The sequence below is a fragment of the Acomys russatus genome, chromosome 1 (assembly GCF_903995435.1).
Source record: "Acomys russatus chromosome 1, mAcoRus1.1, whole genome shotgun sequence".
NCBI lineage: Eukaryota > Metazoa > Chordata > Mammalia > Rodentia > Muridae > Acomys > Acomys russatus.
This window is the reverse complement of record NC_067137.1, coordinates 74,315,798-74,459,976: the sequence shown is the minus strand read 5'-3', so window position 1 is coordinate 74,459,976 and position 144,179 is coordinate 74,315,798.

Here is a 144,179-nt window from a genome sequence, read left to right as displayed (position 1 = left end):
ACCTTAGATTGTGGATTTCTGTCTTTATATTTTTTTCTTGACGTAATATCTCACAGTCCTGGAACTTGCCATGTTGGCTAAGGACAGGGGCCACTTATTCCCATCTTAATATAACTGAGTTTATAAGCACATGCCTACATTTTTATATGAATTCTGAAGATCAAATTTTGGTCCTTATGCTTGCACAACAAGTATTTAATCCACTGAGCTCTTTCCTTAGGCACATCAAGGTGATCATTACGTATTAGAGTACAGTTATCAATTTCTTTTAGTTTAGCATAAAGCATTAGAGAAAAAAATCCTAAATGAAAGCACATTGATAATCAAAACAGAAATAAAAAAAAAACAATTTGTGCATCTCTGTAAACCTTTAAAAGTAAAACATTTTAGTCTTTTGCATTACAGTTACCTAAGGGCAGGACTTATATGACTCATATATGTCTTTGTTAAGTAGAGTCAACTCATAACATTAATTCCATAGACTTGTGTATGTATTTAAAACAACTATATGGTTTTAGAATAATTTAAAACAGTATTTTATTAAATCTCTGAGAATTCCATAAAATATACTTTAGTTATATTAACTCCTCTCTCAATTCTTCTCAGGTCTACTCATACCTACCTACCAACCCAAATTACTGTTTTCTGTCTCTCTCTGTCTCTGTCTCTCTATCTCTGTCTCTCTGTCTCTGTCTCTGTCTCTGTCTCTGTCTCTCTCTCTCTCTCTCTCTCTCTCTCTCTCTCTCTCTCTCTCTCTCTCTCTCTCTCTCTCTCTTTGTGTGTGTGTGTGTGTGTGTGTGTGTGTGTCTGTGTGTCTGTGTGTGTGTTCTTTTAAACCCAATGGTTCTAGTCTGTATATCTCAACTACTCTTGCTATGGAGCTTGCCCTGTAGGCAGGCGTCACACCAATAAAGAAAAGTGACTCTTCCTTTCTTAGAAGATAGCAATGCCTGTAGCTCGTCAGTTAGGAGTGGGATTTTAGGAGCCCCTTTTCCCTCCAGGGTGAGATTATTGTCTTGCTTGACTTTGCCCAGGACTTGTGCTTGCTGTCACAATCACTGTTGATTCATATTTCTAACTTCCATGTTGTGTTTAGAAAATACTGTGTTTTTGAGGGTGTCCATCACCTCCATCTCTGTCCCAATGTTTTTCTCCTTTTATAAGGTTCTGAAGCCTTCAAGGGAGGGTCATAATACAGCTGTCTTATGCAGATCTAAGCACTCCAGAGACCTTTATTCTCTGCTTGTTTATTAGCTATAGATCTTGGTTAAATGCCGTCTATTGCAAGAAGAAACATATTGTATTGAGAGATACATTAATCTATGAGTATGGCAATAAGTCATTAAGAGTCATTTTAATATTATATTCATTAAACAGAATAATAGGTTTTCTATTAAGGCTTGCAATCAATCTAGTTACTGACTCTTAAATTCATTAACCATACATGAATGTGTTCATAGAATAGGCTTAAATATAATCTAAGAGTACTTGGTTTGCTCACTTCTAATATTTGTACTACAAGCATTCTTAAACATAAATACTAAACAAACTGTGAAGTCTACCTTTGAATATTCTTATCAGACCATCTAAGCGAAGTGATTGGAAAATAAGATATTTATCTACAGAAGCAGTTGTAATAATTACTAATTTTATGGAATTTAATTATCTATAATATAATATGTAGGTTTTGAAATTACAAATGCAGATGGATACTACATTTATAATAGAATTCTATTTTGTTATCATGTCTGGATAGAAGATGAATGAGTGAAAGGCAGAGGTTCTTAGATATTAGCAATTTAATCATTTTCTTATTTTTGGCCCTATGGTAGATTCATTTGCAAAATCACACATCTCGAAGATCCAAGATGGCGGCGAGCAGTGTGGACCGTGTTTGGAGGCTCCAGTGAACAATTCACGGAATTGCACAGATTTCTGAGCCAGGAACGCCGGGGTCCCTATACCATGGCAGCAGGAGTGCTCCACAGTTCGGAGGGACCAGGGTGCGGAGGACCTGTGTGCCCCTGCACACGGGAGGAGAGTAGATTTTCTCAGATCAGAGCAGCAGTGGCAGAGGCAGCGGCAGTGGCACCAGCGGCACCAGTGGCACCAGCGGCACCAGCGGCGGTGGCTGAGGTTTGCAGCTCATAGCCTTCCTGTGGAGGCGATTGGTGTCGTGGCCGGTGGGAGTTGCTGCAGAAGAGAAGACTCTGGGCACATGGTGCCTTGGGACTCGGACTGGACTTGGCGGACAGTTCGGCCCCAGAATCCCAAGTTCTGGCTCATCTCAGCAAGCAGTTCTGTCCAGGGTACTGACTCAGTGCAGCCACAGCACCCCTGCTGTGGCAGAGGCTGGGCAGAGCGCTCAGTTCCACCCTAGGCAACACCTCAGCTCAGCGTCAGCTCCCCTGCAGTGACGCAGTCTGGGCGGAGCGCTTGGTTTCACCAGCAACACTGGCTCAGCACAGCCACAGTTCTCCAGCTGTGACACAGGCTGGGCAGAGCCCTCGGTTCCACCGGAGGTGCTGGCTAGGCACAGCTGCAGTTCTCCTGCTGTGACGCAGGCTGGGCGGAGCGCTCAGTTCCACCAGCGATGCAGGCTCAGTGCAGCCGCAGTTCTCCTGCTATGACACAGACTGGGCAGAGAGCTCAGCTCCACCGGAGGCCCTAGATTGGCGCAGCCGCAGTTCTCTTGCTGTGACACAGGCTGGGTGGAGCGCTCAGTTCCACCGGCTCTAAGACTCTGGTTGGACACAGTGTGCAGTTTGAATCCAGAATTCCTGGCTGAGCTTGGCAGACAGTTCGGGCCCTGAGTCAATAACTGACCACAGCACCCACTTTGGGCCAAAAGCCCCTAGCTGAGCTTGGTGTGCAGTCCCAGCCCAAAAATTCTGGGTGGACACTGTGTGCATTTTGAGCCCAGAATCCCTAGCTGAGCTCAGCAGACGGTTCAGGCCCTAAGAATCTAGCTGAGTTCAGCCCGTGGTTCGGGCCCATGTTCCTGGCTGGAGTTGCCAGGGGACACAGAAGGCTGTGGATACCTTGGACTGACCCAACACTCAGTCAGAGACCCAGAATGAGTGCAGGACCCACAGCACAGGGGAGCTGAGGATCACTGGCTCTGAGGATCCAATACAACAGGGCTAACCTCCTAACATCCACACCAGTGAAGCATTAGAGCTTCCAGCCTAGGAAAATCATGAGAAAACAAGTGAATCTATCATCAGGTTCCCTCCATCCTACTTTGGAAGCTACCCAACAAAAACAAAGATGGCAAGATGTCTAAAGGACAGCAAAAAAGCATACGCCAAAAAACCCAAAACAACATGACGTCTCCAGTTTCCAGCTATCCCAAAGAAAACAACCCAGAGAACTCAAATACAACAGAAATACAAGAAAATGACCTCAAATCCTTAGTAATGAGGATGATAATGGAGGAAACAAATAAAATTTGGAATCAAATGCAGGAAGACGCAGACAAACAGGTGAGAGACATAAAGGAAGCACATAGAGTGGAACTGGAAAAATTGCAGGAAAATGCAAACAACCAGATGAAAGAAATAAATAAAACGGTTCAAGCTCTGAAGACCTATAAAGAGGCAATGGAAGAAACTCAGGAATATACAAACAATCAGATGAAAGAAATAAAAAAATCAGTTCAAGATCTGAAAATGAAAATGGATTCAATAATAAACACACAGACAGAAGAAAAACGAGAATGTGAGACCTCAGAGAAGAAGGCGAGCAACACAGAGGTGAGCTTTTCTAACAGAATCCAAGAGATGGAAGAACAAATCTTGTGTCTAGAAGATACAATCACAGATCTTGAATCAACCATTAAAGAAAATGCCAAATCTGGAAAACTCCTGACAGAAAACATCCAATAGATTAAGGACACCATGAAAAGAAGAAATCTGAGGATAATAGGCATTGAAGAAAGAGAAGATATCAGACTCCAAGGCCCAGAAACTATTCTCAACAAAATCATAGAAGAAAATTTCCCCAATCTAAAGAAAGAGATGCCTATAAACATACAAGAGGCCTACAGAACACCAAATAGAATTGACCAGAAAAGAAAAACTGCCCGTCACATAATAATCAAAACACAAAACATGCAGAACAAAGAAAAAATATTAAAAGCTGCAAGGGAAAAGGACCAAATAACATTTAATCAAAGAGCCAGATATGAATCCACACACATATGGTCACTTGATTTTTGACAAAGAAGCCAAATCCATTCAATGGAAAAAGGATAGCATCTTCAACAAATGGTGCTGGTCTAACTGGAGGTCTCTGTGTAAAAAAATGCAACTGGACCCATATTTGTCACCTTGCACAAAACTCAAATCCAAGTGGATTAAAGACCTCAACATAAAACCAGAGACACTAAGTCACTTAGAAGAAGAAGTGGGGAAAAGCCTGGAACATATTGGCATAGGAGACAACTTCCTGAACAGAACACCAACAGCCCAGGCCTTAATGTCAACAATTAATAAATGGGACCTCATGAGGCTAAGAAGCTTCTGTAAGGCAGGAGACACTGTCAAGAGAACAAAGCAACAGCCTGCAGACTGAGAAAAGATCTTCACCAACCCTACATCTGACAAAGGTCTAATATCCAAAATATATACAGAACTCAAGAAATTAAACACCAGCAAACCAAATAACCTAATTGAGAAATGGGGCTTGGAACTAAACAGAGAATTCTCAACAGAAGAATATCAAATGGCTGAAAAACACTTACAGAAATGTTCAATCTCCTTAGTCATCAGGGAAACGCAAATCAAAACAGCTCTGAGATTCCATCTTACACCCATCAGAATGGCTAAGATCAAAAATTCAAGTGACACCACATGCTGGCGAGGATGTGGGGAGAGAGGAACACTCCTTCATTGCTGGTGGGAATGCAAACTAGTACAGCCACTTTGGAAATCTATCTGGTGCTATCTCAGAAAAATGGGAATAGGGCTTCCTCAAGACCCAGCTATCCCACTCCTTGGAATATACCCAGAAGGTGCTCCAGCAAACAACAAGAAAATTTGCTCAACCATGTTCATAGCAGCCTTATTCATAATAGCCAGAACATGGAAACAGCCTAAGTGTCCCTCAGTAGAAGAATGGATAAAGAAACTGTGGTACATATACACTATGGAATACTACTCAGCTATTAAAAACAAGGAATTCCAGAAATTTGTGGACAAATGGATTGAGCTAGAAATGATCATAATGAGTGAGTTAACCCAGAAGCAGAAAGACTTAAATGGTATATACTCACTTATAGCTGCATACTAGCCCAAGGCGCATGTCCCACGAAAGCCTTCACTTACCACGAAACTGAGACAGGGGGGAAGATATCCTATTGGGACTCTAGATGAGAGAAGGATGGGAGAATAGCAAAGTAGGAGGATCCAGAGGGTCCTAGAAACCTACAAGTAGAACATTATGATAGGCAGATTTGGGCCCAGGGATCCCGCTCAAACTAAGGCACCAGCCAAGGACAATAAAGGCAATAAACTTTAAACCCCTACCCAGATCTACCCTTGGTCAGAACATTCTCCACAGGTGAGTGGAGAGTGGGATATGACTCTCTCATGAACTCTGGTGCCTCACATTTGACCATGTCTCTTGTAGAGGGAGACCTGGTGGCACTCAGAGGAAGGACAGCGAGTTACCAAGAAGAGACTTGATACCCTATGAGCATATACAGGGGGAGGTAAACTCCCTCAGGAACAGTCATAGGGGAGGGGAATAATGGGAAAATGGAAGGAAGGGAAGATTGGGAGGATACAAGGGATGGGATAACCATTGAGATGTAAGAAGAATAAATTTATAAAAAAAAAAAAGAAGTGGAAAAAAATCACACATCTCAGTTTCCATCGTTGTCTTCAATTAATTCAAAGTTAAGATCTAGATATTTTCATGATCCTTCTTTAAGTGACTTTCAGGTATCATCAGAATTTCTTGTCTAAGTTTATTCAATACATTGGTTCATAGAAAGCTTTGGCTTTGGATTTTGTTTCAGGTGGCAAATGCATAGGTAGGATTAAAAATAAAAGTAAAGGGTGAAAAATAAAAATCATCTTTCAAATAATATTTATCCTGTCAGTATAGGGTATGTGTTATGTGTTTCACAAAGGATTCCTTCCAGCTCCCACTCATAGCTTGTTCTAGTTTACTTCTGAGGATAAATGAAAGTTTTGTTTCCCTAGGGTATATGATAAAAAGTGACATTTTTTCATCTAGTTGAGACATTCAATTTCTAGAATAATATCTTTAATGCTCTCTTTTTTGGCCATGGTGAGAAAAGAAGTACAAGGTCCAATATAGTGGCATATTTGTCATCTATTGGGTGACAGTGAGAGACCTAATCTCTGTCACTCAATAATTATGTGTTGCACATGTAAATGGAAAATGCCTATATCCTTTTATGTTGATGGCATTTGGAAAGTAACATAGTATAACTTATCATATACCAATTAATATATTATCTAGTCCTTAATTTTTTGAATTGAATCAAATAACACAATAAACGCATGATTTATTATTCCTATTAATTTTTATATTCAGGTAAAGAAAAAACTTGAAAAGTGATAGGAATTTTTTTTTTTCAGTTTTGAGGCTTTAAGGAAAACGAATGATAGCTGATTCCATCTTAGGCCCTTTCCTTCTATTCTAATGGTGTTTCAAATTGATTGTAAAATACTGTTGCTGTTGTGGCTTAAGTCTTTATTGGCTTTCTTGATTATATGGGGGTACTGGAAGAACTCTTCAGGGAAAACAGGACTGGGGGTGCAGTGATTTTAGTATTCTATTTCAGTATAACCAGAGAGAGAATATCTTCTGTGTGGCTTCATAAGATGAGGCTGAGCCTGAGGAGAAACATATGACCATATTTGAAGGATGTGTTATCTCTTAGGCTGGGTCACAGTGGTACAAGCTCCATTACAGAAAGATAATCATGAAAGATTGATTTCCTTTTGGTTTGAGTTGCTTAATTTGGCAGTATCAATTTTAAGTTCCCCTTTTATTATAAAAATTGTGATTATCCTACATCATTGAGAATAATGACCAGTTATGTCATATGTCGAATCAGCACTTATTATTCTACTGACCTTGGGTGAGTCACATAATATCTTCTTTTCATCTGACTCAGCATTGAATGAGGCACTAACAGCATTTGGTGAACTGTGTCAAGATTATTCAGTGATACATTTCACAGAGTGTTTTAGAAAGAGAAAGCAATCAAATAATTTTGAGATTTAAGGATTTTCTTTAAAAAAAAAAAAACAGATTGAAAACTTCATGTGAAATTGGGATGGGATTTACTTTATCTTTAACACAAGTGTTTATGAAGAAGTTAAATAAGAGAGAACCACCATCAATATTTCTGTATTTAATTGAACTAGCACACTGTCTTTACTAACAAGCCATCAACCAAATCTGTTGTTCATAAAGCAACATCTTTTTCATCTGCTGTTGTTGGCTGTAGGTCAACTCACTCTGCTGTTATTCCAAAGCCAAGTATAAAGACATGAATCTTAGTCAGTAAACCAGAACTTTGCTGGAAGAGATTAAAAAAACAGCCAAAGGAATGGAAAGATGTTTCAATGGTTAAGAGCGCTCATGCTCAAGAGGACCAGAATTTGTCTCCTAGCACCCACATGGTATTACAAAATCATCTATCTCTGAAGAATCCAATGCCCTTTTCTGATCTCTGTGTGCCCTGGACATGCACATGGTGCACATAAATATATGCAAACAAAACACTCATACACATAAAATAAAATAATCTAAAAATAAATATTGAAAGGGTAAGTAGCTGAATTCTGAGCCTGCTTTTTTTATGGGAGTGCGTAAGCTTTCCACAGATATTTTTCATTTTGCAAAAACAAGTTGAATGCCAAACCTGATAACAATATGGCAGGGTGGTATAATCTGTCTTTTAGTAAGGCACTGTCATTTTTTTATCATCCTAAACTCAACATTAGCTCACAATTAGAGTGTAAATGATTATTTTCATCCTTTCTTTAGAGTAAGGATAACTCTCATCTTATCAAGTGCAATGTCAGTTGTTAAATCAAGTTGAGAGACTCTTAGTAATGATCTTTTCATCCTTTTGAATAAGATTTTGCTCTCTGGAGAACTATGAGAGAATTGGCTCCTCATGTTACCTATTTATGTAATATAACAGATTTAAGACAACTTCAGTAAAATCTACCATTCATACAAAAGAATTTGAGGTAATTAGCAATCACCACCTTTTGGAAACTCTATAGTATTTCTGTGTGGATGTTGTAAGGGCCTTCCTAAACAAATGGGTAGTTCTTCAATTGGTTCCCTGCATTCTAAGGGGTCATCTCTCTTTTTAAACTGGGAAACAATCGTTTGCCAACTTGGCCATATTATTTTAGTTGATATTTCAATATTCCGAGAGTTTAAATTTCAAAGAGTCTTCACAGACTTAATGTGCAGGGCTTATTAGTGTGACATAGGAAAATCCCTATGAGGCCAACACCACAGTTAAAGAGATATAACTGATACTGTCCTACATTTTCCTTGTGTTTTAGCATCTTTGAGGGTATTGTGTGTGTGTGTGTGTGTGTGTGTGTGTGTGTGTGTGTGTGTTTTAAGGAGACTTAGCTAGACAATGACTTTCAAAGCAATGAAGTGTTCTATGATGAAACTGAGTACCTAGTACACTAGAAACTATACCCATTGAACAGCAATTTCTCAGTTTTTCCATCCTTGAACTCCTGGAAGCAGTTTGTACTCTCAGTTTCTATGAATTTGAATATTTTATGTACTTTCTACAAATAGGATCATGCAAGTTTTATCCTTTTGGTTTTCTAATGTGTTGTAGAAAATGTAAGTCTATTGTAGACAGTGGCAAAACTCCTTTTGACACCTAAATAATATTCTAAATTTCTGGTCTATGTGATGCTGTTTTGCCTCCAATACTCCTCTTACAAATAAATCTTTATAAGAAACACTTTTCTTTAGACATATTAAGATTACTTGAATTTATTAGATCTCTGATGGGAGAACCAGATTGTTAGTCTCTTCTAAGACTGTCCAACTAAAATGACATAATAGGTAACACAATATCCAACTCTGAGTACTTAGAATGTTCTTTGTGACTCTTCTCTAATTTAGACTTTCCACTACATTGAATTTGTGAGACATTTGTTTTCTCCAAAATGTATCATTTTTATAATTATAAGTTATAATTAATTACAATTCCAATTTCAAATGTCAAAGGAAATACTCAGTAATTTCTTTTAAAATATATTTGCACTCTGTCCAATTATTTTCTAAGCTCACTTATTTGGTAAAAATATTACAAATTTATTAAATTCTTTTGTGTTATGATTGTGAAATCCAGTTATGTTATCAAATTCTGACCCCTATGTGCTGTTTTCTAATTTTATCTACAGCTGTGTGATTATTAGTTTTAGCTACCATAGTATATTGCTGGAATCTGAAATGAGCCCAAAGGCTCAAGTTTCAAAGGCTTGATTATCAAGGACAGTGTCTTGTTTTCTGTGACAAAATATTTTTTAGAAGTACCTTATAAACAGAAGGGTTTATTTTGGATCAAAGATTGAAGTAACAGCCCATGTTGCAGAAAGCAGTGTGGCAAGAGCTTTGAGAGAACCTGTTCACAATCTCTCAGTAGTCAGAAAGTAAAGTGTGATGAATGTTTGTGTTCAGCTTGCATTATCCTTCTTATTTAGTCCATGACTATAGTAAGATCTGTAGTTCTCAACTTACATAATGCTGTAACCCCTTAATACATACAGATGCTTATGTTATGATGACCCCTCACACCATGAAATTATTTGGTTGCTGTTTCACAACTATAATTCGCTATGGTTGTGGATTTTAATGTAAATATATGATATGTTTGTGACCCTTGTGAAATGGTCATTCAACCCACAAATGAGTCACAATCCATAGACTGGCAATCGCTGATTTAGGTAATGGTGACACCCTTGTTAAAGATAGGTCTTTCTACACTAATTAAAATGACCTAGATGTCCATTCATAGAAATGAGTAGAAATTTCTTTTCATTATTTTGATAAATCCTATAAAATTGACAATCAAGATTAATACATCAAGTTGTTGTGTATCTATTTCCTCTGAGATTGCAACATTATATCCTTCAGGAAGCTCGTTAAGCCTGAGAGATAAGAACTTAAAATAGCTTCAGTAAGTTTGCCAAATTTACCATCTTTCCTAGGTCCCTTCTTCACTAGACTAAATAAGGCAAACTTGAAAGAAAACTCAGATAAACCAAGCTTCAAAGATGAATCTCAGACAAAAGCAGCTGCAAAGAAAGGTAGGAGGTGGAACCAGCTGCCTGGAACTGATTAAGTTGGAAAGAACACCCTCCAACCCATTGAGTTTCTGGAGACTGTGAAGTGTGCTCTAGGTTCCCATCTTTTGTGAGCTATAATCTGTGCTAGGCTAAGCTTTGGTGATTCAGTTTCCTTTGAATTGTTTCTGCTCTTTGAATTGTAATCCCTTCCTCATATTCCTTTAAGTAAGCCCAATAAAGCTCATTTGTTGACCAAATTTGACTTTGCTGGAATCTGTACATTGGTCTGTTATGGGATCCCTATCTGGGGTGAGAAGATATGTGTGTTGCCTATCTCCCCCAAAACGTCTTATCACACAATACAGGTGATGGTGTTTTAGATGTTTGGACTATATTATAGCGAGAAATATTTATTAGTAGATGAAATCACAACTTAATGGACTTAGAAGGTATGGGTTGGTAGAGAAAATGGGGAACCTGGCTTCTATATAGAAAGAACTGCTACTAGAGCAATTCTTTCTTGATCTGTTTGTTCTGCCTCCATGATGTAACCAGTCTCTTCATACAATGTGCCCAACCTACCATAATGTTTTTCTCACCAGAGCCCAAAGCAATGAAGCAAGTTTACCATATACTTGAAAACTCTTGAAAAGATAAGATAAAATTAAACTTTCATCATTTAGGTTTATTTTATTATAGCAAGAAATGAGTAACACAGGGATCCAAGATGGCAGCATCGAGTACATACCTTATCTGAACAGCAGGACAGCAGTGAGAACAGAGCAAGGCCTGCAGCGGATGCCCAAACCACTAAGATCTATCTTTCCCAGGAGAGACAAGAGCCCACAGTTTGGGACACCATAAGTCCAACCGCAGGTCATCCAGCTAAACCCTGGAAAATCTCCCAGGCTCCATTCCTCAGCTTCAGGACTTCCAGTACCTGGGTGGCACAGCTCCAAGAATGGGTGCCCACTCTCACAGAGAGAAGACATTACAGATACCTCAGCTAACAGCCCAACCTCACACCCTCCAGTAAAGTGATTATCTTTTGGGAAGTGGACACACAGCTTCTACCTCAGGTGCCTACACTCACTGCCAGGTGGCAGAGACTTCAGTACCGAAGCTCTCTGCCCCAACCTTGACCCTTCCAATGGAGGAGACTTTCTAATATCTGGAGGGCAAATCCAAACTTAGTGAGCATAGTGTCTGAGCACATTAACTGAGCACAGTGGCTGGACAGTGGGAACTCATTAACCTTGAAGCAATAAATCCATAACAAGGCAGCCAACTCTGGGGACTTTCCTTCGAGAGCAGAGGGTCCTTAGACTCTTCTGGTGCCTACTTGGTCTTCAGAATCATATAGCTGAGGAGATTCCCTAGCAAGTCCCTGAGAACCACCCACCAATCCAAGACCATTCCCAATAATCTGAGGAGGGCACTTTCATGAACATCCAACTTCCTGCCCGGGGCTCTTCCCACACTACCCCCACCCACTCACCCAGAGAACTCCAGCAGGCAATGGTATCTACCATCCAATATCATAGACAATCAGATGGCTAAAGACCAGGTAATAACACAATCAACAAAAAAAGAACAAAATGGCATCTTCAGAAACCAGTTATGCTCTAACATAACTGAAACCCAAGAAAATGACATACAATTTATACTTAGAAAAATGATAGTGGAGGAAATGAAGAGAAACTTTAAGACGTAACAGAATGTACAAACAGTTTCAGGCCTTTAGAGAGAAAATGAATGAATATTAGAATTTCAGAAAGATACAAACAGGGGAAGGAAAAGAACAAAGCATATAAAGAAATTGAGGAAAATACAAACAGATTAAGGAAAACAATAAGTAGTTTAAGATCTGAAGATGGAAATGGAAACAGTATGGAAAGCACAAACTGAGGAAGTCCTGAAGAGGGAAAACTTAGGGAAGAAAACAGGAACTACAAAGTTAAACATCTCCAACAGAATACAAGAGATGGAAGAAATCAGTTGTAGAAGATGAGATGAAAGAAATTGATACAACTGTCAAAGAAAATCTTAAATCCAAAAAACTCCTAACACACAGCATCCAAGAAATCAAGGACACCGTGAGAAGACACAACCTAAGAATTATAGGAATTGAAGAAAGAATATTCCCAGCTCCAAGTTCCTGACAAAGTTTTCAACAAAATCATAGAAAAATTTTCTGCAGTCTTAACATGTTTATAAGCATAATAGAGGCTTACATAACACTGCATAGATTAGGCCAGAAAAGAAAAGCCTCCTGCCACATAATAACCAAATAACTAAATGTACAGAAAAAGAAAAAAATATTAAAAGCTGAGGGGAAAATGACAAAATAATATATAATGGCAAATTTATCAGAAACACACCAGAATTTTCAGCAGAGATTGTAAAATAGAGAAGAGCCTGGGAAGATGCCTTGCAAACTTTAAGAGACCACAGATGTCATTCCAAAATACTATACCCGTCAGAATTTTCAATCCCCATCAGTGGAGTAAAAGAGATATTCTACAATAGAACCAAATTTAAATAGTATCTATCCTCAAACCCAGCACTACAAAAGATACTAGAAGAAAAGCTCCTACCACCAGAGGTTAACTATACCTCAGAAAACAAAGGATATAAATAACTTTACTGTAGTAAAACCAAAAGCAGGCAAGTATATAAACACAGTTCCATAGCCAACACCAAAAATAAAAGGCTCTAATAGTCACTGGTCATTAATATCTGTCAACATCAATGGTCACAACTCTACACTAGGAAGACATAGGCTAACCGAATGGATGAATAAATGGGACCCATCATTTTGTTACATAAAAGAAACACACCTTACCAACAAAGAAGGATATTACCTCAGAGTAAAGTGATGGAAAAAGCTTTCCAAGTTAATGGACCCAAGAAGCAAGCTGGAGTAGCCATTCTAATACTAATAAAATAGACCTTCAACTAAAATTTATCAAAGAAGATAAGGAAGGACACCTTATACTCATTAAAGGAAAACTCTACCAATATTTCATCTCAATTCTGAACATCTATGCCCCAAATACAAGGGCACCAACATTAATAAAAGAAATATTACTAAACCCAGACATTAATATTGGAAGACTTCAACACCACACTCTCACCAAAGAACAGATTATTGGGGTAGAAAATAAATGGAGAAATAATGAAACTAGCAGGTGTCATGAACCAAATTGACTTAAGAAACATCTACAGATCTTTTTATTCAAACACAAAAGAATATACTTTCTTCTTTTCACCTCATGGAACCTTCTTCAAACTGACTACATAGTTGGTCACAAAGTATGCTTCAATGGATAAAAGACAATTGAACTAGTCCCTTGTATCTTATCAGACCACCATGAACTAAATTTGAACTTCAATACCAATAAAAAGCCTACACAGGCTTTGAAATTGAACAATTCTCTACTCAACGACAACTGGGTCAGGAATAAAATAAAGAAACAAATTAAAGATTTCCTAGAATTCAATAAAAATGAAGGCACAATACAACCAAACCTAAGGGACACAATGAAAATGGTGCTAAGAGGAAAATACATAACACTAAGTGCTTCATGAAGAGATTGAAGATAGCTCATACAAACAACAGAGCAGAACAACTGAAAGCCCTAGAAAAAAAGAAGCAGACATACCCAAGAAGAATAGATGGTTGGAAATAATCAAATTCAGGGATAAATCAATAAATTAGAAACAAAAAACAAATCAAAAGTGAGTGAAACCAAGACCTGGTTCTTTGAGAATATCAACAAGATAGTCAAACCCTTAGCCAAACTAACTAAAATGAAAATGAGGAATATAGAAGTAAGCAAAACCAGAAAAGAAAAGGGAGACATAATGACACTTACCAAGGAAATCCAGAGAATCATTGGGTCTTACTTCAAAAGTTTATTTGCCATAAAATTTGAATATCTAAATGATACAATTTTCTTGATATATTCCACTTAGCAAAGTGTTATCAAGATCAGTCAACAAATTAAATAGTCCTATATCTCCTGTGGAAATAGAAGCATTCATCAAAAAAACTACCAACCAAATAAAGAACAGGACCAGATGGATTCAGCACACAATTCTACCAGACCCTCAAAGAAAAGCTAATAACAATACTCATTAAACTATTTCACTAAATAGAAACAGAAAGAACATGGCCAAACTAATTCTATGAAGCCACAATCAACTTGATAACTAAACCACACAAAGACCCAACAAAGAGAATTTCAGATCAATTTCCTTTATGAACATTGATGCAAAAATACTCTGATAAATACTGGCAAACCAAATCCAAGAACACATAAAAAAATATTATGTATCATGACCACATTGGCTTCATCCCAGGCATGTAGGAGTAATTCAATATATGGAAATCCACCAATTAATCTACCATATAAACACACTGGAAGAAAAAACTACAAGATCGTCTCCTTAGATGCTGAGAAAGCATTTGGCAAAATCCAACACCCATTCATGTTTAAAGTCTTAGAGATCTCAGGGATACAAGGCATGTACCTATACATAGTAAAGGCAATATAGAGCATGCCTATATCCAACATCAAACTAAATGAAGAGAAACTTAAAGCAATTCCACTGAAATCGAGAACAGGACAAGAGTGTCTACTCTTTCTGTATCTCTTCAATATAGTACTTGAAGTCCTAGCTAGAGTAATAAGGCAACTAAAAGAGATCAAGAGGATACAAATAAGAAAGGAAGAAGTCCAAGTATCACTTTTCACAGATGTTATGATAATATACATAAGTGACCCCAAAAATACTACCAAGGAACTCCTCCAGTTAATAAACAACTTCAACAAAGTGGCTGGATACAAAATCTGCTTTAAAAAATCAGTATCCATCTTGTATACAAATGATAAATGGGCTAAGAAAGAAATTAGGGAAACAACACCCTTCGTTATAGTAATATAAAATATCTTGTTATAATTCTAACCAAGCAAGTTAAAGATATATATAATATATATATCTTTAAGTCTCTGAGTAAAGAGATTGAAGAAGACATCAGAACAAGGAAAGATCTCCCATGCTCATGGATTGGTCAGATCAACATAGTAAAAATGGCCATTTACCAAAGGTAATCTATAGATTCAATGCAATTTTCATCAAAATGCCAACACAACTTTACTAAACTTTTAAAGTGTTTTATATATACATTTTTATTATTACACACACACACACACACACACACACACACACACACACATATAAAATAAACTACCTATAGCAAGAAGGACCATGACACAATCAGGAATTATGTAAATGTTACATTCTTAATGTTTTGGCTATTTGTATTTGATAGACTTGAAGAAAACATCTTTCCTATCTCAGTGCATTTACAATTCTGAATGTAAATCCATATCTATCATATCATATATCTATCAATTAAACCATTGAGCTAGACCTGAAAGCATCTTAACCCCTAAACAACTAAGCTTAATTATAAAACTAAACTATTTGGTTTTCAACAGCATCAGAGATTTGAGAAGGAATAAAATTTATTACCTGAGTATATAGGGAGTACAGGTTAGTAGCTTTCCAAGTGAGAAAATGACAGAGACAGTTTGCTACCTCAATAGTCACCCAAAACTCTCTATAATGTTGGAGCATCATCTTCACCCTTCTGGCCCCATATATCTGAGAGAAATATTTGTGAGGCAGGAACTTTTGAGGACTTGGCTTGCTTTCCACATTTGAAACCAAAACAATCTTTAAAGGCCTTGAAAGGAAAAATTTGAACATCATATGGAAAACCAAAAAAAAAAAAAAAAAAAAAAAAAGAGTAGCTAAACTAGTACTATACAATAAAAGATATCTTAGAAGCATCTCCATCCTTGTTGTTAAGCTGTACTATAGAGCAATAGTAATAAAAGTTGCTTGGAAATGTCATAGAAATGGGTGGATTGATCAATGGAATCAAATTGAAGACCCAGAAATAAATCCATACACCTGTGGAGACTTGATCTTCTACAAAAAAGCCAAAACCATGTAAGGGAAAATAGACATCTTCAACAAGTATTGCTGACTAACTGGATATATACTTGTAGAAAAATGCAAATAGATCCATATTCCTCATCCTGAAGAAACCTATACTCCAAGTGTATTAAGGACCTCAACATAAAACCAGACACACTAAATTTGTTAGACAAAAAAGTGAGGAAGAGCCTGGAACTCATTGGTACAGAAGACAGCTTCCTGAACACAACACCAACAGCCAAGGGTATAAGATCAACAATTAGTTAATGTGAACTCATGAAACTGAAAAGCTTCTGTAAGGCAAATAACACTGTCAACAGAACAGAATGACAGCCCATAGATGGTGAAAAGATCTTTACCAATCTTATATACAACAGAGGGCTAATATCCAAATTACATAAAGAACTCAGTAAATTAAACAGCAACAAACTAAATAATTCAGTTAAAAATGGGATACAGATCTAAACAGAGAATTCCCAACAGAGGAATCTTTAATGTCTTGGAAACACCTAAAGAAATCAGGGAATTGCAAATCAAAACAACTCTGAGATTCTATCTTAAACCTGTCTGAATGGTTAAGATCAAAAACTCAAGTGACAGCACATTCTGGTGAGGATTTGGCAAAAGAGGAATATTCTTCCCTTAGTGGTGGGACTGCAAACTTGTACAACCACTTCGGAAATCTATCTCATGCTTTCTCAGATGATTGAGAATATTTCTTCCTCAAGAAACAGCCATACCACTCCTGGGAATATACCCAAAAGATGCTCCACCATACATCAAGGACATTTGCTAAACTATGTTCATAGCAGCTTTACTCATAATAGCCAGAATCTGGAGACAACTTAGTTGTCCCTCAATTGAAAATAGATAAAGAAACTGTGGTACTTTTACACAATGAAATACTGCTTAGCTATTATATACAAGAACATCTTGAGATTTGAAGGCAAGTGAATGGAACTAGAAAAGATCATCCTGAATGAGGAAACTGAGACCAGAAATACATTCATGGTATATAGCCACTTATGAAGGGATATTAGCCATTTAATACAGGGTAACCGCAGTACAATCTCCTAATGTAAAGAAGTTAAAATAACAAGGACTCTGGGAAGATGTTTAAAACTTATTCAGAAGTTCAACTAGAATAGACACCAGATGTTCTTGAAGAAAGGGAACATGACAGGAGCCTACTGTAGAGGTTCTCTGAAAGACTCCACCTAGCAAGTGATCCAAGCAGATGTTAAGACTCACAGTCATACTTTTGGGTAGAGCTCAGGGTAACTTAGGGAAGAGATAGGTGATAGAAGGTCCCAAATGGGACAGGAGGTCCACAAGGAGAACAACAGAGCCACCTAATCTGGGCCCAGGGGGACCTACAAAGATGGATATATCAACCAAGAACCATGCATGCAGAGGACCTAATCCCTTTGCTCAGACGTAGTAAATATGAAGCACAGTCTTCATGTGCTCCCCATAATATAGGGAGTAGAGTCTGCCTCTGACATGGACCCTGTTGTCCACTCATTGATCACATCCACCTGGTGGGACAGCCATGCCAGCCCATAGAGGAAGAGAATGCAGGCCGTCTTGATGATACTTGATGTCAGATAGTAGAGGAGGGGAGCTCATTATTTCTGAGGGCTAGGGGACGTAGGGAGGAGGAAAGAAGGAAGGACGGTAGGACTTGGGGGAGATGAGGGAAGGGGCTACAATCAGAATATAAAATGAATAAATTAAAAATAAAGACACTTAATAAAAGAAATGACTAACACATGTGAGGAAGCTTTAGCTCAGAAAAGCAATTACACACATATCATTACTGAAGCATCCATAATGCACTTCAAAATTTAATAGTTCAATACCATAAAACTTGCTCAGTTTGTGAGAAGTATGGCTTTGTTACTTTTATTGCACGGGACTTTTGTCCCTAGTTGTGGTGGGTTGCAGATGAATTTGTTCTCTGCTTGTTTTGAGTTACTTATGGCTCTTGTACATGTTCTCTCTAATCCAGAATATGAAGAGGAAGGTAGAGAAGCAATGGGGAAAGGAAAACAGAACCAACACAGTATGCCTCTTAGAACTTCACTTAGAAGTGTCAGTGTTACTGACATCCATATGTTTGTAAAAAGTAAATCATATGAGAAGCCCAAAAGTGTTTGATGTATTTTGTTCAAAGGAGTACTATTTCATAATATTGTAGGCTGCTGTAATGATCTTTTGACCACATAATATTTGGTTTTTTTCCAATAGAGAGATGGTGACTATTAAAGGCACATAGTACAGTGTGTCTGATCTAGCCACTTGAGTATAGTTTGAGGAACTGTATATTATAAGACACTCTCTAAAATAAAACTCTGAAATTTCATTCCTTTTGGTGTGCTGGAGTCTTATATGTTCCAGGCTTTGTAGCTGAGCTACACCCCAGCAACCTCTTATATTTTTTTAAGAGACAAAGACAAGCCTATGAAGAAGTCAGACACCACATAAAGTAGGTAAAGAGATAAATAAGAATTAGTATCTCTTTTGACAAGGGAAAATAAAAAATGGAAATTGCAAATGACCATTCTATGGAATAGAGCCTGGGTCTCTACATTTTTTATTGGAGTATCTTACACCACTAAGATTTAGAGTCATAGTATTTCATTGAACCTAGAAGTCAAATCTATGGACTCTCACTGTTCAGACTGCAAATTTTATGTATGCCTGAATTTCCCTTTATCACAACATTTCTTTAATATCAACTACTTTTATGTTTTCCAAAGGTTCAAGTGACCATGCCAGCTTCATACTCTGAAGTCTTTGATATGGGACCAGAATAAGCCAGTAATAAATTAATTTCAGAGAAATATCTTACTGAAGACTAAAATTTCTCTGCCTACCTAACTTTACTCTTTAAATTGTGCCTAGTCAACAGAGTTAAATGTAAGTGAGTGAATATTTGGCAACAAGTCCAAATGTCAACACAAAACTTAGTATACATCTAGGCATATAAGAATTCCCTAAACATAAAAATTCACCTTCTCATATTATTACTTAAAGGTATAAATTAAAACCTCAATCTCTTATTAAGTCCTGTTCAATTAAAATGTAAACTCCTGCCCTTTTCAGCTTCATTGAGCTCTCTACCCAATAGCTGTCAGACACATTTAATCCCGACACATGCATGGAAGTTATTGAATTTTTCATAGCAACCTGGGATGATTCCTTTTTAAGCCATATAATTTCTACTTACAAAGGTAAATAAAGTCAAACTCAAGTCTCTCTGAGGTCCCATTTTCTAAAAGTAATAAACAGGACACAAAACATTATTGTCTTTTTCTATTAAAAATTGAAAATTGAAGAAAAATAAATTACCCATTATTGTATAATACCATGAAATTTATACCAATATTTATCAGAATTTCTATGGAAGGAAATCTAATTATCTATATCTCTATAATGGAAAACATAGAAAGGAGAAGTAGGAGAAAAAGACCAGACGGGGATATAGAGATAAGAGAATGGAAGGCAACTGTACTAGCAAGTATTTTTTTCTGAATTTATTACTTCACAAATATTCAAGCTTGGATCCACTCTGTCACATGGGCATCAACATTTACTGAATACTTTTAAATTGCATAAATATTTTAATTAGCATATATAAATAGGAGTCCTTTCTTGTGGATGATCCCACACATGTTTATATATTTCCCTGACTCCAATTTCCAATATGTACACATCCACCTCTAGCACTCCCCTTTCCATTTTGTTCCCACAGATGTTATATAAGCCTCCATTATTCATCCTTCATTAACATTTACTTTGTTGTTGTTTCCGAGATTGCTTTCTAATTTTATCACCTTCACCCTAGCACAAACAAATACATAAGCTTTAGAAACTAGGACTATGTGAGAGAGATTATGTGGCTCTAGAGATGAATATATACTCATGTGAATATATATATATATATAATTTTCATATCCATCCACCAGTTATTGAATGTCTAGACTTGTTCCACTTTTGTAGATAGAGCAACAAAATCTAAATGTGGAAGTATCTCCATAGTAGGCTTTCTAGTCCTTTGGGTAGATGCTCAGCAGTGTTACAGTGGATTGTATTAAAGTTTCATTATTTTTGTTTCTACTACTTAAATACATGAAAAGAAAAAGGAAAATTTATGTCTTATGGTTCATATAAATAGAAAGAATGAAAAATCAGTAGGGGTGCAAACATTCCTAGTATTTGAATCAATAGGTGCTTTCTCCCTGGACAAGAAGGAGATAATGTTTTTCAGTAGCAATGAAGATATTTTTACAATGGCTTCATTGAAATATGGCTTCAGACATTGGGGCAGTAGTTTTTGATAGTATCTCACCATCTTCGGACATTTCAAGCAATGAACATATAATCACATCAGATTTGGACTTTTATTTTTTATGTCTACCAGCCTTGCTTCCTGGGTAGAGATTTTTCTTTCATTCATCATTGTATTTGTTTGGTTTAGAATCAAACTCAATATATTTTTCTAAGATAGTATATTTACTGCTCTGTGGAAATATTTGTTTTTAATGGGGTTTTTAAGATCTCATTTTTCTTTGTATTTTTAGGTTCCCTGGTGATCCAGAGGAGGGTAATGATGTCCCAGGCAATACTTACTACTATTTTCTTTGCAGCATAGCCTATACTACTGGCATAAAATTTCATTTGTGTGCTTTTAGTTATTTACAGTATGAAGCTTTAACCTCTAATGGGCTTTCAAGTTGTTCTTTTTTGTTTCTCTATTATGTTTATTATACATTTATATTATTGATATAGGGATATGTGCAACACCCGCTTTTTAAACTACTTTGCTTTTGAGTTTATCCATTTATATTTCTATTATATTGCTATAGATACTCCTTTGGGTGTGTTTCTTGGTGAAATGTACAGACAATACAACACAAATTGTAGTAGACTCATCAGCATTGTTTTGGATCATTTGATGCAGAATGTAACTTAGGCCTTTATTGTATGTGTTTTATCCTGTGTATGTCTTTTCAGGATAGTTCATTTTTAGTGTGTATTCTTTAGAGACCTTAGGTCATATATTTTTATTGTTTTCTACAAGAAATATGACAGTACTTTAAAATGATTAAAAACAATATATACAAACAAAAAATTGTAATAAGGAAGCTTCACTTGAAAACAGTCCAATACCATTTGCAGTAGTTTCTTTTAGGCAAATCTTCATTCCTCCTTTGTCTTTCCTTCTCAATTCTTTCTTAAGTTTCTCAAACTACCTGCCTCTCTTGATGTTTAACCTACAGGTTCCTGATTGCACTTGTTACAGGCATTCTATCTACAGCTTTGAGTCATTACCAATAGTTTCTTGGATCTAGATTGTCCCTGTGAGCATATTTCTATTTTATATTTTCTATGATCCTGTTTTCTTTCTTACTTTCAGTCTCTGCGAGGCTTCACAACCTATATTACTTATTAATAAAAAATGGACACAATTCTGGCTTTCTTTTATTTAACTTTACCCCACTGTAACTCTTCTCGCAAAAGCAAAGTTCAACTTGCTTTTAATACTACGTTAATCCTTAGTGATAATCTGAGCAATTCTTAATCTGAAGTTAGAAAATTAACATTTATTGCCATTAATTATAGTTTTATCTTTTTCTATTTCAATCAAAGGAAAAAATGAAATTCTGCTTTTCAGTTGACTGACAAAACCTACTTACTACTCCGTGACAGCAGCAACGCCCATACTCCAAAATCAAGAGCCTCTGTTATGGTTTGGGTAACAGCCATGAGGAAGGAACATGAGATTCAAAATCATTAACGGCTGATGTCTTAGAACTTTATCGCTTTGAAGAGACACCATGACCATGGCAACTCTTATAAAGGAAAATATTTAACTGGGAGTGGCTTATAGTTGCCAAAGTTAAGTCCATTATAGTCATGTCAAGATGCATGGTGGCACATAGGGAGACATTTGCTAGAGAAGGAGTTGAGAGTTCATCATAGATAATTTACAAGCAACAGAAGAAAGAATGCTATACTAGGCCTACTTTGAGCACAAATGAGACCTGAGTCCCGCCTCCAGAGTGACACACTTCCTTCAACAAAGTCACACCTACTTTAACAAGGCCCCACGTTCTAATAATGCCATTTTCTATGGGCCAGGTTAGCAAACAAATGAGTCTATGGGAGCCATTCCTATTCAAACTACTACAGCTGGCATGAATCTGAGACATTAGAATCTCTATGCTACATTTTGCTTTTTGATAAAGTTCAATATTCTTGCACAGGAACAATTTAGGTCACATTTCAATTATTAAAGTTTAAAATAGTGATGACTGCAATATTGCACGGTTTCTATATTCTGCAACTTTACCACACAGTATTTCTCCTTACTGCTAGGTAAGCTTATTTCCCTTTCTTTTCTTTTTTTCAGAATGTAGGTTTTTATTCAGGAAAACACCATCCTGCAATGTGTAGTATACTAGTTCCCAAGAAGGCAACCCTTGTCTTCAGGGATCCAGATCTTGCTTACTTGGGCCCTTGATTCTTCCATGATAACAGTCTTCCTTAATTGGGAGATTAAGAGGTGCATCTACAATAAGGCCGTCATGGAATAGCCTGCAGTTACTCCATTCCCAAACCCTCATAGACCAGTGGAGATCAATTGAGAGTCTCCCTGGGCCATAAGTGAAAGACAGATGATCAAGACTTTCCATATCTCCACTCCCTATTGATCAATAGGTTCCAAAAGAGAAGATATGGATATAGTTTTAATCAATCTTCTTTATGGTACTTTCATACAGCAATGTAGGATATTTGATAAGTTATACAGAGGGATATACACTAGAGCCTTGCCGTGTGCTCAGAATTTATATTCCCAATTCACTTTAAACTGTGAGACTACAGCCCTATTGAAATACTTAATATAACAATTCTATTTATCAGTAATTTAAAAGGTGCTGTACACAGACTTTCAGTTTTGATGGAATCCTGAAATGGATGTAAATGAGTACCTGTGACAACCAGGAGTGTTATGAAATATGTACTTGACTTTCATCAGCTTATTTATCTACTCCTACAGCACATAATTATGGAAACAAAGACTGTATCACCAGGAATTGCCATTACATCATTAAGGGGGTTCAATTCTTTCTATACATTGTGTATCCTCCAAATGTCCAGTTTTGTCTCTATTTATAATACTTATTTATAATTTGAGATACACCAAATCTAGAAATTCAGACATTCAGTCCTTAAAAATATGAGAATAAAGAAGATACATGTCTGGATAACATACAAACTGACAGCATATGATACACACACACACACACACACACACACACACACACACACACACACACACACACACACACACACACACACACACACACACACACATATATATATATATATATATATATATATATATATATATATATATATATATTAGGAAAATTCTTCTTGAATTAAAGCACATACTTAGTTGTGTACAGTGTTAGCTTAAACTGAAGTGTATATATATTCTGTCACCAATGGAACAAATTCTCATAAAGTTTGAGGAATATGCTATCCAGGGAATCCAAAAAAATGTAAGCAACAGTGGGAGCATAGATTACTGGCAAGCAAATATTTCAGGGTAGTGGAAAATAGAGAGGAAATATTTTAAGATGACCTCAAACATATTAACATAGTTAAATTATAGAATAACTCCAAGACCTTATAACTTGGAACACATTTATTTCTGTGGAGAAGACATGAGGAGCAGATGGGAAGAGAGTAAAACTTTTCCTTAGGGAAACACAAAATAAACCTGTACCCCTTATGAAATATATGCTGTAGTGAAAAGTTATTTTTACTCATTTTATGTAGCTCCATCTATGTAATCAATAATTTTGACTCATATTTCTGTTCTAACAATATATATTTTATAGAACAGGATATATATGTGTATATATTATGATATATATCTCAAATCAACAGATTATATATTATCAAGACTAGCACTATATTTTCATTGTTACACAAAGCACAATGGTTATATTGAACATATATTATTTATAACAATTTGTATTTGTGGCATATTTGCCAACTGAGTGTAACCTGCATTACATCCCCAACTCCAATTCATAAAAATTCCACAAATAACTTGACTTCTAACATACAATCTTGTTACTTTTGTGCACACTCACATTAGTTTTAGATTTTTAATGCTGGGTACAAAGATGACAATTTACAATTATTAATGGAGAAATCTTCAGGAATACAGGAACTTGGGTCATACTCCAAGGATATGTACTACCCAGCATATTGTATTTCCCTATTTAAGTGTATACTTGGTATACTTGGGCATATTAGCTATTGGCTATATTTGTGTGATAGTGTAAGTAGTCAGCTTGGCACAGTCTTGAATCACCAGGGAAGGAAGGCTCACTGAGGGAATGTCCATCTAAAGTTGTTCTGTGGATAAATCTGTCGGGGATTGTCTTGTTTATGTTAATAATTGGCATGAGGTAGATCCAGTCTAAAAGTGGGCGGCACCATTTCATGGAATTTTGTCATGAGCTGTAGTAAAAAGGGAAGTGTGGCTTGAGCACTAGAATGCATGCATCAGCTCATTACTCTCTGCTTCTGTCTCTATGTGTGTATTGTAGCCAGTTCCATCACACTCCTGACACTGTGACTTCTCTAAAATGATACATTATAAACTGACATTGTGAGGTAAAATAAACTATTTTTCCCTCAATTGCTTTTGTCAGGGTATTTTATCATAAAACAGAAGGAAAATGAAGACAGTGTGAAATATCAATGAATAAAAGAAGACAGGAAAGCATTTGCTGCCATTGTCTCAGATGCTGGAGTCTGATTTCCACACTGATTCCAAAGTGTTCCAAAAGGTGGCTATTGCTGGAAGTTGCCATTGTTTCATTTTCCATGCTGTTCTTTGATATGACTATGCTAACTTTTTCCTTCATAGTATCATAGGTGTAAAAAATCAGTCCCTTATCTTGGGTCTCAGATAAGGAAATGTGAATTTTTGATCCCTCCTTATTTATATGTATTTAAGAGTCACTCTGTCTTCTTATAGCTACAATCGTATATCTGAGGGTATCGAGAATCTAAGAATTTGGTGGTGTAGAAAATTTAAATGGATATATCTTATAGGGAATTTGAGAGGATGCATAACTTATTGCCAAGATTAATAGCGTTTTCACCCAACACTGGCACTAGTATTTTATAGAATTATATTTGGATCGTGGAGTTAATCATGAGTCTGTAGGGTATCAAAACTCATTCTCTATTGTTTAAATTCATGAATTAATATCTAACTGAGTCAAAAATAATGTTCTGCATATATTGCAACAATCAACTAAGTGAATGTGGAATAAAGAAGGGATGTGATATATGTTGAAAAAAATTGTTTAACTAAACACCAAGGTCTGACTGTATTGATGATTTAACCTAGGTATTACTGTACTGGAGGAAAGAGACACATAGTATTAAGTTCATAAGTAAAACATAAACCATGATATATTATAATTGGAAGCATATAGCACAGAGCAGACTTGTAAGCACAAGCTAATGACTCATACACATATACAACTTTAGACTACAAACAGCTGCTTTTAGAAAACAATCATCCTTGACAAGGGATATATGTTGGTTAGCAGAAGCTAAATTATTTTATGGCATAGCTCACAGGGGAAAAATACATTTCACAGAAATCAACATGTAACTCAAGCATATTAATCTGGCTCTCATTGTTGAGTAAATAAATGTCTTTGCTGTTGGTATTTAAGATTTAAAAAAAAAAATAACACTATGTAGAGATTAGATAAACCACAGGCTTACAACCAAATGCTACATGTTAACAGGTCTTTATGTGTTGAAAATCTTGATGAACTAGAAGGCAAGACTTAAATTGCTTTGTTATAAAGTTCTTATGTTATTAATTTTAAGATTTATTTTAAATTTTAATTATGCATAAACATGCAAATCTGTGTGTGGATATGTGCATGTGAATTCAATGCCCATGGAAGTGATGAGAAGGCGATTATTTGTGAGCTGCTTGAGATGTGTGCAGGAAACAAAATTTGGATCCCCTGCATGAACGTTGCAGGCTCTTAACTACTGAGCTCCTGCTACAGTCCGTAGTATTTTTTCTGTCTTTAAGGATTTGGTAGAGTTTAAATTTGGAATTTTTTAAAGATATAACTTGTACTTAAAATAGAAGATCAAGTTCATAGAAGTATTTTCCTCTGTTTTCATTTCCATTTCTCACTCCTTCTCCACTATCAGTTGTCTTTCTGTTGAGAAGTTCACATATGTATATATGCAATGTCTCTACCCACATATATCCACATAACACAGGCACGCACAGTTTCTGTGATCACTTCTTTTGTCTGATTATTTCAAAAAATTGAAGGGAACTATTACTACTTTCTTTTCCTTAGTCTTTGTGGGATTTTTGTGTTCTTCACAGAGAGCACTGGTCTCATCATTAGCATCTGAGCTGTTAAACTATAGTAGGTAGGTTTTCAACCTGCCTTCAGCCAAACATTTGTAGCATTTTAAACAACAATCTTTGCAGAGCATGAGTTTTCATTGAACTGTCCTTATCTTTGGTTACCAGGCTTTCTCTTTCTCTCTCTCTCTCTCTCTCTCTCTCTCTCTCTCTCTCTCTCTCTCTCTCTCTCTTTCTCTCTCTCTCTCTCTCTCTCTCTCTCTCTTTCTCTCATAGTCCTCACTGGTGTTTCCTTGTTATCCAACTACAATAGAATCAATCCAGAACTTAGTTCTTCACTATCTTTGCTTTATTAAAATAATGTGCCCAACTAAGAATGTACCAGTACATCTCATTTACATGCGAGTAACATCCAATTTATGCTAATATTATCTGAACTATAAATACCTAAATTCAATGTGACATATATAGGCACATGAAACCTAACATATTAAGCTTGTATAAATAGCCAACCAATAATACAGCTGACTTAAGGCTACTTGACAAGACAGAACCCATATTTGATACTGCTTGGGTGACGAAGAACCAAGGACCTAGGGCAAAATAATACTGCCTTAAAAACAAAACAAAACAAAAACAAAAACAAAAGACAATTGTAATAAAATGACTCCAAATGATATTCTACTATCCTCATGGATCAGTGTCTTGCTCAAGCATTATCATACTGCAGCAAGTGGGAACAAATGTACAGACCCACAGCTTGACATTTCGCAGAGAATGAGACCTTGGAACACTCAGCCATAAATGTGATGTCCCCATAAATCCCCTCCATTCAGAGCTCAGGGAACCACATGGGAGAGAAGACAGAAAGAAATTTAGAGCCAGAGGAGGTGAGGGAGATCAAGAAAACAAGGACCCCTACACCCACATGAACAAAGCTAATATGGACTCACAAAGACTGAAGCAGCAGACAAAGGACCTGCATAGGTCTGCATCAGATTCTTTGCATTATATTTTGGCTCCAGTTTAATGGTTTTATGATGTTCCTGGGTGTGGGGCTGACTCTTCCCTCTGTTGGTGTGACTTGTCCAAATTTGAAGTGATGCTTCCATTTTATTTTGTTATATTTTAAAAATACGAGTGAGTGAATGAATGAAGACCTAACTACTACTAGGGTGAAGGTTAACAACTGATCTGTCATTTATTCTTCCTGGGAAAAGGAAAATTAGGTTTTCCCAATGTAACAAAACTGGGTTTATCATCTACTCAAGGGCAGGTTTCATGTTCAGGACTAGTTGACCAATAAATAATGGATTCAAGGGCTTTTGGGGTGATTTTATTTGGTTACACTTTAGTGTTTTACTTTTCATTTTGGGTGTGGCTTTATCTAGTCTTACTGGCTTTAAGATTCTATTTTTTTAAATCGAGTTTTGGTTTGTTCTTAAGAAATAACTTAAAGTTGAGTGGGTAAGGAACAGGGCATGATCTGGAAGTATTTAAAGAAGGAAGGATTAAGATCAAAATATTTTTACATTTAAAATTTCTTTAAATAATAAAAATAATAATAAATATGTAAAAACAAAATGCATACAGAAAAAACTAAAATATCCTAAAATAGCTCTACCTTTTACTTTAAAATATTCAGAATTCTATCTAAAAGTGATAATCTCATTTCAATAATTTTCTGATTAGCATAAAGGTATTGTTTTTATTCATTTAAGCCAAAATTATGATGTGATCTATAACTAAGTTTTCCTCAGATACTGTTACGAACTGCTACATGCTGAAAACACAGCAGACTTTCATAAAGGTAAGCAATCTCCACAAATACAATATGCCTTCACAATGGCATGCCATCCTCAGAAAACACAGCGAATCCTTACAATGGCATGCCACCCTCTGAAAACACAGCAAAGCTTTACAACGGCATGCAGTCCTGGCAACTTTCTCAGTTTTTTGCCCTTGTCCATTTGAAGTGCTACAGTGCTAATGTTTGGAATTTCAACATCCATTTGCTGCTTTTTTTTCTTTATGATTATGATGCTCTGAGTTTGTGAAAATAAATAACAGCCACTGCTGGTCCTGCTACACGTTTCCTAGTTGGAATAGCTTATTCCTCTCTGTGAGAACCCCTCCAGCTGTTATTCCATCTTCTAGACCTGCTGATCTCATTGATGGTACTCATACCTTTGGTCACATGTTCCCTCATTCTTCATTCTTTATCTTTTGTTTATTGTATTTGTTCCATGAGAGAACAAGTTCTTCAGTTCTGTAAACTGTGTCAGAAAAATTAATATCAACTGAATAAAATTTTTGTTTTGTTTTCTCAGTAATTCTTAATGTTACAAGCAAAAACTAATATATACTCACATTAACATTTGTTTTAATGCTGAATATTCTATGGATTTTAAATGTTATAATGTATATTCCATTTAATGTGTATGTCCCACATGATTAACTTTGCATTCTCACAGAAAGAGTTTGGACTGTGTGTTTGTCAGCTTTCTGTCACCATAAATGATATATAATATTGCCAGTTTGTAGGCGTTAGTTCATGATAAATTGATCTTGTTGCTTTGGGGCCAATGGGGGGCATCTCAGTCAAGGAGTATGTGATAAAGCAAAGATGCTCAAGACAGAAGGCCATGGAGTGAAAATACAAATGAACAGACCACACTCATGACATCCACTCTAAGATTGTATCTCCAGATGGGCTAGAACAACCCCCGTCCCATCTCTTAAATGCTTTCACCAACTCTAAAATTAGTCAAACTAAGGTCCAAACCTTTAGCCTGTGAACTTTTGAGAACATTTTGTTTGCTTTCAACTCCAACATATGGGAGCAGGACAAACAAAATGATCCTTCTTTGTCAATTAAAGGACAATTAATCTAAATCAAATAAAAAGGACTGGTATATCCTCAGTACTTCATAAAGAAACCCAAAGCAAAATATCTGACAATAAAGGAAGTATACTAAACATCCTTTTCTGGTTTTTCTTAATTGAACAAATGATCGATATTGTTAAGACAAAGGAATAAATATAGATACTTTACTGACAAGTTGGGTTTATCAAATAACACCCTAGAAAGGAACATAATGTAGTTGATAATTAAAGGGCTATAATTTTTATTTATTCCTTTTAAAGTATTTCATAATTAAAGTAATATATTTAATTAAAATAATGTTTTCTGTTATATATCTAATTCCTTCATAATTAAATGTCAAATTTGGAGAAGTAAGATTATATTATATTAGTATTTCCTACATGATGTTTGGCATGGGTTGAATTAACATGCTTATTTACAGGTAGAACTGGAAAGACAGGCTTTTGGAGGCATGTTCTATGAATTTTAACTTTGTAATTACTTTTTTGCTTTTCCTAGTTAAGTGATTTTATATGGAAGATACTTGGTCTCAAAAATCAGTGGTGTTGAAATTCTGCTATGGAAAACCATACTAGCAACCAGCGTTCCTTTGGTTTCCATAGGCCTTGGGCATACGTGTCTTAAGAAACAGAAATGTAGTTAGGGATTATGGTGGTTGAGTAAAATGATGGCTGTAGGTTCTCCTCCAAGATTCATGACCTCAGTAGTCTTCCAGTAGTGAGCTGTGTTTCCACTACCAGGCTTTTGTTTGAACGTGTCTTTAGTCTAGTTAGGGAGCAGTTAGGTACCGTCAGTATATGAATGAATGCCATTACTGCATCCTTAGAGTTATCATGACATGTTTGCTGGTTGTTGTGGTTCACAGCCTTCATATTGGGGTAGAACTACTAGTTGCTTCTCTTCCTGTATGTAACAATTAATGGGAAAAAATTTAAAATAGGGGGAAGAGTATATGACAAGATTGAAGAGAGGAAAGGTGAACAGGAATGATATCATTCTATTATAATCTCAAAATATAAAACATATTTTTTTTAAAAGGGGACACAGCTGTGATACTTACAGCTTTGTCACAGTCCCTAAGAACAATGGGAAACATTAAAACTGTAGTGCTCCATTAATATGAACTTAAATATGTAGAGTCAAATATGGGGTTATCATATAGTCAAGGCATGAAGCATTCTAAGACTATGGGGATAGAAATTTTAAACATTCTTTGTGTTATGGCATAGTAAGCTGCTACTTAATGGTTTAAAATATCAAATGTATTGCTCTCTATTTTCCCACTAAATACTGCTTTAAGGTTTCTAGGCTGAAATATAGTTTATTTGTAACTTTGCCACAGAATTTGTTATTGTTTTTGATCTGAAATAATGTTCCACCAGACAAAGAGCTTTGGGGAAGAATTACATTATGAACATTTTGATGCAATGAATAGATTGGTTTACTCATAAATCTATAACTTGATAGAATTTTGGGGAGATTGTAAACAATAATTGGTATGACCTTGTTGGAGAAAGTAGGTCTTGGGGTACCTTTGAACGGTATACATTATTCTAAACCCTTGCTTCTTTTTACTTTAGGGCCACAAGGAAACTTCAGGTTTCTTCTACTCCATCCTTTCCACCATGACGTCAGCCTCACCAGAGCCTCAACAAAAGAAGTGGAACTCACAGGTTGTAAACTGAAACTTCTGTAATAGTAAGCCACAATAAATCTTGCTTCCCTCACTTTTTTCTACTTTGACATTAACTTATTAATTATTTATTCATGTGTATATGTATGTGCCCATGTGCACTCATGTGTGCAGTGGAATTGTGTGTTACCTGATCTGTGTGGAGGTCAAAGGACAACATGCAAGAGTGGGTATTCTCTTTCCCTTGTGGGCTCCAGAAAGTGTCACAAGTGAAAGCAAGCACATGTAGCCAATGAGTTGTTTTTGACCTCTGTTCGTTTTTCTAAATATCTTCTCATAGCAATGGGAGAAATACTAAAATAATGATACAGCCATTTGCAAAGTACTCTAATAAATGATGTTTGCATTCTGTTCTACAGTGATGCAGCCATATGCTTCATTTGGTAAGTTTCATATTATTCGTTAGTTCAGATGCATTTTATTCACATTTCCTCAATTTTCATTTATCAATTTCTATATACATCTGGTTAAAACACAGTTTGCATTAAGGTTCAAAACTTTCTACTTGCATAATCTTGGAATTTTTCCTTTTTGGTTATGAGCCTAGCCATTAATGTCTAAGCCATCTTTCCAGCCAAAACCTTGGAATTTTTAATTACTTTAATACATAAAAATCACATATTTACTCTGGTGATATTTATTCATTGTCTTATACCTTTCAAAATATTCATTTTTCTAATTTTTACAAATAAAATGTCATAGCTGGATCATCTTTCAGAGATCATGAAATGGGAGAAGAAGCAAAAAAATATCAAACAACTTATAAAGTTGTTTATCCACTTAAAATATTTATTTGCAATGTGACAATTTATTCACCTAAAATGATTCACATCTGTAAATAATTTAGACACATCAGAATCTGTTTTTCTTACCTATATTATGGAACTATGACAGTTGTAGATATACATGAAATGTATCTCTTCAGTTTAGTTTACTGTCTTACAGTGGCTTTCATACTCCCTAAAAACAAATGTGTATGTTGTGAAATGATAACAATGCCTTAACTGTTTTACATTTTAGGATACTTTACAGGTGTCATTGTTGTTCAGATCTCATTTAGACAGCTATCTTGACGAGATTCCACAGGAATGGGTTTCCTGACATTTCTAGGAGGCACAATTTCATAGAAAAATTACTGTTTCTCTGTGCTTACTATTTTTATGTCTTCTCTTCCACGCTGACCTTTGAGCTTTAGATGTTAGAACTGTGTTGCAGATGTATCAATTTGGGCTGGGCCCCAAGTGATGACTTATTCTCTGCGTTTTGATAAGTTGTCATTCTCTGTAACATTCTTGAGGGATGAGACCAATACTTACAGTGAGTATTTAGAATGTAGCCGGGAAGTATGACAACTTGGCAGCCTTTTGGTTCTATGTTCTCTAGAATCCATAACTTCACTGACCCCAAGTAGTTGGCTCTCATTAGCAGGAATGATTTGTCCCTTGTTAAGATGCCTTAAGTTCAGTTAGTGCTGACTTCTAGTGGTTACTTCCAAGGTTTGTGTGCCACTATTGCACTCTGAGATAGCACATAGTTCATAGTTATCATAGTTGAGAAGTACTCTCTGTCACTTCCCTCCCTTGGAACCTTGCAGGACATGGTAACATGATCAGGGATGAGGCTTCCAGGCCATATCCAGCTTAGATCAATCCCTGATGTCCTGTGTCCCAAGTATATGGTGTCTTTGGCAAGAAATGTGATATTAGGCAAAAGAAAAATATGAGGCCTCAACCCTAGACAAAGAACTACACATAAATAAAAAATTCATAGGGAAGGACAAATATTTTTTTTTAATTTATTCTTGTTACATCTCAATGTTTATCCCATCCCTTGTATCCTCCCATTCTTCCCTCCCTCCCATTTTTCCATTATTCCCCTCCCCTATGATGTTCCTGAGGGGGATTACCTCCCTGTGTATATGCTCATAGGGTATCAAGTCTCTTCTTGGCAACCTGCTGTCCTTCCTCTGAATGCCACCAGACACAAATATTATTCTAGGGAGGAGTCCACATGTCACAGACACAGTTTTTAAAAATATTCTTAATTTTTAAATTTTTAAATTAAATGTATCTGTGGCATGATCAATTATTTACTTTTAGTATTTGGAAATTCAAATGTATTTTATTGAACTACTTTAATATTTTAATTCAATTGTCATCAATGTTTCACCTATTTTTTTTTGTTGTTGTTGCATGTACAGAATTACAGCAAATGATATAGCAGACAATAAGGACTCCATGATAGAAAAAGTGAGGTACTTCAGGGAATGTGAAAAGTTCTCAGACTCTTTAGGAGACATCATGATCTATCTCCCTGATTTTTAACTTCAAGTGTTGATAGATAACTTAGTTTCCACACCTGTCAGAAAGTCTGCATGGAGACACTGTTGTAAATTTTTAATCCCATAGAGATAACGGATGGCTCATTAAGTACAACATACCAAATTATGGACCCACAGAGTGGAAGAGATGTTTGAATGTTTCTAGTTTAACCTTTCTTCCAATTCATAATCTTCCTTCAACATGCCAGATGAGTGCTTATTTAGCCATTGCTTAAATGTGAGCAGTGTTGATTTTTTAGGTTTCAAAGGAAACCCATTTCATCTGAGACTTAAGGAATAATTAGAAAATTCTTATACACACACACACACAGAGAGAGAGAGAGAGAGAGAGAGAGAGAGAGAGAGAGAGAGAGAGAGAGAGAGAGAGAGAGAGAGAGAGAAACAGAGAGACAAGGAAAGAAGATGCCCCTTTAAGTTACTTTTCTCCCTTTTTAGATAGCATGGTATATATTAGCTTCTTCTTGCACTTGATAATCCCCAGATTTTTTAGTTTACTTTTTTGCATGCTTAAATCATCTCTAAATTAACAGTAAGTAAATGAATATTCTGAAGTAAGTGTTCAAATTAGTTTATGAGGTTAATTTGTATGATGAAATAAAAAGAAGATTCTAGAAAGGAATATAATTATCTATAAAGTGAGTAGAGCAAGAGGAATGGTGTAAATATAGAAAATGTCTGTGCCACGGAAGTTTTCACTGTTGATATTCAGTTTTCATCCTGTATTTGCAAAGCAGGTAATATCATAACTTATATAGTCCTTCAACATTGTTAGAAATTTACTTGCTTTCTACTCTTCCATACTTGTATACCAAAGTTGTTACTATCCCATGACATTTTACATGTATAGTGTATAATTCTGATACACTTGAAGAAAAGTCACTAAAATGCCTCATTCATTGACATGTGAATTGGAAAGACAGACATTGAACTATTCAGTTAATTGATCATGACAGAGTAGCCAGAATTTCACAAAGAATACCATAGAATCTTGAATCTCAATGGGCAAAGCCAGGTCAAGATAATGTTTTTATTGTCTTTGAAGACTCAGTGTACAGCTGGAGAGGCTTGAGAGTGCTGTGTACACTTTATGACTGATACATTTTATCATTGGAGAATGGAGCAAAGGCTACATTTCAGATGCCTTAATGTTTTCACAGGAATGAAAACAAATTAGTAAAAGTTCATTCCTGAATACCATATTATTAATATTCAGTGTAAAGGAATTTTAGTTCAGCAACATTTACTATGGCAAAGGATCACATCTGAAGACAGCCCCAAGGAGGGCTCCTAAGCTCTAGGGACATACTTCCTGCAGAGACCTGTCAGAACCTCAGTGATACAGGGTTTCAGCCTCCAGCCCACAGACCTACCTGCCTTCCCTTGGAGACCAGCAAGATCACAGCATCATACAAGTTATAAATCCCCACCACTCTAGTCCCCTGCCTGTTTTTCAAACTGGTTCACAGGCAGCAGAGGAGAACTATAGGGTATTCTCCACAATCCAGTCTCTGTAACATGGCCTACCCTCCATCCCAAGGAGGGCTACCAGACCACAGGCTGGATAGCCTCCAGGCTCTAGCTAAGGGCTCTTCCCACCTTACCAAGAAGTCTAGCATGCACCATAAACAATCAGATGCATCAGGGACAGCCGGACAGCTAAAGACCAGCATAAAATTCAATCAACAAAAGCTAGAGCAATACAGCACCACTAGAACCCAGCTACCCTACTAAACAAGCTCTGTATATACTAACACAGCTGAAATACAATAAAATGACCTTACATCTATTTTTATGATTTAAAGAGGAAATAAATTTCTTAAAGAAATATAGGAAATACAATCAAACAAATATGAAGGAAATGAGTAAAAGGGTTCAGGATGTGAAAGAGAAAATAGAAACAATAAAGAAAACACAAACTGAATGAGTCCTAGAGATGAAAAACTTAGGCGATTGTTATATCTTTCAAAAAATGTTATTCCTGGCACAAAATAGCCCAAAATCTGGAACATTATGAAAAGATGAAACCTAAGAATAATAGAAATAGGAGAATATTCTAGGCCAAAGGACAAGGAAGCATTCTCAACAAAATCATAGAAAAAAATTTATCAGATCACCATGGATTAAAGCTGGACTACAACAACAATAGTTAAAAAATATAGTCTATACATTCATGGAAACTGAACAACTCTCTATTCCATGACCACTGGGTCAGGGTAGGAATAAAGACTTCTTAAATTTCAATGAAAATGAAGGGACAACTACCTAAAACTATAGGACACAAATAAAGCAGTGCTAAGACGAAATTTCATAGTATTAAATGCATTCATGAAGAAATTGGAGACATCTCATACTAGCAACCTAAAAGCACACCTGAAAGCTCTAGGAAAAAAAATCAAACACAGCCAAGAGGAGTAGATAGCAGGAAATAATCAAACTCTCAGTAGAAATCAATAAATTACAAAGAAAACAATACAAAGAATCAACAAGACCAAGATCTGGTCATTTGAGAAAATAAAAAAGATAGACAAATCCTTAATCAAAGTACCTAAAAGACAGAGAGACCCTATGAAAACAAGAAAACCAGAAATGAACATGGGGAACATTACAACAGACACGGAGGAAATTCAAAGAATTGATAGGTCTTACATCAAAAGCCTGTACTAAACAAAATTGGAAATTTTAAATTAAATGGACAATTTTCTTGATAATGTCCATTTACCAAGGTTCCTTGTCTTGGATAGAGGTCTTGTCAATTTTTCCTGTCCACTTTGGCATGTACATTGATGTTATCTTTGTTCAGGTCACAGTTGGGTAGTCATGTCAGTGAGGCTTTGTTGGTGTAGCTTGTGACATTACTAAGATACTTATTGGAGGAGAGTCTATAACCAGGATAATCCCTAGCAACAGTTAACGGTTTGTAGATAAGTGTTAGTCTTCATGCCTCATCAAGAAAACTTCTCTTTGCCACAGATGAAGACCAGTGCAAAAACTACAACCAATCAAAATGCTTGGTTGTAGAGCCCAGTCTCAATGGATACATTTACAAGCCACTAACCTAAGGCTTAGGAAACATGGTAAAGGATGTGGAAAGACTGTAAGGGCAAGAGGATGAGGGAATTTGCTGACTCTGATTTTGAACAAATTTCTCCTGTTTGTAATATTTATTGTTATGTCTCTGATAGCTGCTTTTGAAAATAGGAGCATATTCAATAGGGTAACTTTCTGAACTGTAGCTATGCATATAATTGTCAATTTTTAAATAGCATAATATGAATTATTCTTCCTAACATTAAAGTATAGCTAGCTAGATCTATAGTAATTTCCTGACATAGGAAGCTTTACAAAGGTGATTCAAGAAGGAATATGGAGATCAGGGACTGGAAAAGGGGTGAAACCTCACAGGGGTGTTTCTTATTATGATTTCTCTGGTGTGGGATGGCACCTTGAAGAGTTTTCAATTTTCTTTTTTTACATTGCCTTATGGAATTCAAGCTGAAAAGAGGATATGGACATCCAGCATCCAAGTTAAAGACTTTTGGGGATTTATTATACTGTAAGCCTTAAAGTAAGGTGTCTCATCTTATTGTCATGAAGAATGACGTATGAGGCAATGAAACATAGCAACGTGCGGTTTATGTCTGCTGAAATTTTAACAGGTACAAGCATCACATCTGTAGAGCAAGTTCAATACATAAAAAGGAGAAATGGTATGAATTTGGCTTATAATATATGTTTTAAAAGTTTTATTTACTTCTGCTAGTGTGTTTTTCTTCAGTAACGAATGCTATGAACACCAGTGAATTAGATGCTTCTTTGAAGAAACATACACTGCACAAGAGCACAATCAAAGCTGCTATAGATAAGTTCAGAATTGTCTACTGCTCTTGGTTTATTGGTCCCTCAGGGACTTGCTGGAAAGTACCACAGGAAGGATATTTTTAGTCTGTACGCAGCTGAAGTGCTATAGTGAGATCACTTATTAATCTTTAAACAGAACTGCCTGCTATTGTATGTGTGTTTTAAAGTCCAATTTATCTTACTTTCTATTGCTAGAATGGTGTAAAGTCACATTTATAAATACGATCAAATAGCACCCAAGCAAAAGGTAAATAAAAGCCACCAGAAATATCACATATTAGTTCAACTAGGTTGCTATAAATTAAACTGAAATATACTGTTAAATTAGTGCTATTCTGTATCTATGGTGTGAATAACTTTTGTGTGTAGGTGTTATAATATTAGAATAAACAGGATTTTGAAAACCATTTTGTGAAGGAGCCATTAATCTGAATGTAGATAAGAAAAAATGCTTTATTTTTAGATTCATTAAAATGTCATAAAGGAAGAGAAGCAGCAGATATCCAGGGGAGTTTAGACACATAGTAATGATAATAATGGTTTCATGCTATCAGAATTTTTTCCTACTCATTTATTTAAATATGTTTGTTATTAGGTAAGAAATGCAGACGTGAGAAGTCGTAAGATACCAGATATGAAAATATCCTAGTATACAATGAACACCTTATTAAATATCTCTTTCCAAATGTGGAGATTATGGTATTAGTCATACATATAGAAAATAGATAATAGAGTGTTTAACTACAATAAGAGGCAGAATGATGTGTCAACATTTGTATCAAACTCAGTAATTATACTATAAGGAACCACATCAGATGAAAAAAAAAAGGTGTGAGCATATAAAACTACTAACTTTATGTCAACCATATCTGTTAACTTCCCTTGACTCTATAAACTATATTCATAATTTTTCCAGTATGAAAAGGATTTATAGATGATTTTCTTTTCTATGTACTTAAAATGTTACACAATTTTGAATTCACAATCATAATTGTCTTTATATAGGAAAACAGAAATTTGATGGCTAGCATCAAGGTACTACTGCCCATTTCATACCATGCAGTGTTACTGTTGTGTGTGTCCACTGCATAAAAATGATGTCAGCCACACTGAGGTTCACAGTACCCAGTGAAAATTTAGCCATGGATAACATGTCCAATAGAAGACATTTGAGTAAAAAGAGGGAAAGAGAAGCACAATCTTTAAATTCCTTTAAATCTAATCATCCTTTAAACATAAGCTACAGTTTGTACCTGATGATCAGCCTTTAATAATATTTGACTGTAGAGATTACTTAATGGTGTTTGTAATAATAGTATTATATCAATAGATATGTGAGCTAATTATGTAGTTATTATTCCAATTAGGGGAACTTCACATGAATGTTTGTGCTTTATTTAATTCCATTAAAAATCAAGCAAACCTGAGCCATAATTATAGAAAATATTTTTGTTTAAAGTTAAATTATTTGACATTTATAATATTTTATGGTCCTTATTTTCTTTTCTCTTTTTTTGATTTTATTTTATTTTTGGCATATACATTTATATTATTGCACCTAAATAAAAAAGTACATAGAGTAAGAAGAACCATGAAACAATCAGGGACTATATAAGTGTTACATTCATGGTGTTTTCATTAATTGTATTTGGCAACCTTGTAGAAAACATCTTTCCTAAGTAATTAAGTTTCATGCCTTCTCAAGTCACTGAAGAGGTTGAAAACCAGATAGTTTAATCTTACAATCAACCTTAGCTCTTTAGGGGTTAAGATGATTTTAGGTCTAGATAGATGTTTTATGTTGACAGAGAGAAGATAGGATACATATTGATTATACTTATTGTCACACAATATGTTTTGATCATATTTTGTTCTTTTTCAACTCCTATAAAATGCTCTGTCTCCACCTTCTTACCCAACCACCATCTTCATGTTCTCTTTCTCCCTTTGTCTCTCTCCTTTTCTCTGTCTCTCTTTATCTCTCTCTTTCTTCATTGTCTCTCTTCCTATGTGTCTCTCAAAAACAACAACAACAACAACAAAACACAATTTTTTTGAATAAATAATATGCAGACTAATACCCTGGATTTTAGTAATCCAATCAATCATAAATATATGCTATATAATATAATATATTAAACATCATAATAATATATTTACTAATTCCCACATTATTTACCAGTTAAATATATATTATATAATATATAATAACAATAATATATTAATATGCATTATATATTAACTGTGAACATAATATGTATGTGTTTACTAATTCCCATGTCATTTATCCGTTAAATAAGGCTATGATAATTTTACTAATGATAAATCACATATACTATTTTATCAGCTGAACTGTTTGCAAAATACTCTTATATATTATTTTATTAATTTATAGCTTTCATTTAAACTTCATGAACACTGAACAAGTAATGTTGAATCTCACAAGAAAGTTTTATTTTAGCAGAAAGTCCATTTATAGCCCTGTGAAGACATCTTGCCATATGTTGCTTTCTGCAGTGTAACGATGGGATGCACCTTCATGGAAAGTCTGGACTTCTTCCAAAAAGTAAAGTGGTTCAGTCCTCTGGGTGAACTGTGAAATCCTTCACTCTCACAGCATCTAACCCAGTGGAAAATGAGCATTCTTCATGGGCAGGTTCTGTTGGGAGTCTGGGAGACAGGAATATGTTAGAGAGACTCAGTGCCAACTTCAGCAGCAGGTTAATTACAACCTCAAAGATATTTCTGCAGCCTTCTTCTGCTGCTTTTTTTAAAAATGGGGAAGATAAACTTTCTATCCAAGTACACCAAAACAATTTATAAGTTACATCTATTACTCTCATTGTTGACATGCTTTTGTCACCTATCCAAAACACTCCTTGAATGGTTAGTGCTGTCCTTGGCAACATCTTTTTAATTACACAGAAATCAGTGACAGCGACTTTCTTGTGATCATTAGAATTCCCACTGTTGAATGAATAATGATATCAAATGCATGAACTTAAGAAAAATTGGGTGAATTAAAAAGATAAAAGATACATTTCATGTAATTCATACATTGTATATTGTCACTTTAATGCTATTAAATGTAAAATTGTTCTGTGTGTATGCTTATGTGGGTTATACATGTGGGAGTTGCATGACTATATGTCTGTGCATATTTGTGTAGACCAAAGACCAAACTCAGTGTTGTTTCTCAGGTGTTGTACAACTTGGTTTTTGACAGTGGGACACTATAGGCTGAAGTTCACCAAGTAGGATAGGCTGGTTGGCAAGCTTTCCTCAGGCATCCTCCTGTTTTTTCTTCAACAGAAACATTGGAATTATAGATATGCCTGACATTTTAGGTGAATACAAGGGATCTAACTCATATTCTCAGGTGTATGTAGCAAGGACTTTACAAGAAGGCTTACTATTATCCTGGGCATTAAGGTTTTTCAGGAGAAAGAAGATTTCTGTCATAGAGTTAAGTAGGTGATAAGAAACACTGGCAGACCCAGGAGCAGCTTAAAGCGCTCCTGGATTGCTGGTGGAGGACTATTGATGCTCCTTTGTATTTTTATTTTTACTTCTGTTGTTTGTGACAACTCACTTTTATAGTTTCTGTTTTTATGTTACTCAGATGGTTTTAGATAGAAAGAATTCAGTTTACAGGGAAAGCTTCTGCTCATTTCCACTATCCGTTCTCTCTTTAATGCAGCTTCCTTCTTCCTCCTGTCTTGATATAGTTCTCTCCTGAGATTCTCAGCACATGCACTTCAGCCCCGCAAAGAGTGGATTTTGAGTCTGAAATACTCAGCGTTAAACATTTATTTAAGTTCCTAAAGTTTAAATAAGTTTAAATAAGAAATTTTATCTATAAAGTGGAGATTTAGTATGCCACAGAATTGTGCATATTAAACAAAACAATTGTGTATCAAAAACAAGAATTTGCTATATGGTTATTTTAACTACTGTTATTTAATCAAGTCTGTTGGATTTTTTAAACGGATATTTTTGGAAGTCTTTTCCTTTTGTCACTTATTTGATATTACATACATTTTCAAAGTTGGATATTGCTCCAATTTCTACACATCGCTTGTCTTCCTCTTGTCTCAACACATCTGAGCCTGTCACTGCTGTGTAACTGATAGAGTTGGATATATGTATATTTGCATTCTTTTAGACATATGTGAAACTTTAGGTACTCTTTCTGTACATGAACACATACCTCATTGTATTGTATGAATTAAAATTGAGTACTCATTTGTTTATTTCTCTTCCCAACTTGGTAGTGAATTCTTTGCGCTAAGTTAATTCAAATATATATATATTCAAATTCATACACACATATATACTTACATGCTTGTATGTCTATATATTAGCAAAACTGGCATATAAGGGAATTACTGAACATTACCAAGCTTTCCATCTCTCTGAAGACCTCCTGGGACCTCTTTATAACTTCAAGTAAAAAAAAAATGAACATCTTTAAATTTTTACTTTAAATATTTTAATCCATTTATCTCTTGTATCCTTAGTTAAACTTATTTTCAAAACGTCAAGTCTTTGTGCTTATGGGTAAATCCTTAATCTATATGTCTTCCCTTATCTCTCCAGGTTCCCGAAGGGTTTCTGGTCGTCAAGCCCTTTGCTAGCGCACTTCGAGCATTCTCACCAGGGTCTAGTTCTCATCACAATATTTCCTCCTTCTCTCTTTAGCTAGTCTTTTTTTTTTTTTTTTTTTTTTTTTTTTTGGTGTATATATCAGCATTTTATTGTTAACAATATTCCAGCACAAGGAAAGATCCCATTTTTTAAATCCATTTGGTCATTTGAATTATGTATTCTTTTCAGCTCTTGTAAGTAACATTTACCATCAGCGTTGGTGTACAAATATCTATTTGGTCCCTGCCTTCAGTTCTTTTGGAGTATCTATCAACCAGTAGAATCACTGGAGCATATGGCAAGGCCATGTGTAACTGTTTTAGAGCCATGGAGCTGTTTTCCACAGCATCTTTAGCTAGACTTATAGCTGCAACTCATATACTTTTTGTGCTGTATGACCCTCTGAGCCACATTACTTATATATACACTAATAAATGCTAGGTTCATTTTGTCTTTTATTATCTCAGTAATATAACTATTCCAAAAACAGAAATATGTTTTGTAAAACTTTACTACTTTACTGGATGTTTACATTTTTTGTTTATTTTATTTAATCATTTCACAGCCTGATCACAGACCCCTTCTCCCTCTCTTCCCAGTCCTGCTTTCACACTCCTGCCTCCTTCCTCTTTGCCTTCTCAAAAAAAAAAAAAAAAAAAAAAAAGTGGGCACTAAGGAAACCAACCCACCCACTCTGGCACCTCAATTCAAAGAAATGCTAAGCATATCCTCTTCTACTGAAGCCAGACAAGGCAGCCCAGCTAGAGGAAACGGATCCAAAGTCAGGCAACAGAGTCAGAGACAGACCTTACTCCCTCTGTTAGGGAATCTACGTGATGATCATGATACACATCTGCTACATATGTGTAGGGATCAAGGTCTGTCCCATGCAAGCTCTTTGGCTGGTGTTTCCATTTCTGTGAACTCCCATGGGCTCAGGTTAGTTTCCTCTGTAGGTCTTCTCGTGTTCTTGACCCTTCTGGGTCTCTCAGTCCTAAGACTCCCCAAACTTAGCCTATTGTTTAGCTGTGGGTCTCTTCATCAGTTTTCATCAGCTGATGGGTGAAGTGTTTCAGAATACAGTTGTCCTAGGCTCTTGTCAGCAAGCATAGTAGAGTACTATTAATAGTGTCAGGGGTTGGTTTTCTCCCATGAGGTAGTTCTCAAGTGGGGCTAGTCATTGGATTTCAATCTCTGCTTCATCTTTATCCCTATATTTCCTGAAGGCAGGGAAATTTTTGGCTCCTAGGATTTAAGAGAGGGTTTGTGTCCTGTTCCCTCCACTAGAAGTTCCACTTGGCTACAAAAGTGGCAACTTCAGATTTCATATTCTCCTACTGTTAAGAATCTCAACTAGGGTTATCCCATAGACTCCAGGGGCCTTCCTTTGTCCCAGAGATGCTACCCCACCTATTTCTGTTCTTTCTCTGGGTCCTCCCTTCCCTTCCCATCCTCCCCCACTCTGCCCTCACCTGCTCCCATCCCTGTTACCCTCCCCACTCTTCTCCCACACAGCTCTTCCCCTCCATCTATTTCAGGTGTCTTTTGAGTGAGATTCAGGGATTCTGCCTTAGGCCCTGCTTGGCTTCTTTGAGTCTGTGAAGTATAGCATGATTATCCCATACATTATGGCTAATGTCTACTTATAAGTGAGTATATACTATGTGCCTCTTTTTGGTTATGGGTTATCTCACTCAGGATGATTATTTCTAGTTCTATCCATTTGCCTGGAAACTGAATGATGTCTTTGTTGTTAATAGTTGAATAACATACCTCTCTTATTTGGTATAGGCAGATTAGGGATCATGATAGGAGACATAATTTAGAACACAGAAGCCAACCTAGACTACTACATCCAACAAAACCCTCAATCACTATAGCTGGAGAAAACAAGATATTCCAAGACAAAACTAAATTTAAACAATATCTATCCACAAAGCCAGCCCTAGAGAAAATACTAGAAGGAAAATTCAACTTGAGGAGGTTAACTAAACCAAAGAAAACACAGGAAATAAATAATTCCACATCAACAAAAACAAAAGAAAAGAAGGGCTAATACCAATTTTCTTTAAACTATTCCGTAAAATATAAACAGAAGGAACATTACCAAACTCATTCTATGAGATCATAGTCACCATGATACCTAACCACAAAAAGTCTCTACAAAGAAAGAGAATTTCAGACCAATTTCTCTTATGAACATTGATGCAAAAATTCTCAATAAAATATTCACTATGACCAGGTAGGCTTCATACCAGTTATGCTGGGGGTGGTTCAATATACAGAAATCCATCAATGTAATCCATCATGTAAGTAAACTGAATGAAAAAAACATATGATCATCTGCCTCTTCCCTCCTTTTATTGAAAATAGAATATTTTCTCATATAATATTTTCTGATTGCAGCTTCCCCCTCTACTCCTCCCAGTTCCTCCATACATCCCTTAAATCCAATCGTTTCTGTTTCTCATTAGAAAAGAACAGAGTTGTAAAAGACATCACCAACACAAAGCAAAATAAAATATAAAACAATAAAACAAGAAACATCACATTGAAAGTGGAAAAGGCAAACCTAGAAAAGGAAAAGAACCCAAGAGAAGTCACGAGAATCAGAGACCTAATCATTTACACACTTAGGACTTTCATGAAAGCACTAAATTGAAAGCCATAATATATACACAGAGGACTTCGTACAGATCCACGGTAGTCCTGTGTGTACCACTTCAGTCTCCGTGAGTTCAAATGAGCTTTGGTCAGTTGATTTAGAATGACTTGTTCTCCTGATGTACTCCATCCCCTCTGGCTCTTATACTCCTTTGCCTGTTTTCTGTGGGGTTCTCTGAGATCTAAGGGAGCGAGGATTTGATGGTGACATCCTATTTAGTGCTGAATCTATCTTGTGTAATATGGCTGTGTGTCTCTGTGTTTGTTCTTATCTACTGTACAAGGAAGCTTCTCTGACTATGGCCGAGTAAGGCACCACTTTATAAGTATAGAAGAATATCATTAGGAATCTTTTTTTTTTTTTAATCACTGGTTTCTCTTTCTTTCTTTCTCTCTCTTTCTTTCTTTCTTTCTTTCTTTCTTTCTTTTAAGACCAGTAGTATTCAGTGTTACTCTAGCCCTCTGGTTCTTAGTCACTCAAGTAATATTAGGTATTGGTTTCATCTCATGAAGTGGGCATTAAATCAAATCAGACACTGGTTGGTTACTGCAACAAGCTTTGTACTACCATTACCCTAGAACAGTGTTTCTCAACCTTCCTAATGCTGAAAAATTGTAATACTATTCCTCATGTTGTCATAACCCCAACCATAAAATTATTTCATTGCTATTTATAGCTATAATTTTGCTGCTGTTATGAATTGTGATGTTAATATGTGACATGCAGGATATTTGATATGTAAATCCCAAAGGACTCATGACCAATAAGTTGAGAACCACTGTCCTAGCCTATTTTGCATGCAGGCTATCATTGTAGATCAAAGGTTTTGTGTCTGGTTTGGTGTTTTCTTGGTAGCCTGAAGTGTACCTACTTTCCCATACTCTTAGTCTGTGTCCTATATATGTGAAGAGACACCATGACCATTTCAACTCTTATGAAGGAAAGCATTTAATTGGAGCTTCATTGGAGTTTCAGAGGAATTGTTCTTTTTGTTTGTTTGTTTTGTTTTGTTTTGATTTTTGTTTTTTGTTCGTGGCAGGAAGCATGGCAGCATATAGGCAAACTTGATGCTGGAGAAAGAGCTGGGAGTTCTACATCTGGATCAACACGCAGCAGAAATAGAGAGGGAGGGGTAAGAAAGAGAGAGAGGAAAGGAGAAAGGATACCATAGTGACTGAGTTGGCCTTCTGAAACCCCAAAGCCCATCATCAGTGACACACTTCCTCCAATAAGACCATGGCAATTCCAGCAAGGCCACACCTCTTCATCCCTCTCAAATAACACCACTCCCTAATGAACAGCATTCAAACATGTGAGCCAATGGGGTTGGGGGGGTGGGGGGCTGGGAATTCTTGTTCAAACCATCACAGGTACCAAAGACACTAGAACATAGAGATGTAGGCTCTATTTAGGCACTGATTTGACCTCTCTATGTTCAATGGGTTGTTTCAATGTTCAGCAATGGGGCCTTGCTGTCAGTGTGTAGAAGGGAACATACTGTCTTGGCAACATCCTGGGTTGTTTAAGGATTTCCTTGAGACCTGTTTGGCCAACAATTCAAGTAGATGTAGCACAGTCCCATTATTGGAAATCTGGCTTGGGGACAAGATACGGGTAGTTAGGATTTTGTCTTCCCCAGTATTTGGAGACTTCATGTGAATCACTGTGATATTTTTAGAAGTTTTCACTGAGCAAGGTTTCCACAGGACTTCTTAGATGTCCCTCAATTTTAGCTGTCATTCCCTAGAGGAGAAGACCTTCTGAACAGACCATCATTAGTGTAGGCACTAGAATCAGCAATTAATAAATGAAGGCCTGCTTTTTACTGAAAAGAAAAGGGGAGAGGAGAAGAGCAGGGGAAAGAGGAAGGGAGGGGGAGGGAAGAGGGAGTTTGGAGCAGTGGGGATAGAGAAAACCACAAAAAGAAAAAAAGAAAAAATATCCTGAATAGCATCTAGACAAAGAAAGATAAATATGGCGTACATGTTTATATGTAGCTATTACATAAATGACAACCAAGATGTAGCCCATAGACACAGAGATGTTAGGCACAGAGGAAGGGAATGGGAAGACACATGAATCTTCCTGGGTGGGGAAAATATATCAATTTTATGGGTGTACTGGAGTAATGTGTACAGGAGGATCAGGTGGAAAAGCAGTTATCACAAATGTTGTGAGTAGACACCACAATAATTTTTCGTTTGTATGTGTTCCATAAAAGTGTTTGTGTGCACATTTTCCTATGCTTATTGGCTATTTTTATGTAGTATTTGTATAAATGCCTTTTCAGTTTAATTTCCCAGTTTGTTTAGAAGATTGGTTGCCCTCAAATTGAATTTTAAGAGTAGCTTATAATCTTTAAATAATAATTTCTTCTCAGACAGGTAAGTTGGTTTACAACTATTTCTTACAATTTTCAAGTTGTCTTGTACCTTAGTTGATTGTGTTTAATTTTAAAAGAAATGTCCTACTTGCATTAAAAATTATTTTAATGCCAAATACAAACGTAAAATATAGAGGTAGACCAGAAATTCCAAGTCTAGCTGAGCAGCTATTGGAAACTGATAGCTAACTGAAAAGGGACAGTCAGTTTTCTTCAAGAGTATATTCACCAGTACGTCAGCCTTCAGTGGAGGCAACAGATCTAAAAATATAAAGACAGCACAAATTGAACTTGCTTGGTATAAAAACCAAGAGAGAGAGATTCCAAGATGGCACCGACCAATAAGCCACGTATCTGATCTATTCCGAGGAGACCAGAGACATAAGAGGAGCAACAGATTGCTGGACTTTGAGAACTGTAGGTGAGTGGGGCCCCAAAGGCCGCAGACCAAACAGGGGGCCTACCCACCCTGGGACAAGCAACATCCCGGAGGTACTAAATGCACTCCCCAACTCTGGAATGGAATCCACATGCAAACTGCAGTCTGTATATAAAGCACAGCCTCGCTATTTGGGGACGGATTTTCCGGAGTCCCCAGCCAGAGGAGTCTCAGTGAAGAGGGTGAAGCTGCCCTAGGTCCTCCTTCCATACCACCCCAAACTGCAGAGGATACCCGCCTAGGCGGAGTGGAAACACAGGCGGCGGGACCCAACAGAGACAGCTAAAGTGGGACTGCAGCTTGCTGGCCTTCCGGGGCCCAACCTAACACCGATCATAGTGGACTGAGCCTGCAAACAGAGGCAGTGAGAAACCAGCTTGGACTGCTTCCATAGGCCTGTCGGGAGACGTGGGTCATGCCTACAGCGACAGCTGAACACAATAGCCCCGCGGGAAGACCTGGTTCCGCTGGCTTCCGCCAGAGCTCCGCAACCCTATTGTTCCTACCCAGCCGCAAGGCACTGGCCCTGCACTCCCCGAACAAAGGAGCCTAGCCAGGGCTCCTGGCCCTGAGCAAGGCAGGCACTCCCACATTATAGGGAGATGAGACATGGGTGGGTCGTGTTGCAGTGTCTAATTGCTGACCTAGAGCGTTAAAGGAGTGCCACAGCCTGGAGGGAAGATCTGGTTCCGCGGGGCGACCACCAGAGCTCTGCAACCCTAGGCTCCTTAAATTCCCAGCTGCAAGGCTCTGGCCCTGCACTCCCGGATCAAGAGAACCTAGCTCGGGCTCCGGGCCCTGAGCAAGGCAGGCACTCTCACATTATCGGGAGATGAGACGTGGGTCTTGTTCGCAGTGTCTAATTGCTGACCAAGAGCGACCTTGGCCCCTCCAGGCATATAGTTCTGGGAGAGATTGGACACTGCTACAGGGTATAGAGACAGAGCTAAAAGACAGCTACACCCCCAGATGATCTGGACTACCTGGGGTGTGGACTACAAAGCCACAGAAAGAACAGGCAGCTGGGATCAACTTACACAACCAGAACATTTGTGTGTGGACCTTATTCTAGGTCCCAAAACTGCTGTTCTGAATTACAGCAGTAAAGTCCAAACAGATATTTACTCTGGCTGACTCAGCCTGGAGCCAAAGATGCAGAGGAAAATCACCAGGAGTGAAACTGGATCACCTACCTGTTCCACGGAAATACTCCCTGATCCCCACAGGCAAGAGCACCTGACCTATAATCAGTCATCAATTAACCACTCTCAACCAGCGAAGGTCACTACAAAATACCTTCCAACATCAGAGCCATCAAAATGACAAGAGGACAGCGAAAGAACACTAAGAAAACCCAAAACACTTTGGCATCTCTGGATCCCAACAATCCCATTGAAAACAACCTAGAAAACCTAACAGCAATGGATAGGCAAGAAAATGACCTCAAGTCCTTAGTAAAGAAGATGATAATGGAAGAAACAAATAAAATCTGTAAACAAATGCAGGAGGAGGCAAACAAGAGGGCTGTAGACTTAAAAGAGTCATATAAAGAGGCACTTGAAGAATTTCAGAAAAATATAAATAACCAGATGATGGAAATCATTAAAACAGTACAAGACATGAAGAAAAGAATGGAAGCTATGATGCAGGAACACACAGAAGAAAAATGTGATCAAGAGGCATCAAAGAAGAAAGCAAACATCTCAGAGGTGGCCTTATCTAACAGATTGCAAGAAATGGAAGAATGAATATCGGAACTTGAAGATACAATCGCAGAACTGGAAACAACCATTCAGGGAAATGATAAATCTGAAAAGTTCCTAACACAGACCATTCAAGAACTAAAAGACCACATGAAAAGATGAAACTTGAGAATGATAGGGATAGAGGAAAGAGTAGATAGCCGACTCCACAGCCCAGAACACATCTTTAATCAAATCATGGAGGAAAATTTTCCCAATTTGAAGAAACAGATGCATACGAGCATACAAGAGGCCTACAAAACACCAAATAGAATATACCTGAAAAGAAAATCTTCCCGCCACATAATGGTAACAACACAAAATATACAGAACAAGGAAAAAAATATTGAAAGCGGCAAGAGAAAAAGGCAGAGTAACATTTGAAGGCAAACCTATCAGAATTACTCCTGACTTCTCAGCAGAGACCATGAAAGCCAGAAGGGCCTGGACATAGGTGCTGCAAACCCTAAGAGAACACAGATACCAGGCAAGACTACTATATCCAGCAAAATTATCAATAACCATTGACAGAGAACACAAGTTATTTCATGACAAAAACAAATTCAAACACTACCTAGCCCCAAATCTGACTTTACAGAAGCTATTAGAAGGAAAACTCCACCCCAACTGGTCAAACTACAACCAAAATTACATAGGAAATAGGTAAATATACCATTGCAAAATCACAACCTCACAAAATCTCGACTGTTACAAATACCAAAAATGAAGGGACTTACCAATCACTGGTCATTAATATCTCTCAATGTCAATGGTCTCAATTCTCCAATAAAAAGACACAGACTAACGGAGTGGATGCATAAACATGACCCAACATTCTTCTGCATTCAAGAAACACACCTCAACCACAAGGACAGACATTGCCTCAGAGTAAAAGGTTGGGGAAAAATATTCCAAGCAAATGGTCACAAGAAGCAAGCTGGGGTAGCCATTCTAATATCTAATAAAATAGATTTTCAACCAAAATTAATCAAACGAGATGAGGATGGACACTTTGTACTCGTCCAAGGTAAAGTTAACCAAGAAGACATCACAATTTTGAACATCTATGCTCCTAATACAAGGGCTCCCACATTTTTAAAGGAGTTATTAACAAAGCTTGCCCCACTCATCGATACCCACACATTAATAGTGGAAGAATTCAACACACCCCTCTTTCACTCAAGGATAGGTTTTGATTCAAAAACTAAGCCAGGAAATAACCTCATTAACCAATGTCATGAATCAAATGGATCTAACAGATATCTACAGAACTTTCCACCCAAATGCAAAGGATTATACCTTTTTCTCAGCAACCCATGGAATGTTCTCTAAAATTGATCACCTAGTTGGCATGAAGCAAACCTCAATAAATACAAGAAAATTGAAATAATACCTTGTATCTTATCAGATCACCCTGGTCTAAGGCAGGACTTCAACAACAACAGAAATAACAAAAAGCATACTAACATGTGGAAACTAAACCACTTTCTACTTAATGACACATGGGTCATGGAAGAAATAGGGGAAGAAATAGAAGACTTCCTGAAATTCAATGAAAATGATGGAACAACATACCCAAATTTGTGGGACACATTGAAAGCAGTGCTAAGAGGAAAATTTATAGCACTAAGCGCCTTCAAAAAGAAAAAGGAATCATCCCACATAAACAACCTAACAACACATCTGGAAGCTCTTGAAAAAAAAGAAGCAGAAACACCCAAGAGGAGTAGATGCCTAGAAATAATCAAACTCAGGGCTGAAATCAATAAATTAGAAACAAAGAGAACAATCCAAAGAACCAACAAAACCAAGAGCTGGTTCTTTGAGAAAATTAACAAGATAGACAAACTGTTAGCCAATCTAACTAAAAGACAGAGAAACATTTTCCAAATTAACAAAATCAGAAATGAAAAGGGAGACATAACAACAGACACCAAAGAAATAAAAAAAAAATCGTAAGAACCTACTTTAAAGGCATTTATGCCACAAAATTCGAAAATTTAAGGGAAATGTACAAATTTCTTGACCGATTCCATTTGCCAAAATTGAACCAAGACCAGATAAACAGATTAAATAGCCCTATTTCGCCTATAGAAATAGAAGCAATCACTGATAGTCTCCCAACCAAAAAAAAGCCCAGAGCCAGATGGTTTCACCACAGAATTCTACCAGTCCTTCAAAGAGGAGCTAATACCGATACTATTCAAGCTATTCCGAAAGATAGAAATGGACGGAATACTACCAAATTCCTTCTATGAGGCCACAGTCACATTGATACCTAAACCTCACAAAGACCCAACAAAAAAAGAGAATTTCAGACCAATTTCTCTTATGCACATTGATGCAAAAATACTCAACAAAATACTCGCAAAGCGAATACAACAGCATATCAAAGACATCATTCACCATGACCAGGTAGGATTCATTCCAGGCATGCAGGGATAGTTTAACATACAGAAATCCATCGATGTATTCCATCATATAAACAAACTGAAAGAGAAAAACCACATGATCTTCTCTTTAGATGCAGAAAAACATTTGACAAAATCCAACACCCATTTATGTTTAAAGTTCTGGAGAGATCAGGAATACAAGGCACTTATCTAAACATAATAAAGGCTATATACAGCAAACCAACAGCCAACATTAAATTAAATGGAGAGATACTCAAGGAAATCCCTTTAAAATCAGGAACCAGACAAGGCTGCCCTCTGTCCCCATATCTCTTCAATATAGTTCTTGAAGTTCTAGCCAGAGCAATAAGGCACCAAAAGGAGATCAAGGGGATCCAAATGGGAAAGGAAGAAGTCAAATTATCCCTATTTGCAGATGATATGATAGTGTATATAAGTGACCTGCAAAATTCCACCAGAGAACTCTTACAGCTGATAAACACCTTCAGCAAGTTGGCAGGATACAAAATAAACTAAAAAAAGTCAGTAGTTTTCCTGTATACAAATGACAAACAGGCAGAGGAAGAAATTAGGAAAACTACTCCCTTCACAATAGCCATAAACAATATAAAATATCTAGGAGTAACTTTAAGCAAGTGAAGGACTTATTCAAAAAAAAAAAAAAAAACTTCAAACCTCTGAAGAAAGAGATTGGAGATGACATCAGAAGATGGAGGGATTTACCTTGTTCGTGGATTGGGAGAATCAACATAGTAAAAATGGCCATCTTACCAAAAGCAATTTACAGATTCAACGCAATCCCTATCAAAATACACACAAAATATTTTGAAGATAGTGAAAGATCAATTCTCAAATTCATATGGAGAAATAAAAAACCCAGAACAGCAAAAACAATCCTATACAATAAAAGATCCTCCGGAGGATCCTCCATACCTGATCTCAAGCTGTACTAGAGAGCAACAGTAATTAAAACAGCATGGTACTGGCAAAGCAATAGGACGGTGGATCAATGGAATTGAATTGAAGACCCAGAGATGAATCCACACACATTTGCTCACTTGATTTTTGACAAAGAAGCCAAATCTATTCAATGGAAAAATGATAGCATCTTCAACAAATGGTGCTGGTCTAACTGGATGTCTACATGTAGAAAAATGCAATTAGACCCTTATTTGTCACCATGCACAAAACTCAAGTGCAAGTGGATTAAAGACCTCAACTTAAAACCAGAGACATTAATTCAGTTAGAGGAAAAAGTGGGGAAGAGCCTGGGACACATAGGCACAGGAAACAACTTCCTGAACAGTACACCAACAGCCCAGGCCTTAATGTCAACAATTAATAATTGGGACCTCATGAGGCTGAGAAGCTTCTGTAAGGCAGGAGACACTGTCAGTAGAACCAAGAGACAGCCTACAGACTGGGAAAAGATCTTCACCAACCCTTCATCTGACAAAGGTCTAATATCCAAAATAAATAAAGAACTCAAGAAATTAAACACCACAAAACCAAACAACCCAATTGCGAAATGGGGCTTGGAACTTAACAGAGAATTCTCAACAGAGGAATATCAAATGGCCGAAAAACACTTAAAGAAATGCTCGTCCTTGTTAGTCATCAGAGAAATGCAAATCAAAACGATACTGAGATTCCATCTTACACCTATCAGAATGGCTAAGATCAAAAACTCAAATGACATCATGTGTTGGCGAGGATTGCTGGTGGGAATGCAAATTAGTACAACCACTTTGGAAAGCTATCTGGTGCTTTCTCAGAAAAATGGGAATAGAGCTTTCTCAAGACCCAGCTATCCCACTCCTTGGAATATACCCAGAAAATGCCCTACCACACAACAGGGACATACGCTCAACCATGTTTATAGCTGCTTTATACATAATAGCCAGAACATGGAAACAGCCTAAGTGTCCCTCAGTAGAAGAATGGACTAAGAAACTGGTACATTTACACTATGGAATACTACTCAGCTATTAAAAACAAGGAATTCCTGAAATATGTGGACAAATGGATTGATCTAGAAATTATTATAATGAGTGAGTTCACCTAGAAGCAAAAAGAGACAAATGGTATATACTCACTTATATCAAAACACTAGTTCAAGGGATATGTACCATGAAAAACTTTACTTACCAAGAAAGTGGGTCTGAGGAGAGGACATCCTATTGAGGTTTAGGCGAGAGTAACATGGAAGAATAAGGAAATAGTAGGACCCATAGGGTCCTGGAAACCTACAAGAAGAACTTTATGACAGGCAGATCTGGGTCCTGGAGTCCTCCTCAAACTAAGGTACCAGCCAAGGAGAATATAGGCTTTAAACTTCGAACCCCTACCAAGACCTAGCCGACGACATTGATACTCTCCACCGTTGAGTGGAGAGTAAGATCTGACTCTCACACGAACTCTGGTGCCCTTTTCTGACCATGTCCCCTGGATGGGGAGGCCTGGCGACACTCAGAGGAAGGATAGCAAGTTACCAAGAAGAGACTCAATATTCTAAGAGCATATATAGGGCGAGGAGGTCTCCCTCAATCACAGACATAGGGGAGGGGAGAAGGGGGGAAGTGGGAGGGAGGGAAGAATGGGAGGAAACAGGGGAAGGGCTAACTATCGAGATGTAATATGAATAAAATAATAAAATGGAAAAAAAACCAAGAGGACAAAAAGTTCAGTACATAAGTAAAGAGCGAATATAAAAGGAGTTGAGAGTGGAAGAGGAATTTAAACAAATCACTTTCTATGAAATTCTCAAAGAACAAATATGTGCAATAGTATAAATGTATATGTTAAAAAAGAAACATAATAAAAATGAAAAAAAGATACAGGTATTGAAAGTATAAAAAATTAAAATTTGGAATCTTTAAAGATAGTCTCAGTTATAGATATGTAAGAGGGAAGAAACAATAGCATTTCGTTCTTGTGGTTTTCAAGAATTGTATATAATAAAGAAAAATGAAAAGAAGAAAATTAGTTAAGCAGTACTGGTGATGGCAGTTTAGAAGCAGGCATGACCTTTTCCTTCCACTGAGCTTGTATCAGTGGTCTTGATGGTAACCAGCACCTGGCACCCACTAGCATATTGTCCATATTTTAGGTGACTCAATTTATCCAGTAGTCATTGATTCTCAGAGAATTATTGATGAAACCCAGATGTAGTCATAGACTACCATATATTTTAAGTAATGTAGTCAATTTTACTTTGTGGTTCCACAATGCTAATTTTAACAGATTATATAACACATGAATCTAGAGTGTACAGTATCTGGCTAATGTATTATATCATTTTGTTCATTACTTGAAAGAATATTATATTGTCTTATGTGGATCTCAAATATATTCATATTGATTTTCCTAGTTTGAAACTATCTTTACAAAATATAAGTGAAGTAACTTTTTCATAATATAATTTTATTTATTTTTGGTTGTGGTGGTGTTTTTTTCAAGTAACTTTTATAGAACAGAAAAATGCCATAGAGAAGAATTATAGTGAAAACCTTTGTCCCCCTCCAACACATAAAAAAGAAGAATCAATGTAAGAATTATTCCAAATATTTAGGAAGCTACATTTTTAGGTGATACATCTTGTATGGGTATGATTTTTTTTACACCCTGAGGATTAGATACCAGAAAGTTTAATGTTAAAGTTATTTTATACATAATATTGGAGAATCAGCAAATGCCATATAAAACCTTCAAATCAATAGGTTATTTTTCTCTAGATCTGAGGTAAGTTTATATTCCAATTTTTAAGGCCATATTGATAATCTGTGTCTGGAATAGAGTATCTTAAAGCCAAAGTGAAAAGAGTAGTGACATAATTGAAATTAAGTCAACATCTGGATTTTATGTTGGCTTCTAATGGTTTTGGTTCTAGAAATCTGCCTTTCTGAACAGAATAAGACCAGTCTGATACAACTTTCCAAGAAGGTAACTCTCAAGGCATACACACTGTTTTCAGACTAATCTTAAAAGGAAGAGCTGCCAGGTTGGGGAATCCTTGGTTATTTGAAAACTCAACTTTTGATAGGTTTCTGTCTTCAGGCATAGCAGAGTATCCTCGCAGCAGCTGCTGAGAAACAAAGCCAAACATTGAGTGAAGCATAGTGAGTCTAGTGGAAGAGTGGGAGGAAGGATAAAAGGACCTAGCGATGACAAGAAGATCAACAGAACCAACTACCCAGGGCCCAGAGGAGCCTATGGAGTCTGAAGCACCAACCAAGGACCATGCACAGACTGGACCTAGGTCCTCTACTTAGACGTAGCCAATAGGCAGATCAGGCTTCATGTGGATCCACTAGTAAGGGCAGTGGGGGCTGTCTCTGACGTGGACTCTGTTTCCTGTTTTTCGATCACGTCCTTCTGATGAGTGTGGCTTGCCAGGCCACAGGGGAAGAGGATGAACTCAGTCCTGATGGGTCTTGGTGAGCTGGGATGGTGGTTAGGAGTGCTCTCCTTTTCTGAGGAACAGGAGAGGGAGGGTAAGGGGCAGGGGGATGGGAAGAGAGAAGAACAGGGACTACAGCCGTGAATAAATGAATTGGTTAATTTAAAATGAAAGCAACTCAGGTTCTAATTTAAGCATCCTTTCCTGAGTTTGTGCCTTTAAAGTTTTGTATAAATATCTTCTTTATACGCTGCAGTCAAGCAACCTTCAAATTCGAGCCCACGAATGTTATTTCTATTTGTAATTCTTTTGCAAAGTAATCAATTCCTACCTTTAATAGAACACCTTATTTTAATTACAGACTTGAATCTGAGAGGGTAATGACAGAAATTTCATGTAACTAGTGAAAAAAAATGAGGCTTCTGTAATTACACTTGATTAAATTAAGGATGTTCGCTTGAATTTTAATTTTTAGTATTCAATATTCATGTCATAAATAATATGAAATCAGGAGACATTTTCTCAAACAAGAAAATAGTAAGAGCTAATAGTGCAAACATAAACAGAGATGAGAGAAACGCTAACTTCTTATCCAGTTTCCTTTCATCCTCAGTGCCATCTGGGGTTTGTAAAACTCAGTTCAGCAGGTGGCGCTGTTCTGGGGAGGACAGACACTTTGCAGCAGAAGTATTTAGAGGAAAGAAAGTATGTGGAGGACAGATTGTGGAATAAAACAGACCATAGTTATTACTGACACTCACCAAGGAGGAAATTTACCTACAAAATAAAAATGAAGATAGGGAGATATTATAAACAATTTTTAATATATAATGAATTATTCTTAGAATATTGTTAAAATTGTAAAATGGAGATTCCCCTCCATTTTAAATTGAATGTACTCTGTACGCATAGACACACAGACATACATAGACAAAAACACACAGACAGACAGACAGACAGACAGACACACACACACACACACACACACACACACACACACACACACACACACACACACACACACAGACTCATTGGTTAGCCATTTCGTGGCTGTTATAGATATTGCCATAAATACCGAGTGCAGACATCCCTTTGACATACCAATTTCATTTGCTATGATGTATACATTTAAGTAGGATTTGTAGGTCTTAAGGTCACTTGCAGTTTGTTTTCGGTAATTGCTGGGTTATCTTGACAACAATGTGTGAGATGCTTCATTTATTTATCCTTTCCAACGCTTTTATTTTTTGACAAAAGCAGTACTAGCATTTACAAAGTAATATCTACTGTGATTTTAGTTTATACTTTGCTGATAATTGGTGACACTCAGTATTTTTGTGTACCTGTCAGTCTATTAAATGTGACTTTGTGAAAAATATAAGTTCAAGTCTTTCATTAAGTTTAAAATGATTATTTTTTTCACAATTGAATTGTTTCTTTTGTATTTCAGATATTAGATTCTTATAAAACACATAGTTTACAGAAATCTATCTTGGAATTTTTCACTTTATAAATTTGTTCCTTTATAGTAACATTATATTGATATTGTTTTGTTGCTCTGGTTTGCTTTGTTGCCTATATTGTTATGTCATATCCAAAAAATAATTGTTCAGATGAATGTGAACATTTTCCACTTTGTTTTCTTCTAAAGTTTTAAAGTTTCATGAGGTGTAATTTATACTTCAGCCTATTGTTGGTTGACTTTTGATTTATGGTATAAGTCAGGGGTTTGAGTCCATTCTACTGCATGTGAGTCTTCCATCTTCCCCAACAGCATTCATCGGAGACACTATTTTTTTCCATTGTGTATTAGTGACAACTTTGACAAAAATCAAATCATCATAAACATGATAATTAATTTCTGGGTTTTCTATCCTGTTGCTCAAAGTGTCTGTCTTTATAGCGATGCCATGTTTAGTCATTTTAAAAATGGTGGAAGAATCTGGGCACACCTTGTTAAGAAAGCCAGGCAGAAACACAAATACAACATGCTTGCATTTGTCTATAGAACAAATTGAGTCCAACTCAGACACAGAGAGTAAAATAATAGTATGCAAGGTAGAGAGGGTGAGGTTGGAAAGTTATTGATAATCATATGTACCCTTCAGATACTCAGGAAGAAAATAATCGGAGGTCCATTGCAATGTCCAATTACTACAGTTAACTGTGAAATATAAACTAAAATAGACTAATTTTCAAGTCTAAAATATGCATATAAATAAGGTGGTGGGTTTATTTACTTACCTTAATTTACCTTAGAACACTGTATACTTTTGAAAAAACACCATATTGTTGCACAATTGTGTTCAGCTATGCTGTTTTCAACAAATATTACTAATATTTAATTTATTAAAAACATTCACTTGTCCTTTAGGAGAAACTAAAGTGAAATATCGAGAAAAGAAACAGCAACAATTGATAGATTGAATTGTCTATGTTCAAAATATGTGAAATGTTTTAAATCATCAAGGCAAAAGAAAATAAGACAGAAACAGAACTCATCTTGCATCTATGGCACTCCAAATATACTGTTTTGATGAGAGACCTTCTGCTGACCTTGACCTTGACAGGCATTAATATGCAGGTTCTCCCTGAACAGCATTGGGAATAAAGATTAAATTTCACACAGAAAGGCTTCAACCAGAGAGCCATGGGCAATGAAAACATCAATAAGAACCACACACACTTCATTTTATGCCTAATGGGCTTTTCTCCAAGTAGACCAAGTAAGACTAGAATGAGTTTGAGATAAGGGAAGCTCCTAAAGCAGAAATTTCAACAGTTTAGACTCTTAGTTGGCAACAAGTAAAAACAGGAAAATACCACACAGGAGAAAGGCTTGGGGGCTTTTTGTCTCAGACACAATGACACCTTAGTGGAAGAGTTGGCCATATTCTCTAATGCGCTTAGGCACAGTGCGTGCGGCTATGTTATGTGTGCTTTAACAGATGGCAGAGTTGGCCTCTTTGTAAGGTTTCAGTGATTCAGTTCACTCAAATAACCACCTAAAAGGTCTAGCAAAGATCTTAGTTGCTCAAAGATTGAGATATCCTTCCCTTGGTGCTTTACATTCTTAGAGAGATTTAACAAAAATAAATAAGTAAATAAAAATGTACATTTGTATAGAAATCTCAAAAAAATTAGACTGATTTATAAAAAGTAAACTTTGATACTTAACCTTCTATGTTTTAAGCAAGCTGAAAATATGAGGGCTGATTGCTAGGTGTTACTGCAATTTGTACTTTTTAGAAAAGGGGACAGTCATTTAAGTCCAGAATTGGGTGGAGACCCTTTTCTTCGTGTGTGTTTTTATTGTCTATTCTATTAGTTTGTAAGCAAACACACTGAAATATCTATACTTGCTCCGAAGTATTGTAGGAGAAGTCATATAATTTTCTATTTTTTATAAATTGAATGCTTATTGTATTTACTTATTTGTGTATTTTGTGATGTTACAATTTAGATGTGTGTGTAATTCAGAAGGCAGCTTTCATGAGTTGACTCTTTCTAGCATGCTGGTCCCAGGGATTCCACCAGTACCTCAGGCCTAGTGACATATGTCTTGGTCTATTGAGCCAGCTCACCAGCCCTAATTCAGATTCTTGAGGGAACCCATTCTCTGTATCTTTTGTTATTTTCTATTAGCTTCTACACTGGCAGAAATCCAAACAGAGATCCATAAAATAAACTACATGGTAAATTGTCTTAGATATTAACTTTTCAGTCTGAAGCCAAAGGAAGCCTCTATAATGCTATTCCCTCCCAAAATCTATGTACTTACATCTCCAAATATGACTTATTTATCTACTTGGCCAGTATGAACTAATACAAATGACCTCAAAAAATTGAAGAAATAGGTGAGATATATTTATTTACATGTTTTTATTATTTTTCCTCTCATTGTTCAGCTATGTGGGGGAGAGGTCATATCAACCTCATGTTGTTGAAACACATGGGACCTTAATGAGGTGAATTTAATCATTTAAAATTTGTTTCTTAAAATTTAATAAATTGTGAAGTTGAAAGATTGATGAAAATTTAAATATAACTAGAGAAAACTTATTCCAGCCAAGATAAAATTGATATATGTTGAATGTTATGCTCAACTCTATGTACAATTATTCTCCCAACATCAAGGTCTTTGATTTATTTTCTTTACCAAAAAACACCATTTGGAAAGAAATGTTCTTTTGAACCCTATAGCTATTAAATTGGTGCTGTCGTGTTAAAATCTCTAATGCTTTCTGTAGCATTTGAGTAGGATGTAAAACAAAAGCTATTATTAACCTGGCATTCTTTATTTCTCATTGGAATTCTGCCTGGGGTCTAATGGGCTGTTTTTAAAGCCCTTTCTTCTTATATGAGGAGTTCACATGCCAGCCTTGAGATTTTGAAAGCTAGCCATCATGGTGTGTGCATAAAATCCTGAGTCCTTCCTACATCCGTTATCTGTTTGAAAAATTTGACCTGAAGGCTCAAAGCCTTTGAATTACAGACCATATGGAACATCTGGAAATCTCCCATTTCCATTTGTTGGGCCATAACTAAAGTCCCATCTCCTCCCTAGTTCATTACTCCACTAGCTAATGATTAGTGCTACATCAGGTCTGTTTCAATTCCCCTTTCTGGCTCAGTAGTTCTTCATGTCTTTTATCTCCTGCTGTCTTGAACTCTGCTTCGCTTGCTCCCTTCCATTTCATTTCCTATAATGAGAAGCCAGCCTCCACACATCACTTTGGTTCAATTAAATATCTGGGAAAGCCAAACTCTAACAGCACTTTACCCCTCCAGCTAGATGACCACTCATCATAGATACCACATCTCAAACAGCGCCAATGATGCTATTCAGAAGGCTCATGCTGATGTCAGGGACTATGAAATTGTTTACCTGGAAAGTATGTTGCTTTCTGTCTAATTTTGCTACATAGAAATTTTTTCCCTCATATATTTGGCTTTCACAATGATGATAGGTTACTTTGTGTAATGATTCTACACTACTCATAAGTCTTAGCAAGAGGTTAAAGAAATCGGATATTATAGTAAGTGGTTTTGGAGAGCCCCTTTAAAATTCATTTGTCTCTCCATCATCCTCTAAAGGAAGACTATACACTCTGAAAGCTTGTGCCAAATCTCTTTACTGTTCGTACTGGTTATATATGTAGTTTTATGTCTGTGACAGGGATCCAAAAAAGGGCTCTGGATGATAGAAAAAGCTCTCTCACTGAGATATACAAACACATAGTCCCATTTGGTATGAGCATTTTGTATAGAAAGCAATGCTTCAGAGATGAGCCAGTCAATGACACAATACAACCAGGCTGAAGAAGTCATTGGAAGTTGTATGAGTTAGTGAGTGTTTATTTTCCTTAGGGATATGGACACTCTCAAGACTTTGGTTTGGGTGACATATGTAGAAATCCCTTTGCATATAAGTGTGTACTGACCTTTTAAGCCCACCGAAGCTCCTTGATTTGAGGTGTAAAGCATGCTAAGTTAGTTCTTCTCTCCTCCTCTGAACTATGGGGCAACTATGCAGACATCTGAAACAGGAATACAGCAAAAGACTTCATTAAGTCCTAACCCTTATTTCTAGGACACTGCTTGACTAGGGCTGTGTTTTTTTTTTTAATGTGAACTTTGGAGTATGTATATACCTAGGGAGATGTAATGAAGGGCCAGAGCCTCTACCTCCAAGCCATTAGGAAAAAGTGAGGGACAGAACCTCACAATGCCGTGGGTCACATTAGAAGGACGATCTCGAGACATGTAATAACTCCTGCAGAAAGCACTGGATAAAGAGTAGCAGCTTTGTATTTTACTTGTTAACAAATGTCTATGAAGTATTAGCTGGCAAGAAATCTGGGTTAAGTAGGTCATGGTTCTCCTTTCTAATGGCATCCTGTACTGATTTCATACCCTCATTGAAACTACAACATTGTTTTCATCTTTACTATTTAGTATGCAAGGCAAATTTTTGAGCAAAGTAAAATTGATATAAGTATTTTTATATTTTTAGGTTTTGTGAACCTATACTTCTCACTAGTTTGTCAAATATCCACCCATTTTTATGGAAATTATTTATTTAAAACATATTAATCCCATGGTATTTAATAGTTTGAGGACAGAGAAGAGAAATTTCTGGAGCAAACTGAGAAGTCTTTGGAAGGAGGAGTGAACATTAAAGGGGAAAATAAATAAATAAAGCAGACTATTTTGAGAAAGGGGAGGAAGCAAAAACTAGGCAAAAGAATATAGTGTTCTTAAAGCAATCAGAAAAACAAAACTGAAGGCTGGAGAGATGACTCAGCATTGCTCTTCAGTCATGAGGACCAGAGTTTGAGTCCTAGGACCCAGCTAAAAATCACTGCACCTTTGCAAATGCTAGCCTGGAACCCCAGCTCAGAGAGAGGTGGAGGAAAAAAAAGGCTCACTGCAGCTTATGTGCTTCCTCCCCAAGTGGCCAGAATCCCAGGTTTCACAGAGAACCCTTGCATCAAATGAATAGAAGAGTGACAGAGATGGATATCTTCTTCTCATTTCCCATTTGTACATAGATGCATATATCTGCACACAGATGCACACATTCATGCACACAGGTATCTACATACAGAGAAGAATAAATAAACACAATAAAATTTAAATTTTGATCAAATTTACAACAATTTTTTTTGTTCACAGAAACATTGAAAGGAAGGCATAGAGTCCCCACACATGTAGATTCCTGTTATTAATCCAGGGTAGAATAGATCCTTGATTTTAGTTGAAGGACAGATAAGCCTGTTTTTTAGGATCCCAAGTGCAGGATTGGAATGGTCTCATGAGAGAACAGGTGAGATTAATTCACTAGAAGAGCAACCACCTCCTGCAGGAGCTTAATTGTTGCCAGCTGAAAAGATGCCGTGAACAGACTCTGGAAGTAGATACATAAATGAGGCAGAAGTGGAGGCGGGGGCTTTTTGGAGACTTGGGATAGATTTGGCTGTTCATTGCTGCACTTCAAGAACCTCCTAGAGAGAACCACTGGAGGAAAGGCTTCAGGGCTCTGGCTCCTGTGGAGATTGTGGGTTCAGATTACCCCAGGTCCAGCAGAAGAACTCCTGCGACTCACGCCTGGAGAATCGTTCCTCGGAACTGATATCCTTAAGGTTTTGTTATTGTGTCCATTAATCCTCATTTCCTATTGTTTTGGTTAGTCCGGTTATAAGTGACGTATGCTTGGTCACTAAGTTGTTAATAAAATATATTGGTTAAGAAAATTGAGCCTACATATAGTAGATGAATTCACCCTTACACAGCATAATTTCCAGAGTCCATGTTTTGCTTAGAGTTGCCTCCTGAGTTTTTGCCCTATACAAGGATCTTCTGGTGATTCATATATACCCATCATTAGAATCCACAAGACTAATCCCTACTAAATATTCTTTCTCTAATCTATCAACTTACTCTCTCCCCTTCCTAAGTACTGACAAACTGATATTTTTATAATGCCATAGCTTTCCTTTAACAGAAAAATAAAATGGATGTAATCATTCATGTTTTAGCCTTTTCAGGTGTGTGTCTATCACAGAGGAAAATGCATTTAAATTCCCTCATGGATTTTCATGCCTTAATAGCTCATTTTTCTTTTCTTTCTTTTTTTTTTTTTTTTTTTTGGGTGATATGATTTTTTTTCTTTTTTTTATTAATTTATTCTTGTTACATCTCAATGTTTATCCCATCCCTTGTATCCTCCCATTCCTCCCCCCCCCATTTTCCCATTATTTCCCTCCCCTATGACTGTTCCTGAGGGGGATTACCTCCCCCTGTATATGCTCATAGGGTATCAAGTCTCTTCTTGGTAACCTGCTGTCCTTCCTCTGAGTGCCACCAGGTCTCCCCCTCCAGTGGACATGGTCAAATGTGAGGCACCAGAGTACGTGAGAAAGTCATATCACACTCTCCACTCAACTGTGGAGAATATTCTGACCATTGCCTAGATCTGGGAAGGGGTTTAAAGTTTTCTTTAGCAATGACTACCATGCCATTCTATGGATGTATCATATATAGTTTACATATCAGTTCATTTATTAAACTGACACATTTTATATCTAACCTCAGATTGACTAACTGTTCTTGTGAATAAACAAAAATTTAATGGCTTTTTCTGTTCATATTATCAGGAAAGGGGAATTACTATTTTTTCATCAGAAAGTATAAGGTTAGGAGAGTTAAGATGGCCAAAATTAAAAGTTGTATGACTTATAAAGCTATTTTATTGTTAGGTTAATGCTAGGGATTTTTGAAAGCATCCACACTGTTATCTATCAATATATCATGGAGAAATACAAAGATACATTTAAAAATCAGGCACTAAATATGTGCTATATACTAAACAGAATGGATAGTAGAAAGAAGCTACAAGTTACAAGTAACATATGTTTCCTGTATTTAAATTTTCTTTTCATTGTGATGGTATCTCACACAGGAGACCAGGCCATCCTCCAGCTCACTCTATAGCCCAGGCCTGTCTCTAATTTGCAGTGGTTCTTCTGCCTTGGACTGTTTAGTACCTGGATGTCAATGTGAGTCACTACATTCAACTTTGAAAGCAATTTGTTATGCCAGAAAAACAAATTTTTTATGCAGGAATTTGGGAATTAGTGAGAGCACTAATTAAGAATGTAATGTTTGCTCTTAAATTTGCTGGGTGGAATCCAGGGAGTTATGGTAACTCTTGTTCAGTGGCTAAAGACATACATGCCTTTCAATAAGGAGGGATCCGGCCCTGTGTCATTATTTTTTCACTTCTCGGACTTATAACATTACTTTTTTGCTGTCCTAAGCACTTTGCTTTTTTATAAAGTGGGAATAATAAGTGTTTCTTGAAAATTGTACATGACAAATGATTTAATACTCAGTGCTTAATATAACACTAACATATATATATACACACACACAAATACATATATATGTTAAGAATCATTTGTTAATCTGTGCTCTGTTAATAGCTCTCATTACAATGAATGATGTATATTAGAGGGTACAGTGACTACAGAGGTAGAACACATCAATGATTGAATTCTTTTTCTTCTTTTTGCTTTGATTGGTTTGCTTATGTGACCATTAAGATTCAAAAGAGTAATATTAAGTAGCATGGAATATAGATAAGTTAAATATTATATAGTTCAATTGCTTTATGTTATTTAAAATTCAGCATTTGTGGAGTAATAAATTCACTTGCTATAAGAACGCCACCATTAACTAGTAAATAATGTATGAGTTTCTTTGCAGAGGGATTCTAAAATTGAACATTGATGGTTTTCTCCTTCCATTTGATTAAACTTTTATGTATAGACTCAACACTATCACCTGGCCAAAATAACTGCATGTTAATTCCTCATCTTTCTATAAAACTTGCATAAATAATATACTTAAAAGGTATTATTTCTTATTTTCTTTCTTATTTTAAACTAAATTTTATAGGAAATTCATATTTGATAAGGTTTCTTTTTGCTATGTGCATTAAAATCGAATAAAAAAATAATTTTCTGTCAAAATAACTCTAATTCTTTAGCTTTTCTTATTGATCCAATTAACTGCCAGCTCGTAAGTGTGTAGCAAATTCAATACCATATGGCGACAATTGTAATTTACCCTAGCCATTTGTTGCAACTTAATATGCGTCTATTGATTTTGGTTCTTAACAGTTGCAAACACTAACAGTTTTTGTCATTTAGGAGTTATAGCACCCCGGTCCGATAGTTAAAGCTGAGGGAGGGATGCCTCATTTGGGTGAGATGCTTTTTATGCCAACATAAAAAGCATCATGACTTACTTTTACTTAAGGCTATTGGAGTTACGACAGATTAGGGAAACAGCATGTGATTATAAAGCACATCATGTGGGTCTGCGTTCCTCATTTATACTTATTCAGTAATGGAAAGTATTATCTGCCATTAGAAGCTATTTTAAGACTTTGAGTGTGTTATTAGTTTCAAATTTTCCATGATTACATCTTGGATATACAACAGGGAGAACATAATGGTAGTATTAAATGCATACGCTCTTTTCTTATATCTGTCAGTTAATGAGAAGCAAAAGCTTTTAAATCATTGCACTTAGCCTGAAGTGTAGGGAACTGAAGAGCTCACACTCTTTAGAAGAAAGACTGATCAAAACCTAGTTAGCCAATTAATAGCTCTGGATTTTGTTGCACTCCTCCTTCCACCGTATAATACTCATATGCTTGACTGAGCGGACTCCCATTAAACAACAAATCGAAGACACGTATAAATTGTGTGTGGAAGACTATGCACACAGTTAGTTCTTCAAGCTCCATATTCTATGCCTGAACTTTCTGTAACATTTTCCTACTGTTGGCTTTATGAGCGGGAGCTGGAAGGAGCATGAGCTAAAGCAGGATAACGGAGGCATACAGGGTTGTTTGGTTTGCATGGTAAATGTAGTAGGGATCTTGAAATCATGGTATGTATAATCTTTTGCAATCACTTTGTCTCCACTGTCTAATGGAATAATAATTGTATGTCATAGCTTTTATTTATGTTAAATATAGTAAAAAGTGAATGGTTTTTGTGAATTAGTAAAGGTAAATAAGTCGTATAAAAACCATAAAATCAAGAAGCAGGCAGCCACCTTCACTTCAGTGACCTCTACATCTAGATTTTAAAAGTAATTGCTTTATCCATTTATTAAGAAAAACCTAGAATGAATATGTGATTTGGTTGGTTACAAGGTTGCATGAATGATTCTTAATCTTTTTACATTATTCCACAATAGATAATTTATACACTGAATTTTAACATATATGCAAATTATTACTTATTTTAATAATTAAAATACTTAGTAATTATTATTAATCATTTTTGAGGAGTCAAAAGGGAGCATTTAATTTAAAGTTGAACAATGAAAGGAGAGCTAATATTTCTAATTTTGGCCTGTAGGAGAAGAAATAGCCTGAATTGATTTCAGGTGATCTACCTTTGGAAATGAGAATGGTGCGGAGCCCCTTCTTATTTTCAGCTTTCTTCCCTTCTGAGTACTTATGCCTGTGAGTCAGACATGCTAATGGAGGGGTGCTTAACTTAAAAGTAGCAAAATACTTCTGGGGAGAACAACTTGGCAATTGTGAAAGCTGAGATGCGACCTTACTTGTCATGCTTAGAATAAACATGATAAGAGTAAGCGTATAATCAAGCCCATTTAAGGAGATGTGGGACTAGCCTGGACTGCTCTAGATCCATGGCTGCTTGCATGCTTATGGCCCCCCAAGTGACAGCAGAGGCAGCCCAGCTGGACCACTTTGTTCCTTTGCGTATTTAAATGAGCTTTTGCTTTGGTGGCATGTCTAATTTGCTTTCCAATTAGACAGAAATATATCAACGGGAGTTTCCTTATGTCCTTGCTAAATTCCAGAATTGATAACTGAATTTTACTTACACCATTCCAAATGTGTATCAGACTGTTTATATGCATTCCTGAAATCCAAATCTGGGAGTCATTCAAGCTAGATATTCAGGTTTCATATCAGTGTTTTTAAATATAATTTTAATCAGTTATTTTAAAAATCAGATTATCATTGCTTTATTACCTTTGGAGTAGTGTGCACTTGCCACCCTATGCATTATGTGGTCAGAGTACAACTTGGGGGAATAGTCTCCCACTTCTGCCATGTGATTTACAGGACTCAAATTCACTTCAGAGACTTGCCAATCAGTGATTTAGCCACCGAGCCATCTCTATGCCCTCATCTCAACCGCTCAGTGCATGAAGAATCCACTAGTAAGTAAATAAAAGGAACTATTTGGGGAGGTGTCAAGATAAGTCTTTTGGAGGCTCACAGAAAATGGCAAGAGAAGCATTAGCAGCTCCTTGGACCTCTATAACAATCCTGATCCACTGCACACAGTGTTGATCTACTAAGGAACGGTAGTACACTAGTGAAGGTCAAATGGGTCTGAGGCTAGGGTGGTGACTGCTGCCCCCTTCCTTATGGAAGTCTCCTAAGGTAACTTTGCACCCTCATTCCCCATACTGCCTCAAGGCTACGCTAACCTGATTGATTGCTATTGGTGCTTGAGGGAAGTATGGGATAGTCTGATTGGTCCTTTAACCTTTTAAAGGCCTTTATACTGGACAATAAATTAGATCTGGACCTGTGACGCTGGTCTCCAGAGTCTGATTCCTGCGATTCTGCATGGGCTCCATCACTGCTCTTCCAGAGGAGCTGAGTTTGACTTCTAGCACCCACATGAGTTTGCTCACAACTCTCTGAAATCACAGTTAAAAGAGTTCTAATATTGATTTTACTCACTCCCTACTCCTCCCCTACCTCTGCCCAGCGAAAGTTTACATTTCTACATCATATTTAGATGTTTGGATAAATTTTTCCTTTCCTATATTTTAAGGTCTAGAAAGGGAAGATGAAACCAATAATTTCAACACCATAGATAAATATGCTTATTCCCCTTTGTCATTTCCGTGCTACAAGGAAGTATTTATTATAGTCAGGAAGTTACCTGTGGGTGCCAGGTTGTCTGTGTCATGACTTGCATGTATTACAGCTTTTATTTTGGACAATTTAACTAGCTCTGCAGTTTCCCATTTGAGTCTCTTGAGATATATTGCATCACTACTCCTCAACTCTATAGGATATCCTTTCTGCTAGTCTTCTATTGTCGTCAAACCTGTCAGACACTGGCTCCTGACATTTGTTTCTCTGCTAGAGATGCTGGTATGAGAACAAGTGAAGATTGTATCTCACCCTTTCTACAGGCTTCAGTAAACATCAACCAAGCAACAAAATGAGCATTTTCATTAGATCAATTTTGTTTTCCTCAGTAAGGTGACGTGTTCAATTGTTTGATTTCCAAAAGAGGAAATGGTGATGGTATTTTATGATTCACAATATAGAAGCTACTTTATCATGTCTTGTGCTTTCTTGTTGGCTAATATTAGAGTCTGTTAAGAAATCTCTTCATGAAGGCTAAACAAATAGAGATTTAGCAGGCATTGAAATGATTATTAAGTGCCTGCTGTAAAAGCAGACTTTATCTTCATCCCTATAATAATACCATTTGCATGGGTTTATGTATTAACTTAGTATGTGAAAGCAGCAATTTCTTACTGTTAATGATGACAAAATGTCTGATATTAACTTCCTTGAGACCTTGCTTGGAGGTTCTATCATGGGAGCACAGCTATTTGTGTATATACGGAGCAGTAACTGAGGAACATGACACTCTCTCAGCCAACTTGTTTGGTAAATGAATCCGGGAATGTAATCAAGTGGGTGACATATCACACCTGGACCACTCTCGTGCCCAATAATGAAGTGTATTTTCAGATGTCATTAATAGCATCATATTCATTATTGTAATAGAAATTATAATATTTTTTAAAATAATAGTAATGGTAGAACTGATAAATACCAGGACCACAATTAAGACTTTTTATGTATGCAGTGAGAAGTTCTGCCTATCTACCTGGTAAGGTGTAGTCTCCACAATACCTTTGTTATATAGTTTCAGAAATCTCACTCTTAAATCTTGTGTATTTTTTTTCAGTAGATGCTTAAGGATAACAATGGCATTCATACCTTAAATAGCTAACCTAAGTGTCATATTTTCTGTACAAATGTTTTTATATATTCTCCAGGCATAGTAATTTTATTTTCCACTGGATTTTAACATTATGTCTTTATAAAGTTTAATTTTATCATTTTAATTTTTATTAGTTAATTAATTAAACATAGAAGGTAGTTGGTTTTATTACAGAATCTTGAAGGATTTTTTTTCCTATTGACTCTATGCTTCTCCTACCACCATCCTCAGCCTCCTCTTGGTATCCTTTTTTGCCTTGACACTTGCCCTTGTGTTTTCTTCCTTTGCCTTGACACTTGCCCTTATGTTTTCTTCCTTTTTTGTCACTTTATATTTTATTTTTAAATACATTTCAATTGACGTAGAATTACATCATTCCCCAATCTCAATTTCTTCCCCAGGATCCTCCCAGATACCCTTTTTTCAGCCCCTCATATTCCTCACCCTCAGTGCCAAGTTGTTAGCTTCTTTTACTTTGATTTTATAGTTGTATGCACACACACCCATGTTTATACACATAAATATGTGTAGTTACTATATACATGCAGCCTGCTGAGTGCCCTTTTGCTGTTTGTGCCTATATGGATTTAAGACTGACCATTCTGTATTGAACAACAAGTAAAAAAGTTTATCCTGGAAAGGAAAATTCTCCCAGCATTATTTATTTGTGTTTTATTGTCAAGTTGTCAAGGGTGGGACTCCACAAAATATCTCCCCTTCCATGTTAAAATGTCTTTTAATATTCCCAAGGCCTAGGTTGTCATTATGCAGTCATCTAAAGAGAGACTGTTTTACAGTTGTCTGGCATTATTGCTCTTAAAACCATTCTCTCCTCTCTTTCTAATGTTCCCTGAGTCATAGATGAAGGGGCTGTGATATAGATGGACCCACTGGGACTGAGATCCGCAGTATCTGTTGATGTGTTCATTGTGACCAGTTGTAGTTTTCTGTGATATCTTCATTTGCTATAGAGAGAAACTTCCTTGATGAGGAGTGGTAGCTACACTTGCCTATGGGTACAAGGACAAGACTTAAGTGTGAAGAATTTTTCTGGTCTAGCGAAACGGCAGGAGTAGGTTCTTTTCCAATACCCATCGCCTTATTATTTCGGGAAGGCTTTGTACTTTCCCAGTACCAGCGTGGCTTCTCTCTCATTGTACAGATATCTCGTTGAGCTAAGTCCAATTAGACTTCTGTTTTTTACCACTAACATTTGAAAGTACCTTGTATTTTTTTAATTTTTAAGTTTTTAATTAATACTCTTACATGTCCATTTACGTTATTACACATATCTACAATAAATTACCTACAGCAAGAAGAACCACAAAACAATCAGGAAATATATATATATATATATAATATATATAAATATAAATAAATGTAAAATATATATTATTAATATATACTTATATATATGTGTATATATACATATATATGTATAATATACAAACACACATTCATAGTGTTTTGGCTATTTCTATTTTGCAGACTTAAAGAAAACATCTTTCCTACCTTGGTGAGTCTTAAAATTCTGAATGTAAACCAATATCTATCATATCTCTTCATTATCAAGTTAAAACATCTATCTAGACCTAAACTTACTTTAACCCCTAAACAAGTAAGCTTAATTGTAAAACTAAACTATCCAGTCTTCAACCCCATCAGAGACCTGAGAAGGAATAAAATTGATACTTGAGTATACAGGGAGTGCAGGTTAGCAGCTTCCCAAATGAGAAGATGACAGGGACAGTTTGCTGCTTGAAAAGTCACCCAATTTTCTCTATAACATTGGAGCATCATCTTTAGCCTTCTAGCCTAAAATATCTGACAAACATATTTGTGAAGCAGGAACTATTGAACTTGCTTACCCTGTCTTGGCAGAGTTTGGCGTTGACTCTTCCTGTGTCCAAGCTTGCCATTTTTGTTTTTGTTTTGTTTTGTTTGTTTAGTTAAAACAAGTTTTATTATTTATGTACACAGGCTGTCTAGTCTTAAGTCAGAGTTCAAATGGTCAGCTTTGGAGATAAGGAAGACAATGTATTTATAGTTCCAGTTTAGAGGATTTCCAAATGGGATCATTGCAACCAAAATAAATGAGGTTACAGGAGGCCGAACATACGCATCTAAGGTGGATATAACAAGGTAATCATACCAACAGGTAATGATAAAAAGGTAGTACTAAAAAAAAAGGTAGTCCGAAGTGGTCATATAACCATTTTTTTTTCTGTAGTTCATGTTATTGTTTTCTTTTTTCATTAAATATTTTTACATATGCATATATACTATTACACATATATACAATAAACTACCTATAGCAAGAAGAACCATGAAACAATCAGGAATTATATAATTGTTACATTCATAGTGTTTTGGCTATTTGTATGAGACAACCTTGAAGAAAACATCTTTCCTATTGTGTTGAGTCTAAAATTCTGAATGTAAATTAATATGTATCATATCTCATCATTATCAATTTAAAACATTTATCTAGACTTAAAATCATCTCAATACCTAAACAACTAAGCTTAATTGGAAAACTAAGCTATCTGGTCTTCAACTCCCATCAGAGACTTGAGAAGGAATAAAATTAATTACCTGAGTATGCAGGAAGTGCAGGTTAGCAGCTTCCAAAATGAGAAGATGACAGGGACAGTTTGCTAGGAATGTTGAGAAATTCTAGGACACTAATATAGCTTGCCAGTTTTTAGGCAGAATTCTGTCTGTGGCAGAAATGAGGACTTTTTTCCTAGTGGCTGATTTGCCACATTTGAAGCCATCTCCATAAGGAGGCTCTTTGATGTTCATTATCTTCTTTGAGATAGGCTGGGTGTTGCCAGGAGTTAAACTGTCTCATTGTTAGTGAATCTTTAAAATAATAATAACATTTTAAATGTCATATTCTGTATGTCTCTGAGGATTTTCAAGATCTTACCTTATCTATTTTACCTTATTTTTCTACAGAAGCATATCTATCTGTTGCAACTAAAATGTATATTCTTGTGATAAAAATAGACTACTAATTGATATGACCATGATTTGATCAGCTAACAAATAACTTGTATATTTTATTTATCCTAAACAGCCTGCAATAGCACTTACAAAATACTGGAAGTAAACTTTGTATTGTAATTGAGTTATATGGGTACAATACCTCATATTAGAGTAGAAATGTGTCTAATGTGGGTGAAAAATAATCTTACATTTAAATTCTATACCACTGTATCTAAAATTAAACTTTTTTGCATCTATATAAAATTCTGTACCAGTGAATTAAAAATAATCTTGTGAGTAACAATTTAGGCATTAAGTTGAGAATGAGATTCACTAGTCTACTTTTTGTCCTATCATCACTTTATATTTCTACATTCCCCCTTCTTTCTTTTCAACCCCTATCTTCAAAGCTAAGAATGAAAGATAAAGGAGAGACATATCTGAGTCCACTTTGTTTTTCTCTCTAAATTAAACCAATAACAGTGAAAATAAACATCTATCACTCAAGAAAGTAAACCAAAAGCTACACAACCCACACTTAAGGCACATGGGGTGTCATTCTCTTAAGGTTTCTTCTGGCTTATTTGGGACAAATAACACCTTTGTAGGGCCAGCCTTAATTGTTCCGTGCATCCTGCACACCTTATACATTTATAATTTTGGGACTGTATCATACTTGTGAGAAATTATATCTTTGTAGAACAAAAGAACCAGATGGTGCTGCTGGATCAGACCTAAAAGAATTCATTCATCCCAGCAGCCTGGACACTGACATCCTGCATCCTTCATTTGCAGCACCAAGTGCTTCAGGTGCTGTGCATCATCAGAACTGGACAGCTTTGAAGAAAGCTTCCAATCCAAATTGATCCATTATTTCAGGCTGTCCTTCCTACACAGGATTCTAATCAAGCCTGGAAATTTTCAACATTTAGAAACTGGACCACAAATGCTATTCCTAGCTTGTTTAACCATTTTCCCCAATTTTATTTGGGCCCCTACAAAGGTATTATTCATTCCAAATCAAATGGAAGGTATCTTGCACTTGTATAACTATCTACATGCTGGTTTTTGTCATGGTTCATAAGTATTGTTGATGGGTAGGACTGTTTAATAGATTTCTCCACCTTGATATCTTCCACAATAGGCTACATGACAAGAGAGAGGATTACATGCCTGTTCCAGCTCAAATCATCCAAGTCATAAGTTCTAAATGTGTGGTGTCTTCAGCAATAGTGACCCATGCTCAACATTTTAGAGACAAGCAAGGGCTACAGCAGTAGTGTATATTGATTGGGTGTTGAAGTCATTTTTATAAAACTGTGTTTGCTTCTCTTAGCTTCTTTCTTGACCTGGCTTTCACACAAATAATTGAGAATCTCTTATATTTGTTTAAAAATGTTTTACACTTACCACTGTCTTGCCAGCGTTTGCCCGTCGACTCTGCCTGCATCCAAGCTTGCCCTTTATTAGGCAGAATTCTGACTGTAGTAGAAACGAGGACATTTTTCCTTGGTTTGTTTGCCACATTTGAAACCACCCCCATAATGAGGTTCTTGATGAACATTCTCCTCTTTGAGGTAAGCTGGGTGTTGCCAGGAGTTTACCTCTCTCATTGTCAATGAATCTGTAAAATAATTTTAAATGCCATATTCTGTATTTTCCTGGGGGTTTTTGAAGGCCTTATCTAACTATTTAACTTTATCTTTCTACAGAATCAGTTCAGTTTTACAATTAAACTTAGTTGTTTAGGAGTTAAAATGTTTTTAGGTCTAGATAGATGTTTTAAGTTCATAATGATGATATATAATAGATATGCTATTGATTTACTTTCAGAATTTTAGATGCATCAAGATAGGAAAGATGTTTTCTTCAAGGCTGCCAAATACAAATAGACAAAATACCATGAATGTAACTTTTATATAATTCCTTATTGTTTCATGGTTCTTCTTACTGTAGGTAGTTTATTGTATATATGTGTACTAATATAAGTGTATACATAAAAATATAAAGTATGTAATAAAAAATGGAATACTACTCAGCTATTAAAAACAAGGATATTTGAAATTGATGGAATCAGAAATGATCATCCTGAGTTAAGTAACCCAGAAAAACACAAATGGTATATACTCACTTATAAGTGAATATTAGCCCAACATAGATATCCTCTGAGAGTCTTCACTCAGCAGGGGATTGAGACAGAATTTGGGACTTGCTGCTTGACTCCAGGTGAGAGTGGTATAATAAATTCAAAGATACAGGAAATGATCAGAGTATATATTATACATGATATGTATATTTTCTTCAGGAATTTTCATATTATTTAATAGATAATTTGTACTTAAGAAATAGAATTATTTTTTAACAAATAAATACTTTAGTGAAATAAATGAGAATAGATATATGATTAAAGATGAATGGATATATACAAACATATTACTAACTAGAGAATAAACTATTTCTAAATTTTTAGTAAAAGAAATAAAAACAAATTAATATTCTATTCAACATTTTATGAAGCCTAACTAAAGTTTACCATTATATATATATATATATATATATCATACCATTATGTAGCAATTAATTATTTGGCTTAAACATTTGTTCCTTAGACATATTCCATATTAAGATTTAAGCACAAATTAAAGCATATATTATATTTTTATGTTTATAGTAAATTGTATTTTTGTTCCTAGTTCTAACTTTGAAGATCGGAAGTCAAATATAAATAATGAGTATATGTAATTTTTTGAGAAAATAGTTAAGAAAGCATTTGATGATCATTAAAAAGAAGAGAGGACAAAAGGGAATACATGAACATTTTATCTGCTAATTTCTTCCAATGTGCACTAAAAACACTTCCATCTGCTTGTAGCCATAAAAGTCCCCTGGATGCCAATAAACTAAATGTTATTTTCTTGTAATCTGGTATCCCTGGCTTAAGCTAATTAGTAATATCTTATACTCAAAGCACATTAGAGTGTATAATCTGGCACTGATTGACACACATTTTAAAATATTAGACAGTAAATATGAGTGAACTAAAGAAAAAACCACTTAACCCTAAACAGCTCCCCTTAAATGGAAATGTTCAAGGGAAAAGTTTTCAATGACTACGTGGAACTTAAACTTAAAATTCCTTTTAGATTTACTAAACTTTACCTGGATTTTAACTATAGGGTTAAGCAGGTAGTTGTAAATTAGCAGTTCTGAACGTCCTTGAGAACGGGATCTACTTTTTCAATCAGCTCTGGGACAGTGTGTTCTTGGTAACACATTAACAGAGAGGATTGTTTCAGAATTTTACATACTTAGCATTTGATATTCCATGTGGGAAGAGAGAAAAAGCAATCACAATTCCTTTTTTCATGTTATTTATTTTAAGGGGCAAACATTCCATTATTTATTATTGTTTTTGGCTTTGATATGATTTATAGTAATGAACTTTATTTTCAGTTACTTTCACTTTTGAATTTATTTATTTATTAGCAATTTTTTATTATATTTATTTTTACATATACATTTTTATTATTACATATATATAAAATAAACTATATACAGAAAGAAGATCCACAAAACATTCAGGCAGAAATTATATAAATGTTAGATTCAGAGTGTTTTGGCTATTTGTATTTGACAGCATTGAAGAAAATATCTTTCGTATCTTGGTGAGTCTAGAATTCTTATTGAAAATCAACATCTTTCATATCTCATCTTTATCAATTTAAAACATCAATCTAGACCTAAAAACAGCTCAACCCTTAAACAACTAAGCTTAATTGTATGACTAATCTATCTGGTCTTTAACCCCATCAGAGACTTGAGAATGAATAAAAGTAATTACCTGAGTAAACTGGAAGTGCAGGTTTGCAGCTTAAAAAAAAAAAAAAAGTCTGAAGCATAAGCAATGTGTTAATCATTTTCAGTTTCATTTTTTGTGACTTTTAACTTTTTTCAGATACCCAATAATACCCTCAGATGATGAACCTGAAAAGTTATAGCTTGACTTGGCTATTTAGGTCTATTTCATGATGACAATGACTTTTTGTCCATTTCCTAAGTGGGTGAGTCTACAACTAAAACTCTAGAATTAAATGTTATCATCTTTTTTCTTGAAAATCCTTGTCCTTTGTAAAAATGACATGTGTTAAGCAGGTCCTAAAGTTACTAAGCCTTTGTAGCAGTCATCTTACCTAGGGGATGCCTTTCTAACAGCACATGTGGTCGGTATCTGTCCTCATTCAGTCTCAGCCCTTGGGGGGGGGGGTGCTGATTCTTTTTTCACATTCAGATCTTTGTCTAGACAAAGAAACACAGCCTTTCATCCAAACTGCTTCCAGACTCAGTTACTTCTAGGATATCAATGAATGGTACAACAAGGTCTGTCTGTTCCATCAGAAAAATGGAACAATTCCCATTTGGAATCATGGCACACCCATGACTAGTGAAAGTGGCGAGAGCCATGAAGCTAGCCTAGCTGGGTGACACAGTCTAGAAAAGCTGAGCTGAATGCTGGTTTTGTCACTGTGCTGTCTTTCTCTTTGGTTTTCTGATCTCTACTTCTTGCATTTGTGGGGGCTTTTTAACATTATGATTCATTTATGTCTTTTCCCAGAAAATCATTTCTACTCTCAAAGAAGTAGCCTCATCTGGCCCTACTAGGGAATGTTCCTTGCCATAGAGACTGTGAAAAGCATGGAAATGGTGAATAGTTCCAGAATTTCCTCGGCACACCTGCCCCTACCCGGAAATGATAGAATTAAGAAAAGCTCAGATTACAAGCTCCTCCTATATATAGTCTACAGGATATTACTCTAAAAACAAAAACTTATTAAGAAAGTTAGTTTGTCTAAAATAACCTTTGATAATATATATTTTATATATATAACTACATATAAAATATAGTAATTTACAGTTCATAAGGAGATTGACTCACATTAAGTTACAGTGAGTCTTTTAACTACAAGAAAAACAAAGAGAAAACAAATGACCAGAATAAGTTAGCCTACTGACATTGGAGAGATTTCAATTTTTTTTTTTAAATTTTTAAAATTTATTTATTTATTCACTTTATAACCCGATAGTAGTCCCCTCCCTCCTCTCCACCTGGTACCATCCTCCCTCCCTCTTCCTTCATTTCCCCTCCCCTATCGAAAAGAGGAGCTTCCCCTCCCCCCATCTCAGCTCATCAAGTTGCATCAGGACTGGGGATGTCCTCTTCCCTGGTGGCCTGGTGAGGCAGCCCTGCAATGCTTTAGTGTGAGGTACTAATGCAGATTCAAAGTTTTAAGTTAGGCTAATGTCCAAGTTGTGCTTCAACCACTGTACATTGATAAAGGCTTGGGAACTTGTCTAGACTGACTCAGATGTTTTTCTATCTGTTTAATGTTTCACTTTCCTGAATTATAGAATATCATATGTCATAAATGCCTATGTTGTCTAAAATAATTTGAGATGGATAATATCTATTTTCTCTCTACTTGTAACACTTATCCAGGGACAAAATGATATGATGTGTATTCCTTTAAAATCGTGTTTGCCAGGTGGCACTCAGAGGAAGGACAGCTGGCTAACAAGTAGAGACTTGATACCCTATGAGCATATACAGAGGGAGGAGGGTCCCCTCAGTCATAGTCATAGGGGAGGGGAGTAAGGGGAAAATGGGAGGGAGGGAGGAATGAGAGGATACAAGGGATAGGATAACAATTGAGATGGTAATATGAATAAATTAATAAAATATATTTTTAAAAAATTGTACTCTGGTGCCTCACATTTGACCATGTCCCCTGGAGGGGGAGACCTGGTGGCACTCAGAGGAAGGACAGCAGGGTGCCAAGAAGAGACTTGATACCCTATGAGCATATACAGGGGGAGGTAATCCCCCTCAGGAACAGTCATAGGGGAGGGGAATAATGGGAAAATGGGAGGGAGAGAAGAATGGGAGGATACAAGGGATGGGATAAACATTGAGTTGTAACAAGAATAAATTAAATTTAAAAAAATTAAAAAAAATAAAGCATAGATCCTTGAGGTTAAAAAAAATCGTGTTTGCCTTTTTTGTGGCATCTGTATAAATAAAAAACATCCTGGTTACTAGTCAGTCAGAGATGCAAGATTCTCCCAGCCGAGATCTCTAACTCACACACCCACTACTCTCCTCCACCTTATCCTCTTCCTTGCTGGCACCTCCCCTCCTCTGACTTCTGGGGATGGCCCCTGCATTGTTTCAAGGGGAGAACAGGTGCTGGGCTAAGATGTAGGAACAATTCCTTCTGTGCACTCATGCTCTTCCCACAGTCATTGAGGGCCCAGGATTCAACATGCCTGGGTCAAACTTTGAAAAGGAAATTGTCCTACAGAAACAGCTCTACTAGCAGTGGGAAAGGCTTCAAGTAAGCAGCCAGAAATTCCTGTCAAACAAATAGATAAGCAAGTTTTACCATTTGCTGATTCCTCAAGTCTGTCTCTGTCTGGTCACCTTTTTCTTTTGCTTTGTTAAAATGAACCTGAAAATCTACTTAATCCTGCTGTGATTCCAGGATTTGGAATCTTTCAGCTTTCCTAAGCACATGAGCCAGTGATTTTATTTTTAATAATAAATCTCTCTCTCTCTCTCTCTCTCTCTCTCGCGCTCCTCTCTCTCTCCTCCGCTCCTCGCTCTCCTCTCTCTCTCTCTCGTCCTCTCTCATCCTCGCTCTCTCTCTCTCTCTCTCTCTCTCTCTCTCTCTCTCTCTGTGTGTGTGTGTGTGTGTGTGTGTGTGCTTTGTTTGTTTTGTTTTGGGAAAACAAAACAAATCCATTAAACATCATGTTCACTGGTAAGCATATTGTACCTGGAATTAGTTTGGCTATTTTTGAGCCTTATTTCCCATATTTATCTACTGTTTGGTTTATGGTAATTTTTAAAACACTCTTGACCTCGAAAATATTTTTCCTCATTTGATAACTTCATATTTGCTACAAATTTTTCCCTCACAAACATACTGAATGTTAAGACAAAGCAAACAAACATACAAATAGAACCAGACAATTGTACACTGACACTAGGTTAATGTTTTCCAATATAAGAAAAGTTGAATCCACTAATCCATTTTGATTTGCATGTTAAATGTTAAATAACAACTGTGACTTGGGTTGATGGCTCAGTGGGTAAATGTTAGTATCTCTAATCCCGCTGCTCCTACAGGGAAATTGGACATGGAGACAGGAGACTTCCCAGAGTCTGGGAGACAGCTGCCCTGGCATATATGACAGCAAAAGCAAAAGACGCTGCATAAACCAAGATGGACTGAGAAACAGTTTCCGAAGTTTTCCTTTAATGTTCCCTATGGCAGACATAGGAAGGAGAGAGAGAGAGAGAGAGAGAGAGAGAGAGAGAGAGAGAGAGAGAGAGAGAGAGAGAGCGCTTTCCTAGCAGCAAGAATTATGTGTCCTAATTAGCAAAGTTCTGGGAAGGGGGCTGAGGAATGGACAATTGCAGAAGGCCAAAAGCCAAGAGTCCAACTCCAGGAGAAGCTGAGAGATTGCACAGAGCTTCTGAACTCTGTTCCAACTTGACCTTCACAGGACTCAGACATAACTCCTTGTTAGCTAGTGTTTAAACTGGCAAAAATATGTAGCCAGGGATTCTGCACTGCCCTTAGCTCATAATATACTTACTAGGTCCTTTCAGCAGAAACATGGTAGTTCACATTAGATACTCACTGACTACAAACTATAATTAAAATGATATCTAGTATGTAGTCTTTTAAATTTTCACTTGTGAACATTTGTTCTCTTCTTGCCAAAGCAGTGTTATGAACTATATAATCTTACCAATTTTAAATAATTTAAATTATCTTGAGTCCCAAAACATGTCCTTAATATAACTTCTTCATATTTTACTATTTTCAAATTGATTGTTTCTAGAGTAGTTATAACTGAATCATGTGTGTGTCTTTGATGGTGTGTAGTCTGTTAGCTAATTTAAAATTGACATCAGCAGTTGAAGAGATGAATATACTAATTCATCAGCTGTAGTAGGGGAGCCATTCTTTTCGTATTATGTCACTGCTCATTTTCTGTATCCCCCTGTGTCCCATGGAGAACAAAGAACTGAAATCCTATGCATCTCTCTTAGAGCCTTGAGGGGAGACAGAACCACATATACTGGGTTCTTTCCACATGGAGGTAAAACCAATTATGCTACTCTCATGCTTGGTGCTTAAAGGCAAAGAAAGAGTAAAGATTGATCCAATTTGCATTCCCATGAGTAATTTGTCTATTGTCCCTTTTAACACTGAAAATAAACTGAAATTGGTGGAAATCAGAGATGAGCATTTTCTGTTCTATTTAGTAACAATTTTTAAATAGATGTTGTTCTTGATGATATTAAAAAATAACAAATGCTACTAACTCATTTGTTTAACTCTGGCCTATATGGGTTAAAAAATTTTTTGTAATACACCTTTTACTACCGAAAACTCAATGGGTGCAATGTTTATATGATTAAAAGTTTCATCCATTGCATTAATATCGTGTTTCTTGCACCAGATTGATCTTAATTAGTAAATTGGATGTAGTTGGTCTCCCCTATATCCTAATTTTATGTTTTCCCTGTTAAAAGTATAGAATATTTTACACTCAAAATATCCTAGGCATTTCTATCACCGTTAATCTAAAAACTAATGAAAACTACCATTCTATTTTGATCAGGCTGTAGTAATTGAGACACATAATATTACCTGAAAATAAATAGATCCTAAAATAAACCAACACCCTGGGCAGAAGCTACTACTCTCTTAATAATATACAGTATTTTAAAGATTTTTTTTTTACTTCTAGAACAAAATTAAAAGTAAATAAGATGGTACAGACATTTTATTCATTATTTTATTCTAATTACGTGAAATAAGGCATCTTTTCATGATTAAGGAAAAAAACACCTTTGAAAATATGCTGTTTTCAAATCTGCTCTCTTTTTATACTATAAGTATTTATTTTAGTTTTCTGTTAAAATACTTTGTTCTTCAACTAAAAGAGAAGCATTGTCAAAAAACAGTTTGAGGAAATGGATTTTTAGATAGAACATATGGCGAACTCTTTTTAAAGATCCAGAAAATGAAGAGTTGCTTATGTAGTCAGATAGATTAAGGTGTACAAATGCAGGGGGAAATGAAAACAAATGTGAATGCAATCTTTAATGCATAATAGTAGGCTGTTATATGTACTGACACTTAGAACTGACCATGGGCTTTGTGCTTAAAGAAGAGTTTAGAAACCTCGTTTTCACAGGCCTTGTATTACTGCTACCAGAAGCTAAACTGAGAGGGGCTTTGAGGTGGCTCCCTGGGAAGAATGGCTGAGAAACCCTTACATGATGAGTTAAGCATATGTTTGCCACATTGGTAGACATTATACAGCAACCTGTGGAGAAACACCAATGCATCTGCATTCTCGTTCAGTGATTCCTTTGTTTGCTTTCTTTGTATATTTATTATACTCTTTTCAGTTAAATCTATTTTAACTAAAACATGGAAATAAGCATGGAAGTAGACTATTAAGTGATATTTGGGCTCGTGTGTACGTTGTGTCATGTTTAAATCAGGTAGGACATTTAGACATTTTTAAATGTTTCACTTTTTGGTGAAAGCTTTCAATATCCTTTCTTATAACTTTTGAACTATTCAGTGCACTTAAGTTCCCTGTGGTCCCTCTGTTGTGAATATGTGCATCAGAATGTCTTGTTTATGTCAGCTGGGACAAGTCACCTGTCCATTAGCTTCTGCTCAGTATTCCCATGCTGTGCTCTTCTCAGTCTGTAGTAACCCCTATTCCAATGTTAACTTCTAAGGAGTCAATGTTTTGGGGTCTCACAAATAGCTCCTGGCTGTCTCTGTATGTATTATTTCACCTAATTTAGCATCTCTAGTCCAGTTCACACAGAGTGGTATCTATCATGCAACCTTTTGTATGCAGGTAACGGGCATGCAGATGTTTCCCATCTCCTGATCATTCCACAATACTACAATACAGGTGGAAATGCAGCTTTTTCCACATTTCTAATTTCCCTTCATATTTGTGCATACTTAGTAAGAGAAATGTTAAGTCATAGGGTAGCTACATTTAAAACATTTTGACTAATCTCAATAATGTTTTCCATAGTGGATTGATTGATTTCCATTTCCATTAAAATATGTGAAAATGTTCCATTACAATTGTCACCCATACATTTTTTTTTTTTATTCTTTTGGATAAATGAGTTTTCTTGAGGGGGTTGACTCTTATAACTCTGGTGGGTAGAGATAATGAATTTTTTCATATTTTTGTTAACTGTGTGTCTTTTGGGGGAGAGATATCAATTTAAGTCTATTGCATATGTTTTGTTTGAGTTATTTAGATTTGTTTCTTATTGAAGTTTTGGAATTTTATATTCTGGATATCATCCCCTGTCAGATATTAATTATAAATATTTTTCCTATTCTTAGATGAGGGGAATTTCTGTTTTTGTTCCTTATACTTTAGTGAACAGTCTCCTCCAATGCATGCCTTTATGACTTTTGTAAAAATCATTTAACAAAGATGTGGAGATTTCTTCCTAGGTCACTGTTAGTTCCTATTGGAGTGTCAGATACTTTTGTGATAGAAGCTTGCAGTTCTTATCACTATAGCTTTGTGTTATATTCTGAAAAGAATTTCTCATGCTTTCTGCTTCGTTATTTTTGCTCAAGATGGTCTTAAACTTAAAACCTTCTTATTAGTATACTTAGAAGAGTTATAATACAGAAAAGACATTTAACCTGAATTTCATTTGGGTAACTGGCAGATAAATGCATTGATCTCATATGTGAATTAACAATTTTTGAGCTCTTGATATATGCCAGCTTGCTGAGCACGTGATGTAAGTTTTCACATTTTAAGAATAAAGTTCTGATGTTAGTATTATTGTTCTTGCTTGACTTGTATAGAGAAACAAAGCTCACAGAGACAAATGAAGATCCCTGAAACCTGCCAAAACATGGGTTGCTCAGTGGTGAACACTTTCACATTTTTGACCTTGAAGTTTAAAATAATAAAGTTTTATTATTTTATTTTATGTTTTTTTGCGAATTTTCACAGTAGAGATAGGAAGCAGCACACTGTCACTGGAGAACATTCAGACATGATATTTCTCCTCATGTTTTGCTGATGTAGGATGAGGCTTAGCACTTAGCAAATTAAGTCATGAATTTTGACCGAAACTGAACGCTATTTTTATTATAAAATGAGAGGGGCAGATGGCATGGTCCCTAAGGTCATTCTGTCCAACTCCAAAGGTTTAAACTTCTGGGTGAAATCACATATTAAGACATGAGAATTTGTTATCTGTGCATCACCTCAGTTCTCAGGCATGTTTTTAAAGAAAAAAAAAAATAGCATCTTTTCAGTGCCTTGCCAAGTACTGTTTTTTTCTTCTTTATGTAGGCTTTGTAGCCTTTGCTCTCAGCACTGAGCTTTAGTTGCTTAGGCAGTTTCACATACAAAACTGAAGTAGTTTTCTCTATTGCCTATAAAGGATTTACTGACAGTTCACCATGCTGATTTTCTGCTGACACAAACTTCTCTTCACCTGACTTGTTTCTTAAAAGAGACATTTTTTTTTAAAGAAGAAGAAAACAAAGAAAGATAGTCAAACCACCTTTAAAATCTAATTTGAATTTAGTATCTATTTTGAAGCATTTACTATTTCAGTTTTTATATGTAATAACTAATTTACTTTTATAATGATAAAGACACATGTACCATGGAAATATTATTCGTGTTTCTAAGTATCATTTGCAAGAGGTAGAGTTTTATTTTTGAAATAGAATGAATGGGCTTGATAGAGAAAACAATAGAACATAGGATTTAATATCTACTGACCAGATTATGTTGAACTTTCAGAAGAAAACAGAATATATGTGTATTCAGTTGGAGGGTAAGATAGTTTTTAAAGATTGAGTAAGTTTGTATACATGCAGATCATCAATCTGATCTGGTGTTCTATAAAAATCTCAGGTCATGACTCTAAACATAAACTTGGGGCTTACTTTGCTTGGGATGGTAACACTGGTTGATAACCTGGCGTCATATAGGGTCAGCTAGGAGCTATGCCTTCAGGCACACCAAATGAACTTGAGAATGATGAAACACAGGAGAATATGATAATAGTGCACAATTTATTTTCATTAATAAAATAAACACAAGCATTATTTTAATTTTCCATCTTGGGGAAACAGACTTATTTATCAGTTTTAGTTAAGGGATGTGTTTTAATTTGTTGTTCCTTTTGACTGTCCTGTTGAAGTTCTGCTTTGTTGATCAATAATCCCTTATACACTTGGCATTAAAGCATTTACTTCTGTGTGCTCCGGCCGTATTTTTAATTGGAAAGAAGTATTGCCTCCTTAACAAGAAATTGTTCACAGTTTATATCTCACATCATATCGACTTCAAATACATTTTGCAGTTTTCCTGTCACTGGTTACTAATTCTGAGTGCAACAGACTTGCTTCTGAGAGCCAAACACGTTTATCTAGGTTGGACTGATCGTTTATGGCCTGCTGAACGAGCACTGTCGGCAGTGTGGAAAGCCAGTGAATCTTGCTTGGTAGGAAGACCTTTTTAAACAGTATTGAATCCAAAAGCAGCCATCTGATTGCAAAAATTAAAGCTAAAAAATGTGACTCTACTAAAATATGTACAAAAAACTGGTATTTGAAACCTCCTTTAGTGGCAACATCAAATACTTTTCTTTGCTCTAGTTAAATGTGATTGCTTAGTTTTAAACACCTTTGTACTTTAAAAAACCTGGTAGTGCAATTTAATATCTACATAAAAATTATTAGAGTGGTACAAAAAATATGCCATACTTTCCCTTTTCTGGCTTATAAATGCATCCGTCTACCATCAACGGTGCCATCCGTGTCATATAGTTAGACCTGCAGTATTTTCAGTACACGTTCATAGTTCATATACAGGCTGTTGTTTCATTGTTTCAACATCTTTTCCGGACATGTATTCTCCTTTATGATATCATGAAGAATAGTTCAATCTCTCTCCAGTTATTCATACCCCTCCTCTCTCTAACTAGGTCTCTATGATACCCAATTTCTTTTATTTTCATCATTTTGCCTCTGCTGAAAAATCACATAGTTGGAATGGCACATAGGTATTATTTTTAGACTGATTTATGTCCTTTTTTGATATGCAGTTTAAGACTCTTCTATTTCTCTTTGGGGATTCCTATTTCTGATTTTTGCAGTACTTAGTAGCACACCGTTATCTAGAGACATCTCTGGGTTTTTTTTTTTTTTCTGTTCATTTACTAGATGGTATCTTGTTACTTCTAATTTTGAAATATAAAAAAGCTGCTGTAACATTTGTGTGGTGGCCTTGAGTTGCCATAAACATAAGGCCTTTTGTATCAATATGAAGAAATGGCATTGAAGGATAAGGTGACGTGATTATATTTATTTCTTTAGGAATCTTCTAAATGATCTTCCAATGTGTCTGTGCCATCTTATAGTCCATCTAGGCAAACAAACAAAGCCAGGCAATTGCTTCATCACCATTTGATGTTAACAAAGTTTCCTACATTGCTTAGTTTCATGGAAGTGTGGTTACATCTTGTTGCTTTCATTTGTATATGACACTAAGCGACTTTTCTTAAAGCTAAAATTCATTTTTTTCAAATTTCTAAAAAAATGTTTTTTACATATACATTTATATTATTACACATACACAAGTGATTTTTTAATGGATATTTGTTATCTGTGTTCTTAGGCAAAGTATCCTCTGTGTGTGTTTCTGTATAGGTGTCTCTACTAATGTGTGTGTCTGTGTCTTTGTGTCTGAGTGTGTGTGTGTGTCTGTGTGTTTATACTCTATAGTTAGACACTAGTTTAATTGTCTTTTGTTTATTTGTTTGTTTTCAAGACATTCTTTTTGTGTTTCCTTGGCTATCCTGGAACTCACTCTAGGTTGGCCTCAAACTCAAAGATCTGCCTCCCTCTGCCTCCAGAGTGCTGCAGTCAAAGGTGTGCACCAGCACTGCCTGTAGTCTTTTTACTCAATGTCTCCTGCAAAAAAAGCATACTTGAAGTCTATGGCTTGTCTATTCTTTTTATAGTACATTAATCTGAGCAGATTTTAATTTTAAAGAAATCTCTTATATATTGTTTATTTAGGATTATGCCTATTGTTTCATATATAAAATCCAATGAGAAGAAAAAAGTAGTTAAGTTCCCAGTAACATGCTCTGAAATTTCAAAAACTCCAATGGTATATCTTAGGTCATGACATTTTTCTAATATTTATTTTGTTATTTTACTTTTTATCTAGAACACAAACACAGATGAAGATAAACTTCCCCATCTTTATATATTTTTAACCAATTTTTCTAAAGGATACACAATTCATCTGATACCTTGTGTATTAGATGCTTTGCAGATCTTAATTTACTATATAATGACAACAATTATGTAATTATTGTTCCTGTTCATAGATCTGAAATCTGTGACAAAGAGAAGTCAAATAACTCAATGGACATACTCTAGGTTGTTTCTCTTTTGCTGTGAGAAAACACTGACTAGAAGTCGCTTGGGAAGAAAAGGGTTACTTCAGCTTATGGATGATGGTCTGTCACTGAGGGAAGTCAAAACAGGGACACAAATCAGGAACCTGAAAGAGAAACTAAAGTAGAGACACTGGAGGAACACTGCTTACTGGACTGATTCCTGATACTTTTCAGCTAAGTTACTTATACACTACCCAGCTAGTGTAGTTGCCCAGAGTGGCAAAGGCCCTCCTCCAGGGACTAGCAATCAAGTAAATGCTATATAGATCAGCTCAAAGACCAATATGATAAAGGTCATTCTAAAATTTACATTTCCTATTTCTAGGGTTCTGTAATTTGTGTCAAGTTGACAAAAACAAATGTAATTGACTTCTTGTCTACTTGACATACAAATATATTGCCATTCCACCTTAACTTTCCTTGATTCTACATTCATAATATAAAATATGGTGCAACTTTAAAAATCTCATAGTTTTTAAAAAGTTCAAATCATTTATATTTTTCTAAAGCTACAAAGTCTCTTTTCTGTGGGTTCCTGTAAAATCCAAAATAAAATATTTGCATTTGTATTATGTAGAGAAGGGAGAACTAGAGGACAGATACAATTACATGGAAGCAAATTTTAAAAATCTGAAAGTATATGCAGTTTCCTCTCCAACCTCTAGAACTCATTCAAAATCTTTTTGACTCGACAGGGTTTGGGTTAGGATGCTCCATATTCCTGGCTCCACTAGTCCCAAGACACAGAGCTTGCCTGATAGTTTCAGGAGGTTCCCTTCTATAGGGTCTGTCATTCTTGGCAGTCACCCACAGTCCCACTGGGATTTCTTTGGCAAACGAGGCTTGACATTCAGCGATAGACTACTTAAATCTCTTCAAAAACCCCAAACATCAACTTCAGGGAGCCCCAAACCTCAGATTTTCCTCAATATCCCTTCAGTCTTATGTTTTTTCATAGCAAGAGAGGCAGTGTGGAAAGCCATGCTAAATTCAGCCATGTTAGAAATCCTGTGCTTAAGCTGCAAGCTGTGACCTTATCAGTAGGAAAAACACAACATAAATTATTTTAGCTCTTCTTTCAAAACAAGAGTTTATATACTAAAAAAGCAATTTTGATTTCAGAGAGAAGCCCATATTGAAATATATAACAGAGGGATTAAATTTTTATTTTTATTCTAACAAAACTTTTTTATTCAGGTAAAATTTAATGATAATAATTTTTAGGGACACATTTTGAATGATTGGATATGACATCTATGTTACATATGTCTAAAATTTAAATATATTTTAGTAGCTTTGTGATGAAATCTAATATATTTTAGAATTGATCTGTCTAATATACATATTATCTGTATAAAAGTATCACATTGCAAATTTATAAAATTCTTTTTTAGCCTACCTTGAAGCTTATTTTCCTGTTTATATGTTTTAATTTATGCTTTTTCTTTATTGGTGTTAAATTTGGCAATGTTTCAAAAGTTATGAAAGGGAATGGTTTAATATATGTTCCTACCAGTTTTAACTATGTTATAGTAATTACTCTGTCAGTGTTAGGGGGACAGAGGAATTGGAATAAGGTGAACAATTTTTGTATTTGTGCAAATTCAAGAAACTAAGGAAAACTACATGATTTCCTATCAACATCAGATTTGAATTTTATATTTACATCATTTAATCTTTTATTTACATACCTTTACTTACATTTTTTACCTTTGAAGAAATATTATATCTTCCAGAAGTAGTATTTCACAACTCTTGGATATGGAGCAGTTGTGTTGTATTTCCAATTCCTGAACAGCGTGTACCTGTCCTAGATGTTTGTTTTCACATTGCTGATACATATTATTCCATTACCAATGCCCAATTAAATTGACAATCATGAATCATGTAATACAATGATCATTAGGAGAAGAAGTGAGCTACAGTTGTTGCCAGAGAGCCTTCCATTGCTAAATTAGAGCAAGATTTTAAAAATCACTAAAATTTGTTTATTCCTAAGCATATATATATATGTATGTAACAAATATATAAATCAAAAAGAAGTAATGCACTCAGGAGTAGGGGACATGGAATGGGTTCAAGAGAGGATAATAAAGAAGGACTGGAGGAAGGGAAATAAAAGGTGAAGTGATAAAATTATATTCTAATTAAAATATTTTTTAAAATAAAAGCAAAAAAATAGAAAAAGAAAGTTAGATAGAAATTCGAAAAAGAAAAAATAAGCTCTGAAAAAAACAAAATATTCTAGGAAGACCATACTCCCACTGACATGTACTGCCTCCAGATCTTCTCACTAGATGTAGCTATAAATAGCTGCATCAATCCTCATGTTTTTAAACATACTGACAGACAATTCTATACCTACTTCTGTTCTCATGGACCTAATATAAATGTAAATTCTTCATGATGCTCCAACTCCAGTGTGGCACCACAGAATAAAGTGCCATTGGCTATTCCTTTCATTATTTATATCTTTATCAACAATGAATTGAGAAACTTCCCTTATCTATAATATATGTACTTCTTTCTTCAATATTAAGGTCACAAAGATAAGATCATATATTTTAACCCTGTAACAAAAAACATATGGCAACAAGAGTACAGCGTTGGTGCACATCTTTTCTTTAGTCTTATCTCTAAAGTCATGATTCTAAAATAAGTAAATTATCTCTTCAGAAACATTTATAACTAGAAAGAGTTTCAATCTCCCCATTCTGGAATTTCAGGATAGTGAGAAGAAGATACAAACCAAGAAATCTACTCCGTCTTCGAAGCAGGAACAGATATTCTATAAGAAAAAGCTATATGAAGTTAGCTAATAACCCATTGACCTCCATAAAGCTGACAGTGGACTTTTAGAACCAAGGGTAACACCTCACAGCTTCATTAATACCTTCAAAAGAAAGGCTCTTTAACTTGTGGCTAAGAAACAAAGTGCTGGGAAGGTGCCTAGGTTCCAATACCATAGTCCCAATGTCCCACTTTCCTTACACTCCACTAAAACTACAGCCAACTAAAGCATCCTCCGAACAGCAATGTAGCTCAGAAGCAAGCCTTCAACACATGTTTTTTTTTTTTTTTTTTTTTTTTTTTTTTTTTTTGGCTAAACATTTAAGACTCATCTTTGCTAAGTAAATGGTTACAGAAGATGGTAACATAGGAAAAGTTGGGTGAGGTTACATGGATGTGTCCCTTTGTAAATATTCTTTAGTCTCAAATTCCCACAAAACAGAACAACATATAGAATGTGGTCCACACTATAGGAAAATAAGTCTGACAGTTATAAGAGAGGATTATAAGACATGCTGCTTTAAAAACATACAGAAGTTTCTGGAAACTTCACACAGGTAATGCCAAAGTCAAAATAATTAAGAAGATTTGGACACTGAACATTAGATAGTTTCAAGAATAATTTTTACCAGTTTGTTACCTTTCATGACTTTACTCACACATAATAATGATCCCTAATAAAAAATTCATGACTGATAGATTCTCAAAGGAGTATCTCCTTATGAACATAAAATTAAATCATGAAGTTATTGAGGAGTAGTGCCATGTCTTAAACAATTGCATTTATGGGTACTTTAGTGAAATATTGAGATATATTATAATCATTGGACCTCAAATCTGATACATCTTTTATAACATTTAATTTTACATCAAACAAAATATTTCTTATCATTATTACTGTTTAAAATTCAGGGGCACTAATGTATTTGTGCTCATGGCATTAAAATGGGGGCATGTCTTAGATTTGAAGCATCTTACATCAGGAAGATGTTTGTTAATGCAGAAGGTCAATGAAAGTACACAAATTCTAATTTAGCTCCAGCATTATTGTCCATTTTCTATACTGTCACATTTCACCTGTGATGTAACTAGTACTAGGGCTATATGTCAAATAGTAAAAAATAATGTGATGATTCAGGTTTAAATGTTAGTTAAATCTTCAGATACAAAGTAGCCATTTGGATTTGACAGGGGATTTCATATTTTTAGATCAAACACAGTAGCAAAGGATGCACTATAATTAATAGCATTTGAACTGTCAAGTTCTACTTGCTGGAGAACAGGGAGGACAGGGCAGGGGTCATTGTGTTTTGAAGTTCTGTCTGCTCATGAATAAAAATAAAAAGCATTTTAAAAATCAACAGTATAAATCACTGGTCATCATCATGGCTTATTCAAAGCCACTTGCCAATTTTTTGAATAAACAAAACCATCTAAGTACAAAGAATAAGACTTTAATTCTAGGTCCCATCACTTCCGTTGTTGTGTTACAATCAAATCATTTTCTGTGTAAATCACAACATTCGCAGATGAAACATTCAAAGCTTTACAATCACTTTCCAAACTCCTTGTCTTGAATATGAGATTTACAGGAAATAACAAATCTGAGTAAAGAAGGTATATTTGAAAATTCTAATAATTAGGACATTTTCTTTGGCTACTAAGTTTCAAGGAGTATTTTTCATGAAATATTTCTGACTCCTCCACTCTCCTACCTTCCAGACTCTCCATTTCTCTCCTTGTTGTCTTAGATACTGAAAGAAAAACCATTATCTCAGATGTAGACATTCATTTATGTCCTAGTTACTTACAGATGTAACTTTGAAGTAAAGGTAGATATAATTATTTTATTTACCAGTGAACTTTGTCATATACATATATATTATTATTTTTTAAATAAAGATCTTAATATGTTGTCTTCAGATTTAAAAACATCAGAATGGCAGAGGTATGGGCATTAGAAATACAAGGCCATTTTGGGTACATAATGAGTTTGTCACAAATCAAATGAACAACGTTTGTTTGGTTTTCAAGATAAGATTTCTCTGTGCAGCCTCAGTTGTCCTGAAACTTTCTCTGTAGACAAGGCTGATCTTGAACTCAGAGATCCTCTTGTCTCTCTTATAAAAATATTCATATGTGCATAGAATATATTTTGATCACATTCCTCCCCCTTATCCCTTTAAATTCTTCAATTTTTATTTTCTCCCTCTTTTTGTATAAGTAGCTAAAGGCTTGTCAATCTTATTAACTTTTCTTTCTTTACCAAATACATCTCAGACAAAGGCCTAATATCCAGAATTTTAAAAATAACTGCAAAATAAAATACCAAGGAAGAATAAGACCTGCCAAACAACAGATAGGCAAAAGAACTGAATAGATACCCAGTACATTCTCTACAGTTGTGTGGAGAGCAGGGACTGCCTATGACATGAACTCTGGTCCCATTATTTGACCACTTCATCTTGGTAGAGAGACCTGGTGACACTCAGAGGAAGAATAAGCAGGCTACCAGGATGAGACCTGATAGGCTGTCACCATATGGTGTGGGAGGAGGTCCCCTTCTGTCTCTGTCCTAGGGGAGAGGAATAAGATAAAAGAAGCAAAGAGGGGTGAACGGGAAGATACAAGTGAGGGGATAACAATTGAGATATAATCTGAAAAATTACTTAAATCAAGTAAGTAAAGTAAAAAAAAAACAGGAAAAAAAAAAAAACAGGAATGGCCAATAACTATTTCATACAGTGTGCATTATCCATAGACATTAAGAGAATACAAATTAAAACACCATTTTAAAAAAGCATACCATCTCACTCCAGTTAGATAGCTATCATTAATAAATCTGAACAAGAATGCTAGAGAGAATATGGAGGAAAGGGAGCTCTCATTCACTTGTGATCCTGCAAGTGAATACAGCCATTGAGAAGTCAGTTTAAATATTTATCAAAAATAATAATAGAAATATAACTATCATATGACCTCACTGTGAAGTTAAAATGGCAGTTGTGATAGTTAGGCGTGGTGGTACATGCCTGTAATCTGAGCACTCAGAGAGGTAGAGGCAGGCTGATCTCTGAGTTCAAGGCCAGCCTGGTCTACAAAGAGATCCAGTATAGCCAAGGCTACATAGAGAAACCCTGTCTCAAAAGACAACAATAACAACAAAAACAAAAAGATAAAGTGGCAAGAGGGTATCTTTGGTGGGCCATGCCAAGTTATGCTGCTAAGAAATTACCCCTACACAACTGATATAGTGTAAGAGGTTTATTGGAAAGGGGAATAAAGGCTCTCTGAGAGTGGGGACATAAGAAATAGAGATAGACACAGAGGGACAGAGTGAATGAACAAGACAGGGAATCACACACACACACACACACACACACACACACACACACACACACACACGGAGAGAGAGAGAGAGAGAGAGAGAGAGAGAGAGAGAGAGAGAGAGAGAGAGAGAGAGAGAGAGAGAGAAAGACAGAAAGACAGACAGAGACAGAGACAGAGACAGACAGACAGAGACAAAGAGAAGATTAGTAGCTAGCTTTACAGAGAAAGGATTGAGGGAACTTCAACCCTGGATACCTCAGACATGAAGACTAATGCCATTGGCTACCTCCTCCCTTCCAATCTGGCATCATGAAACTAGCTCCCCCATCATCAACCCTAGTAAAATTTTACTATCCTGACACCTATCAGACTTTATTCTTTGTTTGACCTTTTAAGTCTTCCCCCACCTCCACTCTATAATTCTTTAGAATAGAGATGAAACATCTTCCAGCACCCTGCCCTGGCCAATGATCCACAGTCACACAAACCTCGCTCCAGAGACCCTGTCCACTTCCCCAGATGCATAAATAACCTCCCTTCCCCAATAAACCAAACCAGTTCCCTGAAGGTCTTCTCTGGCATGTTCATTGCCCTGGTACTCGTTGCTGGTGAAGCATTGCACTTACTGTGCCAGGCTAAGCTTCCTTTTATACACTGCACCTGGTAGATGACATAAGCTGCCTCGAGGTCCCTGAGGGCAAGGCAGGCCAGTAGAAATGCTTCATAGCTAACACCCACTATTTCACCTATGGGCATAAATAGAAAATCCATACCCTGGCACAGCCATATTTTCACTTCCATATTTATAATGCTTTAATTATAATAGCTCAAAAATTATAATAAAACTAGCTATTAACAGGTGGATAACTAGTATAAAGATATGTTTATATATGCATTTTAAATACTATTATTTTAGATGCACCAAGATAGGAAAGGTGTTTTCTTCAAGGCTGCCAAATACAAATAGCCATAACACTATGAATGTAACATATATATAATTCTTGGTTGTTTCGTTGTTCTTCTTGCTATAGGCAGTTTATTGTATATATGTGTAACAATACAAATGTATATTGAAAAACGAAAAAAAAACAAAAAACAAAGAACATAAGTGAAATAAAATAAAATACTTTTATGTTCAGAAAAATGAAATCAAATTATTAAGGAAAATAAATAGATTTAGAATGTAGAACATTGCTCTATTCTCCTATATCCAACCCATTAGTCTCATTCCAGCTTTTCAGCAAAACAACTGTGACAATCTGCCCTGAAATTCTGCTTCCAACCCCATGTAACTTCCCTCCCTCAATTCATGGCTTTACCCCAGACCCTTACTTCAGCATGGTACCCCACCCCCTCCATATTTAACTAAACTTTAATTAAATTAAAATTTTAATTTTAATTGCCTATCCTGGGGCAATAAGTAGGCTAAGGTGTACCTACATATCTCCTATTGCTCCTGAGATCCAATCCTCTTCAACTTTACTTGCCCACAACTCACGCTAGTATCCCAGCCTCCAAAAGCAGCATTCATTGGGAACACAACAGAAAAACAGGACAGGAAAAGAGGTAAGCTAAGTGAATATCTTCACTACTTTGTGGGCATAAGGTTATTGTCTAACTCAAATGCTGATTTCTGTAACCACAAATATCTGGTTACAATCATATGCAACGATGTGGAAACACTGTTCTACAATTGCTCTCTACTATGCCAATAAAGCAGCCTATAGCCAGTTGCCAAGAAGGAGAGAGAAAAGGGCTGCACTTCCTGCCATCTGGGGAGGAGGAACAGAGGAGGAAAGGAGATCGAGCTATGGGAGAGGTCCAGAAAACATCAAGAGAGAGGTGGAGCAGGAAAGCTACAAAGTGCAAGTATTTCTGGGATGCACGGTGGGAGGAATAGAGTAATAGAGTAATAACTGCTTAGTTCTTGTGCTGTGAAGCTTGTTTAAATAGTATAATAGAGTCTCAATTATTTGTGTGATAACCAAGAAAGAAACTGAAGAAAAAACAGTTTTATAAAAGAAGCTGTAATATTTTGGTGCCCAAAGTGGGGTGCCATCTGTAAGCTTTGTTTTTTTCTATTTTCTTTTATTTTAATTTTTATTATTTGCATATACATTTATATTATTACTCACATATACATTAAACTACCTATAGAAAGAAGAACCATGTTACAATCAGAAATTATATAAATGTTACATTCTTAGTGTTTTAGCTATTTATATTTGACACAAAATGTCCAAAAATCTGAGACATTATGTGAAGATTAGACCAGAGTAATAGGAACAGAGAAAGGAGAAGAATCCTAGTGCAAAGGCCCACATAAACTTTTTTTTAAAAAAATCATATGTAGTGGTTTTTCCTCCCAGCCCCCAAATTCCCGAATAAAGACTTATGAGACTCAAAATATATTTATAAATACCTAGGCATTATGTAGCTTTTCTCTGATATGCTCTGAACTTAAAATAGCCCATTTATATTGATCTACATTCATGCCATGTGGCGAAATACTTCTGGTCAGGTACCCTGAGTCTGTCCTCCTCATATCTTCCTGGAGTGAATCTACCATGCCTATTCTATCCCAGAATCCTTTCTGTCTGCTGGATGTCCCACCTCCTATTTCCTGTCTAAGATATAGGTCATTATCTTTTTTTTTCTACAGGTGATGTTGACATACAGGCACAAGAGATTCCATCTTTACATTCCCCCCTTTAGTCCTATAAAAGGACCTTTCTCCTCTAATAAACTGTATACAATAAGAACAATTATGAAAACCATCAGGTAAGATTGATGCTCACAATGTCCAGCTCATCTGAACCTGGCAACATTGGAGAAAGTATTCTATTATCCATTCTATATCTTATCTTGATGAGTTCAGAATTCTGTACCTAAAATTTTTTGTTACAACTTGCATTACCAATCTGAAGACATCATCTAGATTTAAAACCATCTTCTTAAACCCTAAACAACGTAAGTTTAATTGTAGGACTGTAACTGTCTAGTCTTCAACCCCATCAGAGACATGAGAAGGAAATAGCATTACATTAGTATGTAGAAATTGCTAGAAATCAGCTCCCAAAATAGAATTGACAGGCCTCTGGCTTCATGGATAGTCACTCAAATTTTCCATATAATGTTAGAGCATAATCTTCAGACTTCTGGCTCAGAATATTTAACAGACATATTGATGAAGCAGGAATTATAAAGAACTTGCTTACCGTGCTCTGGAAGAGCTTGGCAGTCAACTTTGCCTACATGCAAGTTTTGTCAGTTTTGGACAGCATACTGGCTACAGTTGAAGCAAGTACATTTTCTTTGCCTGGTGCCTCAGTGACTAGCTTGCTACATTTTTTTTTATTAATTTATTCTTGTTACATCTCAATGTTTATCCCATCCCTTGTATCCTCCCATTCCTCCCCCCCCCCCATTTTCCCATTATTCCCCTCCCCTATGACTGTTCCTGAGGGGGATTACGTCCCCCTATATATTCTCATAGGGTATCAAGTCCCTTCTTGGCTACTTGCTGTCCTTCCTCTGAGTGCCACCAGGTCTCCCCCTCCAGGGGACATGGTCAAATGTGAGGCACATTTTTAAGACACCTCTTAATGGAAGTTATTTGTTGCTCAACATGTTCTTCAATGCTGCCGGGAGCTAACATGTCTCACTGTCAAATAAGTTTCAAATGAGTAAAAACATCCTTAAATGCCATATTCTCTAGGTCTCTGAGGTTTTTGAAGATGACATATCTATCTATATAAGTTTATATAATATGTACTCATTATCTATTTCCTATAGTAAATCCAAATGGGCAAATTTTGCTTGTTTCTTGCTTTTTATTATCTGTTCAAATCAGGATGTATATTTTCTGTGGGAAACTGGACTAGTATCTGATATGACCATGGTCTGACTCTTAATCTACACTACTTAATTATTCTAAACAGTTTGTAATAGCAGCCTTTAAAAGACTTGACCGAAACCTTGTATTTACAAATGTGTTTAAGTACCTTTATAATACTGCCTGTAAATTTCAAGATTTCCTTGTTTTTAGTAGTTGAATAGTGTTCTGTTACATAATTGTACCACAATTTCTTTATCCATTCGTTTGTTGAGGGACATCTAGGTTGTTTCCAGATTCTGGCTATTATGTATAATGCTGCTATGAACATAGTTGAGCAAATGTCCTTTTTGTATGGTGGAGCATTTTTCTGGCATATGCCCAGGCGTATAGCTGAGACTTGAAGTAGCACTATTTCCAATTTTCTCATTCTCAACAGGCCTGCCTCTGACAATGACTCTACTGTAGGTGATTTGATCACTTCTCCTTGGCAGGAGAGGCCCTGCAGGCTGTCCTGATGAGACCTGACACGCTGTCATCAGATGGTGGGGGTCACAAGTCTAGGACATGGGAATAGGGAAGAAGAGGGATTATATGTGGAATGAAATGTGAATAAATTATAGCAAATTTAAAAATGCATCGGGCAGTAGTGGCGCACACCTTTAATCCTAGCATTGGGAAGGCAGACGCAGGAAGATGAGCAGGGATACACAGAGAAACTCTATCTCAAAAAATAAAATAAAACAAAACAACAACAACAACAAAACCAAAAACAAAAAAAACAAAGAAAACAATAAAATAAAATAAACAAAAAATAAAAATGAAATAAAGTTGAAATTCCACTGGAAAGAATAATGAAAGTATTATACTGAGTAGAAAAATAAAAGCAGTAGCCCTCTTATATACACATGATAAATGGTTTAAGAAAGATATTAGTGGAAGACCTTTCACTGTAGCCTTAAATAATATAAAACATCTTAGGGTAACTCTATCCACACAGGTGAAATACTTGTGATAAAAATGTTAACTATTTGAGGAAATAAATTGAAGAAGATATCAGGAGATTGAAAGATCTCTTATGCTCTTGGGTCAGTGGGATTAATGTAGTAAAAATGCCAATCCTACAAAAAAGTATTCTATTGATACACTGCAGTCTCCTTCAAAATTACAACACAATCCTTACAGACCTTGAAAGTACAGTTCCCAACTTCACATGAAAAACCAAAAATATCTATCATAGCCAGAACAGTCCTGAATAATAAAAGAACTGCAGGAGGCCTCACCATTTCTCATTTAAAGTTGTGGTACAGCACCATAGTTACAAACCAAACCATTCCAATGAAATCCAAACCAAAACAAAACAAGAACAACCAGAACAACAACAGCATAAACAACAACAACAAAACCTCAAACATGGTATTTACATAAAAGCAGGTTGTTTAATAGATTTCAAATAATGACACAGCCATAAATCCACACACATATAGAAAACTGTTTTTTTTTTTTTTAAGTAGCCATAAATACTTATTGGCAAAAAGACAGCTTGACCAAATCTGATCACGCTGTATGTCTGCATGCTGAAGATTACAAATAGATCTATGTATTATATTTCATAAAATCCAAGTTCAAGTGGATCTGAGTATAAAACTGGACACACTGAAGCTGTTATAGGACAAAGTTGTGAATAGTATTGAAGGCACTGGCACCACAGATGACCTTCTGGACAGGATACAGACGATATGGACGCTGAAATCAACAATTAATAAATTGGATATCACGAAACTGTAAAAGCTTGGTAAGGCAAAAGAAACCATAATTCGAACAAAGTAGAAACCTACAGAATCAAAAATATTTTTACAAACTCCACATCTGATAGAGGGCTAATATCCAAACTGTATAAAGAACCCAAGAAAATAGATACCCAAAAAACCGAATAATACAATTAAAAATGGGATACAGGTTAGCAGTTTCCAAAATGAAAAAGTGACAGAGATAATTTACTGCACTCTCTCTAACACTCTCTATAACATTGGAGCATCATCTTCAGCCTTCTGCCCCAATATATCTGACAGACATATTAGCGGGGCAGGAACTATTAAGGTCTTGCTTACCCTGTCTTAGCAGAGTTTGACCATCGACTCTGCCTGCATCTAACCTTGCCCACTTTTAGGCAGAATTCTGTCTGTGGCAGAAATGAAGATATTTTACCCAGTGGCTGATTTGCCACATTTGAAGCCAACTCCATAAGGAGGTTCTCTGGTGCTCATCTTCTTCTTTTAGGCAGGCTGGGTGTTTCCAGGAGGTAACTTGTCTTCTTGTCAAAGAATCTTTAGAATAATAAGAATATCTTTAAATGCCATATTCTGTAGGTCTGAGGTTTTTGAAGACCTTATTTAACTATTTTAACACACACACACACACACACACAGATATATAATCATATCTATTAGATGTAGAATATATATTTTGTGATAAAATTAGACTAGCTTTTGAAACAAGCATGATTTGCATCGATATACAAAATTTAATACCATTGAATTAAAAAATAACATTATTTGTGAGTACCAATTAGGGCCTTGAGATGAGGAGTAGATTCAATAATCTACCTTTTGTTCTATCCTCTCTCTATATTTCTATATCTCCCTTTCTTTCTTTTCAACTCCTATCTCATTACCTACAAAAGAAAAATAAAGGAAAAGAGATATGTCCTTGAGTCAAACCTAGTTATCTCTCTGCAAAAGACCAATAATACTTATAATAAACTCCTAATGAAAATAAGCATCTGTAGACCAAGAGAGTAAAGAGAAACCTATCTGACGCTCTTAGAGGAAATGGAACATAGTTCTCTTAAGGTTTCTTCAGGTTGACTTAGGGTGAATAATTCCTTTGAAGTTCCTCCTCCCGCCCCCGACACAAAAATTGGGGGAAATGGTTAATTAAGCCAGGAATAACATTTGTGGTCCATTTTTCGAAAGTTGTGAAAGTTTTCAAATGTTATAGGCTTAACAGGACTCCTGTGTAGGACAGTCTGAACTGCTGGAGCAGTTGGGATCAGAATGAGCTCCGGGGTCACTTAAGTATTTAAGTTTTATCCTTTCTCAAGTCTCTCTTAGGTTTGAAGACCAGATAGTTTAGTCTGTCAATTATGCTTAGTAGGTTAGGAGTTAAGATATTGTTAGATCAATATTTTAAGGTAATAGAGATGAGATATGATTGATATTAATCTCCATTCAGAAATTTAGACCCAACAAGATAGGAAAGATGTTTACTTCAAGCTTGCCAAATCACTATGAATGTAACATTTATATAATTCCGGATTGTCTCTTGGTTCTTCCTGCTGTATGTAGTTTATTTTACCCATGTGTAATAATATAAATGTATATGTTAAAAAAGAAACATAATTTTAAAAATTAAAAAAATAATTATTACTCCAAACAGAACAAAACAAAACAACAAAAACAACAACAAATGGAATACAGACCTAAACAGAAACTTTTCATGTAGGAAACTCAAATGGTTGAGAAACAAAGAAGTATTCAACACCCTTAGCCATCTGGGATATGCAAATAAAAAGTACTTCGAGATTCCATCTTACACCTGTCAGAATGACTAAGATCAAAAACATGAAAATGACAGTTCATGCTGGTGAGAATGTGGATCAAGGGGAATACCCTTTCATTGCTGGATAGAGTGCAAACTTGTTCCACCTCTACGAAAAGCAATATGCAGGTTTCTCACACAACTGGAATTGATCTACCTCAAGACATAACTATCCTACTTTTAGTCATATACCCGAAGGACACTCCATTTAACTAAAACACATTTGCTTAATTATGCTCATTGCAGCTTTATGCATAATAACCAGAAACTGTAAACAACTGAGATGTCCCTGAAAAGAAGAATGGATTTTAAAAACAGTGGTAAGTTTTTACTTAGCTGTTTAAAAAATGACATCATGAAATTTTCAGGCAAATGGAAGGTTGTATAAAAAAAATATGCTGACTGATGTAACCCAGACAGACAAATATGGTATGTATTTTAAGGGAATATTAGCCACTAAGTATATGATATCACAGCTACCATCTGTAGACCCAGAGGTGTTCTCTAAAGAGGAATGATCTAGGTGGATGCATGGATCTCCATGGGATTAGAATAGATTTTAAGGGTGGCTGCAATGAGTTCAAGCAGATGAAGCAGCAAGCTCAGGGCCGATTAGCATCTGCACCAGGTCATCATATTATAGCTTTCAGTTTAGTTTGTTTTTTTTTTTTTTTTTTTTTTGGTGAGAGGAGACTCCTCAGTATGCAAATGAGTGGAGTTCTGTTTCTTGTGCCTACTCTTGAGGCTCTTTTACTTTTTTGGGCTTGATTTTTCCTAGCCTTGATGTCCAAGCCAAAGTTTTTGTTTTACCTCATTATATTTCATTTTTTTTTATATTTGGCTGTTAATACTATTCTTTTCAAAATGAGAGCCAGAAGGGAGGGGAGGTAGGGAAAACTGGGAGAAGTTGAGAGAGGGGAAACTTTAATAAAGATGTTTTGTATGGTAAGATAATCTATTTTTAATAAAAAGGAAAAAGAATGTACAATATTAAATGAGATCCACAATGTCAGGTCAGAGTCGGGGACAAATATTCAGAGTTTATCAAAAATATACATAGATATGTAAATAAATGTTCATGTTGGTACAATATAGCATATAGAAAGAGAATAAGACAGGCTAGGTATTAGGGGATCAGGAAAAACAATGCAGGTGATGAATGGGAGTATGAGAAAGTATGTAAAGGTAATTGTTTTGTAGTTTTGTGGATTATTAAATTTTTGTGATAGATAAGTGCATAAAATATATTTCACACTGGAAATTCAAAGTCCAATGTGAAGCTCCATAGCCCCATTCTTAAAAGCAGCTCTAACTGTACAGAAGTTTACTGACTTTTACAGCTTTTGTGTCTGGTAAATATTGGTGGTATCTTAGTTTGCTCTTTTTGCAACATTTTATAATATATTTTTTACAAAGAATACTTTCTTTTGAAAAGCAGTTAAAGGGGAGAAATTTTGTGAAGAAAATTAAGGTTGTTAAAATATTAATTCTTCCCAAATGTGTTTATGCAACAGACCCCTAAACCAGTAATATTCAGCTGCAAGAGGAAGCTGACTTTGTGAGTGGAAAAACTCCTGGGTCACTCAATGGTAAAGAATCAACACTGCAAACCTCCACCGTGTTAACAAGAAGTTAAGCCTGAGTTGCAAATAAGCTAAATTGCAAGTGCACTGATGCCTCCATCTGAACTACTCCCTGTCTCTATTTGGATGAAAAATTGTTTAAAATCCACTATCTCCAATTTACATAATTAATTGCCATTAGTCAACATGTATAAACACAACTGGACAGAGGTATGTTGGGGAAGTGTTCTTGAGTGGAATTGCTGACAACTCGCCCTCAGCTTTAACGTAATACTTATGTAGCTTTCAGTTTCCCAGGGAGTCTTTATTTAAAAAGGAATAAAAATGGGATGCCAGTAAATGTGATACTGGGATTCCATTCTGAGCAGGTATTAAACATACCTGCATTCTCTTAATTGCAGTAATATTATTACCATCATTCACTTAATGAAAGATATTGAAAATAGGGTCCCCCTCCAATAAAAAAGATCTCTTTTATTTTTTAAGTTTTAGTAAAAGTGGTAGATTTGTTTCTAAGTACAGACATTTTGTTATGACTATACAGAAAAAAGAAACAAAGAAAGAAAGGGAGGAAGAAAGAGAGGAAGAGTAGGAGTTACTCTACTGCCCTACAGTGGCCAAAAGTCAATCCTATATTTCTTCATTTATTCTACCTTAATATTTCCTTCTGAAAGTAAATGTCTTTCAAGAATGTTGAAGAAACAAACTTGACCCATTGTGGATAATCAGAGATGTATAACAAGGAATTCAAAGCACCACTCTGACATTATTTGCACCAATGATTGCGTTCTGAGCACATAATTTGGTTGCAAAGTGTGTGTTTTCTTTGTATGATCTGTCCAGTTGAAACTCACATGAATGGCTGATACTGTTGAATTTGTGCCTTAATATTATTCCATCATCCTTCCTCTGTTGTTCAGAGCTCCTGATGCATCACAATCCATGTAGCTGCTCCTTTGTCAGACAGAGCTCACTAGAAGGAATTAGTCATTTATGCTGACTCTTCAATATGCCACCTGGGGCCTATTCAACTCTAGGAATGTTACTGAAACCTCAGCCATAAAAGTGAAATCCCACAAATCTAATGGCTTCATTTTCCTTCACACCATGGGCTTTATTGGATGTGTCTTACAAGACAAATGATCCTCTCCTGATGAAGCATTTTGAGAAGAGGATCTAAATGTAAAGACCTTAACTAATGATTGCCCTACATCCAATTTTTCTTTAAAGTAGATTAAAAGACATATTCACTTTCTTTGTTCAGACAAAATTCCTTCCTGGAAATAGGGGTTTGCCCATCTTGCTGCTTAATATTTTCTGGGACTTTGTATTATGAGCTGATTGGCAAACCCAGGGTACTTCTTTTTTTATCTCTGATCATAACTTTAACAGTTTTGCCAAAATATGTACACAGTTTTTGGTGTTTAGTTTAAACAAGCAGTGCTTTTTGTTTTTATAACACCTGTTAACTTATCACAGGAAATCTGAATTCGAATGATACCTACAACTCATCCTAACAGATAAATAGTTTTCGATGATAAGATTATTAGTTGAAGGGTCACTCTCATCCTTATTTTGTAAGAAGGGAAATAGTTAAATATTGACTGGTGTGATCATTTTCATCAAAACCTTTAAATAGATATTTTGTTAAGTTCACATTTTATTACTTATCTGTCCTTAGTTTGTTTTTGACAAAAATATTAAAAAGCTTGCCAGTATGCATAGAAGAAATAAATTGAATGAGGGACTCCCTAGCCTTACAAGTAATTTCCTTTTGCTGGAGGCTTGTCCCCTACTGAATATAGACATAGCAAGGACAAATTAATATGCTTTTGTTTGTCCCATGCTTAACATTAAGACTGGATGCTAAATAAGAAACTCATTAATTCTGTGTCCTGAGGTCATTAAATTTTATCGCTTTGATAGCATTATATAAAATGGCACTGGAATTCTGATGTTGTCACTTGTGTTGGTGTTTGTCATGAAGTCTCATGAGAATAGCTGTCGGACAAGAAATTGTTTTAACAAAGTAAATAATCAAAGACTAAGTTCCCAAGTCCTCTCCTAGTATACTCACTGTTTTCTATCTGTTTCAGGTAGGAAGAAGGTAAGTTTCCTATATGTTAAATGTAAAGCTTCATTCAATGTAGCAAAGCATCTACTGTCAAACCAAGGAGATAATTACATCAGTCTTGAAAACACCTGTGTAGTTGATAAATGAGGTATTGTTATCTAGAAAATATAACCAGACAAAAATTTCAAGAAAAAAAAGAGAAGATAACATTATTTGATAGTTCCCTTTGCCCATTCATGTTAAGTGTAAAGGAACAAAGGAACCCATGAAACTTACATGAAGAAGCATGGGTCAATTAAACGGGATTATTTTAAGATACACATTTTCTGTTATAAGCAAACTAATTATACTAGTACCTTTTGTGCTTGGGCAAATTATTTCGCATGATTGTTACTTGCAAAACTTACTAAAGCTTGCAAAACTTACTAAAGATGAAATGCAATCTAGTTATGTCGGGAATTTGATACACTGATTTAGAAATATCTTAAGACAAATGTTTGATGAATTTCTCCCACAAACATACATATTTTCTTGTTAAGAAAAGCTATTTGTTTTTAAAGTCATTTTCAGAAATACTTAAAAGCTAATCTATTACATGGTTATGAAATATTCTAAAAGCATGTTAATGAGAATAAAACATCTATACCTAGAAAAATCATACATTTTAATCTTTTTATTACATTTTTATTTTTTACATATACATTTATATTATTACATATATATTCAATACACTACCTACAACAAAAAGAACAAAAAAACAATCAGGAATTATATAAGTGTTACATTCATAGTGTTTTGGCTATTTGTATTTGGCAACCTTGAAGAAAACATCTTTCTCATCTTGGTGCACCTGAAAGTATGAATGTAAATCAATATCGATCATATTTAGTCATTATCAACTCAAAACATCTATCTAGATCCAGTCACATTATTTGCAAGAGGATTTCGCTGAGTGATCTTGGCTGTCCTGGACTCATTTTGTAGACCAGGATGGCTTGGGTACCCAGAAATCCTCTTGCCTCTGCTTCCTGAGTGCTGGGATTACAGGTATGAACCACTCTACCCAGCTATATTTTTTTAAAACTATCATATATTATATCAACACCTCAGTATCTCCTTCCTCCATACCACCCAGTCACTCCCTGTCCACTTCCACTCTTTCTGATCGATTCTTCCACCATAAAATTACACATTATTGATCAGGATTCAAACCAAAATGTTTTTTATTATTTTTTTGTTCATTTACTTTACTTCTCCATCACAGCTTCTTCTCTCTTCTCTACTTCCAGTACTTCTTTCTCCCATCTTCTCCCACCATGCTCCCCTCCCTTTTTCCTCGGATCAATATTCTTAACATCAATAACATAACAAAGTGTCCTTGCAATTTAAAAATGCTTAAATCAATGCTTAGATGGACAAAAAGTTACAGACTTGGAAAATGTACTGATTAGTGAAAAACATTCTGTCTCACACACTGTAGAAAATTCATATATATCTTTGAAGTTCTGCCAACCACTAAAGGCAAATTTAGTAGTTGTATCACAAACTTTAAGATTTTAATTTGGAAATAATTATAAATTTTTAGAAAATTGAATAGAAAATAGAAAAAAATTTGGGGAGGTATTCTATGAGTCTAAAACAGCAAACAAACAAATAACAAAGCAACCCTCCCCCCAAAAAATCAGATTATTTATTTAATCACTTTATATTGCAAGAACATAGGGTGAAAATATTTTTGAGGGAAGCAAGCCATCTAACCATGAACCTAAGGTAACTTTAGGGGCTTTGGCTGAATTATTTTTTAGTTTAAATGATTTTGTGTGTCACATCTTGAGTCTAAAAGCATACTGTTGCAACTGTTGAGATGGTTCAATGGTTAAACTGTTCATAGCACAATTGTGAGCGATACATTACAGGTCCCTAGACCTTGTGTGAAGCTGGGCCTGACGAGGTAGTTCTGCAGTCCCGGTGTCCCACAACAAGATGAGGGGCAGAGACAGAGGACTCTTGGGAAGCTTGCTGGCCTTTCAATTAGCTGTATGTCATGATGAGACTGAACTAAAGCAGATTCTCCTCAGACCTCTACACAGGTGGTACCTCATGGACAGCAACCCTGAAGATTTTTAAAACTTTAAATATATAAACAAAATGAAAGCACGCATTCTCCTTTTCTGACCTTGAAAGAGCGGAGGATGATTCCATAGACACATTTGTTGTTTAAGGTGAACAGCTTGAGGCGATATATTACTTCAAATACAAGGAAGTGTGTTCTGATTCCCAGACAATTTTTGTACACATTAGAAGAAAGAAAACAGTTTAAACAACTAAAAATGGTAATTAAATGAATTAGAATGACATTAAAACATTGGAAATATGGTTAAAATAGTTGACTAGTCGTATATTAATGTGTATAAGGGATATTTCACAAGGCTCTGCCCTAGAAGAAGAGATACAGGCAACCCATGGCTGACAAGAGAGAAACAATCTGTTTTATCCAGGAACTGAGTCCTTGCTAATTTATGATTGCAGATGTTAGGAGAGGATGGCTCCCCTTTCTGAGGAGCAGGGGAGGGAGAAAGAGGGTATGAGGGAGGGAGAGTGGAATCGGGTGGTAAGGAGGGAGGGGGCTACAATCTGGATGTAAATGAAGAAATTTAAAAATTAAAAAAAAAAAATAAAAAGAGCTACATTCTGTTATACAAGCTGGAGGGGGCTGGGCAGTACGCCTACATGGGCTTTTGAAATCTCAAAGCCTTCCCTCAGTAACACACTTCCTTCAACAAGGACACACCTAAATCCCTCAGTAACACACTTCCTCCAACAAGCACAAACCTAAATGAGGCTATGGAGTCATTCTCATTCAAATCACCACAGTGTGATATATATTTTTTAAAGTTTCTGTTTGACCCTATTGATAATGTTCTTCATTTTGAATAGTTTAAACCCTTTCTACAGGTGAATTTCCCAATTGGTTAATGGCTCCTTTTGATTGAGTTGTTAAAACAGATTGCTTCACTCTCCAACTACAAAAAATCAATTCTGAGTCAGAGAGATGCCTGAAGGGTGAAAGCACTGGCTGCTGAGCCTGGTGGCCTGAGTTTGATCTCTGGAGCCCACATAGTGGAGGGAGAGAACTCACTTGTGACTTTTACACGTACACCATACCTACACACATGCACGCACACAGACATAGCAGAAACAGGTGTAAATAAACTTTAATAAAGGATTAATTTTTATTTGCCAAGGAGTCACAATTTTAAAAAACAGTTACAGTTTTAAGTTTTATGCCAGTTTCCCTTATTAATTTAAACATCTTAACTCCAGAATTTTCTTCACTGCTATATCTTTTTCATTAAGAAAAGTATCAACCATGAGAATGAATATAAGATTTTATAGTTCAGATCAGAAGTTTTCAAAAACCAACTCAAATGATTATTTTAAAAAAGTAGATTATGACTGGAAGGCCTGTTAGGTAATATTGTTATTGCCTCTTGTCTTTGGGTGTTCTAGATTAGAGAATAACAATGAAAAACTTCTAGGTGGCAAATAGTTATTAGGTGGTAAATAATTGGGATCAGAAATGTGTATATATATACACACCACACTTGAGACTTAAAGAAAATGTTTAATTCTTTTTACATATAAAGAGTACCCATAATGAAAAAGAGAAAGGCAGTTGTCAAAAAGGTAACAGTGTAGTGAAATTAAAGATTATTCTATCATAGATTACATTGTACCCTACTCCTAAACTCCTATGCTGAAGGTCTAACCCATAGGGCCTTAGCAATCCTCTGATGTCAAAATAGAGTAATTGCAATTACATGTCTGGGAAGAGGACATGTGGGAGGAGGATGACCCTCTCTTTCAAAATAACTGTGATTTGCAATTAGAGACAGACAATGGCAGAAGAAAAGTGATGCAAAAATAGAGACTGAAGATGGTGATTTACTCACCAAGGGGACAGGCTTGCTGTAGATTTTCATCTCAGAGGTACCAATGACATGTCAATTTCAGATTTAAAGCCTTATAAAGTGTGAATCAATACACTTTTGTTTACTAAAATACTAGTTCTGTTATTTTATTACAACTTCTTAAGTTTACACAATGAAATTACTATATAAACCCTTAAAGAAGTGTATCTTTTTATCACTGCTCTCTTCCCTGCCACCCTCTTACTGTTCCCCTTTCTTTTCTCAAATAAAATCATTCTACTTTTAATTTCTATTCATTCCATTACCTTCTCACATTCTTTCCATTAATGTCTCTTCTTCCATTTTCATGGTATCTTTTCTATGTTCATGTCATGTATATGTATTATATGTATGGGCAACTATGCTTATATACTTATTCATTGTTGCTTTAGCCCATAATAAATGATAAATGGCATAGGGAAGAGATTGTGTGAAGTGTGTGTGTGTGTGTGTGTGTGTGTGTGTGTGTGTGTGTGTATGAGGGGAAGAGAGAGAGAGAGAGAGAGAGAGAGAGAGAGAGAGAGAGAGAGAGAGAGAGAAATTATAGGTACCAAGCTTATCTTTTCTAAGAATCCCACTATAATGATACTAATCTATTCATTAAGGTAGAGACCTAAATATACAATCACCTCAAAAGTTCTCATCACTAAAAAGTGTTGCACTGGTGCTTCAGATACATGCACTTTAGATACAATGTACAAATCACAGCATGTATTAAGTATAAGTATATATATATATATATATATATATATATATATATATACTTTAATATATATATTAAACCATGTAAATTATGAAACAAAGTTTTAACTAATACAGCTCTTGCTAGACAGTCTCTAACTAGATGTTACCACTGACAAACCTTACCAAAGGTGTTTGATATTTTTATGGTATCCTGGTACTTGACTAAAATACTTATCTGATTAGATAAATAATAAGAACATAATATTTATTAAGTATGAACACTTTATGCTTATTTTAAAAGTTAACTTAGTATGAATTCAAACAAGCATATAATATAGCCTGGGATCTATCATCTATCTGTCTATCTATCTGTCTATGTATCTACCTATCTACCATCTATTTATCTATCTGTCATATATATATATATATATATATATATATGTATCATCTATCAATGTATCATCTAGTATCTATGTATCTATCTATGAATTTATCTATCATCTATCTATATAAATTCTGGCTTCACTAGAATTTATATTATATAAATAAAGAATCATCAGCTACTCTTTAAGTGCTTACATGTAAGAATCATTTAATACAAACAACTGTTAGTTAAATATAATAGTATTAATTAATTTTGATTTTTTTTTATTTCTTGGGCAGGACTAAGAATTGAACATAGGATCTCAAGGGTACTAGCCGTGTACTCTACCACCAGGCAATATTCAGTCATAAGTATTTGCTTTTCAGAGATGCAGAAACAGATGCTACCTAAAAAAGTTGAAGAAATAAATAGTTAAAGCACAATTTGATAGATTGCCTATTTTATACATAAATAAGCTTCCTATTATACTGGAGATAGAAATCAGTTTGTCCCAAGACTACAAAAAGATAATTCAAAACATTGACAATATTTGCTATTGGCTTTAACATAAAAGTTGAAATCACAAGGGAAATTTCCAGAAGTAAAATAATAATGTAAGATGACCAAAAGTGGCTCATCTTTCAAGACAAAGTTGTTTGAGTGGATGAAAGCACAAACTTATTAAAGCTAAATCAAGAAAGATTAAAAGGTTAATTTAAAAATTGTTTAAAAATATAAGTGAAAAGGAGTTTCAGGAAATGACACAAGTTGCAGTTGTCTGTCGGTCTGCCTGTTTGTTTCTCTCAGTCTCTTTAAAAAATTCAATTTCCTACTTTGATCTTTTGTCTGCTACTGTTTTTGTCTTCTAGATGAATTCCCTATTTAGCTGTTTTCTCCGTAGACACACAGCTGATAACTTTCCAGCCTGAAAACTACAGGACCTGCTTGTTTCTCCATGCATTGGTATATACATTCTTGTATAGAAAATCCAAGTTCTCAGTGGAGAAAGCAAGTTGACTTAATTCATCTTTTTTATGGAAGAGCACATGGGTAATCCCTGGCCCAGCTGGTTATAAGCAGAAGAGGACGGCAGCATCATTTCTATTGTGAGGTTTCTGAGCAGACATTGATAACCTAAAAAGTCCACAAAATATAAATAGAAGTACTTGGTTTGTGAGAGGCCGCACTCACATTCGCCATTACAAGATGGCGCTGACATCCTGTGTCCCAAACTGGTAAACAAGTAATCTGCGCATGTGCGAAGGAACTTTCCACTTGTTGTGCTCTGCCTCTCCCGTGGCGTCATATCGCCTGATGAGTAACAGCCAATCAGGGACTGACACATCCTAAGCGGAGAACAGTTTCCTATATAAGGGATGGGTTTCTGCTGTTTGGGGTCTCCATTTTACTTGTCGTAAGCTTATGCTCTCCCTCTTAAGACGCATTAAAGCTTTACTGCAGAAGGATCCTGTGTGTGCAGCGTCGTTCTTGCTGGCGAGACGGTAACGCGAGTCACATTGGTTCAGAGTAACAGGTATAGCATGTATTTTCATTTTGGTCATGAATGAAATAGGGCTATAGAGCGGCTTCTGTGATAGGCAGTGACTTTGGCCTTTGAACCACGGAAATTGGGATTCTCTCATAAATATGACTGTTCTTAGACATACCGCTTCTTAGCATGTGATGAATGGAAAAATGAAAGGAACAACATGGTGAGTAAGACAAGAGATGACTCTCAGACACTAATTTCAACATTGACACAAAATTAAAATATTCACAAAAGGTATTTCTGCTTCTAAGACACTGTGTATGAGAAAGGGGTATGAATTTTCTATGTAGAAAAAAATTAGTCAAGCACATGCAAACAGGAAATCCAATGTGTGGAAACAGTAAGATGCACTCAGAATCCAGAATCTTGTGGGAAGATAAACAAGAAAGAAAGAGAAAAAGTTTAATAATTTAATTGTAGGATAATTACATCAGCTACATTATTTCCAAATATATAATAATTGTGCTACCATTTGCCTGAAAATAATGGCTTGTGTTATCCAACAGAACAAAAAAAAAATAGTTTTACTATGAAGAACAGGTGTAAAGAAGCTAAAAGGAACACAATAGTATTGGTTATTTAGGAATAGGGAGTTATTCATAAGAAAAATAATCTCAGGAGTGAACTAGCATGGCAAATGGTCTTTATCTATCAAAACCACCCATTAGGTAGGCTTTTCATAAGAAATATAACAATGGTAAAATAACAGCAATGATAAGAGACAATACTTTTTTCCCATCACTACATGTTAGGTTTTTAACCAAAAGCTCTATGTTGGTTATTATAACTGATATGCATAAATGGTGTTGACTTGAGGATTGTATGAATACTGGATCTAAAGGCTGCAGGAGTGTGAAGAAGTAAAATAACATCTATAGTTTTAGGATTTCTAAGCTTACTGTCTGAAAACATGTTAATAGGCTAGGTATATTTTAATCTTATATACCAGCTGTTCTCATTCTGTGGGTTGAGATTGCTTTAGAAGTCAAAGAAGACCAGTCACCTAAGACCATTAGAAATATTAAATTTTTATGTTCAGCTTCATGGCAGTAGAAAAATTATAGTTATGGAATTGCAATGATAATAATTTTGTGGTTGGGGATCACCACAACATGTCAGACTGTTTTAAGGTGTCTCGGCATTACTAAGGTTGAGAATCACTGTTTCTAAACAAAAAGACAGATGATCAGTAAATTTCACATTGTGAGGAAGATTTAATGCTGAAGAATAAAAAATGTGATAACATGCACAAAAGAGACTGACTCTTGTGACTGTAGGTATATGTTCACATAACATAGAAATTCAAGGAGTTAATATAGCTGTCCCCACTTCTTTCTTGTTAAAAGAATATTGAATTATGTTATGAGAGTTTCTTGCAATTAAAAAATATGTCACAATATCAATGGCAAAAGTCTAGTATGTGCAAAGATATTGAGGTTTTGAATCACTTAAATTTATGAATTACAAAAATTCTAAAGTTTATACAACCATGAAGATAGTAAATGCACAAATTTCCCTTGATTTTATTTTTATGGAATAACTCAATGTATTATATGATGAGATAAATTCTATGTTTGGCTTTAAACCAGCCCTGTGTTGATAAATTAATACTTTCCACAGGGGGCTCTCAATCAGAACTTCAGATCCATGACACGGCACAGTTTCTTTAAACTCAACATAGAAAGAAACCCATGGTTTTCTACAGGATAACTATAAATTTACATAAAATTAATTCTTCAGTTCTGTAAAGAAGGAAAGAGCTTGAAAGCTTTACATTCCTTCTATAAAAATGTACTTTGAACATCAAAAAAGTTAACTTTAACTAAATAAAAAGGCAAGTTTTACACATAAAATATGTGTGTCACAGCAAAAATATGTTACAGAGTAAAAGTTGTAGTATTAAAGTAGATATTTGGAAAAATCATGTTATAAAGCAATATGAAACTACTTAAAAATCTCAAAGGAATACAAGAATTACTTAAAAATATGCATAGTAGTAAAATTTTGAGAGAGAATTCATAAATAAAACAACCAGAGTAAATGAAATAAGGAATAAAAATGGCCAATTAAATTTAAATAAAAATAATAGAGAAAAATAAGGACAATTAATTTTGTTTCTGATAAAGATCAGTGAATACATCTGTAATAATAATGAGGGAAGATTGAAGAAAGGAATCTCCCTTATATATACCTGAGCTTTAAAAAGATGTATATGTATACACTATATTGCCAGCTTGAACTACCGTCCAGTGTGAATGGCCATAACTCGAGGCTCTTTTAGTATTGCTGTAGAACACTGACCTGCATAGACACCATCATACTAGGTAGCAGGACATAGCATAGGATTTCCAATGAATAGTCAAAGGGTCCAGATTTGACATTCACTCTGCTTCTGATTTTGGTTAATAGTCTATGAGATTTAAGCTCGTGTATTGGTATTTCATATATAGAGGTAGTTAAATTTATTATCTAACCATACGTTTTTGTCAGTAAGAAATCCTGTCCCAAAACTAAACACAACAATTGTACTATACGTGAATCTTGTCTATTTAATGACTTATGAGGCTTAGTTGGATGCACTGAGATTAAAATATCTCAGGACAAAAATAAAGACATTACACCTTTACCCTATTCTCTCCTCCCCTCTCCTCTGTCTTCCATCTTCTTCCCTACCAGCACTGCCACTTTACCTGTTGCTTGCTGCTATGCCTCCCAGCCATGATGGATGTGCTGATCAGACTTTTGTCAACTTGACACAAGATAAGGTCAGACTGGCTTGTAGTCAAGCCTGTAGGAGCATTTTCTCCATTAATGAATAATATGGGATGACTCACATGGTAGTGCCACACACTATGGGCAATACTGATACTGAGAACGTAGTCCTAGGTTTTGTGAGGAAGCCCTACAAGCAAGCCAGTAAACAACCTTCATTCACGCTTGAATTCCTGCCTCCAAGTTCCTGAGTTACTTGAGCTCCTTCCTTGGCATCTCTAAATGATGCACTGTGGTGGCAACTTGTAAGGCAAATAAACCCAAGTTTATTCTCCCCAAGTTGCCTTTGATTATGGTATTTATAACAACAAGAGAAACCTAACTAGTACAGTGGTCTCTTTTGCCTCTTGAAGCTTACACCCAAACAGTATCTTTCTTCTGTAAATTACCTTCCTGCCATAAGGATTTAGTATTTTATCACAGCCCTAGAAAGATAACCAATACAAGAAGCTATGCTGGCATTGAAATACTTGTACTTTTTAATCGTGAGTAAAGACTAACAGGAAAAAGATGTTTTAAAATCACAAATACATATGATTATAAAATTAAGATTTAGAAGTTATTCATGTGTTAATCTTTATAGTAAAGGTATAGTTTAAAAAATTAAACAGGATTCTGTTATAGAGATAAAGTAACATTTGTCAATAAGTATACAGTTTACTGAAGGAAGCAATAAACCAGTAACTCAGGTCCAAATGAAAGATAAAATAAACAGGAGAATAGCCCATTAAAGATACATTGAAAAGTAATTAAAATGAGACTGCTCGTGTTAAAAAACAAGGAAATCATGAAATTTGTGGGCAAATGGATGGAACTAGAAAAGACTACCTTGAATGAGGTAACACAGACCCAGAAAGACACACATGGTGTATACTCACTTATAAGCAGAAATTAGCCATATATCACGTGATAACCATTCTACAATCCACAGACTCAAAGAAACTAAATAACAAAGAGGACCCAAAGCATGAATCTCACTGAGAAGGGGAAATAGAATAGACAAGTGCTTGAAGAAAGGCAACAAGATATGAGATGGAGAACTGAGGGAAATTAGAGTGGGTTTCTGATGTGTGTGGGGTGTGTGTGCAGGAGTAAAGAGAAACTGTGGCCTGAGGGCATCTCCTGAGACAGGCTAGCGATCTAAGACAGGGCAGGCTCCTGGGAGGATTTGGGGGTGACTCTAACTGAGACTCCATACTGAATGGTGGGCAAGGAGACTGAAGAGGCCGCCCTCTAACCAGACAGGAGCAGGAGGGGTATACCAACCCACCCACAAGAACTTCTACCCAAATTTTATCCTGAGTACAAGATGCGCAGAGGTCAAGAAAGAGCAGAGAATGAGGTAATGTCCAACTAATTCCTGGCTACACCATGCAAGAGAGCCATGCCCTAACATTATTAAGAATGCTGTGCTTTGCTTACAGACAGGAGCCAGTAGCTGACTTCTGAGAGGCCCCACCTGGCCACAGAAGGAATAAGATTCTGAGACTCAAAGGCAAACATTAAGGGAGTGCAAAAAGCCTTGTGGAACAGTGGGAGAAAGGATAGAAGACCAAGATGGGACAAGAGCTCCACAATAAGACCCACAGAGCCAACCAGTGTGGGCCTAGGAGGACTTGTGGTGACTGAAACACCAACCAAGGACCATGTGTGGACTGAACCTAAGCCCCCTACACATATGTACACAATGGTCAGCTTAATATTCATGTGGACCCCCTAGTAAAGATCTAGGACTATCTCTGATAAGGACTTTCTTGCATGCTTTTCAATCACTTTACTCTGGTGGGGCTCCCTTGCCAGGCCACCATGGTAGAGCATGCACCGGTCCTGGGATGGGTAGGTAGGTGGGGGTGCTCCTCTTTTTGAGGGATAGGGAATACATGGGAGAAAGAGGAAAGAGGTGGGAGGGATCTAACATTGGGATGCAAATTTAACTAACTAATTAATTTAAAAAATGAGGCTGATGGGTAGGAAATAAATATGCCTAATGCATAAAAAGGTAACCTTTGGGTTTTCTCTCAATGAGGAATTGAAGCATATATTATACAAAGTCTCAGTTTATGTCATGTCTTTGTGTTTGCAAATGTTTGTGTGTATGTGTATTTCTGGGTATGTATACATGTGTGTGTGTGTGTACACACACATGCTTAAATGTTCATGCATGCATGGAAACAGATGTCATTCCTGAGGTTCTGACTACCTCAGGAGCTTTTACTGTTTATATTTGTTTTACATGCTGAATGTTGCCATGTAGACTAGAGTGACTTTCTAGTCAGCCCTAGATATCTTCATGTCACTGCTTCTCTCATAGTAGGATTGCCTGGTCCTGCCAAAATGTGGCCTGCGTATGACAGACTTTGCTGGTCTATCATACAGTGTGATCCCTGTTCCCATAGACATGTGTTTACCCCCAGGAAGGGTTGCCCATGCCTGTCTAAGAATGCCTGAGGCAAAATGATTCCATTCCATTCTCCTTGGCAAAATACTTTAGCATGCTCCAGGGCATTCTGCAAGCATCTCTATTTAACTGCGTCTTGAGTACACCTGGTAATAGTACTAGAAAAACAAACTGATATTTTTCATTGCTTTTCTGACCTTACTTTGAGCTCTGTGGAATACAATATTCACAGAGCGCCTGTCAAGGCACCCCTGAGAGGCAGTTTAGTGTCACCTGCTTCTGTGTTGAATCTACAATACTTCTTCAATTTCTCATCAATGTTTACTGACCTGCTATGATGCCAAGATGTCCAGGTTTTTATATCAGTTCTTCAGACTGAAGCCGTAACTTCCTATTTGCAACAAAAGAACTTTACTGACTAATCTGTCTCCCTAGTCTAAATTTAATATTTTTATATGAGAAAAAATCCCATTTTGTGAATCAGAAGTTTCCCCCACAATCTCATGTACACTTGTTTCTTAGATTATTGTGCTAAGTTTTTGGAAACTTTGGTAGGTGAGGGTGAGATAGAAGAACCAGGCAACAGTGTGCATGCCTCTGAAGGTTCTACTAGGCTACTAGCTCATGCTTTTTTCCTTTACCCCCTACATCATCCATTTCTTCTACTTTTCCCTACTTCCCTTCCTTCCTTCCTCTGGTGTGCCACAAAGCTAACAGCTCTCTGCTGCCACATGCATGCTCCCTCCTTTAAGGCATTTGAGTCAGGTATGTTGTTACAAAAAAAGAAAGTTAACTATTGAATAAATAGTAAAGATAACCATAAGTAACATTTCAAAGACTGGGTGTTCCAAACAATGCCTGGTAGAAAACTGCCTGTTTATGAATAACAAATATTGGAATAGAGATATATCTGAAACTTTCATGTTATCTGTTGCTGGTTTGGAGTCAACACCACAAACTGTGAAGTTGCTAAAGGGACTACATGGATTCTAAGGTCTTTAATATGTTTTTAAGAAAAGTTTCCCCTCTTGACAATTAGACAAAATTTAATTAGAATTAAATAACTTTTCTTAACAGTACCCTCATGTTCTAATGATTTCTAAAGTGTGTTCTTGATGTCAACAGTGTTGTTCTTTTTATGTGTAGGTCTACTTATTTACATAGGTGCAGCAAAAGGTGCTAATTGAATATGCAACCCTCCATTAGCACCATGTCTAACAACTACTGAAGTAGAGATAATTACCTTCTTTCAATAAATTTTATATTTAATAAAATATCATTATGACCATTGAAGTTTCTATAATTTATTCCTGTCTTTGAACACCAGGAGAAAAAACTCTTCCTATGGATCTTTATAATAATATCATGTATTTTAGGGGCTCTTCAAGTTTTCTGGGGAACACCATATCTTCTAAAGTATACCACCTGACAGGAATTCATCTTCCTTAGCTGTGGGAGACTGAAACCCTAAAGACTATTTATATTAGTATTCCCTATAAGACACATACGCAAGGTCTTCACATGTAAAAGTCAGTTATTCTTCATGAATGATGAGCTTACAATCATGAGGTTGATTTGTCAGTAGACATTACACCTAAAGTGTGGCCATGAATATTTCAAAATCTAGTTGCTTTCTTAAAAAATTATTTTCTTGTATAAAGACTGATCGAGTTAAGTTGCATTTATATTGCTAAGGTGATTGCTATAAATTCTAAAGAATTAATGAAAGTTACGCTAATTTAAAAAATTATTTCATTTGTGAAGATGTATACACCATGTGAAAAAAGTAGAAAATATTAAGGTATATTTCTCATATGTTTGTAAGAAAAACAGAGTATCAGAACAGCATGCTACAATGTGCAAAGACAACGCCTTCATCTACTCATTTAGGTTGCCTACAGCCACCTGTATCTATAGCTCTAAGGAGATGCCAGCACTTTCTAAAGGCACCTGCTTTTACATGCACATACACATATCTATAGACATAGGTTAAAATAATAAAATTAAGTAATATTTTTGTAAAAAGACTGAAGAATATTCTTTTTTAAAATATTTTTTATCTTATTTTTTATTAATTCATTCATATTACATCTCAATAGTTTTTCCATCCCTTGAATCCTCCCATTTCTCCCTCCCTCCCGCTTTCCCCCTACTCCCCTCCTCTATGTTTGTGACTGAGGGGGACCTCCTCCCCCTGTATATGCTCATAGGGTATGAAGTCTCTTCTTGGTAGCCTGCTATCCTTCCTCTGAGTGCCAACAGTCCTCCTCATCAAGGGGATATGGTCAAATATGAAAATTAAAACACATTAAGAATATTCTTAATGTGTTTTAATTTTCATAATATATTTATTTATCTTAGTAAACAGGAAAGTGCAAAATTATAAAGTTGATCTAAATTAGAATTTGAAAGTCTCTCAATGGATAAGATAAAATTTCAAGGTGGAATCCCAGAGTCATTTTGATTTGTGTTTTCTTGGTAACTAAGGACATTCAGCATTTCTTTGGGTGTTTCTCAGCCATTAAATGTTCCTCTGTACCTCATTTTTTAATTGGAATCTTTAGTTTGTTGTGGGTTAATTTCTTGAGTTCTTTATATATTTTGGATATTAGCCCTTTGTCCGACGTAGGGCTGGTGAAGATCTTTTCCTAGTCTGTAGGTTGTTTTGTTCTATAGACAGTGGCCTTTGCCTTACAAAAGCTTTTCAGTTTCCTTAGGTCCCATTTATTAATTGTTGACGTGAGAGCCTGAGCTTTTGGTGTTCTGTTCAGGAAGTTGTTTCCTGGTCCAATGAGTTCAAGACTCTTCCCCACTTTTTCTTCTAACAGATTTAGTGTGCCTGGTTCTGTGTTGATGTCTTTTGTCCAGTTGGAGTTGAATTATTTCAGTGTGATAACTATGGACCTATTTGCATTTTTTACATATTGGTATCTAGTTAGACTAGCATCATTTGCTGAAGATGCTATCTATTATGCATTGTATGGATTTGGCTTCTTTGTTAAAAATCAATTGTTCATAGGTGTGTGGGTTTATTTCTGTGTCTTTGATTCTATTCCATTGATCATAACAATACAATCAAGTGTTTATAGCTGTGTAGGTTTTTTTTTCTGGGTCTTTGATTTGATTTCATTGATCCACCAGCCTATTTCTAAGCCAGTTCCATGTGTGTTTTATTACTATTGCTCTATAGAACAGTTTGAGATTAGGGATAGTGATTCTTCTGAAACATCAATGTCCTGAGTTGTAAGAAAATGCAAATCAAAATGAATCTGATATTTCATCTTACACCTATCAGAATAGCCAACATAAAAAATTCAAGTGACCACATGATGGGGAGGACATGGACAAAGGAGAACACGCCTCCATTGCTGTTGGGAGTGCAAATTTGTACAACCACTTTGGAAATCAACCTGTTGTTTTTTCAGAAAATTAATCATTAACATCACACAGGTTCAAACCCTGATACCTGTGACAGAGACCTCTTTGCGAGATACACTGATGCAATAATGCTATGGATACAATGAGAGTAACCGACTACTCTTTTATTAGATATGTGGTCCACTCCTTGAGATAGAACCCATAGTTGACCCTAATACAATGGCCAAGGAATTGAGACTAGATTGGTGATAGACTTAGTGGAAAACCTCCTACTATTCTGCTAAAGTAACATAGCAATAAATGACCCTAATGACATATTGATGTGCTCATAAATCAGTGCTTTGCTCAATACTCATGAGAGAAGCTTCTTCTTACAGTATATGTAATGTTCAGAGGAAAATCTTTGGAATAATCAGCCCTGAATGGGATGTCTTTATTAGACTCCTCCTCTAAAGCTCAATGGTTTTAAAGGAAAGTTGGAGAAAATTTGTAAGAGCTAGAGGTGGTGAATGATTCTAAAGAAACTATGGGGTGCATACACATTAATTTAACCATATAAACCTTGGGGTTAGTTTTCTTATGTGGTAGAATATATAAGTTTCTGAGCTATGGGTGGAGAATAGTTCAGAAAACAAAGGTGAACTATCTTCTTTATTTCTCAAAGTAACATATTAAAAAATGTCCCAGTATGGCACAGCAGAACGTATAGCCATTTTATGTTTATAATTGTAAGTTTTTATTACTTTCCATTATGATATAATAGATGCAAAACATTTCTACCATTGCTTAAAATGTATGTAAAGTAAAACACACAAGGTCTTTGTCTTTAGGTAGATTGCATTATTGGAATAAATTTAACAAAAGTATTGGAAAATAAAATATAAGTTAAGGATTGGGGTGTAATATAGACTATTTCCTGGATTGGGAAATGATAGGGGTTGTGGTTTATATATGATTGTTAAGGAAATCTATTGGTTTAAAGAGTATTCTGAAGGAGTAGGAAAAATCATTTAGCAATGGTTTAGCAAGTGACATATACCATGTACATGTGAAAGGTAAGAATTGGTCTTTGCTAGAAAATAATAAATTATTTTAAGTAGAAAACACCAAAACTGACTAGAGCTATAAAATGTTAAAATATAAATACGAGATGTGGATGGATGCCTTATATTTGTTAAAATGCTACCTAGAGAATACAAAAGCATGAACAAGTCATAAGCTTAGCGCTATTCAGCAGTGCACAAGCATGTTACTGTAATTTGTAGAGTAGAATATATGCATGTAAGAAAGGAGTTAATGAAATCATAGGAATTTAGAGTTTAAAGTAAAAATTCATAAACACTTTATATATTGGAAACATTAACAAAAGCTTAAGTGGAGAGAAAAGGAACTACAGAGCAGATTCAATTTTTATTTGAAAAAAAAAAACTGGAAAGCAGGAAACCGGGTGCCCACATTTTTACTTCGAAGTGTGAAGTTGGGGGAGCTGAGTGGAGAAAGGCCTCCTTGAGAGGCTAATGTCACCGCAGTGACACCATCTAAGTATATTGAAACATGTTGGCCATTAAAGGACTTGTTTTTACTAGGGTTAATAAATTATACCTAGCATGCAAAGTGTACTTATTCAATGTATACTTTAACATGTTTTGGTATGTCTATGGATGTATATGTAGAATTTCCACAGACTGATATGCTTCCAGCTGTTATTGGTGTGATGAGTGAACATAAATTTTAGCTAACCAAATACATTATTAACTTCTCTATCATACTGAAATTAAAGCTCTGGAAGTTATTTATTTTATAACTGAAAGGTTGCACCTAATTCCCCATCTTCTTGCCATTGCTGTTTGATATGACAGAAAACATGAAGAACAGTATATTAAACAAATAAGCAGTCACAGAAAGTCAAGAGCTGCCTGATGTCATTCATGTGATATAAACATTTCAGGGGAGATAATAGGAGTTCTCCAATTGAAGTTGAATGTTTTCATATTTCCTTTTTGAAGACATTTACAATAAAAACATTGATTTTTAAATTAAAAAAAATTTTATTGCAATTTTTTATTAATTTATTCACATTACATCTCGATTGTTAGCCCCTCCCTTGTTTCCTCCTATTCCTCCCTCCCTCCCACTTCCCCCCTTCTCCCCTCCCCTATGTCTGTGATTGAGGAAAACCTCCTCCCTCTATATATGCCCTTAGAGTATTGAGTCTCTTCTTGGTAACTTGCTATCCTTCCTCTGAGTGCTGTCAGGCCTCCCCATCCAGGAGATGTGGTCAGAAAAGGGGCACAAGAGTTCATGTGAGAGTCAGAACTCACTCTCCACTCACCGGTGGAGAATATCCTATTCGTTGGCTAGATCTTGGTAGGGGTTCGAAGTTTACTGCCTATATTCTCCTTGGCTGGTGCCTTAGTTTGAGGAGGACCCTAGGACCCAGCTCTGCCTATCATAAAGTTCTTCTTGTAGGTTTCCAGGACCCTGTGGATCCTACTGTTCCCCCATTCTTCCATGCTACTCTCACCTAAAGTCTCAATAGGATGTCCTCTCCTCTGACCCACTTTCCTGGTAAGTAAAGTTTTTCATGGGATGTATCCCTTGGACTAGTGTCTTGATATCAGTGAGTATATACCATATCTCTCTTTTTGCTTCTGGGTAAACTCACTCATTATGATAATTTCTAGATCAATCCATTTGTCCACAAATTTTAGAAATTTCTTGTTTTTAATAGCTGAGTATATTCCATAGTGTAAATGTACCACAGTTTCTTAGTCCATTCTTCTACTGAGGGACACTTAGGCTGTTTCCATGTTCTGGCTATTATGTATAAAGCAGCTATGAATATGGTTGAGCATATGTTCCTGTTGTGTGGTAGGGCATTTTCTGGGTATATTCCAAGGAGTAGGATAGCTGGGTCTTCAGGAAATCCTCATCCCATTTTTCTGAGAAAGTGCCAGATAGCTTACCATAGTGGTTGTACTAGTTTGCATTCCCAACAGCAATGAAGGAGTGTTCCTCTCTCTTCACATGCTTGCCAAAATGTGGTGTCATTTGAGTTTTTGACCTTAGCCATTGTGATGGGTGTAAGGTGGAATCTCAGTGTCGTTTTTATTTGCAATTCTCTGATGACTAACAAGGATGAGCACTTCTTTAAGTGTTTCTCAGCCATTTGATATTCCTCTGTTGAGAATTCTCTGTTTAGTTCCAAGCCTCATTTCTCCATTGGGTTATTTGGTTTGGTGGTGTTTAATTTCTTGAGTTCTTTATATATTTTGGATATTAGACCTTTGTCAGATGAAGGGCTGGTGAAGATCTTTTCCCAGTCTGTAGGCTGTCGCTTTGTTCTCTTGACAGTGTCTCCTGCCTTACAGAAGCTTCTCAGCCTCATGAGGTCCCATTTATTAATTGTTGACATTAAGGCCTGGGCTGTTGCTGTACTGTACAGGAAGTTGTTTCCTGTGCCTATGTGTTCCAGACTCTTCCACATTTTTTTCTCTAAGTCAATTAATGTCTCTGGTTTTAAGTTGAGGTCTTTAATCCATGTGGACTTGAGTTTTGTGCATGGTGACAAATAGGGGTCTAATTGCATTTTTCTACATGTAGACCTCCAGTTAGACCAGCACATTTGTTGAAGATGCTATCATTTTTCCATTGAATAGATTTGGCTTCTTTGTCAAAAATCAAGTGAGCTAATGTGTGTGGATTCATCTCTGGGTCTTCAATTTGATTTCGTAGATCCACTGGCCTATTGCTTTGCCAGTACCGTGCTGTTTTTATTACTGTTGCTCTGTAGTACAGCTTGAGATCAGGTATGGAGATTCCTCCAGAGGATCTTTTATTATATAAGATTGTTTTTGCTATTCTGGGCTTTTTATTTCTCCATATGAATTTGAGAATTGATCTTTCAATATCTTCAAAATATTTTGTAGGTATTTTTATAGGGATTGCATTGAACCTGTAAATTGCTTTTGGTAAGGTGGCCATTTTTACTATATTAATTCTTCCGATCCATGAGCAAGGTAAATCCCTCCATCTTTTGATGTCATCTTCAATCTCTTTCTTCAGAAGTTTAAAGTTTTTTCAAATAAGTCCTTCACTTGCTTGCTTAGAGTTCCTCCTAGATATTTTATATTGTTTGGGGTTATCGTGAAGGGAGTAGTTTTCCTAATTTCTTCCTCTGCCCTTTTGTCTTTTGTATATAGGAAAGCAACTGACTTTTTTGAGTTTATTTTGTATCCTGCCAATTTGCTGAGGGCATTTATCAGCTGTAGGAGTTCTCTGGTAGAATTTTGGGGGTCACTTATATACACTACCATATCATCTGCAAATAGGGATAATTTGACTTCTTCCTTTACCATTTGGATCCCCTTGATCTTTTTTTGATGTCTTATTGCTCTGGCTAGAACTTCAGGAACTATATTGAAGAGATATGGGGACAGAGGGCAGCCTTGTCTGGTTCCTGATTTTAAAGGGATTTCCCTGAGTATCTCTCCATTTAATGTAATGTTGGCTATTGGTTTGCTGTATATAGCCTTTATTATGTTTATATAAGTGCCTTGTATTTCTGATCTCTCCAGAATAGAATAGGTCTATTCTATTTGGTGTTTTGTAGGCCTCTTGTATGCTCATATGCATCTCCTTCTTCAAATTGGGGAAATCTTCTTCTATTATTCTATTAAAGATATTATCTGGGCTGTGGAGTCAGTTCCCTTCTCTTTCTTCAATCCCTATTATTCTCAAGTTTTGTCTTTTCATGATGTCTTTGATTTCTTGAATGCTCTGTGTCAGGAATATTTCAGATTTAGCATTTCCCTTGATGGTTGTTTCCAGTTCTGCGATTGTATCTTCAAGTCTCGATATTTGTTCTTCCATTTCCTGCAATCTGTTAGATAAGGCCACCTCTGAGAAGCTTGCTTTCGCCTCTGATGCCTCTCGATCACGTTTTTCTTCTGTGTGTTCCTTTATCATAGCTTCCGTTTTTATCTTCAGGTCTTGACCTGTTTTAATGATTTTCTTCATCTGGTTATTTATTTTTTTCTGAAATTCTTCAAGTGCCTCTTTATATGACTCTTTTAAAGCTTCAGCCCTCTTGTTTGTCTCCTCCTGCATTTGTTTGCAGATTTTATTTGTTTCTTCCATTATCATCTTCTTTACTAAGGACTTGAGGTCATTTTCTTGACTCTCAATTGCTGTTAGGTTCTCCATGTTGTTTTCATTGGGATTGCTGGGATCTGGAGATGCCAAACTGTTTTGGTTTTTGTTAGTGTTCTTTCGCTGTCCTCTTGTCATTTTGGTGACTCTGATGTTGGAAGGTAGTGTGTAGTGACCGTCGCTGGTTGAGAGTGGATAGTCGATGACTGATTATAGGTCGAGTGCTCTTGCCTGTGGTGATCAGGGAGTATTTCCCTGGAACAGGCAGGTGATCCGGTTTCCACTCCTGGAGATTTTTCTCTGCACCATAGGCTCCAGGCTGAGTCAGCCAAAGTAGGTTTCTGTTTGGGCCCTTTCACTTTACTGCTGTAATTCAGATCATCAGTTTTGGGACCTAGAATAAAGTTAGCACACAAACATTCTGGTTGTGTAGGTTGATCCCAGATGCCTGTCCTTCCTGTTGCTTTGTAGCCAAGACACCAGATAGATCAAATCTTCTGGGCTGTAGCTGTCTTTTAGCTCTGTCTCCATACCCTGTAGAAGTGTCCAGCCTCTCCCAGAACTATAAGCCTAGAGGGTCTGAGATCTCTCTAGGTCAGCAATTAGCCACTGCAAGCACGACCCATGTCTCGTCTCCCGATAACGTGAGAGCTCCTGCCTTGCTTGGGCCAGTTGTGCCAGCTAGGTTCTCTCCTTTGGGGAGTGCAGGGTCAGCGCCTTGCTGCTGGGTGGCAAGAGACAATAGGGTTTCAGAGAGCTGGCAGTCGCCGAGGTGCCTGCTCTTCCCGCAGTGCTGTGAGGCTCCGCTAATGCTCTAGGTCAGCAATTAGACACTGCAAGCACGACCCACATCTCCTGATAGGCCTGTGGAAGCAGTCCAAGCTGATTTCTAACTGCCCCTGTTTGCAGGCTCAGTCCATTGTGTCTGGCATTAGGTTGGGACCAGGATGGCCCGCGAGCTGCAGGCCCATGTTAGCTATCTCTGGTGGGTCCTGCCACCTGTAAAACATTGATTTTTAATTAATCTTATCCTCCATTCATCTTTACTAAACCTTTCACTTATACCCTTGCCTCTTATTATGAACTTGCTAATTTTCAATATTTCCTTATTTACTTGTTTGTTTGTCTTTGCTCTTTTTCTTTTCTTTCTTTCTTTCTTTTTTCTTTTTCTTTTTCTTTTTTTTTACATCATGTGTTTACTGAGTTCTAATAATGGTAGCCTCTTGGAGCTGCTAGTCATAAGTAGTTTTGCACTTTTTTTCTAATAGTCACTCTGAGATGTGAAAAATGTTTGCAGCACTGCACATAGTTACATAATAATGGAATGTTAAATGTCATTATTAGTCTTATAATTTTGATGCATTAGAAAATATTTGTTGGCTGTTAGCACTTGCTAGGAGTTTTTTTGGGGTATGTAAAATCAGTTAGGATTAAAAGTGACAACATCCACATGTGCCAAGTTCCCATGATGCAATGTGCATGTCAGTAAGTAGAATATAGAAACATAATGAATACAAGATTCTCATGCCAGAATTAGTCTCATACATAACAAAATTAACTCGATGCAGAAGTGCTAACTAGGTAACAAAGGGAATGTGTGTGAATTATTTATACACCTGCAATATGATCCAGGTGGGACTTGGATTTAGACCTTCAGCTAGGATGGTGGTGGAAGAATGGAAAGAGTATGGATTCAATTTGAACCAAAAGAAGGCTTGGTCATTCTGAGCCTCACCCCAGTGAATCTTTCACCACTCTCATGAGAAGGAGGCGTTGGTCCCTGACGTGGCCACGCCTATATCAATAATACACACTCACTCAGGTCTTCCTCAGCTCTCCACACTGATTCAAAAATAGATTGAGTCATTACTTATAATTTATATATTACTAATAGATTGAACATAAAGTATGTGAGGTCTAGGCTTCTGTATAGTGCTTTAAGTATATAAAATGGTAAGTTACTGTAAAGGCTTTCCTCAGTCAATCATACATTTATTGTCTTTCTAAAACTCAATTAATTGCCTAGTTAAATATCAGTATAAAGTAGGCAAATAAAAAGGCAATTTCTCCTAGCACATATAGTCATCGAAAGTTTTTATTCATTTCAGTATCTTAGAATAATACAGAGGAAATAAGAATCCTGTTAAAGATAAAATGTTTCCGTATGGCTAAATCTTGTAAATGTATTACACAGTGAGAAAATAATTCAGGTTAAAATCTGACACTGGAAAAATCTGTAAGTAACAATTGTAAGCATTTCCATTTATCCATTGAATAAAAATAAAAAACTGCTTCAAAAATCTGTGCCACAGCTACACATTTTCTTCTCTTCCAATTCTAATTCATTGTATTTTTTAGCAGCAAAACTGAATTTAGAGAGTAGTAGCTTGGACTGAACCTTGGCAATTGTCATAATTCATTCTGTGGGTTCTGTAAGACATGGGTTTTCTGTAGTGCATTTAAAACTTGGACATTTAAACCTGAGATATTTGAGCTCCCTTTACATGCTGGCCAACATTTATTTGAACAGTAAAATGAGCCTTTTCAGGTGTCTGGCGAGATTTAAGTGTGCAGTCAGAGAAGTTTGTTACAGGCTCTGAGCCTCAAGGGTAGTCCATTATACTTTCTTTGACCTACTTCTAAGCAAAGAAACACAGTGAAATCTTCTGCTTGGGGAAACTGCAGAAAATAAAGTCAGAAAATTCTATTTGCATCATGACTACAAACTTAGGTCTGTCTACCAAATACATATTACATAAAGAACATTTCTGCTTGAGAACAGAACCATCAGGTTTTAACATAATGGTTTATAACTTTCATAGTGAGAGTGTCTTCTACGTATTCTGTATGTTAGTATATGACATCATTTGAAAATTTAATGATTCAATTAATTTAGCACAAATATCAAATGTGGATCATCTTTATTGCATATTCATACCAGGAAAATATGCTTTCAAGATAGTTGTTTCTTTTATTCTTCATTTTGTTTCATTCTGTATATAAATTATTAAGAAAATCCATGGCTATTTCCAGTGTTTCTTTTTCTCATGTCAGCTTTTTATTATTTGTGTGATTAAATTACCATTGTATGTTTGTTTCTTTTATAGGAGCAATTTTATTAGTTATACTCCATCAAAAAGAAAGAACAGCTATTCTGCATATGAAAATATGTTCCTTTATGTAAACATTTAAAAAATATAATTTATCTTTTTTTTTTTAACTTCTGTATCTTTTCAATATAATCTTACATGCAGCTAAAATAAATGCAACACATGATATTTTGCCTGATTATGAAATTATTATGATGCCCACACTTGGGGTTGAATCTAATATCATATGTGTATAAGGAAGTCAGTCATGGTGCTACCTATCTGTAATCTAGCACTCTGCATCATGAAGCAGAAGGACTATTATGAGTTTGAATTAAACCAGGGCGGTAAGGCAAGCATAAGTCCTACTTTGACTACAAGGCAAGGTGAAGTTCTAGAGAAAAACAACCAAACGCAAGGCACATCAAATGGGGTTTGGTATTAAATGGGACAGTGTAACATGCTAAATATAATGGCTAATTTTCATTGTTGAATCACTTGGAAGATATGCATCTATGTCTCTCTGTGAGGGTGTTTCCAGAGATTAACTGAAGAGAAAAGACCTGTCCCTCGGTGGCTGGCACCACTGCTTAGTGTGGGAAGCCAGACTGAGTTAAAAGAGAAAGGGAAGAAAGCCAGTTGAGTACTGCCATCCCTCTTTCTTTGATTTCTTACATCCCATGCCTTCCACACTGTCATGGGCTAGAATCTTAGAAACTGTGAGGCAGAATGAGTCTTTCCTTTCTTTAGTTGTTTTTGTTAGGCATCCTGCCACACAGATGAGAAGGCTGGGAAGAATACACATAGGAATATGAACAGGCCTCAAAGCATGTGTTTTTAGGCTTATCAAGGATGACTTGTTCTTAATTTAATTAAACATTTCTTTCTTACAAGACTAGACTCACAAAATAAAATTATATTTTATTAAGTAACTTAATTTTAACATGATGCCTGGATATCAGGGGTTGTATTCATGAGTTGGTAGAATTTAACCATTGTATACTGATAGAAAAATGTAAAATACTTAATTTCAAAGAAAAAGTTAATCTAATTTTTAAATTGTAAATACTATGGCTTCAGAAAAGTCTACATTAGACAAAAATGTAAATACTTTTTAGTACAATAGATTAATTTTAATACAATAATATTCATAGTAGTGTGCTTCTATTTTATTCAATTATAGATGAGCATTTTCATTGAGAGTCTTTTTCTCTAACATCAAGTTAAATTTCAACAAAATTTTAAATTGGTCCAGCCAATCTCAAAGATGAGAATCTATGAATCACATTACTGTGGAACAGTGCCTAGTATATGTAAACATGTTTTTTGTTTTGGTTTCAAGTGTAGGATGTAAAGCAGACTTGTGTGAGGGTGTGCAGTGTTTTTCCACTGGAAACAAACTTGTGGGAACCAGGTGATGTTTGTCCACTAGAAGAGGAACTGCCTCTTATGGGAGCATGGACTTCTCCAGCTGACAAACATCCTAGTATGGACTCTTAACAAAGAGTCTGGCTTTGAGCCTCAGTATCTGTTCTGAACCCCCACTGGGTGGAGTCTCTCAGAGGACATCTATGTTGGGCTAATATTCACTTATAAGTGAGTATGTACCATATGTGTCTTTCTGGGTCTGGGTTACCTCACTCAGGCTGATTGTCTCCAGTTCCATCCATTTGCCTGCAAATTTCAAGATTTCCTTGTTTTTGTGAGCTGAGTAGTTTATACATTTCTATTTCCATTGTGTAAATGTACCATAGTTGCTTTATCCATTCTTTGCTTGAGGGATATCTAGGTTGTTTCTAGATTCTGGCTATTACAAATAAGGCTGCTATGCAAACAGTTGAACAAATGTCTTTGCTGTATGATAGAGGATCTTTAGCTAGAACTATTACACATATTCTGAGAAAGAGACAGATTGATTTCCAAAGTAGTTGTAAAAGTTTGCACTCCCACCAGCAATGGAGGAGTGTTCCCCTCTTTCCACATCCTAGCTTGCATGTGCTGTCACTTGAGGTTTTTTATCTTAGCCATTATGATGGGTGTAAGATGGAATCTCAGAGTCATTTTGATTTGCATTTCTCTGATGACTAAGGACGTTGAGCATTTCTTTAAGTGTTTCTCAGCCATTCTATATTCCTTGGTTAAGACTTCTCAGTTTAATTCTGAGCCCCATTTCTTATTTGTGTCATTTGGTTTGGTGGTGTTTAATTTCTTGAGCTCTTTATATATTTTGTGTACTAGTCCTTCATTGTATATAGGGTTAGTGAAGATCTTTTCCCAGTCTATAGGCTGTCACTTTGTTCTGTTGACAGTGTCCTTTGCCTTACAGAAACTTTTCAGTGTCATGACGTTCCATTTATTAATTGTTGCTCTTAGATCCTGAGGTGTTGGTGTTCTGTTTAGTAAATTTTCTCCTGTGTCAATCAGTTCAAGGTTCTTCCCCACTTTCTTCTAGCAGACTTAGTGTATCAGGTTTTAAGTTGAGGTCTTTAGTGTCATTGGACTTAGATTTGTGCAGGGTGATAAATATGGATTTACTTGCCTTTTTCTACATGTAGACATCCAGTTAGACCAGCACCATTTGTTGAAGATGCTATAATTTATCCATTGTATGGATTTGGCTTCTTTGTCAAAAACCAATTGTCCATAGGTTTGTGAGGGTTTTTTGTGTGTGTCTTCCATTCTAGTACATTGATCTTAACATTGCACGTCTTCATATAATAAGTATAAACTGAGTGGACTAAGTAGACACTTCAGAATTCACAGCACAGGTGAGTTTTCCATTCATAAAAATTAATAGCAGCCATTATAAATAACAAAGAGTTTGATAAGACAATATGTCAGTAAGGATAGCAGGGTCTTTCCCTAAGACAATGTGTACTGATCCCATTCTTTTTTTTACTCCCATGCATATTTTTATTTTAATATATTTCTAGTAATAAATATTTGTTTATGTATTCCACTGAAGGTGTTTGCTAAGTTACAGTAGTGATAAAAAATGAGCCACACCTTTGGAATCAGAAAATTTCACTTTCTGTTGCTCTGGGAAATGGTACCATGTGTGAGGAATTTCAACAAGTACTGAAAATACTATATTTTGTTTCTTAGTTTATGACATGAAAGTATTTAATATGCATATATCAAAGGATCACTAGAGCACCCAAACTAGAAAATAAGCTTGAAATATTTTCATTTTTCAATGTACATTTATAAAAATTTTGTAAAGTAACTTAGAGATATGTGAAGATAATCACGTGTATACACAGAAGATATGAAAACTAAGCCTTTAACCTCACTGGAACCTAACTTAAATCATCTTTCTCTCTTATTCTGTAATTATTAAAAATATACTTCAATGTTATACTGATATTGTTTCCTTCTGTGTTCTGTGTTTCCAAAATAAGTGGAGTTTTCATTAATAAAAATTGATTGTAAAATTATTTCAAGGCGCAGCTTGTAGTACTTTTAACATTCCATTTAAAATCTTTAAGTCAGAAAGTAAAGCATTTATTAATATATAGATTCAGTGCAATATAGGATGAGTGAGCTAATACTGAAGTTAAACACAAACTGTATTCTGAAATAACATTTCAATTTTCCTGAGTGTGTAATGTGTTTATGTTTTAAATCTTTTTCAATTTATAAGAGTAAAATGCTATCACTGAAAACCACTTGTAATTGCATCTCAATCAGCTTGTATGTGGCTAATCAAAAGCAGGAATTCTCCTGTGGAGTTAATTAACATTCATAAGCTACATTAAAGATCCTGTTGGTTCATCAGTCCTTGGAACATGGGAACCTATTTTCTGCCTACTTATATGCCTCAATTAAGTAGTCAGACTGTTTTAAATGCATCTTCTACTACTTTAAATTGTGCCTTTAATTTTACTTCTATATTTATGGACACTGATCCTTGAATTTCTGTAGCATTATAAAATCTAATTTTCTTAAATTATGACTACTGTCATTTTAGATCATTTTATGATATAACAAGCATTTTAATGCTTTTACTGTTTTTTTTTTTCCACTGTAGGGGATTGATCCTAAGGTCCACCCCTTCCAGGAAAGCACAGGACTAGCTGAGGCACATCTCCAGTGCTAACATGTTTCTACACAACTACAGCAAGCTTTAAATCTATGTTAGATATTAACTATAGTGGGCTGTGTTTTCAGTGCTTAGCATTAAATTAAGCACAGGTTAAGTGCTATGAAATATTTTTTTCTTCATGCTCCCACATGCAAATATACCCAATATGGAAATTCAATTAAGGATCTTGGGAGCTATGACAAAATGAGCATCTTACCTTTAGGCTTTCTAATCGTTTTATGATTGTAGTTGTATTCCTTTACAGGTGTCAGCCTGACTCTCTGTGTTAAAGTATGACCAGGAAATCATTAATAAGATATGTGTGATCCAGCTGGAAGCCCTAGAAAGAAAGAAGGAGAACACTCAAGAGGAGTCGACGTCTGGAAATTATCAAACTCAGGGCTGACATTAATAAATTAGAAACAAAGAGAAGAGTCCGAAGAATCAACAAAACCAAGAGCTGGTTCTTTGAGAAAATCAACAAGATAGACAAACCGTTAGCCAAACTAATTAAAAGGCAGAAAGACAGTATCCAAATCAACAAAATCAGAAATGAAAATGGAGACATAACAACAGACACTGAAGAAATACAAACAATCATAAGATCCTACTTCAAAGGCATATATGCCAGAAAATTTGAAAATCTAAGGTAAATGGATGATTTTCTTGATCAATTTCACTTGCTAAAATTGAGTGAAGAATAGATAAACAAGCTAAATAGTCCCATTTCCCCTATAGAAATAGAAACAATCATTGATAGTCTCTCAACCAAAAAAAGCCCAGGGCCAGATGGGTTCAGTGCAGAATTCTGCCAAACCTTCAAGGATGTGCTAATACCGATACTCTTCAAGCTACTCCAAAAGATAGACATGGATGGAACATTACCAAATTCATTCTATGAGGCCATAATCACGTTGACACCTAAACATCACAAAGACCCAAGAAAAACAGAATTTCAGACCAATTTCTCTTATGAACATTGATGCAAAAATACTCAATAAAATACTTGTAAAACGAATACAAGAACATATCAAAGCTATCATTCACCATGGCCAGGTAGGCTTCATTCCAGGCATGCAGGGATGGTTTAATATACGGAAATCCATCAATGTAATCCACCATATAAACAAACTGAAAATAAAAAACCACATGATCATCTCCTTAGATGCAGAGAAAGCATTTGATAAAATCCAACACCCATTCATGTTTAAAGTTTTAGAGAGATCGAGGATACAAGGCACATAACTTAACATAATAAAGGCTATATACAGCAAGCCAATAGCCAAAATAAAATTAAATTGTGACATACTTAAGGAAATTTCTCTAAAATCGGGAACAAGGCAACGCTGCCCACTCTCTCCATATCTCTTCAATGTAAAAAGGTTGTTTCAGAGCTAATTATTGCTTGTTTATCATACTCCAGTGAGTATGAAATGTGGCATTATTTAGTTTTAAGAAGGAAAATATAAACTTCTCTAGGATTAATAAGTGGAAGTGATTGTACATCCAGTAAAAATTAAACTGATTTATAAATATATTTAATATTAACAGTCATGCATATATGATGGTTCACCTAAATTATGTTATAAATAGTAGTATAGAATTAGGGAATGTATTGAATGGTGTTGATATTTTAAAGTTTTCTATTGGTTTTCAAATTAATATTTTTCTCATACACATTATATCATAAATTAGTTTGCTTATTGGCAATGCAGTCTGCTGAAATAAATGTTGCTTTTGGAAACAGTATTTTTATTTAGGACTTACATTGTGGCCAGTAAATAAGAATTGTAAACTAAGGTATTGACATATTATCTTCAGCTTTATAATAAATAATTAATATATTCATATATGATTTTATATTAATAAATAAACAGCATGCAGAGTATTGTTAATGTATATATAAGAGTTGGTGCTTAAAAATGTGAATGCCCTTAAAACAGGGTTCTAGACAGAATTATTTTAAAAGCACAATTGTGAATTTGTGAAGAGATTCTATGTTCCCAATAGAAACAATTAACATATACTTTGTTTACGTTCTATCTCAAATTATGTATGCTGGAAATATGCACTATAATGTGTGTATATTTTATCTATTAGATATATGCATACAATATGTAAACCATATGAAACTTAGACTTTACTAAGTCAATTTTGCAAGCACCATACAATTCTATATCTTGTTCTTTCTTATGGACTTCAAAAGGAAAATATGACATAAAGCAAAATATATCATTTTCCCTTGGTAGCAGAGTTTTACATACATCTCTAGTGGATATAATAAATTGGATTAATAAGGTAGCAAATGTAGTACAAAAATATTGATTGAGGTAATGTAGCCTTGATTTCTGCTCTGAGTGAAATGAGAGTAGCCGAAAGAGTACACTATTACATATTAACAATTTATCCATTATGTATATATAGAGGGATAGTTGTATACCTACCAAGGGAAATATCATCTATCACCTTATCTGTAAGTGTTATGAAGTATGTGTTTTCTTATGAATATGTGCACTATGGTCTACCAAGAAAGTCTTAGAAGTGTAAATTTCATTTAAATGATTCCAATACAGAGAAGACAACAATATTTTTTCTATCACGCTAATTTGTAGATTTTCTAGACAGGAAGAATGAGATATATACCTTATTTCTTTACTTTGAAATTATGCCTTGTAATGTATGGAAGTATTTTTCATATTTAGCAATTGAAAGTATAGAGGATATAGCTGTGGATAATGCTTGGTTTAATTTCTTGATGAATTTTGACTTATGATAAAAGATTAAAGTATTATAAACATCAGGGCTGGCTAAGTAGAGTGCTTGCTTTACATGCATGGGGTCCTAGATTCTGTCTGCTAACCTGTCCTCTGCCTCTCTCTCTCTCAAAAAAGAAAGAAAGACAGAAGCATCAAATTAGCCAAATGTAGATCTACATAACCTACTAAATTGCAATAGATTTGCTTAGAACTTTAGGAAGTTAATTTAAAATGCATATTAACCATATTAAATATTTTGAAAATAATCCTAAATGTTTAGATCGTCTACTCCCATAGGCAATCCATCATTTGGAAGACAGCTTTGCTCTCAATGTTTTTGGATTTAATGATGTGAGGATTTTCAATATGCAAATAAGAGTTGACCTCCAGAGAAGGAAGCACACAGGTCATCCAGACAAGCTGCCACCATGAAAGGGTCAGAATTTAGAATCCATTTATTGTCTTTTGAAACATCATTTTCTCAAATATTCAAGAAATATTAATAGTGACTACAGGTTCCAATTAGAGTATAGTTTGGTGCCAAAATAAGAAAAAAGCATAACTTGCATTCTGTTTAAAGAACTAAGTCTGGTGTCATGACAGCTGGAATCCTCAGACACAAACAGTTTTTCTAAGGCTTGTCTTGATCACATTGCTTTGATATTATGCTACCTCCTAAAATCAAAGACTTATACCAGCTACATACTAATATCAAAGACTCACACCAGCCTCTATCCGAAACAGACATTGCATAACTTTTCTTGTGGCCGTCACTCAGCTGCTTGTACAAGGTAGTACTTCAAAGACAAAGGACTTTGGAATACTCAGGCTTAAATGGGATGTCTTCATTAAACCCCTTACCCTCAAAAATTGGGAATCTATGCAGAAGAGGAGGTAAAAAGATTCTAAGAGCAAAGGAGATGAACAAGTCCAAGCAGAAGTGTCTTCCAGATACAATGGGACTGATTTACACATAAACTTACAGAGATCATCATATAATGTACAAGGACTGCACAGATTCAACCTAGATGGGATCCCAGTGCTGAGATAGGAAGTGGATACTGGTTCCCAACCCTAACCAAGAAGATATCGCCAGTTGACACCAGCTTGCAAAATTTAGTTCTCTCCTATGGAGTCTCACTGGGTATATTAACCACAATGAAGGGTAGGTCCCATGCCCATTAATAGATAGCCAACATCAAAGGTTGTTGATGGTAATTATGTAATATTATTTTATATTGCTCTGTATAGGCATAGGAATTTTTTGTCTTACTTGTAATTTATTTGTGTATTATAATTTTCAAATTTGAGTTTTTATAGATTTGCTTTAGGTGTATTTCTTGAGTTTATTTTTAAATGTTTTTTGTTGATGTTGTTTTTCATTGGTTTCCTAAAGAACAATAGAAAGAAAAGTCATAGATTTGGATGGAAGGAGCTGAGAGAGAAAACCATGACAGATTATATGATTTTTTTCAATAAAGAAAAGTCAAGCTGCAAAAACTTAAAAACAATCAAACAAACTTAAAAACATACAAAGAAACACATGGAAAGGAAAATCCCTTTGAAGGATGCTCTGATGTTCAAGCAGCAAATGGCAGGCTACTGCTTGTACTTGGAACATGAACATATGTTCTGTACCTATACATTTAGAGTGAACTCATCACACTAAAATTGCATATACTTTATTTTATTGATAACAGTTAAAAAATAGTGAATCATGATAAGACAATGATTTTTAGCTAAATTGTAAAGAGACCAGAATGTTTACATTTATATCATATGCTTTATAGAATCAATGTTTTCTCCAGCCAATATCTAGAAATAAAAATATCTAAGGTCTAATATACAAAATATATAAAGAACTCAAGAAATTAAACACCACCAAACCAAACAACCCAATTGAAAACTGGGGCTTGGAACTAAACAGAGAATTCTCAACAGAGGAATATCAATGACTGAGAACACTTAAAGAAATGCTCAACCACCTTAGTCATCAGGGAAATGCAAATCAAAACTCTGAGATTCCATTTACACCCATCAGAATGGCTAAGATCAAAAATTCAAGCGACATCACATGCTGGCGAGGATGTGGGGAGAGAGGAACACTCCTTCATTGTGGTAGGAATGCAAACTAGTACAGCCATTTTGGAAATCTATCTGGTGCTATCTCAGAAAAATGGGAATAGGGCTTCCTCAAGACCCAGCTATTCCACTCCTTGGAATACAGCCAGAAGATGCTCCAGCACACAACAAGAAAATTTGCTCAACCATGTTCATAGCAGCCTTATTCATAATAGCCAGAATATAGAAACAGCCTAAGTGTCCCTCAGTAGAAGAATGGATAAAGAAACTGTGGTACATATACACTATGGAATGCTACTCAGCTATTAAAAATAAGGAATTCCTGAAATTTGTGGATAAATGGATTGACCTAGAAATGATCATAGTGAGTGAGTTAACCCAGAAGCAGAAAGACTCAAATGGTATATACTCACTTATATTTGCATACTAGCCCAAGGGGGGCATGGTCCCACGAAAGCCTTCACTTACCAGGAAAACTGGGACAGAGGGGAGGACATCCTATTTGGACTCTAAATGAGAGAAGCATGGGAGAAATAGCAAGTAGAAGGATCCAGAGGGTCCTAGAAACCTACAAGTAGAACATTATGATAGGCAGATTTGGGCCCAGGTGTCCCACTCAAACTAGGCACCAGCCCAAGGGACAATACAGGTGGTAACTTTAAAACCCCTACCCGATCTAGCCAATGGACATAACATTCTCCACAGTTGAGTGGAGAGTGGGGTATGACACTCACACGAACTTTGGTGCCTCATATTTGACCATGTCCCCTGGAGGGGGAGACCTGTTGGCACTCAGAGGAAGGATAGCAGGTTACCAAGAAGAGACTTGATCCCCTATGAGCATATACAGGGGGAGGAAATCCCCCTCAGGAACAGTCATAGGGGAGGGGAATAAGGGGAAAATGGGAGGGAGGGAAGAATGGGAGGATACAAGGGATGGGATAACAATTGAGATGTAACAAGAATAAATAAATAAAATATTTTTAAAATTTCTAATGTTTATCTCAATAAGATAAACATTGTGATTCAATGATAAATAAATAAAATAAAAATTTTCCTTTAATAGAAAGGAATTCTAGCATTCAATTCTAGTAGATATATATATATATATAGGTCAATGGTCTAAAATTCAGTGTGTGTGTGTGTGTGTGTGTGTGTGTGTGTGTGTGTGTGTGTGTATTTTACACAAGATAGAAATTTTCCACTAGGTCTTGGACACTTGTGTTTAATTTTGACTCCTGGCCTCAAAATGAAGATAATTTAACACTTTAAGCCTCTTTTTTGATGTTGGTTTTATTTTAAAAGTTGCCTTATTAATACAGAGGAGCAGAATAAAATTACATTTCATTTCTATTTCTTAGACAAACAGATTTCTTTCCTATCAATATTCTATTAAGTAATAGATAAAAGCAGCGATATGTATTTGAGAACATGTCAATGATAATTATCTTCTGAACATGGAATAATGACAGCCATATGGAAGGAAAGACCATATGTTCTCTTTTGAGCATCTTTTATTATTAACCTTAATTCTTATTGAAATAGATAAATTTTATAAAGACACTCTTGTTTTTTTTTTTTTTTTTACTATTTCTTTGATATCCTTGGATTATAGTATAATTACATAATTTCCCCTTTCCTTTCCTCCCTCCAAACCTTTCCATATACCTCTCTTTTCTCCCTTTAAAATTCCTAGCATCTTCTTTCATTAATTGTTGTTATATACATAGATGTATATACATCTTGCTCTATTTATTTGTACTTATATATACATATATACATACACACACAAACACATACACACACACACACACACACACACACATATTGAATACAGGCTGCCTAATCTGTATGTAACTTGCATGCATGTTTCTTGGGCTGCCCATTTGATTTACTATTTAACTGGTATATTCTTCCCTGGGTAAAGACTTTTTCTCCCTATCTCAACAATCATATTATATTATATCTTTTATATATTATTTATTTATATATTATATATTGTGTTGAATTGGATTTGTATTCCTTTAGGATACATTGAGCGATACACAGAGTCCTTGTTATTAAATTCTTTTGGATCTACTATGTGATATAACTTGAATCTAAGTATATTAGTTCATTATACATATTTTAATGCTTATTACTTATAGAGTCATCTTGAAAGTACTTCTTATCATTCTCAAGGTGAGCCATTGAAAGGTTAGGTAGTTTTTAAACACCATATATCTATATGCTAATATGCTAATATGAATATTAAGTTCTGGAGAACAGAATGACAACAAGTTAAGTTTTCAAATGTAAATCAGACATCTATGAGGCATTTGACTTTTCAGATTTTCACTTGCATAAATTACTTAGCTTTTCAGCCACACGACTTTAAAAAAATAATTTATTCAGATTACATCCCAATTGTTTTTCACTCACTTGTATCTTTCTGTTACCTCCTCCCTCCCCCACAGGCCTGTGACAGAAGGGGACCTCCTCCTCCATCATATGATCACAATCTATTAGGTCTCATCTGGATAACCTGTTTCACCTTCCTCTGAGTGCTACCAGACCTCTCCACCAAGCTACAGACTTTTTGCCAGAAGAATATGGCTACTTCATGGGCTTGTTGTGAGAATTATGTAATATGACCCATATAACATACTTCTTGGTAGTTAATGGCCTGGAGAGAAAAGATAAAATTAACTTGGATATTGTTTTTTAATTAATTTATTTATTTAATCACTTTATAGCCTGATCACAGCCTTCTTCCTCCTCTCCTCCCTATGCCATGTGCACATCTCCTCCCTTACCCTCCCTTTATATGCAGAGGTCGGGAGGTCCCCATGGGTACCAACCCATCCTGGCACATCAAGTCTCAGCAGGACTAAGTGCATCCTTTCTCACTTAGGCCAAACAAGACATACCAGATAGGAGAAAGTGATCCAAAGGCAGGCAACAGAGTCAGAGACAGTCCCTACCACAATTTTTAGGGGACCCACATGAAGAACAAGCTGCCTATTTAATACATATGTACAGGGAGCCTAGGTCTAGCCAATGCATGCATGCTCTTTGGTTGTTGGTGCAGTCTCTGTGAGACCTCTTGGGCTCAGATTAATTTACACTGTACATCTTTTTCTTACATCCTGGACCTCTCAAGGTCCCTCACTACTTCCTCTCACTCTTCCACAAGACTTCCTGGCCAAGACCTATTGTTTGACTGTGGATCTCTTCATCTGTTTCCTTCAGCTGCTTGATGAATCCTTTCAGAAGACAGTTTTGATAGAGCTCCTGTCTGAAAAAGTAGCACATTATCATTAGTAGTGTCAGGGGTTGGCTTTAGTTCATTGGGTGGGTTTCAAATTCGGCTAGTTATTGGTTGGCCATTCCCTCGATATCTGCTCCATCTTTATCCCTGTACTATTTGTAGGCAGGGCAAATTTTGCGTTGAAGGTTTTATGGGTGGGTTGGTCTTCCCATTGTGTTATTTGGTTACTGAATTTTATGGCTTTATATTGATAAACAGTTTTGTATAACTTAGTGCCTTTAATCTATGGCTCTTCTGGAGAGAGTATGCATTAATGCTATTAATAAAGCACTTTGTTTTCTCTCTCAGCATTTTGGAACAGTTTGGAACATGGAGAATTATATACGTTCCTTATGAGAATATGTAAAATCCCACACAAATGTTTTTGGAGCTTATACTAATTCTGGAGATGAATCATGTTGTTTTTGACAACCTTCTTCTTGCAATTTAAAAAATAGGTAAGAGCTGGAGACATGGCTTGTGCTAGCCTTACAACCAAAATACAAGTAACTTGCTCTTCTTACTGATCGTCACCCCACTGTTCAGCTCTTGAAATAGTCATAAGCTTAGCATAATTGGATGAAATTCCATGGCTTAAAAACTGGTATATCTTTCTATGTGCTCTGTATAAGAGTTCTAGTATTAGTAAGAGATGGATGCTATTACATGTGTGTGTGTGTGTGTGTGTGCATTTACTCCTCCATTTGTTTTAGAGCATGATCTTTCTTCAAATATATCTACTATTTAAAACATTTTTCATATGTAATATGTTCATCCTGGACAATTAAATGTTCTCCTCTTGTATCAACATCTGTCCTCAACCTCTAGCCACAGAAAAGCCATTCTTTGATTCCATTTATCCATATTTTATAGTTGACATGTAATGAGAGCACATGGATTTTGCCCTTCGCCCTTCTATTTCTTTCTTTTTCCCTCTCTCTCTCTCTCTCTCTCTCTCTCTCTCTCTCTCTCTCTCTGTCTGTCTGTCTTTTGAGACAGGGTTTCTCTTTGAAACCTTGGCTGTCTTGGACTTGCTTTGTAGGCCATGCTGACAAACTAACAGAGAACCACTTGTCGAGTGATTCTTGGTGTGATACTTAATAATGGTTATCACCTTGATTCAATCTAGGGTTAGTTAAGAGACAAACTGCCTGTGAAGGGAATTTTAGACTGGGTCACCTGAGATGGGGACATTCATTCTAAATGTTAGTGGCATCCGCTTCCTGGCAGAGGGTGTGTGCCTGTCTCCATCATGGTGTGCTTATTGAACTCTCAACCTATGACCCAGTAAAACTATTCCTTCTCTGAGTTGCTTTGGCTTGGTACTTAGTGACAACAATTAAAAAGTAACTAATTTACTTATTGTTACAGTGAGCATAACATCTCCAGATGCACTTATTTAATCAGATATATTTTTCATTTTCCACTGAATGTTAATATCCGTGGATAGTTGTCTTTTGTTACATAGACCTAGTAAGATTTGTCAAAAACACAAAACAATTGACATCTCTTAGAATGAAATTCCTTAGGCATTTTAAATGTTCTAAATATTATTTGGAATATCTAGAAAACTTTGCCTTTAATTTATTATTTCTGGGTTAATAGTTTCAATGTAGATGTTGTGGCACCTCAGAAATGTGAAGGGTCATTTTCTTGTGCTGGAATACAGCTCAGTGTAGAGGGTTTCTTTTCCTAGCATGTAAAAACTTTGAGTGTTTTCACTAAACTATAATAAAAATAGCAAGAATACTTAATAAGCGCTGCTTGAGTTTGATTATTAAACTAATATAAAAACCTATTATATAAAATATTATTCCTTACTGCAATGATTACAATTAATACAAAAATATAGAAATAAAACAAGATTTATTAGGAATGGAAGAAATATCAGTGAATAGAATATTGCAAATTAATGGGTATATAATTATTTTATAGGGAATTTCTACTTTGTATTTATTGTACTAGAAACACAATTTAAAAGAAATTGCTTTACATATCAAGAAGACAATTACTTAAAATTAATAATTTTTAGCCTGTCATCTCAGGATCTCTATCTTTGTTGAAAGTTAACGAACAAATTTTAAAATATATAACAATATCAAATTTATTACAAATACAAATATATTTTTCATGGCTAAAATAATGACAGAATTTTCATAAGTTATTACAGCATCTGTCTGGCAAAGTTTAACACATAGGACACAGTTTCTACTGTTAAGCTAAAAATAGATGTTGGCAGACAAAAATAAGCAGATTTAATCTTAATAATGGAGCTGAATATACATTGTAAAAACAGATATAAGTTACCAGAAGAAATATTTTTCTCCAGACTTCTGAAAAGACTGCTAGACAATGTTCAATTAATTAGGACACTAAGGTAGGTTCTTTCTTTGTGTATTCTATAAGCTCAGTATTAATCAAGTGGTAGGAAAAGCTTGAAGTTAAACTTTTCTTATGCTCACTCTTTAGTTTTGCTTTTGTCAAATGAGCAACACCTGCCTGCCATCAGAAAAATTGTGGCTTTGAATATTGTTCCCTACCTTTCAAATGTAAACCATTAGAGAAATATAGAGACAGAATGTTTAGAGTGACCTAATAGGACTGGTAAAATTATTTCATGAATCAGACATGTGTATATCTTCATTAGGATGGATATTGTAGTCATAATAAAAATTCAAAATAAATGTAGATTGCAATAGTTTGATCAACTCAACACGATGCAGGGTCACCTAGGAAGATTCTCAATGGTGGACTGTCTAGATCATCTTGTTCTGTGAGCATGTCTATGGGGGACTGTCTTGATTATGTTAAGGAGTTGGAAATATCTGCCTGTTATAAATACCATCATTTCTTAGGCAGAGTACCCTGAGTTCTTGTAAGAGCGGCAAAAGAATTGAGCACAAGACCACACAAATTCATTCACTCCAGTCTTGACTGTGGGTCTGTGGAGCTGCTTCAGTTTCCTGTCACTTTGCTTTCTGAAAATGGATGGACTATAACCTGGATATATGAGCGAAAATAACCCCCTTTCCCTAAGTTACTTTTGTTACGATATTTCACCACAGCAACAGCAAACTGAAAAAAACAGAAACCTCCGCCTCCACCACCACCACCAGCAGCAGCATCACCACCATCACCACCACCACCAACAAAACCCAAACTAACCACACAAAAAGCAAAACAACAACAACAACAACAAAAATTCTAGGATATGTATACACTTTATTTCACTGAGTGATTAATTAAAAACATGTCTGTGGGTAACAGATAAATGACTGGTCAAGAGATGTGACAGTCACAAAGATATTGGGTTTATTTACTTCTTAATTTGTCATTGCTTTTGTTCTTAAATCATTCTAATCCCCTGATTCTTAATATTATGTTAAAATTATACATGTCATGTGTTGAATGCTGATACAATTTTGTGTACTTTTTAATTAATATTTGCTGGAGTTGCCAGTATTTTTATACTGAAGTAAATGTTATAAGGATAAAACAGAGGTTTTGCTTGTTTATTTCCTTAAAAGGCTTCAAATTTGGCAAACCAGCCACACACAGAATTCTGCCAAAAATTGGGCAAACTTGGATGCAGGCAGAGTCAATGGCCAAACTCTGCTAAGACAGAGTAAGCAAGTCCTCAGTAGTTCCTGCCTCACAAATATGTCTGTCAGATATATTGGACCAGAAGGCTGAAGCTGATGCTCCAATGTTATAGAGAGTTTTGGGTGACTGTTGAGGCAGGAAAATGTGTCTGTCATTTTTTTTTTTTCATTTTGGAAGCTGCTAACCTGCACTTCCTGTCTATTCAGGTAATTAATTTTATTCCTTCTCAAGTTTCTGATTGAGTTGAAGACCAGATAGTTTAGTCTTAGAATTAAGCTCAGTTGTTTAGGGGTTAAGATGTTTTTAGGTCTAGATAGTTGTTTTATGTTGATAGAGATGAGATATGATATATATATTTATTATCATTCAGAATTTTAGACTCACAATATA